Below are 131,806 nucleotides of genomic sequence, written 5' to 3'. Positions count from 1 at the left end.
ACTGTCTAAACTTTGTGTTTTGACTTATTTTAATAATTTTCCATCCGTTTTCTTAACCCCTCATCTAATTCAGGGTTGTGAGGGACTGGAGCCTATTCTAGCTTTAAATTGACTGAGGAGGAGGGTAAACAGTGGACAGATCACCAGTCCATCAGGATATATTTACTCACTGGCTACTTCATTAGGTTCGCCTGTTCAATGGCTTATTAACATAAATATATAATCAGCCAGTCACATGGCAGCAAGTCAGTGCATTTAGGCATGCAGACATGGTCAAGAAGGACTGCTGAATTTCAAACTGAGAACCAGTATGGGGGGAAAAAAGGTTATTTTAGTGACTCTGAACATAGTTGTATGCCTTAGTATTTCAGAAACTGCTGATCTACTGGGAATCCCTACACAGCCATCTGTAGGGTTTACAGAGACAGGTACAAAAACAAAATATCCAGTGAGCGGCAGTTCTCTGAGTGAAAATGCTTTGTTGATGCTAGAGGTCAGAGGAGACAGCTTTGAGCTGGTAGGAAGACAATAGTATCTCAAAAAACAACTCAATACAACCAAAGTAAGGAGAAGAGCATCTCTGAACACACAACACGTCGGACCTTGAAGTCCATAGGTTACAGGACCAGAAGACCACACCAGGTGCCACTCCTGTCATCTAAGAACAGGAAACTGAGGCCACAATTTGCATGGGCTCTCCAAAATTGGACCGCAGAAGCTTGGAAAAATTACCTGACATGAGTCTTTTTCTGCTTTTTTGGATGGTATGGTCAAAATGTCGTGTAAACTACATGAAAGCATCGATCTATCCTGCCTTATATCAGGGGTTGAGGGTGCTGATGGTGCAGTGGTTTGAGGGATATTTTCATGGCATACTTTGAAACCTGCAGCCTACCTCAGTATTGCTTCTGATGATACTCATTTTTTTTAATGTCCACAGTATGCTAAAGACTGGAACATTATGACTGTAAAGTAAGCAAAGGTAGGTTGATGTAGCAGAAGAAATAGCCACCTGTGTCCCACCTCTGAGTGTTTGTGTGTGTGTTAAAGATGGGATCACAGATCGAGCTGTCACTCTTTTATTCTGCTTGTTGATGTTTTTCTGATGCAGTTGTGTTGAATTTGATGTGTTCACTGTGCTGAGACGGAGGCAGGCAGAATGAGAAGCAGCTGATCCCGGCTCCCCTGTGCCAGAACTACTAATCTTGACACAGAGTAAGTAAAGGTTAGACTAAACAATGTGTGTTTGCTTAAAGTGATTTTCATGACAACTACTTCATCATAGCAGGAAGAGAGATAGGCTGTATTTAGAAAAGCTGTATTACCAATTTTTTTAGCTGTATTTATTACAGCGTTTTAACCTATTTGTCAAGTTTTAGATGTGTTTTATTTAACTTACTAAAAAAAACACAAGGAAAAATAATTGGGGCATCATTATGTTTTAATTGCAGTAAAGTTTTTATTTTAATAAACGGTTCAGTAGAAGACTTAAGGAACACAGACTAACCATAGCAAGACAGGAAAGAAAAGCCTACACTGACAATGAAAGGCTGTCATTTGTCACAGCAGTGCCTTGAGCTGAACACTAACATTAACATGCTCATGGTGACAGTACTAACAGTGCTGATGTTTCTAAAGTGAAATGTTTACCATGCTAACGTGAGCTAATTAGCACTTAATTTGCAGCTGCATCTGATGAGGGTGTCATTGTTTTTGTGTCTGATTATGAAACCAACTTAGAGCTAGAGTTAAAAATATTATCTTGGATATCTCTTTGTCATACAGTACTGTGCAAAAAACATGTGCCAACCCTAATTTCTTTACATTTTACTTCCAAGGAGCCAGATTATCTTCAAATTCTTTAAAGTGAGCTTGAGCAGTAGTTCTCTAAAGGTCTTGTTCTTTGGACACGGGCTGCTCTTTCACTCACTTTAAGTCCAGTCCTTGTACCTGACCATTTTCAGAGGAATAAAAGTGCACCAGCAAGGTGATTTCCAAAGTGCTAATAGCTGAAAACTTGGCATATCTTGTCACAAATGTGCAGTGTGTCCTATCATTTGAGGGAAACTGGACAACTTGAGGAGAAAAGACAAAATATCTACAGCAGATAAACAGTATTTGAAAGTCATATCCTTAAGATATAGGAAAAAATCTGATATATTCTCATATCCATCATGCGGTAATAGCTTCATTTTGATGACCTCACACTGCTAGACTGGCCTCTAGCAGTGTGAGATCAGCTTGACAGAGAATAAAAGGCAGCCAACATTTAGAGAAGAGCTTTAAATGTCCTTCAACAAGCTCAGAGAGCTATTCCTGAAGACTGCTTAAAGAAATGACGAGCTTGCCTAAGAGTTCAGTCATATTGAATATTGACTTTCAAGCTTTTTAGAATTATACTCTGCTTTTACATTCCATAGTGTATTTCCATATTTCAATAAATCGCTGTACCCATTTCCCTATTTTCTTAGCAAAATATAAAGAAATGAGGGGTGGCTCAAGACTTTTACCTCTATATTTAACAAACACTAAACCAGATATGAAGCAGCTCAGGTTTAAGTGTTAAATGTTTAATAACTAATATGCGATAACATTAGCAATTCTTTGTCTCATCTTGGCTAGTCAATGCCAGATATTAAATACCAATATTTAGACCATATATATTGAAACCATTCTGTAGTGATTTATACTGAAACACATCTTGCGATTTGTACATTGTTGGTAATTTATGTTTTCTATACCAGTTTGCGTTTATTACTTTGAAGCAGCTTTCGGTGTATATTTATTGAACAAAATAACATAATTTAGTCAACTAATGAGGTCAACATGTCCCATCCTACATGTAACAAACATCTTTATTGGACAAGTATACCTTAAACCCTGAGAACATGTGACTAATCCAGCGCATTGTACGCATTTTTAAAAATCAAGTGCTGTTACTAACTTAATTATAAGCTACCTAAATTGAGTTTTTCTGTCCGTTTTCTAGCCTCTCTCTTACTAAAGTTTCAAGAGAAAACAGATGTGTGTCCGAGTCCTCGGGCAGAAAAGTCCTCACGGCGTCAGCCAGCTGAAACAGGTACTCCGTATTTTTCCCGCTTGGACCGGTAGAGTTGATGATCTGGTTGGCGATCTCCTCCAGGGGTGCGGGGCCGAGGTAGTTGGGATTGTCCTTGGAGCCGATGTAGATCAGCGTCTGGCTTGGCGAGCAAGTGAGTGATGGACGGGGATGAAAGGTCACTGTGACGACCTGATAACCACCTTTTTCTCGGTAGTCGAGGTAGCGCTTCACTTCTTCCTCCCGGCCAGTCGGCAATTTGTAGGCAACACCCCAAACACACCCCTGAGGAAAGCAAAATGGCTTAGAGGTCCATAACCTGATGACATTTTATTAGGTACACCTGTTCAACTGCTTCTTCACACAAATCTAATTGGTGGCAGCATCTCAATGCATTTAAGCATGTAGACATGGTAGACAAGAATACCTACTGAAGTTCAAACCAAGCAACAGAATGGGGAAGAACAGTGATTTGGTTGTTGGTGCCAGACTTTTTGGTCTGAGTATTTCAGAAACTGCTGATCTACTGGGATTTTCTCACACAACCACCTCTAGGATTTATAGACAATAGTCCAAAACAGAGAAAATGTCAGTGTGGACCAAAATGTTAGAGGAATGTTTCCAGAGCCTTTTTGAATGTATGCCTTGAAGAATTAAGGCAGTGCAAAAAGGGTTCCAACCACTACCAATGCCCATGTCCTTAATAAAGTGTCCGATAAATTTATTAGTATTTACATTTGATAAATGATGATATATAATCACCTTGTCTAAAGTCACAATAAAAGTCAAAATAAAAATAATTGACATAACCAATGTTACGTTCAAAAACACTGACCATACTCACACCCAGAAAATTATTATAATCAATTACTCTCTCGCTTCTACGCTGTGAGTATTTCTTATTGTACTTTATATGTTTGCAAAGTAAAGACATCCAAGGACTTTACCTTGGACTTTAAGAAACTATAATTGATATTTTTCAGCATTTATTTCAAACTTATCACACTTATCAGCCAATTCTAAAAACAGATTCCTGCCATGCTTTACTACATCACAACTCATACTACAGTACTGTGCAAAATTCTCAAGCCAATCCTCATTTTTATACATTTTGCTTTCAAGAAGTCAGACTTTCAAGTTCTTTTTTTTAGCAACAGTTCTTCAGGCTTTCTGAAGTCTTTCAGACTTTTTCCTTCTAGACATTGGCTGCTTTTTTACTCATTTTCATTCCAGTCGTTGATCATTTTCAGAGATTTTGTTGTTTTATTTTTTTTGTTTGTTTGGTTGTCACACCGGAACTGGATTGAAAGTCAGTACCAACAGGTTTTATGGAATGATGAATATAATATGAAATTCCTTGTTCAAATTGCCTTCAGTAAGTACAGACATGGTCAGGAGAGAGGTACAACATTGAGTATCTGTTGGCATCTGTGAAACATGGCTTAGTTGTGGTTTGGGGCTGCATTTCAGCCAGTGGTATTGGGTATCTTATCAAAATTGATGTAATAATAAGCATTGAAAAGTACAGTCAGACTTTGATCCAACATAAAAATACTATCTGGGAAGCATTTGGCAACAGACTGCCACTGGAACACTATTAGACATGGATTAGCCTCCCCAGAGCCTAGACCTCAAGATTATTAAAGCAGAGTGGGATCACCTTGACAGAGAACAGAACAAAAGGCAGCCAACATCCAAAAAAAGACTTTTGAAACATCTTTAGACGTCTGGAGAACTATTCCAGAAGTCTCTTTCCCATTTTCCTAGCAACATAAAAAAATGAGGGGTCACTCAAGACTTTTGTACAGTACTATCTATAAGAGGTTATCTTCTTTCCTGCGCTGTTTTCACTCCTGTCTGCCTTGTAAAAGCATGAAACTCTGCAAAACTGTTTATATTTAAAGTATGTGTATGTATGTAAGTGAACACAAAAAGTTCTCTCTGAAGTGGAATCCAATTTGTGCAGCTTTGTACGCTGATCGCCTTCACACTCCAACTCTTGTCTTAATTATAGCCAATAAAACAAGAATACATAACAAGGTAGGTGGATTATGACCTTCAGGTAGTAATAATCTCTCATTACTGTGTAAATAACATGTAATTTTGTTTGCTTCCTGCAACGCAAACATCAAAGTGATGACAATAAAGGCACAAGTCTTGTACCTATTATGTAATGAAGTTACCAGTCAATGAAGGAAAGAACAAACAAATGGGGGCTATTTTGAGTATGCAGTCCGTATTTATGGAAAAAACATCAAGAATATGACCAAAATTATATTTTTTCATATTATAATTTCTTCATTTCCATTATCGTTTCTTTCGTTTCCATTAATTATTGATAATGAATGGTTCTGCTTATCTGTCAAGCTATTAATTGAATTTGTGGTTGGAATCATAAATTATTTCTTTCTGATATTATAAAGACTTTTTAATACTGACTGATTAATAAAGGAATACATCATGTGCACACTACAAAGAAATTGTTATTGCACCCTGATGTTAAGAAAGAGGGTATAACTCACCTCAGGATTCTCCACGAGTGTCACAACCCGGCCAGGCTGCAAAGAACACACAAACACACCTAATAAATGGCTTTGTCATTAATGTGCTAGTTGGTTAGCACACATATTGCAGGAAATGGGATCTTTCTGAAAGGTTACAGGCACAGTGGGGGAAATAATTATTTGATCCCCTGTTGAATTTGTAATGTTGCTCACTTACAGAGAAATTAGTTAATTTTTCATTAATTCGTTTTTATGGTAGTTTCATTTTAATGGAGAGAGACAGAATATCAACCAACAGTCTAGGAACACTATAAATTGATTTGAATGTCACCGAGTTAAGTAAGTATTTGATCTCCTATAACCTTGCCAGAATTCTGGCTCCAAGAGGTTGGCTGTGTGTTCACGTGGTACACAGATTACAAACAATCGATTACAGATCTGCTTGATTTCAAGTTATGTTTGTAAAGCATGCTTGTCCATAGAATCTGGTTTTTCCATCCCAACCTCTCTACCTCCATAGGCAAGACCTAAGAGCTGGATAAGAATGTAAACCTCCACAAAGCTGTAATGGACTGCAAGTCAATTAACAGTAGGCCTGATGAGAAGGTGACAACTTTTGGTGACATTATATGGAAATGAAGGAATTAAAAAGATTATCAATCACCCTATAGAAATCTGTGGGGGGAGCTGAAGTTTCAAGTTGCCAAGTACTAAGGCATGTTTTGCTTGGGAATGAAATACTTCCTTCAATCAATGACATGAAAATGAATTTATAGCTTTTACTTCTGAATTTCTGGTTGATATTCTGCATCTCACCTTAAACAGTTCGAGACTGTTTATTCCGTTGTGTGTGAGCAAACTTACAAATTCAGCAGGCGAACAAACAATTATTTCCTCCACTGTATAATATCGCCTATACACTTTATAATGCAGTGGTTGCCAGAATGTGAGGTGGACACATATTGATTGGGCACAGTGCTCGGCAGACCAGGAGAAAAAAGTGGATAAAATTAGAATTACATTAGAAAATGAAAACATTTTCTAAAGCTGGGCAAACAAAGAAAAGTTGTGGTTTTAATCCGATATAAGATTACAGGAGCCTATAAATCACCATATTAGGGGGAATATTGCTAACATGGATTTTAATATTAAAGGGCAACATCTAGCCCATTAATAAGGAATAAAGGTTAGGACATAAAGTCGTTAACTTTGTAATAACACAAGCCGAAGTGAAGTGAAGTGTCTTCAGTAATGTCTGCCGTGTAGTCAAACACACTGTAGCAACATTGCATCAGGTAGTACTTTTTTCATTTTGGCCGCTATGAATCAGTTCCCAAAGCCAGTAAGGTATACTCACCTTACCCGGTACTCCTCGATGGTCGGTACTGCCTTGCCAAAACCGGCGACTGAAGCCCTTTATGTACCCAATTCTCTTTTCCTCGTAAGGAAAATCCACTTTCCATATCAGTGAGCCGTAACCGAACACCCACATGATGAGAGGTTAGGCTAACAGAAAAGGACGGGTGAGCTGGACGAAATAGTCACCTGTAATCGCGACGCCTACGACTTATAACAAGAGCTACAGCATTATAAAAGCTGACGTGTTCACCTCTGTGAGTAAAGGTGATATTTAAAAACAGGAAAACGTGCTTGAAGCACCGGTTCCGTGTTCAGCGGGCAAACTGTTAAGTCATACGGATTACGTAAGTTCCTCCACTTCCACTAAATACCTTTCAGTTTAAACGACAATTCTGGAAAATTCGCAAATTTTTGGCCAAGAAAGGTAAATTATGACTTTTCAGTTGTTAAATAAAATGATACCCCTTCTTTTCGCACCGTGTTGTGCTTACAGCATCTGCTGTATCACTTTATTCCAAATGCTTTCGGGCCACCTGCTTTTAATTTGAAGGCGAAGCCACAATTCCGGATGTTTGTAGCTATTTCTGTACTGCTTTTAGTTAGGTCAAATGGTACAGATAAGCAAGAAACGTTGTCATCGTGATGTATGTCTAAATAGCAAGTGATTAAAATTTTGTAATAAGTAGTTTGAATGTGTCCATGAAATCCTTGTTACCGTTCAGGGCAGTGAGATACATTTAGTTTAGGTTCACATAAATTTATTTCAATAAACTTTATTTTTTTTAATTAAAAAATAAAACAAAATTAGCCAGAAATATTATTAGATTAGTCTATTATTGCATTAAATAACAACAGTGCATGATGATAATCGTGGACATTAACGATCAATGTATGTGTTGTTGTGATTAATGTATGTGACCTTTTCTTGTCAAAAAAAGTCACAATTAAATCTTAATAACATACAAAACTTTTATTTCCTTCTTTATTTTTATTTTTTTAAATCTCGTCTTTTCTCGACTGTTGGGTTCACCTATTACCTCATGTACCCGAAACCCCTACAAGATTATTTTAGGCTATGGCTCTCATGATTTCTTTTCAGCTCATTTCTACTTTTGTGTGGCCTTTTTTCAAACATGAGCTAGGACAGATAACACAGGGCTTTCATCCTGACACCAGGGGGTGCTGAGTTTCTATTTCCCACAGTGTGTCATGGCATGCTTCTTTCATGTATGCCGTGAGAGCACTGATTCAGAACCAAATTAAGTGGACAGCAGCAATATGGTCTCTAATGTCATGCTCATTCCCCCGCCTCTGAGAGCAGCTAGTCAGCAAATCTTTTATCTGAGACTCCAGTTTGGAGATGCAGCTCAATAGCTGAAATCCCCAGCTGGGTTAGTTGAGGAAATATCCACCATTTAGATACCCTTATTCAAGAAACCAAAGCCAAACTTGGGGTAGCTGAGCTGATTGCTGAGTGACAGAAGATCAGAAGTCAGCTCTAATCTGGAAATAAATAATGGAAACAGTAACTGTGTTAGTCATGAAACCTGCTGCCATCAACTCAAAAACATATTCTTTTTGCTTTTTAGCCCCCCATGTGTTGTCTTTTACTGTTATAATTAAAGTATGTTGTTCTGTAAATGCACCAGTGTGAATATATTGAGGTATTTGCACTCATCTGCAATTTATAAGCACTCCTTGGAAGTATTGAGTGGACTCCTCTTGGACTTTACAAATTGTGTCAAGAAAATATCCTCCACACTGTTACACCAACAACAACAGTCTGAATTATGGCTAGGGTACGGCCGGATTGATCCATGCTTTCATGTTACTTACAGAAAGTTCAGACCCTACTATCCAAATATTGCAGCAAAATGGAGATTCATCATAACAGCAAACATATTTCCAGTGTTCTTTTATCCAGTTTTGGTGAGCACCTGTATGGTCTTCTGCTGCTGTAGTCCACTTGCTTCAAGGTTCAGAGATGCTCTTCTGCTTTCCTCAGTTAAAACAAGTGGCTATTTAAGATACTGTTGCCTTCTTCTTAGTTCTTAAATCAAAGTAGTCTAGCTAATCTCCTCTAATATTTGACATCAACAAGGCGACTGTGAATCAATGCCACAAATAACTTGCAAACTGTTATTTGTGTATCTGTCTTTGACACTTTTATTAGTGTGGCGAGGTGTGGTTCGTGGCACAGCTGCAGGGGAGGGGTGGAGCAGTGGGTTCAGGATTTGGTGTCAGGGGAAGACCAACACAGCTGATTTCGATCATACAATCACGCCTATTAGAGTTGGATGCCAGGACCTGACAAGAGAGTTGCGTGTACTGCACTGGAGAGAGACAGCTGTAAAGATGCCTAACCGGAGTCACTGGAAAAGTGATAAATAAACATTCAATTACCTGCAAAGCTACGTGCCGTAGGTCCTTTACGTCACAATTAGAAAATATTAACTTGTGTCAGTTCTTGTTGTTTGTTAGCTTTGTATTCCGGTGACAAACAACACAGACATTTAGGCAAGTCTAAACAGTTTGTTCTACATTGTGTTTGTTTTCTAAGAAAAGAAGCAATTTTTTTTCATAATGAAGAACATGTTTTATTTACTTGACTAAAGAAAACACTATGTATTTCCTCTCTAGGTGAATTTGTTGTGTCCTGTTTGGAAGACGGTAAACAAAGATGTTGTAGCGAATGTGAAGATAACGCATGAGAAATGACTGGAAATAGCGTTTAGCGTAAACGTTCTGTTCCTCTATCTAATCAGTACCAATCTGAAACCCATTTTCCCCTTTAACACATTCTAGTACAGAGCACAAACATTACATATCTTATAAATTAAATCTACAGTAATCCACCCTTTATTCCAGATTTAATCAAAAGACTCATTATGTCAACAAGATAATCAAAGCAAATATGTCATCACTGCAGAACAATCGTTCTGTGCTGGTATGTAGGTGGCTTTGCATGCACAGCTTCGCTCTGTGTTATTTCTCTTCCCAGTTTCTCCATACATGTTACATCAATTTGATTCTCTTAGGCTTTCTTCTTCTCTGACAAGCATTTCCTCTCAGTCTCCTTCTCCCCGTGCTCCTCCTCTCTTTGTGTTCCCTCTCCAAATGCAGAGCTGCTCCTAAACCTTCCTGTTCTCCTCATCCAGAGTATTCTGTTTATTCGACAGGGAGGTGGCCAAGATAGTTCTTTGCTCGATCATTTCCCTCTGAATTTTGCTCATTTTTGCAAGCCCACTTTCCCGTTGTAAGACTGCATTTGAATCAGAATTGTGTTATTTGATCATTTTTTTTGCGCTCGCTCGCAAAAATTAAACCTGCCAGGGTCAGTTTCCTTGACATGATGAGAACCTCCTGAAAAACATGTAGCAAACACACAAAGGGATAAGTCAGATAATTCCACATCAGGTTAAATCTGTGTGGATGGATGGACAAAACATCAGACTGTATCATGCTTGACAACTAACAGAGAGCACTGGTTTCCTTTAACCTCATAACCACCAGTTGTTCCCTGACCTCACATTTGATGTCGTAGCCGTGCTAAAAGAGGCTCAATACACTGTGAATCCTAATTTACTGATGTTATCCTTTCCATGGAAATATCAGAACAAAGAGCTTTTCTTTGCAGTAGGTTATGAACTGATGATGTAGTTTGACATTTAATTCGAAGGACTTGTTGAATAAAAAGCTACTGTTACAAATCATAAAAGCATGCCCGTTGAAATTTCGGGGCATTTGTATTCATTTCTCATGGTGAATTAGGGACTGAAATTTAGAATATTGTATATGAGGCTCTATTTTACTTACTTTTTAAAAAAAAAAATCTGTGACTTGTGAGTGTCTCAGCTTTAGGGGGGCACATCACCAAATAACAGGAGTGCTCCTTTAAGACAAGTTACACTCCCCATGGTCTATTTACTTGTACTGTCTTTCCAGCTCTGAGTGGGTTTTCTTGTTCAGACGAAAAATCCAGGAAAATGTGTCTGTTGCCATCTTAGTCCTTTGTATTTTGTGCCAAGGCCTCTTTCTATTTAAGAGGCCTCTTTCACTGCTGTTCTTTGTTAAATGGAGCTCTCAGCATTCAGGACTTCTTTTGATTTTGTGTGTTCTAGCAAAGAGATTTTAATACTGTGTGAGAGATTCTGGCCAGCTTTATCAATTTGCACTCAAGAGTTTTTATTTTTTACAATAAATATACCATCCAGTTACCAACAGTTTTTTTCTAACTAGGGAGAGAGAATTACTTACATAAGCAATGTTATAAGAGAGAGATGAAGATTTCTGAACTGGAATTTACGAGCAAATTCCAAAAGAGCACGTTGTGGTAGGACTGTATCTTCCATGGGATACAAAGCTCTTAAAACTTCAGGGCAAAGTTTTTATGTGGCATTCGCTCACATTTGTTTGTTTTTTCTATAGGTGCTCTGAAATTAAATAAATGCTTCAAAACCACTGGCCAAATAAGTGACGAGAGGCATTTTTAAGATGGCTCCCAACTGTCTAATCTTTCTTCTAGAAAAAAAACAAACATTTTTAATTATTCTTTGGTGTCAAATTGAAGAAGTCCAACATGTGAATTTCATTGCCTATTTGCTCTTATCATTTTCTCACTATAGTGTGTAGTGGTAATGAGATTTTACCAGCCACTTTATTAGATACACTAGTTCAACTGCTCATTAATGCAAGTATGTATTTAGAGACTGTCGTGGCAGTAACGCCATGCATTTAGGTATGTAGACATGATCAAGACGACCTCCTGAAGTTCAAACCGAGTATTAGAATTGGGAAGAAAGGTTATTTGGGGAATGGTTGTTGGCTCCAGATGGGCTGGTCTTAGTATTTCAGAAACTGCTGATCTACTGGGATTTTTCCACACAACCATCTCTAAGGTTTACAAAGAATAGTCCGAAAAAGAGAAAATATGTTGTTCTCTGGATGAAAGCACCTTATTGATTCCAGAAATCATAGGAGAATGGCATGACTTCAGTCTGATAGGAAGGCAAAAGTAATTCAAACAATTGTTGTAACTTTGCACTTTGGACCTCTTAGTACCGACTCCTGCTGACCATCTTAATCTCTTTGTGACCACACTGAACCCATCTTCCGATGGCTGCTTCCAGAAGGATAATGCGCCATGTCACAAAGATCAAATCATCTCACACTGGGTTTTTTTAACATAACAATGAGTTCACTGGATTCAAATTGCCTTCACAGTCACCAACACCCTTCTAGCACCTTGTTGAATCTATGCCAAAGGGGAATTAAGACAGTTCTTAAGGCACGAGCAAGGTGAAGTGTAAGGTAAGTATGCAAAATATGCTTTTTATGAACCCCCAAGTTGAGTAAGAAAAAACATAAATAGAACTACTAAAGCTACTCTTTTTTTTTTAACTTATTGATAAAACTTCTAAGAAAATTACTGCTTAAAGGGGTGGCTGATAAAACGTGTTATACTGCATGTGTAGCTGTATGGAGCTGTGTACCTGTCTGTTGACTGCAGATGGAAATTAGCTAGTGGGTAAATCTGGTAAAAAAGAAAAAAGAAAAAAAAGGCTTCTTTTCTCTGAGGAGATCAATGTTTCTGTGAATGGGCCCTGACAAAGAAAAGGAATAAAATGAAAGCAAAGAGAAACTGTACTACAAAAATGTTCTATTGCCTTCATTGGCTGTCAGATAGAAGGTAAATCAAGTAAGTTATATCCTTACAGTGTTTACAATCTTCTTTCAAGGAAAGCCTAAATTTACATCTTTCATGCTAGTCAAATATCATTCCCAGATCTAAAAAGAGTCTTTCTGTTAGCTCTTAACAATATTTGCCCAGTCTTAAGTTCACGTTTCCATGTTTATATAAAACCCTTCGGATATACGCCAAGCACACATAGCTTGACATTTAATTTAACTTAAGGGGACAATAATTATGACAACCTCTAGACACTAAAGTATAATTTTGTCATGCGAGCAATTAGTGCAAACATCCATGTTATAGACAGGTATATGATAAACATAAAAGCAGTATTTCTGCTAGCTGTTTCACTGTTTTAGATCCATTTTTTCCCTCAAATCCTGGAGAAGACAGAATAATTGAGCAGCTCTGCTTAAATTGCTGTTTCCAACTCAAACAATCAGCCAGAAAAGATCCCTTCTGAATTTCATATTTACAGAGACTATTGCTTTTATTGCTCATAATGAGCAGACATGCACTACCACTGTTGCTTTTTTTAAAGTGCCGTTTTCTCGCTTGTTGAGATTTGAAAAGAGATTTCTTCAGATAGTTGAACCTTTTCTTCCTACCATCCACCTGCAGGATCATCTAACTAACCTGCAATATTTAGTTGCTCTCCTGCAGCGATTGAGGTCTACAAAACGCATCTAAAAGGTCTCCTCCATATTGACTCATTCTGGCATCAGTAGTTTTCCACACACAAAAAAAGCTCTTGAACCCCTGACTCCATCTCAGCAGCCAAAGTGAAGAATTGGCTTGCTGAGCCATGAAAAGTCCACTATATGTAGAGAGCAGAGTTGAATGGGCCATTTTGGGCTCCGAGGTCTCGAGACAGTTTGATCCTGAACTGCTCATATGACTCGTCAGAGTTCTCTCACACGCTCATGCTGAAATGAATGCAGCCACATCTATCACAACTGTTGTTCTTGCCCGAGAATGTGAATCTATTCTGGGTATAACAGCTAATAATGATGATATGAAGGACTGTTAGATAAGAAAGTCATTATTACCGAGTCAATATTATCTATTTTGACTCACTTTTTGCACTGAGACTGCAAAGACCTAATTTATGAAAGTGTTGGACCAGCACAAGCATTGACTAATTAAAGTAACAGAATGAGAGAATCATGTTCGCATTGGCATTACTGATATTCTCCCTCTGTCTTCAAACGTTGTAGATGTAATAATAGAAACGATGATAGGCCTATAAAGAAAAAGTTTTATGGGTGATGAGTGCTGTGTTCTCCTTTGTCTTATCAGTAACAAAAGGCAAGTATTTGGGGTCCATGTGATGATAGAGGCGCCTGTTAACACATGTTCTCAAAAAATGAATGTAAAGTTCCTTCCGACTCCAAGTAGCTCAACAAACAAACAAAACCCTAAATGCTGATCATGAAAAGAGAGAAGCGGCGTGATATCACCTTACCTCTATATCAGTGTGAACAGAGCAAAGGTTGTGTTATTCGGTTAAAAAAATGACTAGGATGGATGGACATGGTCTCCAACAATACTCCATTAGACTTCGTCAGAGCAATATCCCACACACTACTACACCACCATCAGCCTGAACTGTTCATTCGAACCAGGATGGAGCCATACTTTTGTGTTTTTTACACCAGATTCTGAGAGATGGTTTTCTACATACTTTGGTTGTGAATAAAGGTTATTTGAGTTACTGTTGCCTTTCTGTATGTCAGGTCTGTGGTAGCAGACCATGTGAAGTGGAGAGTGTAAACAAAAGGCGAAAGGAGACTAAAATTAAACTAACATTACTAAACTGGGAAAAACTAAACACTAGATGCATGGAACATGAAAACCTGAAACATGAAACCCAACACCTCAGACCAAAAATACAAAACAATTGTTCACAGACCCAGTACCATGACACTATCTGCTCCAAGCGGTTTGTCCCTCTGATCTCTGGCATCTGACATTTTCTTCCAGAGAAAGGCTCCTCAATGGATATTTTATCCTTTTTCGTATGGGGAAATTCCCAGTAAGTCTTCAGTTTATGAAATACTCAGACCAGCCCATCTGGCACCAACAACCATGCCACATTCGGTCATTCAAATCAAAGTTCTTCCCCATTCTGGAGCATCTTACCAGTTGGTGCCATGTTGCAGTTTGGCTGATTAAATATTGGCCTTAACAAGTGGTTGAATAGATGTACCTAAAGAAGTGGCCATTGAGTCTAGTTTTGATTTGGTGCAAAAAAATATTCTGGATTTTGCTATCAATTCCGAGCATTTACCATGTCACTGGGGTTAACCCCCTCTGGGTTAAGGGTTAACACTGATTCTAAGAGCATTTTAAAATGATAATACACAGCCTCCTTTTTCTCCTTGACTGATGGTAAAACATAATACAGCAGCACAGTTAAACATTTTCTTCATTTACATTTTAAACTGTGCACATTTGTAAGTAGTAGCAACAAAAAAAGCTCTGCACTCATCCCATTTGTGTTTTGATACTCCCTGCATATGATGATGGACTACTGTCATACACAAATTGTTTGTTTTAACAACATCTTGGTGTTCATCATGCTTGAGTTCACTTTTTATTAGATTGTGTTTATTGTCGAAAGATGTTTTTTGATAGGGGACATCTGTAAGAAATTTTCTGCGCTGGTGTTGGAAAGTCTTGGCAGACATTGGATTTCTTGGCAGGTGACGTGATATTAAACAATCTGTTAATGTTGCATGGCCAGTGGTTTCGTGGGAAAACAGGATGTTCCAGTAAGAAACAGCTGGCTCAGAAATCTATTTACATGTCTGGGCTAGGATGATGGGAAAGGGAGCAAAGTGTTCTAAAGCAAATTATGTGAAGGAGTAAGATACGGATGAACTGAGCTATTTTGAGCTGATTCGTTTCGCTCTTTATTAACGAGGAATTTCCTTCACACTACAAGCATATCCGATACATGTAAATGACATTGCTGAACAGATCCAAGATGTTTTCTGCCAAAGATGATGTAAATAAAACTTCAGTCCAGTCAGTCTTGTTGAGTTGCACTCAACACTATAGCTTTATCTCTAAGTTTGAGTGAGACCTGTGAGGTGCTACAGTACGGAAAACCTTTGTTTTTGGGGCTGGATAAATTTAATGGAAGAGATTTTATTTATTTATTTATTTTTAAATTGCATTAACTCTCTAGGCTTTTACAGTCGATTTTATACACAGTCCCCTTTTGTCAGAGGCTCACAGTTAATTGGAGAACTGTCTGGCAAGTGGTTTCATGGCCAGCTGAGACCTGTTCACTTGTTATTTCATGACAAATGAAGCAGACATAAGATCTGAAGTTGTTTCAAAGTGTTGTATTTGCTTTTCGTAGCGTTTCACTGTACATTATAATATGAGGCCAATAGAGAGGGGCAAGTGAGGGAATGCATCATTAGACTGAAAATTAAACATATCAAGGAGGTAACAAAAGCTTTAGGTGTGGCTACATTAACACTATGGTACCTTCTTAAATAGATGACAGAATTATTTTCATTTTCATTTTATTCCAATTATTTTTAGAATTATTAAACAAAACAAAAAACGTCACAACTTCCAACCAAGTCGAGAAAACTCTCAATGAGCTTGGTGTATCCTTGACAAGGTATACAAGAGTGATCTTCATGGGTCATGCCAAGGGGATGTATGGCAGCCAGGGGAAGTAGTGGCCACTGGTATTTACTGCCGATGTGACTGCTGATAGAAACAGCATGATGGCTTTTTATAGTCCAAATGGAAAACAACTACAAAACGACCCAAGAGTTTCTTGAGGTAAAGAAATGGGATGTTCTTCAGTGGCAAAGTTAGTCACCTGATCTCAACCCAACAGAGTATGCTTTCCAGTTATTAAATAGAAAACTGAATGCAGAGAGACCCACAAATAAGCAGGAGCTGAGGAAAGAGAGCATTTGATGACCCTGGGTTGTAGACATCAGCCTTTTATCCAAGTATTAAAAACTGCCATTATATTTAATATTATATTGTTTTGTCCAATTCATTTTGAGCCTATAAAAGTGTAGGACTGCATATGTAAATGGTTATAATTCCCAGCATCTTTTGTTAAACCTCTTGAATTAAAGCTAAAAGTCTGCACTTCAATCACATAATGACTGTTTTAAGATCCACTGTGGAGGTGCACAGAGGTGAAACTACAAAAAATATGTCTTTGTCCAAACAAGTATGCACGTAACTCTAAAAAAGTAACACATACAGAATCTAAAATGGTGTGAATTACTCAGATGTTGCCATTTAAATAGAAAAAAAAATGCAACCATTCAGAGCACGTTTTTGAAGTATTCCAAAATTTAAAAAGCACTCACTATACATTGCCAACATTTTAAAATAGATGAAGACCCACTAGATTGAATGTGAATATTAAAAGATAGAGGGATATGATAGCTTTAGAAGCTGTTAAAAACATGTTTTTATGACCTCATCGTGATGGAGTTAGAGACACCATTCAACATTTTTTTTTTGTTTTCTTTTTTCCCTACTCTGAAAATAAGAGTAAGCACCAAGGCCCTTGTTTCCAAACCACTGACACACAGGTTCATGTTTTTGGAGTGATCCTCAAGCAGAAATAAAAAGTATTCTCACACACAGAATTAGTGGTATTCTAGTAAAGCGCTGGATAAATGCAGATAAAATTTGACCCTGAAAGGGTCAGCCTTGCTGTTAACTATTCACACTGAACTTTGAGTAGAACAAATACCTCCATGCCAGGAGCTCTGTGCCCTTGTGTGTACATTTATGTGCAAAAGTGTTGAGTCACCCTTTATTTCTTTATAATTTGCTAGGGAAATAGAAAATGTTCAAACATAAATGGAAACAGAGTATTACTTAATGTAAAATGGAATTTGTACAATTCTAACTAGCTTGAAAAGGGAATATTTGATATTAACATCTTTATTGTTATTCCATAGTTCCATCGAACCATCTGCTAAAAACCTTGGTAACATTTTCATCAACAATGGAATTTTGATTTTAACATCTCAAAGCTTATCCAGTCTTGTTTATTTCACCTTATGCTATAAAGTTATTATTAATATTATTATTGTTATTATTAATATTGCAGCATTTCTTGTTATTTCTTTAAGTACTCTTCAGGAAAAGTTCTCCAGGCTTCTGGAAGGACATTCAGAGCTCAGTTCTTTGAATTGTTCAATTCTTTGTTAAGATGATCCCGGTTTGCTTTGATAGCGTTGATGTCGGGCTCTGGGGAGGCCAATCCATGACTGAAAGGATTCTATTCTGTGTTTTTTATGGGCATCTCTGCTTGATCCAATCCATGTGCCCAGGTGGCAGACTTCAAGCCGACTTCAAAAAAGAATAACAGGAGTACTTGGCTGTCCAGTCTCCAGCTGTCTGTGTCCATTTTCCACAACAGAGAATAATCAAGGTCCAACAGGAATGACTATTCTGCTGTGGCGTCTCCAGCTGTTCGTGTCTGTGCTTGCAAAAGAGTATAATGTCCAAGTTAAGTATACTTTTTTTTAGATGCAGACACATCTCCACAGTTATAAATATTTGTAGGCACACAGACATTAAAGGTAAATGCTAATTGTAGCAACTAGCTTCATGCTTAGGTTTCTCCTCCTGTAATTTAACCACTGAACTCAACCTCTTGATTTGTGTTTGTGTCTTTGATGCCTTTTGAATTTAGAACTATTAATCTAACAAAAAACAATAATAAATAATAAAAAATATTTGTCATTTAGCATTAATTAGCATGTTTCCATGCCTGTGCAAGGCATCCATACAATTGGATACACCTTACAGATAGTAAATTAGCATACCTTCCGCTAGGTAAGAATGGCCACTTCTTGCTCCAAATAAAAAACAAAAACAAAAACAATTTCAATGGCCAGAAATCAAAGTTTTTAATCAATGGGTGACTTTAGGATTCATTATATGAAACTTCCTGATTATAAAATAGTTCATGGGAGTCCTACTGATAGTTATTTGAGTCCGTATTAAAGTGGTGGACCGGACAAATAACAATCCAAGATTTTCACCCATCCCATTGTCAATTATTCAGCAGAACTTTGGTGGGAGAAGAGAGCCTTAATACTGTACTGTCAACTTTTTGATTGGAAAGCGGAAACGCTTGTGTTTGAGGTTTAAGAGCAGAGATGAGTCAAAGCCAGAGCTGGTGGACAGCTGGCATGGAGTCAGGGCCAAAGTGGAGTTATGGCCATATTTGAGCACAGCCACAGCACAGTGCTGTCAATCTGGTTGAGGATCCACAGAGGAGATGGAGATGAGATTTAGTCAGTGCCAAAGAAAAATTTGAGCAAAGATAGAGCTGATGCCCATTCTGGTGATGAGTGGGAGTTTATGTCAGTGAGGGAGTCTCGCTTTTACTGAGGAAGCAGGAGTTGATGACGAAGAAGAGGATGAGTGGAGTCTGAATTGCGTCAGAGTGGAACCAACCAGATAATTGCTGGAGACGAGCCAGCATAAAGCTACTGGAGTCTGTAGTGAAGTCAGAGAAAGAGCTGGAGTGGGAGAGGAGAAGCGAGATGAAGAGGTGTTAGAGACTGGGGATTCATAAAGGCTTTTTTCCCCTCACTATTTTATTCCTTTCCGATCCTTAACTGTGTTTATTTTAGAAGCACACAACAGTGTGAAGCTGATGCAGAAAAATCACTCTGTCAATGAATTCCTTGAGCTTGGCAGGTAAAGAGGACTAACTTGATATGATGAAAGAGAGTCTGTCACTCTGGCTGGACTCGGAACATTTTGCTCTGGACGCTTGACAGACTGACGGCTGGTAGCCACAGAAAAGAACGTTTGCTATAAATATTGTCATCTACAGTTGTTACGCTGACCATAAATGAAGCAACCATTTCAAAGCTCGAAATCATAACAGGCCTCTCTTTGAACTTCTCTGTTCGCAAGATACTCTATGCTGCCTTCTCTAAATTAAAAAATTAATCGCAGCAAAGAAATTATATACAGATGAAACAGTTTGTAGGTTGATAATTAATTAAACCAATAGTTAGTTCCCTTTAACAAACCATAAAATTATAATTATTAAAGTTAAATAACTGAAAGTCGGAAATTGATGTTGTTAACGTTTGTTTTAAAGAGCTCATAAGGAGCAAGTTGAAGTGGTATCAGCCTCCTGGACATTTCCCCCTTTACTGGGCATATCCAACTGGGAGGAGAACCCAGGGCAGATCCAGGACACACAGGAGGGATTATTTCACTCATCTGGCTTGGGAATGTCTGAGTGTACTCACAGAGGAGCTGGAGGAGGTGGCTCAGGAGGGGGATGTCTGGGTATCTCTGCACGGACTGCTCCCCCTGCGACCTGAACCTGGATAAGCAGCAGAGGATGGTTGGAATACCCAAGTTGGCAAGAGGTGTGGCAGTGATATAAATCAGGATTATAAACCTGGAGGCATATGGTTTGTATCCTGTTTAACTCACTCTTTAATTACACAGAACTGGAGCCTATCTCAGCTGACACTGGGTGAAAGGCGGGATACACTCTGGACAGTTCATCAGTCCATCACAGGGCTAACACACAGAGACAGATAACAACTGATCCACACCTACTGCCAATTTAGAATCACCAATTAAGCTAACAGGCAGGCTTTTAGACTGTGAGAGGAAACCAGATCATCTGCAGGCACGGGGACAACATTCAAACACCATAGAGAAAGGCCCCAGTTGGCCAACAAAAGGTTAGAAAATTCCCAGAAAATTATTGCTGAGGCAAAACTGCTAAGGAATAAATCACTGCACTGCCCTATAGTCTGTCGAAAAGATTGGAGTTTTGTACAGACATTGCAAGTCCCCAGAGGATAAATCCTAATGACTTCAGTGATCCACAACTACTTCTTTTCAAGCCATGTGCATCAAACTATACAATTTCCATTCACATCTTACACCATCTTCATTTTTCAGCTTGGTGGCCTTGCTGAGGTGAATGTCTAAAGCGCTTTACTGATAGTCCTTTAAACATATTTATTTCTTACTTTATTTTATTTCATAGCAATGAAGTCATGTTCATCTCAGAATCTGCTTTTAGAATTTTTACTGATGCATCTCAAGGTCTTTATCTCAATAAACCATTCTTTTCTCCCTGCCTCATTCCAAGCAGCTGCATTCAAGACTTTTTCTTTCGGTGTTCACTCTGTAGGACTGACTGATCAGTGCAAAGCATGAAAGAGCTCGGTACAGTATGCTCTGTATAGGTATCATACGGTTACAAGACCTTCTGAAAATGCATTATGACAACCTCCTTTGGTAGCAGTGCTTTACTATAATGTAATATTTGTAATTCATAGCTGTCATTAAAATGAAACCTGTACTTCAGTGCCTTCTGAGCTGCAGTGCTGACTCTTGCTCAGAAGGTAGACGGGGCCCACAAAATAGAAAATCAGTAATTTGATCATCGCTCCTTTACTCCCCCATCAAAGTGTCCTTGGGAAAAATGCCGAAATGGTAATCAGTTTGTGATACGAAAAGCAATTTCTAGTATACAACAGGGATGTGAATGCGAATGGGTGAACGTGGCTGTGTACGCTATATAAATGCTTTCCATTAGCCACTTAAAATTAGCCTGAAACCAGACAGAAATGTCCACTTGAAAGTTCATTTTCATCTTCAACCACTTTCCATGGAGAGCACGGTTCATTTCTTCCCTAACAATCTTATCCACCTGCATCTAATGTCATTTCAACTCCACACTGATACATAGCCATGGCAGCATACCGGTTTTGCCGGGGTCTTAAGAGCCAAGCAAAGCAAATTAAAAACAGTTCTGCTTGTTCCTCCATTTCAGTCAGCACCAATATAATCAAAAGAAGATTATTGTCTTTTTAATATGTGGCAGTTTGGCTTTGTTCTGGGACCTCTTATTCCTTTCACACGCATTATGAGGAAAGCTTAAGGTTGAAAGAGCAACAACAGCAGTCCTCAGCACAGGTCAGAACAAGCTTCTGTTCTGTCTCATATTTGCCGTCATTACATGTTGTGATGGCATCTCATGTTGCAATGACAGTAAATATGATACTTACTTAGATTTGAGATGAAAGGAGAAGCTGGGGCAGAGGCGGGTTGCAAAGCAGCTTGCAGATGTGTAGCTTTTAAAAGATTTCAAATTGGAAGCAAGGCAGGCTAAACCATCAGCTGACGTGGGCTCCTGTTGTGCCAGGACTACAGGCTTAGCTTGACCTAATGGTCTTCGTGAACTAATGCTATGCTTGATATATTTTGTACTGTGGCCATGCTTCAAGGGTGCCAGAGACAAGCAAGCACAGGCCATTTAAAATATATGTGTCCCAGCATTACAGTGCATGACATTAATTTGGCAATGATGTTAGTCCTGGCAGGGCATAGATGGGGTGATTTTTCTTCCCTCTGTTGTTACATGTTGTGATGCCTTACAAGTTAGACCACTGTTTACACGTGAAGATTCAAAGTTCTGCACCCAGGTAAATTTAAAAGTTTCTTCTCACATCTGGACGGCAAAAAACTTTGAGAAATATCCTTAATTATTTCATTATGATTTCCTAAAAGAGCTAAACAAAGGCTTTTAATGAAAAGCATTATACATGAATGTCATTCTAGGACTTTAAAAAAAATCCTGCTGATTGAATGTTCTGAAGAGTTCAACGTTTTGGGTAATACGTTTTCTTACTGGAAGATACTGTAAATGAGAAGGTCAACACTGTTCTCGTGCCTTAAAAAAATCAGCCTGTAGCACAGAGGGGGTCAAACTCATTTTAGTTCAGGGACCAAAACAGAGCCCAGTGTGATCTGAAGTGGGTCAAAATGCCAAACTACTGCATAATAATCTATTGCAAAAAAATACCTTCAATTTATTGCCTGTCTTTTATTCTAAAGAAGTAGATTCTGTGTATCAAATGTTTGGTATTTTATAGATCTTTCATCAATTATTGAACACTATGTTTCAAGAAAAATGAGTGTAATTTCACTAATCTTCTCTATGTCATCAGTCTTTTTGTAAATACATCAAAATGTTATTTCATACTCAAAGACGTGTGCAGTTCCTTGGCTTAACCACCTTCCTTCAGTGTGGTATGATGGGTCATGGGTAATGACTTTGCCAGTAGAAAAGGCTTTAAAGCTAATGATGATTCACACCTCGGGCTCAGATGAAATTTACAGCTTTCAAGGTGGGATTTATTCTTAAGTAAAAAAGCAGCATTTATTTATGAAGTCCTTTTGCACAGAGCAGAAGACAAAATCACAAGAAAAATCCAGGACACAGCAGATAATACTAGAATTAAATGAAAGTAAGTTGTGGCCAAAGGTTTTTGTGGGGGCACTGCTGCCCAAAATGAAATTTTGATTTATTTCCCATAAAAAATACTTTTGCAATGCTAATGATTGCGATTATATCATATGCAAAATCTGAATAAAAACTGAAGTGCAAATGTGTACCACTGGCAAAACACTTCGCCCTGTCTGTGCACAATTAAATAAAAGACACACGAATAAAAAGAATGTGAAATTTAAAGGACCACTCCACAAAGCAACAGATCCCTACAGCTTCCTGGACAGTTGGTGGGCCTTAAGACCTATGTGACTCACTTGGACTTTGACCACTCAGTCTCCATGGAAAGGCCTGGCCATCAGGAATTCAAATGAACCTCTCCCCAAGGCTTGGCTCCAGTATTCCTGGACCAGGAATACTGGAGGTTTCTGGAATCCTAGTTGTCATCTTCACAAGGCTCTCTTGAATCACACTTACTCTGGAACCTCACCATAGATCATTTTTCCTTGGATGACCCTACCAGGACCAGATAACCCCCATTAACATAGCTCCTTGGATTACTGGGACACAAAGCCCCTCCACAGTGACAAGGTAGCATGGAGAGGAGCTCAGTCATTCAAGAAGATCTCAGAGTAGAACTGCTTCAACTGCTTCCTCTACATCAAAAGGAGCCAGCTGAGTCCATATGAACACCTGACTAGGATACCTCCTGGACACCTACTAGGTGAGGTTTGCAGAAAGCAAAAAATGGACAGACGGACGGACGGACAGACGGACGGATGGATGGACAGACAGATGGATGGATGGATGGAATTTATAGAATTATATAAAAATTAAAGGAGAAACACAGGTATTAAAAGCAGTACATACTTGAATCTCAAGCGGACTTGCTGTAATTTTCACTTTTCCTTTCAACCAGATTTGGACCCTTTAAGAGGTTGATTCTCTTCCACAGGCTGTATGTTTGACAGAAAGTCTGCTGTACCACCTCTACGGCTCAGAAATTACTATATTAGATCTTGTTTGTTTAATTTCTACAAATATCAAAGCATAAAAAATGTAAATTGCTTCACAGGAATAGCATTGCTCATGAAGAAAACACACATCCAGATGTTTGATCATATTCCTTGTTTGTTGTCCTGTTTGTTTTAATGAATAACAGAAAAATCAGTGCAATCACGCGAATGCCAGGAAATCCTTTTTGCTAAGCTTGTTATGATCACACTCAAAATATTCCAACTAGAAGTTTCAAGCACAAATCTTTGATATGGTAACATCAAAAGTATTCAGCTGCATGATGGCATTTGTATGTGTTAATGAAAATTCACTTCCACATTACTCCACAATCTCAGACCTTTTGGTATTTATAATATTTGCTGCCTCTGTCTCTCAGACCACCATCTTCTCCTTTGTTTCATTTCATTGTGTGAGCGCAAGTAATAAACATCCAAGTGGAGGCACAAATGGAACAGAGCCAGTTTCTACCTCGCGATGATGAGGTGCCCATGACTGTGTTATGGGTCAGATTGGAAATTTGGCCAGGCTGCCAGGGAAGGTAATTGTTTTCCAGGGATGGCAAGGGTTACATGGGAAAAAGAAAAGGAGGAAATGTGGAATGAGAAAGGGAACAGTAAAGGGAGGGTATGAGTAGGTAAGCAACATAAAGAGCCATTCCCTCCTCCTCTTCTTCTTCTGTCATTTTATCAGCGTGTCCCTCCTCCTTTTTCATCCCGATCCTTGTCCTTATCAGATAAGCGGACGCCTTCTTTCTAAAGGTGCTACTAGCCATCTCTAATAACTATGTGTGCATTCATGTGTGTGCCTGAGTGTGTGTTTTCATGGCAGTTATGGGAGCTTGTCATCGTGCTCCCCTAGATCAATGGAGCACAGTTGCCTAGCAACCTGCTGATCGGGAGGAAGGAGGCGGAGGGGAGTGAGAGAAAGAGAGAGAGAGAGAGAAAGAGAGAGAAGTGAGAGCAGCATAAGATTAGAAATGAGGGAGATGGAGCAGTCTGGAGAGAAAGAAGGAAGAGAAGTGGGTGAGATCAACAGTAAAGAACACTGTGGTTGGATGACAAGAATTAAAACCTAAGACAGTAGCGCTTAGCGTGTCAAATCTTTCTTTGTGTGTACAGTAAGAGTAGAAGGAGGAGGAGGTGGGATGGAGTTAGTGGAACGTGTTGTGTGGATGCAAGAATTGTGCATATGTGTGTGACTGTGCGTGAGCAACAGTAGTTTGGGACTGATGAGTTGATGTTGATAATATCGTGCTGAAATAGAACATCAAAGTGGTGACGCCAGCAGCGCAGTCTCTCTCATTTAGTTGCTGATTTAATTATCTTTATCTTAAAGGGGAACAAAGTGGTTAAACGCAGTGCATGGGGAGGGAGCGGTGGTGGAGATAAACAGCAGGAGGGGTGAGGGGGAGGAGGGAGGAAAAATGGAGTGGGGAACTTGGAGGGAGATGAATTTGGACAGGAGGAAATTGAGGAGAGGGGGGAAGAGAGCAAGGACGAGGCGAATGAAACGAGAGTCTGATGATCAGGTGTTGGTTGGCCTCATGAGAGATGCACACATATGCTCCAGATCCTCTGTGATATTTACATAGTCTCCCTCTCTCTGCCTGTGATGGCAGAAGAAAGCAGGAAGGAGATGAAAGAGTGTGAAGGGAGGATGGCGGTGTCATTATAAATGAAAAGAGAGAGGGAGAGTGGAATAGCTGTACATCCCAGAGGTATACTCTGTGAATGAGTTAGAATAACATGTGGAGGCAGAGTGGCTGTTAAAGTTTATGGAGGATTGAAAATGGACAATTAGCATCTCAACGATCTCCGTGTCACCTGGAACTTCTCCCCTGTTGTCATAGTAACCCTCCTCTCTCTGCTCACACTTCCTAATTCATGCCCCTCTCTAACATGGCCTGAGTGTTCACACTTGCACCTGCATGCTTGCACACACACAGACACACACACACACACACACACACACACAGAGCACATAAATGGGGCACTTCATGTGTGTAATCAATACAAACTACATTTTGTGTGCTTCTGGTCTGGGGTGGTTTTTCATTACAGGAAATGTTAATGCTACACCACACGATGATCTTGAATGATGAGACAATTGCAAAGTCCCTTTCAAGCAATCATATACAAAGCACGGTCTGGTCAACGTGACTGGCCTGCACAAAGCCTTCACCTCAACCCCATCCGTAACCTTTGCAACAAACAGTGAGTCAGACCACATCAACCAGCATCCATACTCAACCCTGATTCCCCTCCTTTGGCTGAATCGGGGCAAATCCCATCAACCAGTCCTTAAAATTGTGCTCAAATACTTCTTACAGTACCATTCAAGTCTTAAGCCACCATTCATGTTTATATTTGCCAGAAAAAAGGGGAAACAGGCACAGCATTTTATTGAAATGTGCAAAAAACACATATGTGAATACAGTATATAAGGTAAAAAAAACAGAGTTTCTTCAATTCTAACTAACTTAAAAGTCCACCTTTATTCTTCAGCACAGCCCAAATTCTCTTAGGCAAGCTTTCATGCCATTTCTTTAAATAGACTTCAGGACCAGTTCTCCAGGATTCTTGGAGGACATTCAAAGCTCGTCCTTGGATGTTGGCTGCCTTTTGTTTCATTCTCTGTCAAGATGATCTCACACTGCTTCAATATTCTAAAGGTCTGGGCTCTGGGGAGGCCAGTACATGACTGAGGGTGTTCAATTCTGTGTTTTTCTATCTAGGTATGTATTTACTGCAATTGCAGGGATTGAGCTGGAAAATGAAGCTGGGCCTAGTCAGATCCTTCAATATAGAATTGCATGATGGATGAAAATCTGACTGAATTTTATGTGTTCATAATTTCATCATTTTGATGAGACCTCCAACAGCACTGGCTTAAATGCAACCACAAACCATGACAGAGCCTCCACCATGCTTTACAGATGCTGGTAGACATTCATTATTCTACCTCTCCCTTGTACATATTGATGATGATTTAAAGCAGACATTTCAAATTTGGATTCATCACTCCTGCAGACCAGTTCTTGTGTAATTTGTCATACATTAGCCTTTTCTCCCTGTTTCCCTTTCTTAATAAAGGCTTCTTGACAGCCACCTTTCCACTGAGACCATTTCTGATGACACTTCAGTGAACAGTAGCTGGACCAGCTGAAGGACTAGATCCATCGCTCAGGTCCTCTGTCGGATTGTTGCTGGATTTTTCCCCCCATTTCTTAACAATTATTATTCTCAGCTACTGTTCATTTGCTGTAGATAATTTTTTAGGCCTGCCACTTTTTCTTTTTTCCTCCATTTGTCCAATTTCTTCAAATATTTTAAAGACACAAGATATGAAAATTTTTGACTAAGGGCTCTTTAGGATTCCCATTGTAAAGTTTATTGAGCACTTAAAACACAAAACCTGTCAAACTGTGTCATCGTTGACATTGTAGATTCAACTAAATAAATGGGAACAAATTTTATGTTTATGCAACAGTTACGAAGTATCTAAAGATACAATTTGAACTTGATGAGTTACTATTATGCGCATACACAACACTGGTCCTCTTTTGAGTTGAGGGCTTGACTGATTCATAGGTGAGTGTTAAGTAGTTCAACAAACTAACAAACTAACAAAAATAAAATATTTTTCTGAAAACTGTCAGGTACAAGGACTCTAAAGAAAAAGTATCCAAAGAAAAAGTTTGAAAGACCTAAGGCTAAAGAAATATTGTTCAAAGCTTTACAAGAACGTCTGGCTCTTTGGAAGAAAGACTCTAGATTTTTGTACTTTTTTTTGTACAAAGCCAAATGTACCTGCTACTATAACCTCAATTGAGGTACATTCGGCTTTGTTATAAAATGTTCAGGAATCACCCATGCTACACACCTTTTTCTGGTCCCATTAATGATGCTACTTCCTCATTAAGTGTCCCAGTAGCCTACCTAACTCAAGAAAGTGTGACAGTAGAAAAAAAAAAGAAAGAAAGAAACTTGAATCCACAAACTAAGGCAGCTAAAATGCAGTTATTATTTTTAAAATGTGCCCTAATCCTACTGGTCTTTTTAAATTAGAGAATTAGTTTGGGGGTGTCTGCATAGTTTATTTGTCATTTGGTGCAGTGATTCCTGTATCTCATGATAACCGGGGGGTCCATGGAAATATTAGTTTAAACAGTCTGCAGACTGCAAACAAGACTGCAGAAACAATAAGATAAACTTAATGGATAAACAGTTAAAAGTGGCTGCTAAACATTATGAAAGCTGCCCAACCGGTGATTAAGCTGATGCAGTCATTAACAGTAGATGCTAAACTGAAAGTACTCCACATTCAGTTTGAAATGGGTTCAAATTAACATATTTGAACATGAGCGGTGCTGCTGATGAAGAGGTTCTTGAGTTGACTGGGTTGTGGGGGTGTGTAAGATGAAAAAGCTCGGCAACTGCTTATGCAGTGTATGAGATCCCATTGTGGCGTACTGATTATTTGTGTGTGTGTGTGTGTGTGTGTGTGTGTGTGTGTGTGTGTGTGTACTGCAGGTGTCATTTACATGTAAAGTGCATGCATGTTCAGGTACTTGGGTGCTGCAGTGTTCTCCGTGCGTGGTATTTCGGAGGCCACAGAGCAAAAGGTAAAAGTTCAGATGTACAAGGTGGCGGTGTGTTCCTCATTACTGGTTTTCTCTTTTATTATTAACTCTGAAAATCCAGTCCACTGCTCAGAACTACTCTGAACCTTGACCTCTAACTGTAGGCCATGGAGTGCCGCAGGCTGTGCTGGGCTGCATGACAACCAGTCGCTGCTCTGAGGTCAAGAGTTATGGTCATTTTGAGTTTTGCAGACACACAAAAAGCTCTGCGCATATCCACATTTACAAATGTGAAATCGGTGATGCAAAGCAAATTTACAGTGGATCTTGATTTTTCTTCTTTTCTCCTTTTTTTTGGCCATGCAATACACTAAGCCTCACAGACACTCACTCTCTCCTGTCTTTCAACCTCTTCACCCACTTCTCTGCAAGCGCACACACAGACACACAGACACACAGACACACAATCAGACAGGCTTTGTTTGGTTCTTGTCGGTCACTCTCCATCTGCTGGTCAGATGATCAATGCTAATGCCTGCTGAGAGTTCTAATGACACACAGATCCATACACAGATGGACTTGTGCTCGATGTGTGTGAGTGCGTGTGTGTGTGTGTGTCTGTGCGTGTGCACCAGGGGCATCCATGTGTGCATGTTTGTGCACACGAGCTAATGTTATTTGTGTTTCGAAATTGCAATCCTTTGATGAGGACAGGTCAGTGCTATTGTTATAAATGAGAGTAAGATTGCAAGGAGGTGACCTCTGCTACCTCCCACGGAGAGACACACCCATACACACACATATACGCCCATGCACACACGTGGCTGTTTGCACTATTGGCAAGTGGAATTAGTAAATGTATGAGCTACACAGAAACTCATTACAACACGATTAGAGACAAACCTCCCATTTAATCTCATTTAGAAAAGGGTGGTTGCCTGTCAAACACACTCACACATACACACACTAACTCACTTATGCGCACGCACAGATACACACTTTCACATACACAAAGATCACCCTCTCTCCATGACAGCAGTGGGCCTGACTCAGAAAATGATACCATAATAATCATATTCTCACACCACTGTGGAATTAAGTGTTTTAAATGACGGGAAAAACTCCTCCGCATGCGTATAATCCCACTTTTATATCGCATCACCGCTAAAAACCTGCGATTTCAACACGCTGTTTGTCACCATTCACGGCATCAGCTAGGTAAACCTCGTCATCTGAAGCTCAGAGCTCCAAACACAGCGGCGCAAACTGACATAAATGCAAGCACAAAAATATGGGCACACAAACACACGCACTCACGCTGGATGCTGACAGATGAGTTTTTATTTTTGGCTGTATATTTTCTCTGCTGGCAGCCCAGACACATATTACCCGCGCACAAGCGCTGCCGCACACACGCACACATACATAAAGCAAATATGTATACACACCCACGCACATATACAGTGACCTTCTCTCTGCTGAGTAGGCAAAGAGTCAGGGGTCACTGCCTGCTGTCAGCCTGTCAGAGGGAGGAAGAGAGAGGGGAAGTTAGAAGGAGGAAAGAGAGGAAGAAGGGATGTGGTTGGAGGTATGTACAGAACCTCATCATTCAATAAAGACTAATGCAATCAGAGGCGGCCCATATCTGTCACGCTTAATGCCGGCTGATAGAGTCGCAGCAATTTAAAATGCTCATGGTATAATGCATTTCCCTGTGCCTCTTACAGACTGATGATGCATCACATCGCGTCTTGATGGCTCTTGTAGAAGCAGATAACCTGCTCTGCAGCATGCTGAATTGAGCCTCCTCTGTGTCTGTCCGTTTTGCTCATTTTTATCTTAATCGGCTGAGAAGGAGTTTCATCCCAGGTTCATCCATTAAATAAAACAGAAGTCGCGTGAAGTTTGGTGCTCAGCCTTTTAGAATTATTGCATGTAATTATATGAGGGTACCCATCATTAAACTTTGATTCAGAAATCTTTGCTGGAAAAAATATCCAGATACCCATCCAAAAAAATACCCATATGATTAAGTCTAAAGGTGTTTCTAATTTCAAGCATCTTCTAGAATCAGGAACAATTTTTTATTAATTCTAGTGAGGGAAAGAAAGCATCACACTGTAGACAGAAATTGCTTCATCAATACTTCATTCAGTGACTGCGTGTGAATGAATTTGTTTATGCATGTCACACTCTGCACTAGAAACACTTACCACATCTTCTGTGGTGTTTCTTTATTTCACAGGGGAACACAAGGAGGAACGTTATTATTTGATAATGCCATTTGGTCCAAAAGGTCACGAGGATGGGAGGAGCGAGCGAGAAGAAGGAGGAAAAACGAGTAGTATGAGGCAGTTATGGTGGAGTGGTGTTGGTGGTCAGTCCAATGGGAAACCAGGTGCTGATGTTGAGATAGTTTCCATAGTAACTCCTCTTCCTCCTCCTCCCTGTCTGGTTCGCTCCTCTTCTCTCGCCAACACTCCCGTCACACATAAGAACACCCACTGAAACAAGTGCACAACTGCTCGCTCAGACCTCCCATCTTTACCTCATCGCGGGGTTTCTGTGGTTTTGCTTTGATATTTGTTGCTCAAATCAATTTAAGCCTTTGTGTGGTCATATTTATTTACCATAAAGCTGCCTTCTTAACAGTCATCTGCCTTGGTGGAGCAAATGTGTACATAAGCAAATATCTCAAACAGCAGTTAGACTGTGCAATCCTCTCCAAACAAACACAGCTAAAGATGGTAGCTAGCGTACAAAGGCAGGATTAAAGATGGTGTGCATTTAACAGCTGAACATCAGTGTAAGGACTCCATTCAGTGTTTCTTTAAAGTGCATCTTGAATCAGCTCCTCCAGTGAGGTCAGGGCTGTTCTTTTTACAGGAGGCGCCAACCTTCAGCTGCCAGTTTCCCAGCTCTATAACTCATTCTCCTTCCAGCACCTGATGAAGGTGTCGGTATGACAAAGTAGTAGTATGGCCAAAGTATGGCTTGTACTCTCAGTTGAAATTTAATAATGCTTATGTCAATTTATATGTAACCAAAGTCCTTCTAGAGGACATTTTGTGACACAGCAGTCATCTCATTAACTCCCTTTAGTTTGAGGCCTCTATCAAAATTATTCTATGCCAATACCAACAGTAGGCAGATACAGTAGGCCAAGATTTTTTTAAAAATACACTGGACTTCATGTTTACTATATAACAAGAAGATGTGCGTGCTGCTGCACAGTTGAAAGGGCTCTAATCCCTTAATAGTCCACAACAAGATGATTGGCTCATATGTTTTCCAGTTCAGCTGTTGATTGGCTCCTTGGGGGCAGAGCGAGGACAACCGCCATCCAGAATTGTCCCATAAATTTCTATTGAGGATTCTTTGTTCCATGTTAATAGAGGGGTGGTTTTCACATAGAGTCATAACATAGATATAAGATATGAACCTCAAAAACAAACAGCATTCACATCACCATCATGCCCTGATTAGAACAAAGAAAATCATATTTGGCTTTGATTATTTGCTTACAATAAACACTAACACTTCACACAAAGACATGCATTTGTTCTTGATATACATAAAGTTTGAACTATTTCCACATTGTGAATGACAATAATCAGGTATAGGTGTGTGGAAGTCAATTTCAGATGTTTTAATTTTAGTCATTTTGTTCTTGAGCTGGGCTTGTATATAGATCCAGTGGAAGAGAGAGAAGAAGAGCAGCAGCAGCAGCTGGCCCAGGGAGCCCAGAGAGAGCACCTTTGAGCTGGGCTCAACACAGCTGGAGTCCCCTCCCTCCCGGAGATGGGCTGGAAAAAAGTGTTTGCTCTGCATGTGTGTTTGCTGAGGAGCTTGGATGGGATCCCAATCTGTACATCTAGCTTACACCACATGCCCCAAGTATGTGGAAGCCTCAACTTTTGTGAATTTCAATAAAGTGGATGCTCCTGTATGTCTGTGCATTACACAGTTATACATAATGATGAACTAAAACTACAAATTACACCCATATTTATATTTCAATTTTTTAAAAGCCTCAGTTATCTTACAAACATTAAAACATTTCAATTTTTTGATGGAAACGTAAAGCAAAAGCACTTTTTGTAGCCTGTTTTGGCATCTTGACGTGCAACTTTTGTAAGTGTTGCCACTATTGTCTAAGGTTTCTGTGCTCCAGTGCTTTTACTCAAACCAGTGAACAGCCTTGCCCACACTGGATTAGACCCATTTTACCTTCCTTGCATGAAACATATGGACATAGCCCCTGTGAGGTCATGCAATGTTTCGAGAAGTCCTGTTAGGAAGCCTTGTGCTGAGCTTTTTGATCATCTCCATATTGGTGTTTTTTTAAACCAGACATGACACCAGAGAAATGGCTCTGACTAAAAAACCAAGGACAGTGCATGCAACATCCCCTGGATCATCCTCCTTTACTTAGGTCATAGAGAAAGTGTGCTGAGGAATCTTTCCCTTGTACCCTTTTTGCAACCTAAGAAGACCTCCGTTATGGCTGTTAGAAAGAATGCAGGTTCAAACTTCACTTTTCAGAGCAAGAAGCTAATCCATCTTTTATACTATCTATGAATACTTGAAATGGTATTAGCATTGCCCAACTTTTCCCAACAGATCAGGGACTTAACACTGCATCCTTCTCTGTGTCTAGCTGTAATATTCCCCACAATCTGACAATGGTGCAAATTGACTTTAGCAAAAGTCTTTCGTGGGAATTTTCTTCTGTATAAGAAATGAATGCATACAAAGTCCTGACACAGTAAATTACCAATTCCATCATAACTTTAGTGCTTTAATAATGTATGGTTGGTGCACCTGAACTTACCTCACGGCACACTGGCATGCATGGGCATACCATTTGAGACCCACTGCATAACACACACAAATCATGAGTCAGTGGGATTTCAAACAACGTTCTGAAATATATGCACACCAAGGTTGCTAACTGAAACAAAAGTTGAAACTAAAACTAGTGGAGAAAAAAAGTTCCACACAGTGCTGTGAAAACGTATTTGCCTCCCTCCTGATTTATTCGTTTTTTTGCATATTTGTCACCCTTGTTTCAGAGCATCAAACTAATTTTAATATTAGACCTGAGGAAATACATGGTGCAGCTTTTAAATGAGGATTTATTTTTTTTGTCTAGCATGAACAACCTGTTTAAGGTAATACCAAAGCATTTCAACCTGATTTAACTCAGAAGTTTAAATAGGCCACTCCAAAACCTCTTTTTTTTTTTTTCATTTTCACTTGTTTTTTAACATTCAGAGGTGGACTTGCTGGTGTGTTTTGGACCATTGTCCTGCCACATATACTAAGTGAACTTGAGCTTCAGGCTGGACATTCTCTTTCTTATAGAGAGCAGAATCTATGGTTCCATCAATTACAACAAATTCTCCAGGTGCTGAAGTAGTAAAGTAACCACAGACCATCACACAACCACCACCATGTTTGACTGTTGGCATGATGTTCTTCTTATGAAGTGCTGTGTTAATTTTATGCTAGATGTAGCAGGACTCAAAACTTCCCCCAAAAAATTATGCCTTTGTCTCGTCAGGCCACGGAATGTTTTCTCAAAATTCCCGGGGATCATCAAAATGTTATTTGGCAAAAGTGAGACAAGCCTTTGTGTTCACATGGATACCATTTTTGTTCCATTTCTTTCTTATTGTTAACTCATAAACACTGACTTTAGCAAGTGAGGCATGCAGTTCTTTCAATGTTGTTCAAGTTTATTTTGTGACCTCCTGGATGGGTCGTTGATGTGCTCTTTGAGGGATTTTAATAGCCTGGCAGCTTCGGGGAAAGTTCACCGCTGTTTCAAATTTACTCCATTTGTGGATAATGGTTCTTACAGTGGTTTACTGGAGTCCCAAAGCTAAAAGTGGCTTTGCAACCCTTTCCAGATTGATAAATGACTTTGTATCTCATCTGTTCTTGTTCCTTTAGATCGTGGCATGATGTGTTGCTTTTGAGATCTTCACTTCGTCAGACAGTTTCCATTTAAGCGATTTCTTGAGTCAACAGATCTGGCAGCAATCAGGCCTCGGTGAGGCTAGTGAAATTGAACTCAACTTTCCCCCAAAATTTGGATAATTAATAATTAAGTTAATTAATAATTTAAAACCGGGAGGCAGTTAATCTGTCACATATAGGGCCAGGTAGGTCTGGAGAGCTTTATTCTCTTAATAAATTCAATAATCTTTTTAAAACTGCATTTTGTGTTTGCTCGGGTTATCTTTGTCTAATATTAAAATTTGTCTGATGATCTGAAACATGCAAGTCAGACAAATATGCAAAAACTAAGAAAGAAATACTAAAATCCACTAAAACAAAACATTGTGCTCATAAAACTAAAAAGGAAATGTTTTTCTTTTTAGTCTTTTTCAACCTGCCCATTGAGGTGTGGGTGCATCTCTTTACCTAGACCCAGGATTTCAAGATGAGTGTGATTCAACCGTCTTCACAAAGTGTTTTGTTTGGAATACCTTTTGTAAGGTTCTTAAATCTTGACCCTGACAAATACCCTCATTATGACAAATAAAAAGACTAAAACTAAAACTGAAACTAATGAAAAGACAGCAAAAACAAAGTGTTTTAAAACACTTAAAAGGAAAGTGAAACAAGAAATTCCACCGTGGGAACAAAATCAATTAAAATCCGAAATTTAAAATAACATAATAATAATAATAATAATAATAATAATAATAATAATCGGATTCTTATCTAATATATGGCAACCATAAATTATTGTTGAACATCTCAGTCTAATGTGTTGACACTATATGGTTGTGGATTTGTTCCAGTTCAGTCACTAGAGCGTGAGATTAACACTCCTGGCACAGTTAGTAAGACACTGGTGGGCTATAAGGCCTGACACAGAAATGGCACTAGCTCATCCCAAAGGTGTTGGAAGGGGTTGAGGTCAGAGTGTTCAAGGGCCTTATCCACCCTGAAGGTTTCTCTGAACTGGAACTAAGGAGGGTGTGAACAGTAATGTGTCCGTGTGGTGTCTGCACACAGTATGTAATCTATTTTCAGATGGATTATGTTTTCTCTGTGTGAGAAGAGAAACAGATTGAGAGAGATTTGTAAACTGACACGGCCTCTTCAATCCGTCCTTCCCCCCACAGTTCACTGAATCGCTGTCTTTACTCTCGCTCCTGTGGCGCCAGTGAAGTAAAGGCCATCCTCACTGTCACTCACGGATTTAATCATTCGGATCTACCCAGGCTCTCGCCTCATTTTCTGCCTCCGGTAATAGCGTTTCAGCTTCGTACGGGCGGTGAGTGCGCGCTGTCCAAGGTGCTGCAGCGGCGCGCGGCCCCGCCCATCCTCTCCTCTCCTCTCTCACTCTCTCTCTCTTACACACACACACACACACACACAAATACACATTCACACTCCATCGTTCTCCTGCGACCACGTGACGTTCCCTCTGTCGAGTCTCGAGGAGAGCATCAGACTGCACCTTTTCCTCCTCAGGAGAACGGAGAGAAGGAGAGGGGGAGAGCGGCATTGAGTCACAGAGAGAGAGAGAGAGAGAGAGAGAGAGAGATTGAGCACGAGAGAGGAAAGGGAAGCTAGAGAGAGAGAGTGTGTGTGAGAGAGAGAGCAATAGCACCTTGTCGCCTGGAGGCGATCCTATGATAGTTTTGTCCCTGTCCGGTAGACCGACTCAGTCTGCCACCAGGCGCGCGCCTGCTCTCTCCTCTCTCGCGGATTCGGGGGAGATTCTCCTCAAATGGAAGGGAAATCGATGAGCCGCGCGCGGCACTGTTGCCACGGAACCACAGGATGCGCGTGAGGTAGGTCGGTTTTCTTGTGTAATATGTGCCTGAGCTGAGTGAACACCGCGGTCGGTTTCCCTTTTATTTACCGGGGCGAGGCTGCCACGACAATATTACAGGTGTAATTCCAATTAAAACAGCAGGTTAACCGTATAAAGAAAAAAAAGAAGTAATTAACATGTAACCGGTGAGCTAAGCTGTAGTTAACGTCAAGCGCTAAGGGCTCAGGTGATGAGACCGAACCCCCGGTGTAGTCGAGAGGGAGAAAAAAATGGAGAGGAGATATAGCCGCAAATCGAGAATCGATATTTCAACCGCATTCATTCACCCCGTCTATCAATAACTGTGATGTCGCCGCTTTTCGCCTCTCAAAGACTCCGAGAAGACGCTACGTGTAGTCCACTGTGCGTGTGCATTTGCTGCCACTGTGGGGTTGTGCCGTGAGTGCGCGTGTGAATGTGTTCAACTGTTTGAAATGGGCTCTGAAGCCGTTAATTCGATAAAAGCGAGGCGGTTTGAGTCATCCGCCGCAGCGCGCGGTGCTGCTCCCGCTCTTTGTGATGTACCTAACACAGTGTTTGACGGTGCCGCGAGGTAGCCTCGTTAAACCCATTTACAAAATAAACGGAAATACGAAAGCTGTTGATTAAAGTCTGTAAGAATACCGCCAGTGTCAGAGTGGGTCCAGCTGTTCTTTTTGGACATTAAGGCCGTCGCAGGTATGCCACCTTATAAAAATCTCCTGCGGCATGATGGGAGCTCTGCTGAAGGAGGTGCTGTTTGTGTATGTATGTGTGTATGTATGTATGTATGCGCGTGCCTATATACTGTATGTGCTTGGCTTAAACCACTGCTGTGTTATTCTGTATGTTTATAAAGACTTATGTGGGCCTGCTCCTTGTGTAGTGTGACAATATGATGTCTTTGTGTGTATGCGCGCAGAAATGCACGAGAAAGAGTAATCTGAGAACAACAGCGGGATCAGGTTGTGTATGTGTGCGCGAGAGTTTGTGTATTGTATATATATGTGTGTGTATGCGTGTGTGAGTGTGTGTGACCCTGGTTGATTGTGCCGTCTCTGTTCTCTCTGTAGGTCGCTGGAGAGAGTGATGACGCGGCAGTGAGAGACACACATACCTCACTTGCACACACACATACATTCGAACACACACACATATTTTTTTTTTTGCCCACACACACTTTAAGTCTTGCCCTACTAAGAAAGGGAGGAGGGGGAGAAAATACTGCTATGACGGTGTCATTTCTCTCCATTACCAGTGTGTGAGCCACACACACACACACACACACACTTGTACTCCGTGGGGAGTTGCCTGCATGGGGGATAAGGCCCTATCTAGGGCACAAAGATGGAGTTCACATCCGATTTGTCACATATCTAACACTCACACAGACGTTCACACAAACACACACACCTGGAATCTCATATGTCAGAAGATAAGAATAAAGACTGAATGGAGAGGAGACACTGAACATCTCAGAGACGACACAAACAAGAGGCCAAGGGAAAAAAAGATGTCCAAAGCATACTGAAAGGATGGCGGGAGCCGCTGTTTGACCCCCTCCCTTTCCTGGAGCTGAATCCTATAGGAGCCAACCTTTGAAAAGAGCACTTGCAAGATAGAAGGGTTACCTGAGAAACCCATAAAGAGTTCTTCAAAGGCCCCTACAGTTGTCACCATGAGCTGTAGGCTAGAGGGAACACCCCAGCTCTAGCCACTATCTCCTCCTGTGTGTGTGTGTGAGTGTGAGCGTGAGTGTGTGTATGAGTGTAATGGCGGTTTGTGTTTGGGCGGCAGCCCCACTGCTCTTCCTGGGGCTGTGCCTGTGCAGCGTGGGGGGCCAGGCCCAAGGCGAGGTCCTGGAGTTTGGAGGTGTTTCCAGCCAGTGGGGGCGGTTCCCAGTATGGAACGCTTGCTGCGAGAGTGTGCTGAGCTTCAGCCTGCGGACTCACAGCCAGGAGGGCCTGCTGCTCTACCTGGATGACGAGGGATTCTGCGACTTTCTGGAGCTGCTGCTTCTCCACGGTCACCTTCGGCTGCGTTTCTCCATCTTCTGTGCTGAGCCGGCTGAGCTGCAGTCAGGTGTGGCGGTGAGTGATGGGCGGTGGCACGCAGTGCGTGTCAAGCGGGATTGGAGGAACACCTCGTTGGAGGTGGACGGGCGATTGGAAGGATGGGCGGAAGTGAAGAGTAAGAGAAGAGACATGACAGTATTCAGTCATACCTACATGGGCGGGGTGAGCCCAGAGCTACATTCTTCGCCCCTCCGCCTCACCTCTCCTTCAGTGCGGGAACACCCTGCCTTCCGTGGCTGGATCACGGCAGTGAGCATCAACGGCTCACTGGTGACGCTGGACAGCTCAGAGGGCGTCACAGTAACAGCTGGCTGTGGCCCAGACCATCAGTGCCAGAACGGAGGGGTGTGCAATGTGGTCAACGACCAGGCTGTCTGCGACTGCTCCGACACCGGCTACCAAGGCAATGACTGCAGCGAAGGTAAGGCCCAAAATCATGCTGACCCATCATATACATCCCATCCTTTACACATACACATGTACACCTCAAAAGACACATGCACATACACTTACATATGTGGATTAACATCTCAGAATTTATGCCTCTCTTTACAAACACCAAGCCCTTCAACAAAGATATCTATTTCTCATTCACACCTTCACATTTACCTTCAATTTGTGTGTATGGACCAGCAGCCTTCACAAACAGTGCAAGACATGCATACTGATTATGTTTGAGATTGATTTCTTAAGCCTGCCGGTGGCTCCCAGTTTAAGTGGGCTCCTCCAGAACCCAAAATTAAGCCCACTCCGAGGAAGAGAAGTCAGTGTAGTGAAGCTGGAGAAGAGAGCTTGAAAACAATTTGAAACAAATTCCTGAAAGTCACTGAAATGCCTGGCTGCAGGTTTTGAGGAGCTCAGCAGGTGCATTTGGCAAAACACAATAACTATATAGATCAGTTGTGGACATGGCTGTTGGCTCATGTTGAGAAACTCTAACTGGAGCAGGGCTTAGATGCTGGAAATCAGTGGTTGTTATATGGCCGACACCTGCCTGCCTGTGTTAATGGATTTGCATTGATTCTAAATGGCCTTCAGAGGTACCATACATAGGGTGCTGAATGATGTGTGTACAATCTATCGCCTGCCATTAATTTGAACAGCTTGCAGCCTGTTAAGATGCTCTGTTTGCATCTGTGTGATTGTGTGTAATGATTTTGTGTCAGTGCTTTTATGCATAATAAAAAAGGAGACAGTGTTGTGTTTATAAAGATGAAAAAGTCGGACTATAAACACTTGTAAGTATGCTGCAGATGGTTTAATAACTGGAAGAAGACCTTCTCTTAATACTTCCAGTAGTGCCTTTGGTCACTACAAGTGCCAATACATTGGGCAGTGTAATGATGGCTGTTACAAAAATGAAACAGCTGCTTAATGAACTCAGCTACCAGGTTATGGTCATCATTGCAAATTCGTTAATTTCCCCCTTCTAAGTTGTGTGTGTCGTCAGATTTGCTTCAGTTCATTCAGAGAAAATTTGCATTCTTAATCGATAGTTCTCTAAAACGAGTCTGTGCTTTTTTGTTTTCAGCACCAGCGATACCAATCAGCCCCCTCAGCAATTGATTTTTCTTCTTTTTCCTCTTCTTCTTTTTTTTAAATGACACAAATGCATCAGCCAAAAAACGGCCGAGTGGCCTTCCACCATGGCTACTGTTTGTCACCAGCCTCACCTTAAACCCCACCCAGCACCAATTTCAACATCACACATCCCCTTTAGCCACCCGTCATATCACACCCTAGCATTTAGTGGACAGTAGGATGGCTTAGGTTACCATGGAAACAGGACTAATAAGAAGACATGATGAAAGATGTGTTCCTAACCCTCCTGCTTCCACGCCTCAGCTCCAGCCTCCCCCTTCTGCACTCGTTTGTACCTGCAGCTCCAAATGACTTCAGGCATCATATCTGCCACGCACTCTTTCCACTCTATTTACACGCATGTGGCAGTGAGTGGAGATTACTGCGTGTTTAATCTAGGAGGCATGTTCACAAATCGGGCCACCTGTCCTACAACAAACAAGGGAGATGCACACAAACAAGCCAATTAACAAACAGTTAATTAAAAAAAATTAGGAAGCATAAGAAGTGAACCTAAACTAACAATGACAGGTGTAGTTGTAAAGTCAGCACACTGGGTTCAGGTGTTGCCAGGGTTGCCCGTGTTGTCCATCTCTAGTACCTGGAAAGAAAATAGCCACACACATTCCATAGCAGGTACAGATGGGCATTTTAAGAAAAAATATTATTCAGTACTTATCAGTTTCAGTGGTGTCTTTACAGATTTTGCATTGGACCTTGTTTTCAGTTGTTTTTCTTTAGAACTTTCTAACAGCTGTTGAATTTTGTGGACTCACAGAAACATTTGATTTCCCCATGTCTCACATGCTGTAGTGGTCTGGTGATGGTCATTAACATCTGTCCATCTATTTTCTTAATTGCTTATTCAATTGAGAGTCATGTTGGGGGGCTGGAGACTATCCCAGCTATCATAGGTCACCCTGGACAGGCACCAGTTCATCACTGGGCTAACAACAGGGAGACAGACAACCATTCACACTCACAGTCACACCAACGTCCAATTTAGAATCAGCTATTACCTTAACATGCATATTTTCGCACAGTATCTGCACAGGCAGAATATGCAGACTCCACACAGAAAGGCTGTGTTACCTCCTACCAGGCACTGGTAAAAACAAGGTGATATACAAATGTTTTAAGACAAGAATCAGTGACATAGTCTATTTATGTATTTATCTTTAGAATTTAATGACTTTGAAATGACCTTATTAACCTCTACAAAAGTCAACATATGAGCGTCTTTTAAATATGCTTTTTTTGCTTCCTCGTCTCGCATCTCTTTCTCGCATCTTAGCTCCTCCCAGTGAGGATATAAAGTGAAGATGCAAGGACGAGATGCAAGGACGAGATGCAAGGACAGCGGTGCCGAAGCTTCCATTATACAAATCCATGGATCCATAGTGCCAGCCTTAAGAGCTGCTGGTTACTTATAACAGGCTTCACAGTTGGACGCCCTGTCTAACTGATTCATAAAGATTTCCTAGAATCTTCTATAAGGAACAATTTAAAACTTTACCTTTTAAAGACAGATGGATATGAAAATCTCTTGTTTATAAATTCATGAAAAATGAAAATTGTTTAATGCATTGAATTATCTGCAGCTATAATAGTAATTAAATAAAACTTTTAAATCCTCTAATTCATGTATAGAACAGTGCTATTTGTTCTGAATTGTTACATTATTATCTGCACTAAAATGCGCCATGCAGCTTCATAAAAATGTGTCCGATTGTAAATGAAAAAACAAATTGGGGCTTTGCTTGACGCCACAGCACAACAGTGCATTGCACCTCAGTATGTGCTTTCTGTCAGTCCTGTAAATGACACTACAAAGCAAGCACTGTAAAAATAAACTGCTACATGTGGAGTTTTCCGGGTCATCGGAGGAGAGGGGATGTGAGGAAGCAAAAGTTAGTGCAATTAAAAATCAGACGCAGCGCGGAGAGGGTCGTCAAAGGCAATAATGAAAGTCTTGACCACCACTCCTAATATGCCACGGAGATAAAAATGGTATTAAAGCAGGTACGTTTATGTTCATTTGTGAGGAAATAATTAGTCTATATGAGAGAGAAATAAGAAGAAAATTAATTAGCAGCTGTTTTGATGATTAAAAATGAATTAATTAGGAAGAAAATACAAAGAATGTCCCCGAATGTGAGCATTTGATGCTTTTCTTTGTCATATATGAAAGTAAACTCAATATTTATTGAGTTTTGTACCGACTAATAAAACAAGCAGAGTATCTTACCTTGACTATTATTTAACTATTTTCCAATATTTTATGAGCAGAAAGCAATTAATTGGGTGAGTCATCTGCTGATCAAGTAGTCATGAAAATGCATTTAAGCCACTTCTAAAGCAGAAATACCAAATATTCCCCTGATCTAGCTTCTAAAAAGTGAGAGATTGCTGTCTTTTTGTTATTTGTATCATTTTACATTTAATATATTTATGTTTTGGGCTGCTGGTCAGAAAAAATAAGATTTTAAAAGCATCATCTTGTGCCCTGGTACTTAATGCCAGGCAATTTTTTGTATTATTTAGTAGTTTGGGCATTTTGCAGACTAAATCATTAGTGCTAAAATAAATTGGAGTTGTTGGGCTTTTGTGCTGCATGTGTGTTCAGGAAGTGACAGGTGAAGCTATGATCAGCTCTCTGCAGAAACTCAGTGCTGCACTGAGAATTAGGTATGATCCAAGCCAGTCTAATCCAGTCTGCTGTTCTGCTGCTGCTGCTTAGGGCACAGTGGGAGACAGACAGCAGTGGCACACGCATACCTGCACAAACATGTGCAACACAAAACATACAATCACACAGAGAAACACATTCACACAGTGCACTGGCTCCAGCACCACCATTAGTCACAACACCACTGAGGTTTCTAACAGCAGTGTAGCTCTACAGGCTAAATAGGAGGTGAAGACATTTTATGTAAAGGCTCTCACCAGATACAATATCTGCTATTCTCTGGCACTTGTTGCTCAACAAGAGGCCACTTATTCCTTTTAAGGGGGTGTTTTATATTCCTAGTGTTGGACTCACATTTCATCTGTGAGTGAAGCCAATTGTTTTTGGAAAACATGTGCCAGAGTCATGTTTTTTCTCTTGGCACCAGTGGCTGCTGTTAGTAATTGTAGTCTCATAAATTGTAGTCTCCAGTTTGGAGGTCTGCTTAGATGGATGTGCTTCTGTGTCTTAAGTGAGAAGCTTCATAGTATTACATGGTTAAAATAATGTGGATTATGGTTAAAATAATTCTTTTCAAACTAAATTGCAGCTTGCATAAATGTTGAATGAAAATGATGTGCAATTGTAACACAACATTTTTCAATGTTTTCATTATTTTAATTATTAATTTGCATAAAATTGCAAAACTTCTGGGTTAAAATGGCCCCCCCAAAAAAGAGTTAAAAATTTCACTGGCTGTCTGACCAGGTTGCACCCCAAGGCATTTGTAGCTGAGCTGAGCCGGGCTTTCCCCTCATAGCCATGAGGTTTGGCAGATAAGGATTTAGGGCAAAATAGCATGCCTTTTATTTGCAGTTTCTGCATCAGAAATGGGTTGATACTCTACATTTTGGGGACATAGTTTTGAGAGGCATTTGCAGACAGTGAAGTTCAGATAACAAACACTGGAAATAACATACCTGTTTTGTGTGCAGCTGCATTTTTGGTTTTCACGTGAAGCGTCACAATTATTAATTGCTTTTGGATTTAATATATTAAATTCTTTGTGGGCACAAAAAAAGAAAAGAAGAGGCAAATTCTAAATTTTAAAGCAATCAGTCAAAGGAAAACTAGTTGATTTGTGCAGTTGCTAGAAGGGGGGAAATCAAATGCCTTGATTGATAGGAAGGAGAATAACAAAATCTGTGAGGGAGGAAAATGCATCAGTTTGTTATGTGGAGGAAACTACAGTTAACCAAAAGGGCAACTCAACAATTAAAGAAAAGTAAAAGGAGGTTGGTTCAGCTGTGTCAAGCATATCAGCAGCAGTTCTTTCATCTGTCAATTTCATCAGTGTACATTAGGCACAATAATTTTAAAAAAAGCCTAAAGAAGCTTAACAGTCAGCTCTTGAAGGTTAATTTGGATCTTTTTTAGTTACTTACTGGTAGTAGTATTAAAAAAAACTCACGGACATTAGTTCTGGAAACAGATTTAATGGACTGAGCTTTTGTACTGAAAGTGCAGTTTTTCTTACCCAGCTAACCAATACACAGACCTTGGACAGAAGAGTGCAACACCATCTTTAAATTCTCAGACTCATTCTTGGTAGATAGTTCAGAGATATAAAGAAGTTGCAGAGGAAAAACTGAGCAGATGATGTGTTTTCTTTGGATAGCCCACATTTTCTGGAGGGCTATTTTGTGTGTTGTGGATCTAAAATATTTATTTTTAAAAAAGCTGGCCTCATGCGCTGTTGTTCATTTTGGTGTGACAAGATACCGGCACTGTGGGATATCTCAAACCCCAGGAACCACAGGCTGAACCAATATATATGCATCAGCAACACTACCAGTGAGTTACTCTTACGGATTTATAGTTTTTCAAAGGAAATTCTTATTCTAGATGCACTGACACACTTTAGAGGAGATAATTCTCAGTTTGTGTTTAAAATTAAGTGGATGGCTAAAAGAGCAGGGACTAGAGGCCCAGGTCTCTTTGACTGAAGCAAAAATATGTTAATAGCATCTAAGGTTGCAAAAATGTTGATTGTAGGTTGTGAAAGAGTTGTCGCTTTCAAAACTGGGATGATCATTATTTGCGAGTATATGAGCCGAGACTGTGTAGTTGTTTTGTGTAGAGTCAGGCAAAGCCGGGCATAAAGGTTTATCTTTTATATGGTACCTTGAAATTACTGTGTTATTTTGAACCCAGCAGCCTCGGTGTAGCTGCACAATAAAGCATTGAGATAAAATTATAACCCTCTAAAAATTAGAAAAAAATTCAGTTATGAATCTTTAATACAGAATGAACATGCTCTGCTAGAGGAAAATATGAATCCTTAGGACTACGTTTCAAGCTAGAAATAAGCAATTTAGCTGTGGCAGTCTTAGTTTCCGTACACGTTTACAATTACACAGTATCTTCAAGGCTCCCAAATGATCCACTTTTATTCCTGCTCATATTTTTGCAGATTTGTGTCAAGCCTAGAAGTATTTGCAAAGCAGAGTAATGTTGTTATTTACTGTAGGCATTCTCTCCCCTGAAAAAACTGCAGTATATTACATATTTAATACCAGTGCAATGAAGGAACTATTTATGAGGGTTTTGTTCCGGAGCACATCAATATGTCACTTTGGAGAAATAAAATGATTTGAGATACTCAGAATATAGATGTAGTAAGTGAAGACAGTTTGAGCAGAGCCCGTGCATAAATGTAATTACTGTCTAAGTTATTTTGCCCTCCAGTGAAGGCAGAGTGAACCTGGCTTGTTAGGCCTGGCCTGGCTTGCATTGTCCTTGAGGGCAAATCGCTGTTAGCATGCTAATGGTTCCACCTGTTTCTGCCATGCTACCGGCACAAGGGCAGAGGCAAGGAAACACTCACATGAACACAAAGCTCAAGACTCACACATCCACACACAGGCACCCAAAGTTTATTGCACACACAAGCACACAGACACACACACTCTGTCCCAGTATTGGACCATGCATGCCCCTTGTCTTCCTGCACTGCTAATCCATCCCTACATGTTTACCCTGCTATTTCACATCATTATTACTGCCATAGTCGACGTTAGTGTGAGTGTGTATGTGTGTGTGTGTGTGTGTGTGTGTGTGTGTGTGTGTGTGTGTGAGAGAGAGAGAGAGAGAGAGGGAGAGAGAAAGCGAGAGAGAGAAGGAGGGGAGAGAGGTAAAGAGGATGTGGGAGAGATTGCGAGATTGAAAGTGTGTGTTGCATGCTATCTGTCGGGGGGCTCCGGGGAGAGGAAGCAGCTACAAGGTAAGTTATGGGGTAAATGGCTCTTGAATCCAAACCTACAGGTAGGACTGTATATTTACACCAACACCCCCTCCCCACCCCTCTACCTCAATACCCCTACCTCCACCCCTGTGTACCCTACAAGTGTGGGTGGGCGTGTGTTTGTTTACGCACTTAGATATGTGTATTTGTACCCGCGTGGAGTCGTAGAGAGACTGTTCATCTGTATGTATAGATAAATCTCAATTTTGGCTACCAGTGCAGCATGGTATCCATTGTGTCCGTGCGTGGACTTTTGCATGTGTGTTGCCGCGGTAACCCCGGACAGGTGTGCATGTACAGTAAGTAGCCATGGTAACCCAAGGGCTGAGCATGCATGTTAATGAATGTCTGTCTCTCTCTCTCCTCGGCCGGCCGCGACACCTTTCCAGAGCACAGCTACACTCCAGGTAGGTTGTACTATCTATCTATCTATCTATCTATCTATCTATCTATCTATCTATCTATCTATCTATCTATCTATCTATCTATCTATCTATCTATCTATCTATCTATCTATCTATCTATCTATCTCTCTCAATATCCTCCTCTTTGTTCAAACTTTTCCTCATTCTTCTCGCTTCTTTTTCTAATTGACACCTTTCTTGCTCTTCACTAAACTCTTAATCATCATCATCATCTTTTCTTTGTCATCATTCCTCTTCTCACTTTCACATCTTTTCCATGTCAGTATTACCTTCATCTCTCACTCAGCACATTTTCTGTTATGGAAATAGATTAGTAATAGATAGCCAGGTTAAAAAAAGGTAACCAGCCTAGATATATGTTGGTCTGTGTGGGTATGTAGGGGTTGGATGCTGATATCTGGTAAGTACTACATCTCATGCGCAATCATCTGAAGTGGCTCTTGCCTCGAGGTTATGTAGACGCGCAAATACTGTAAAGTGTACGACCTAGTTTATGGCTATGTGCAAACGTCTGTGTTCATACCTGTTTGTGCGTAGGATCGGTGCCTAGGATAAGTAAGTGTCTTCAAAGCGAGGGTTGGTTTTTTTTTTTTTAGAGACATTTTGTATAATTTAGATGACTCATGCACTCACAGAAACACACACCGGCACAGAGAAATTTAGCCTTCACCAGCATGCCATTGACAAACTCCTGTATCACAAAAGCACATACATGCGCACACACACACCCCATGATCCTTTACTGTGCTGACTGTGCTCTTGTCTTCCTTTAAGGTCTGGCACACCTGATGATTGGCGACCAAGGTATGGCCTCCTCTTACCTCACTTCCTGTTGTCCTCTGCTATACCATCACCCTCCCCTTCCCCTTACCTCTTAACTCCCCCTACACTCCTCCAACACTCCTTGTATCCCTCCCCCACCTCATCGCCACCTGGCGCCGAAGAAAGTTGTCTCTCTAGGCACTGAACGAAGGTCAGTTTTTTCTCCGTAATTAAGACGTTAAACAGTCCAGAGTTTTAATTTAAGCTGAAACGAATGCAATTTGCTGAAACAGTTAGACCTGAAATATGCCTTTGAAGATTATTTTAGGTGTTAAGTGATGAACCTGAGAGAAACTTCTTCTAAGATATATATTCAGTAGTCAAGGCTGGAGTAACGGGAGGGTGTAGATGGCTGCTGCTTCGGCGCTTGGTTGGATTAGACTTGGCAGGGCTCCAGGTCATGGAGATGGATCTATGGGCCGACTGACCGACTGACAACATGGATGGTTTGATTTGGTCTTTACTATTCACCTCATTTCATTTTCTCTCATCTGTGTGTAAGAGTTTGACGGAGAGGGATGTGAGTGCTGAATGTGTGAGTGTACGATGTAGCCATACATGTGCATGTGTGCTCTTACAACAGGGTTTGAATCAGTGACTGGCAGCTTTCAGAGAAACGCACATCCGCACTCCTCCATGGCTTTTCATCTGCTTCCAGCATGTCTCGCTCTGCCGTTGCCGGTGCTCACATGGGCTCCCGTTAATACGTTGGCGAGCGCATGTGATTCTGAACAGATGTTCCTGCAGCATATGAAAGCATTGCTGCTACACCTCAAAACCCAAGTTGTCCAGTGTTTTTGAAGACATCCCCAAAAACAAGTGCCACTGGTCTGCTTGAAAACTTTTCACTGATGACCAAAAAACTCACACTGCCACCTCTTTTCTTCTTGCCCCACCCCCCTTCTCCTTCTCCTTCTTTGTTCCTGCCCTCTTACACTCTGTGTGGGACACCACCCTTTGTGATTTTAGGAAAGCTCAGAGGTACCTCCCATACTTTTTCATGTATCTATGGCTAATGAGCTATTCTGGATGGTTTTGAAGTTGAATGAATTGACAAGCTCTTGAATGTATGGTAATTTCAGACCTTTAGAGCTGTTCAGCTTCAAATTCTTATGTGCGGTTGCTGTTAAATTGGAATATTTCATTTTTGGTAAGGTAAGGTGTTGACGCATGAGTGTGTGCGTATGCGTGCGTGAGCGTGCTGTTACTTTTGCCTGCATGCGTGCGACTGAATAGAAGCTCGAGCCTACCGTGCTTTTGAAAATCTGAAGGTAGGTGCTGCTCGATCGGTCGGCTCTGCATGACGCTGATGAATACACTGATTGGCCCACATGAAGACAGGCCTGATCGTGACAGGCTGATCTGCGTCTATTGTGCTCTTTGATTGGATGAGAGAGACGATGTGATGACGGCTGTCTCCCATTGTGACAGGGCTGCCGTGCATTCGCTGAAATGTGCCATTTAATGAAATGTTCATCCTAGCTAGCGGATAGAAATATCTTGAAGAGAACAAATGATGTCTCCAAACATCTATCATGTAAGACATTTCTATTATGACAAGTATATTTCTATCTGGGCTTTTTTTCTGTGTTTTGATTGCTAAGTAAACTCACATTGCTGAAGTTTCTGCCTTAAAATGTCTGCCGTGAATCATCCAGGTGGCAGTGAAAATTTAATGGCTTCATCTGGCTTATGCTCAGCATTTTAAATCACCTACTTAAGGACCAACATGTATTAACATATGTTTCCAGCATTATTACACAATGTATTCAGTGTATTTGTGTATAGTGGATGCCCTCGCTATTACGGATGTTTGGATTGTGATAGGCTAAAAAGTAAAACTGTTTCTCTTATTTATTTTTTAAACCTTTGAAGTCTCTTTCAGACACTGTACACATGAAAAGGCTGCGCGTGTGTTTGCGCGAGTGTGTTTTTGCTCTGCATACTGAGATGTAAAGGCTGTCAAATGGTGCAGACGAAGCCTAGCTTAGGTTAGCTCAGCGTAAAGAGGCTTTTTGAGGAGCCTGCAAAGCTGAAATGAGTTTCTTTGAGGGGGTGGATTGGTGTGGGGAGGGGTGTCTTAGAAAGATATATAGCATATGTGTGTGTGTGTGAGTGCGTGTGCGTTTGTGTGTGTGGGCAGGAGAAATTGAGAAAAAGAGACCGTGCCTGTGAGAGAACAGCTAAAGGAATGAATGATAGAGGGAGCAGAGAGGGAAATAGGAAGCGAGGGAGAGATAAAGTGAGTCGTCTTTTCTCCTGTGATGTAGAGCAACTGCCTGTATCTGCAAAGGGACAGCGGTGCTCCTGTCTGCCCTCCCAGCCCAGTCATTCACCAAGGGAGATCAGCCCTGATGGGGAGCGCTGGACCTTTCCCCTCCTCCATAAAACACAGTTATCATTCTCCCTGGAAATGATACCCACAGATCACTAATCACTTTGAGTGGGTGAAAATGCACGAATTGTGGAGGGAAGAAAGAAAGGAGGGAGCCAAATTGGATTTTCATAAGTATCGAGCAGCCAAAGGAAGAGGGGGGAAATGGATTTTTTTCATGAAAAGTATTGAGCAGCAATAATCTGGATAGAAAATGTGCTTAAAGCCAAGTAGCAGATTTTGCCCTTTTCTTTTCTCTCTGTCTCTCCAAGAATAGACCGTGAAGGGTTCTGGGTGAATGAATGATTGTAGATTCTGAATAGGATTGACGAGTGGCTCTTGGTCATAATTGGCAGCTATGCTTGTTTATGATATTTGTATGTTCTTCGAGCTCTGAAGCGGGCTGCCTAGTTAATAATGGTTGTTTGTCTGCATGTCCAAGTGTTCTCGATATCAATCCAACAATCTATACGCTACACAGACAAGTGGTCAGCCTCACTTGAAGTGACCTTTAAAGATGTGTGCACGTGAACGGACGGACAAACAGACGCACACTCACACACCATAACCTTTAGAGAGTGCCCGCTGAGTAGGTGAGTGAGTATGTGTTCAGTGTAAATATGCATGAGTAAGGCTGCCTGCACATATTCTTCACGGTCAGTGGATGAAGGCAGTGGAGAGCGAGGTGTGTTTGTCTGTATGTTAGTGAGTGTCTTGTGTGAGTGCATGGGTGCATGTTCAGGGGAGGTGGATTGTGAGTCATCACTTGTGACTCATAAAGCGTCGGCAATCAAAGCGGCTCATTTTAACACATTGTCTTATGGTAAAAACACGCAGATGGACGCACACTCCTGGCTGTGCACACACATGTCCAATATCACACTCTTTGGGTTTCTTTTTAAATTGTCTCTTTTGTGCGTTTTCCCCCCGCCTCTCCACCCCCTTTTGTTCTTTCATGGATAAATGCGCTTTTTCGGAAGAACGAAAAAAAGAAAGCACACATGTACACACACAAGCACATACACAAACGCAGTGGACGAGCTCCGTGCTGACTCCACCATATGTGGGGTTGGGAGTGGTAGCAGACGCCAAGACAAGAGGAACCAGTCAGTACCAGCAAAGTACAGCATGTCTCCTACCTCTTACTCATCACCACCAACAGCCCTAATAATAAATCATACAAGGGCTGATTATTTTTTAATAAACTACAGGCCCACTGAAACAAAATTTAAATACATATTTTTGTTAGTCTAATTACGCTTGTATAATTTCTCAGCACACTCTCATCTTACTCTGTTATTTTAGGTGGTACTGTTGAAATGCTTCACCCCTCATCAGAAGATTAATCAGCAGCAGTTTAAATTATTGATAAATGATGTGTTGCTCTTAGCAAAATGCCTTCCTTTTTAGTTTTAAATAATTTAGGTCTACAGATAATGATTACTTATTGATTAATTGGCAAGTTAGTTTTTTGATCAACAGATTCTGGTGCAGTGCACTTTTATTTATATCATGCCAAGTCTCAGCAAAAGCCATCTAAGGGAACTATACATGACAATATTATAGAACGAATGTGTAGTGTAGCCATTAACCTCGACCAATTGGTGGGGCTTCTATTTTTATCTATTTTCTATTTTTAAGTGTCTTTTTTTACCCGTTACGTTAAATGAAAAAAATAGAAATGTTTTACAGCCCAAGTTGATGTCTTGGATTTGTCTGACCAACAGTGAAAAACTTCAAAATATTCAGTTTACTCACATGTATGACAAAGCAAAGTATATACAAACCCCATGGCATTACTGTTAGTATAATTAAACAAAAACATTACCAAGATTGGAGATTAATTTCAGGTTAATTAGCCTAGTTAAACACAATATGTTTTGGTTTAGGCTCATTGATCCATTGTTGACATTTTACTCCCGTGGTGAGTATTTTCCACCATATTATGACATTTTAAAATGATTAATCAGCAAATTAATCATCTGCAAAAATATTAGTTAGTCTCAGCGCTGTCAGGAAGCAGTGAAAGAACAGGCCCTGCGTTTATGCTTGTAGGTACAGTGAACAAGTATCAACTCAAAAATGTAAATTCACTCAGTTATTGTTTGCGTTGGCCTGATTTCTGTTCCTGCGGCTAATCCTAGCAAAGTACAATGAATGAAAGATACTCATCAGACGCACATTAGCTGCTGATGTTGTAAGGCTTACATAATTAACAAGACGGGCAAGTGAGCAGCCTCCAACTCGAGGTGAGAGAGAGAGATGCTTGGTGTTAGAAGGCAAGAATCTGATGATTGGCTGCCTGCCTTACTGACTGGCATGATTTTGTTTCCTGATGGCCTCATCTTGAGCTGTGAAAAAAGAAACTGTGCGCCCTCTAGCAATCAGCAATGGTAAAGCAATTGCAGCAAAGTTTTTATTGGAAAATTGACAATTATCCCAGATATAAACTCTCCACTAATGGGACTAATTCTGCCTCTACTCTCCACTACTAACACCCATTACACTACTGTACTACAACACTCATTAATGCTTAACACCCATGCAGTTCTTGTAATGAAAGTCACAGCACCACATACAGAGCTCAGCCCCCACATTATCAGGGAGATGCAGTTACTGAATTCAACATGGGAAATGTGCTGCAATCCCACTGCTAAATGTATACTTTTACTGGTAATTATATGCAATTACCAGCTCGTTAGCAAGCGTACACATTTACATTTTTTAGCATTCACCGCAACGCTAATAGGGAACACGCAAAGCCGAAGCACCCTATGATGGCCTAAAAATAAAGACATCAAACGGACTCTCCATTTGCAGAGGATGAAGGGGAAAGATAGAGCGGAGGCTGGCAATGAGTATGTAAGGAAGGGTGGGAGGACGGGTGGATGGGATAGGGTAAAGGAGTGCAGAAAAGTGATGGTGACGAAAGATAGGAGCGCATTCAGAAAGTGGGAAAAGAGAGGTGGAAAGAGAAGGTCGGCGACGCACGGGGAGACAGGAAGGGAGATAAGACTGCAGCGTTTCTCAGCAGGAGTGCTGCATCTCTCCTTGGGCTCCCCGACTTGACAGAGCCTCGCATCAGCCGGCATGGTATTCATCAGTGATGCACGTACCTCATCGAACACGCACACTCAGACACACACACTCCATTTTTAGAAAGAAAGAGAAAGAAACAGGGTACTTGGTGCTCCAATTGTTTCTTACTTGTCTTAGCAATTTCCATTGTGTCTGGGTGGGAACCGAGAGTAGCGGCCCAATTGGCGATTCACTTCACTACCCCATCTGGCATTTGAAGTTCATTTCTTCGCTTTTTGCCAAAACGACACATGAACGAGCATACGCACACTCAAAGGAATCGTGCATGCATACACAAACACTCATTTACTTGTGGCACTTGTCTGGCGTAACTATGACAATTAAAATAGCCACAGTGTTCATTAAAAACCCATCACATTACCTTTATGAAAAGAGCTCTTTATGTGCTTGTTATTTGTTAACAACATGCCACAAGAGGGTTTCATTAGGTGTGTGTGTGTGTGTGATGTTAAAGCATGTGTGTGGATCTACAAGCTGTCTAAATGTTGCCAATTGTCTGCTTTTTACACATTTTTCTAATTCTGGTGCTCTTCTACTCTACCGTGCATATGTGCCATGTTGTATGTACTGTATGTGTTTGTCTGCATGCCGGTGTGAGTGTGTCTAAAAGGGATGAAACTGACTCTGATCTTATCCAGCTTAAGACAAATACACTGTTCTGCCTGAAGACATTGTCATGGAAACAAGCCAGTTTCCCTGGGTACCAGAGAGAAGGCCAAATTTGAGCAAGACAGAGAGAGAGAGAGAGAGATGAACACAGATAAAAGGAACAAAAAGGGACAAGAAATAAAGGACTGAACATAATGGCAAAAAGTGTGCTGTTCATAGTTTTTTCTTAAAATGGAAATTGAAAAGGATTACTGATGTACGGTATTATATTTGTTATGCTCTACTTCTTCTATTTCTATCTCAAAGAAATTCACTTAAATAATTGTATCTTCTCAAAAACATTGTTAAATTTAATATGATTTATAGTCCTGAGATGGACCTTGTCTAGGGTGGATGCTGTCCAGGTTTTACCTCGGCTGTTCAACAGTGTCAGCTGGGATAGGACAGTGCTTGTCCAAGAGGTTGTCTGGGGAAGGCATGGCCAGCCCTCGGACCACCTTGCGCAACTAATGACAAAGCCTGGTGGGGGGCTGCATGTAGAACTGTTAATACATCTAATAACTTCTGACCATCTAAGTGTTTCTCTGACACATGCAAATGGCAATTATGTTATGAGCCTTATCGTTATCAACAATTAAAGATAAATATCTTACACAAGCTCCTATAGCGCACTTCTTCATTGAAGTAATGCCTGAAAAAGAAAAGACAAAAGACTATTTAGGCTACATTAATTTAACACATAGCAATAAAACCGAGTCATCCATTCCTGTGGCACCCCGGCGTTTGGTTTGACACTGGCCACCCCTATAAAAAACGTCTGGCTCCACAGTGGCGCCAGCCGTGGGTTCAGACCTTTTAATTGGCTCACTCCACCACGTTGACTGATGAAAACGCTAGTGTAACAGTTCTGTTTGATAAACAGCAAACCATCCATCCCCCATTCATTGCTAATGGATGGTGCGTGGATGATTTGCTGTTTATTAAGCAAAGGCAATCAAGCAGTCCTTTGTTTTTAATATTCTAAATAAGTTTTAAATACACTACATGGGACTCACGGAGACTCATATCTTCTTACAGATTTAATTCTTTGTTGACAAAAGGACTGCTCATAATGATTCTTTTCAGTGCTGTTTAATGTGCTGCTCTTCTTTTCAATTATTCGATCAGAGCTAATTAATGGAGTTCTTAATCAACAGAAAGCCATCATTCATCCAGGGAATCAATTAATGAATAATCGTAAACGATAATCTCTATAGACATACACCTGAATGCGAATTTACATAAACTGATGGTGGGGAAGATTTTGGGGATTTGTTAGATTAAGGTCCAGATTAAGCTTGGGTTTTCTTAACCAATCATAGTTAAGTAGGCTTTGGTAGCATAAAGATAAAAATTCCAAGAGTTATTGAATTTATTATAATGCATTCTCAAAACTATAATTTATTTTATGAAGACATTTTGACTTTTTATTAGCTTTGCACTAGTACCCAATGACCGACTCACAGGATTGGCTAAACCTTAAGTTTTGACCTTTGACCTCAATAGTTGTGTTGTGAGCTAATTGGTGAAGTACAATTTTATTTATATAGCACCTTTCAAGATAAAATCACAAAGTGCTTCACAGAAGCTAGAACATAAAACAACCAAAGGCAAGTTTGTCCCTACAGCCCTGTCACTGATTATGATTAACAGTAAAGGTGTGCCAGACTTGCTGGAGTATTCTGAAAGACTGGTGTCACCACTCAGACAAAACCCCTGATCAGTGCTGGTATAGGACAAGAAGTCAAAACTGGCAGTAAAGCAATTGTGGCGTTTCTTTCAAAGCGTTCTCCAAAAAGTCTTTTTAAGTTTTTGCAACATCCACATCTGTATAATCTATAAATCTCCGGGCTTCTGCATTGACCTGTCATTGAAATTGCAGCACCAACATTATCACATAAATTGTGTCTTCAATCCACGCCAGCCACGAAAGAATGCAAAAGTTTATTTATTCTCAAAAGTTATAAAATGCTGCTGTTCACTGTTAGAACATTTCTAAAAATCCTTATGATTGATGATCATGATTATGTAAATAACACCTGGTTTCAGTTGCAGCTGATTTTTTCAAGTCAGTGAATCACTGCAACAAAAAAGAGTTGGCTTTACTTAAAATAGTGTGAAAATTCAACCTGAAATGAGTGAATTGTGCTGACTTGTTTGAGTGTTGTACTTAAGGTTAAAAAAAGCCAACTTAATGCAGTATTAACTCCCTTATTCACAACAGGCCACAGCCTGTTTTATTCATTGGAGCAGGTGCTTAATGATAGCCTTCATCGTCTAATGCCAATCACTTTCCATCTTTACATTGATGCTGGATGCCCTTCACTTCTTTCTCCTGCCAGAAATGAACTGGGTGATCGTTTGCTTGTTAGGCAAAAGTGTAAACCACTACACTATGGAGCCACTTCCAACTTAATATAGTATACAAAGCTAAAGGAGATCTATTTAATCTTTAGTTACATCATGCACCCACAGCACTTGCACAAAAATACATAAGCACTTGAAACCACCCTGCATATCCAGAAGAACAAAAAGTGTAAACATGACATAACATAAAAAAAAATGATCACAGCATTACTAGATTAATTAGCAGTCCTGTGAGTCTTACATTCCTGCTATTGCAGAAGTTATATAAATCCTTCCTATCATCAAAGATTTGCAACAAATGACAAGCATTTAGAAGAAACCATTCAGACAGGTGTCTATATTGTTGGTGATTTTTCAACTCAATCACAGTTTCTGCACTATTCTTCACTTTTAGGTCAGTATGGTATTTTTCTATGCTGGTGTAGCATTTTTTAAAGTGCATATTTCATACTGGGAATAAATGCTTTCAATTTAACAACAACAACAAAAAAGAAATAAGACATCAACATTGCAGACGAGCAATCTGTCACTTGTGTCCTGACAGTAATATCCTCCTCTACAGTATTGCTCCCTTGGCTGTGATGTGATAGCCCAATCGCTTTCAAAGCCAGATGCTGTATATCACCGAATAGAGATGGAAACGGCATTTGCAGCCTTTAGTGAACTCGACTGTATGAATTCTCACACTTTAACTTAATATGGAAACTATGCATATGTTAGCATACATTTACATACATTTCCAATGCTGGTCATCTATCTGTATAGTGTACGAGTGTATAGTTAATCCACCTGTCTGTTATTAAGAAGGGATGCCTTCGTGCAGGATGCTTGAGTTTATGCTGCGTGTGTGTGTGTGTGCATGTGTATTTGCATGTGTGGACAGTCTGAGAGGAGCTGATAGCAGAACTGCATGGTGGGCTAAAAACGAGGTGCAAGGGAACTGCAGCGTGCTATCTTCAGAATGACAGGGCTGCCATGATTGAGGCTTGCTACACTAGGATTTAGATACACCAGCATTTTTCTGTCTTTACCTCTCTCTAGCCATCCATCCCCCCTTCTCTGCCACTCCCTTTCCTTGTCTCGTCTTTCTTTCCTTCTACCTTATTCTCTCTTCTCTTCCATTCTGCATTGCCCATCTCAATGAGTCTCCTGCTCCCTCTTTTTTATTCCTTCTCCTTTCAAATTCTCCAATGCATCTTCCTCTTTCCCTGCTTCTTTCCATCCTGCTCCCTCTATCAGGTGCTGTATAATGTAGGCTCCCCCGACGTGCTCCCAGCCTCCATCCGCCATTTTGATTCAGTACAGCTGTCCATGATAATGTACTGTTCACTCAATCACTCTTTCTCTCTCTCGCCCTCCTTCTCCATCTCTCTTCCTGTCTCTCCCCCCTCTCTCTGTTTCTTTCTCTGAAACACATGCATGCACAAACACATTCATATTTGGTGTAGCCCCTGTAACAGTGGGTTGCCATGGAAATGACAAATTAGTGTGCGAAACGCTGAGGACACACATGAGCAGAAAAACGCAACACACACTCGCCATGAGAACGCAAACACACAGAAACATCCAACTGATGTGTGTTTGATCATTGGAAGGGCGGTACAGCTGCAGCTGGTCTCTGAAGCAGCAACCATCAGATCAGTTATTCTCGCTCCCTCTCTCCCCCCTCGCCTCCCCACGGACTGCTTTATTCATTAGAGCAGTAGCTTAACGATAGCCTTCAAGGACTAATGCCAATCACCTTCCATCTTTACATTTATGCTTATTCCCAATCCTTGCATAGCCTTCAAAGTTCGCTTCATTATTTTGTACAAGTTCCTTTCATATTATCCTGTTCCTAGACAGACCTCTCCTTCTGCAAATGCAGTCACTGGAGTGTGTTTTGGACCATTTTGGAACCCACATATATTCACCCCTGACAGCCAGCGGTAGAAAGACTTACTTTAAAGGTTCAACTGATAGCTGGAATCAATTAATAGTGACATATTTTCACAGCTTACCAGGAAGTCGCTCAGTTTTCTCCAAACCGTCACCCGTTTTTTGTTCTTTCTTTCTCTCTGTATGAAAGTGGAGTAATTGAAAATGCAATAAAAAAGCCTGTCTTCCTCTTCTAATTGTCAGTGCTGACAGATGATGGGAGAATCTCAGCTGATAGGCTTTTGCATAACAGTGGCAAGTGCATGTTTTTTTTTAGTGAAGTTTTATGCTTGTCGCCTTGTGTAAATTTGTTTTAAGGTGCATAGACTCTTTATGTAATTGCAGTGGTCTCATTACACCATTAGTTAGATCAAGATTTGAGAAAAGCATATTTTGGTAAGCTGCAGAACATTTTCTTTGTTTATTTTTTTCAAAGTATTTGAGCCAACCACGGGGCCCATAAACCAGATTATTCCTAGCGCCCTGTCCAAGTCTGGATTAACAGGGAGGATTGCATCAGGAAGGGCACCCAGTGTATAATCTTTGTTCAAATTAAACATGAACAATAAGATTTTCAAACCAGAGCAAACGAGAGCCAGGCTAACAACAATCACTAGTTACTAGGTTACCAGTGAAAACTTTGCTACTGAGGAGGAACACAGTGAGAAGGTGTGTTTGGAGGCAGCAAGACAGAAGGAAAACTGGGAGTGTAGAGGTGAGACTAGGGACTTTAAAATGTAGGTACTACAATATCTGGAGCTTTAGTGTGACAGGAGACATTGTAACAGATAGGGTGCGAGGGAAGAGAAATAGATCATTTGCTATAGTGACCCCTAAAGGGAGCAGCCAAAAGAAGATTTGATTAGTCACCGAGGTGCAGTGGAGGAAGCTGTTTTTGATTCAGTTGTATTTTTCCTGGTAAAAAGACACTTCAGGAAAAGTGTTTTAGCCTACTGACCTTCATTAGAGCATATTTTTTCAATAGTTTGCTGTTCAGTTGCTGCATATTTCAACATGTTACAAACCCCAGCAGTGCTGCATCCTTGGTGTTTTTTTATTTTATTGATCATTGAGTGTTAAAAGATGAAATTAAAAATAATTGTTGGATCTGTCTACCAACAGTTGGCTTGTGTGAATTACTTACACACACGTGAAGTTTCACAGCTCTGTGTCTCTCCAGTGCTCACAGCTGGAGGAATTCAAAAGAGAGCCTGCTTTGTTTTTAGCTCAAAAAAATTGTTGATACAACCACTTATTTTATGAAGTGGCAAATAAAATAGTAAATAAATGCATTTAACAGCTTCCCAGTACCCAAGAAAAGAAATCTCCTGATAATTAAATTTGTAAATTCAGTAGTGTAAAATCCCAACGTATTTATATGACCCAAAGAATAGAACATTTTAGAAGTTTAGGCCAGCAAATGTTTGGTATTTGGTAACAATGAACAGCCAATTAATTTTTTTCGACTAAAAAAAACAAGAAGAATGGATATAAAAACAATTTTTACAGTGTTCCTCAGAAATATCCTTTAATTAGCTTTAAAGTTACCCAAAGCTAATTAACTTTAAAGAGTTTTCTTTTCCTTTCTTCTATTCATTCGCTTTAATCAGGTATAATTTAGGACCACTATTGCAAAAAGCTATAGTTAAGCTCAGAGCTAAAGTTAAGCTTAGCTTAGCTGTTCAAACACGCAGCCCACGAGAAACAATTCCCACAGTAGGGGTGAGCGATATAGCCACAAAATGATATCACAATATTTCATGAAAAAGTTTCAGTATTTTTGACAATATAGAAAAAATTACTATAAGTTTTATTGATGCTAGCAACCTGTATTTAAGTGCAAGTTAATGAAGAGTATTTTTCCATCCTTTTTTCAATTGAATCCACTGAACCAAAGAGCCAACAGTAGCAACATCGTTATAGTGCAACAGCGGTGACCCAGCAGTACATTAAGTGACACCAGATAACTTAAGTGGCTTTGCTAGTTTATGTTAAGCAGGTATCTTAACACTTTTATTGAACGGTAACTAAAGTAACTTGACCTTGTAACTTTTCAAAAGCCGCACAAATATTATCAGATAATAAAACTGGAAAATATTTTCTACCTGGGATGGGTTGTGTCTTGGGTCAAGCTTTTTAAACCAGCTGCTTAAAATTTCCATCCACTCCATGTGACCTACCTGTCATGTGGAGTGCAGCTAGCTATGAACTAGCAAGTGCAAATACCCAGCACAACCATTCAGCGCGCCAACAACACATATGGAGTCATGCGCCTATATCTGGGTTGACCTCCAATCACCAAATGCTAGTATCTCCTACTTGTAGCCTGGTTATACTCGACAATTTGTTTTTGCATCAAGTGGTGAAACAAGTCGTTTTCACCTTTTGGAGGGAAACATTTTCTTGCATATTCTACAAAAGCAATGCTCATGATTGAAGGTTATTAAAACAGCTAAATTATGACATGGTGCTCTTGTGCTCTGATGTGCCTGGGCTAGTTTGTGTTATGTTGCTATAGTAATGATATCACAATAACAATAGTATTTTCAGATATAATAAAAAATTTAGGGTATATGGCCCAGCCGTATACCAAACTTAAACAAATAAAAAGAAATAAATGTAAAGTACTTAAATTCTCCACAGGAACATTTTTATAATTCTCATTCTTGGGCTCTCCTTTGCTTTTCCCTTCATTTGACTGTTTCTCCCTCGTTCACTGTATTCCTCTGTTCTCCGACTCGCTTGTTTTGATCGACAGTGCTTTCCACAGGATGAAGTGTGACATGTGGTGTGTATGTCAGTGTCTGTCTCACTGTTTACTCTGAGCTAATACTGACTCACTCCATTAATCTGAGCTACAGCAGATCCACTCCAACCTGCCCACTTGAGAGCGTGCGCGTCTCTGTGTGTTTTAGGTGTGTCTTCACAGCGAACACACGCACGCACATCTTCCTTGTGTTTGTGTCACCCAATATGCATTTTCCTGTCTGACTGTGTGTGCGCACGTCTGTTGTGCATGTGATGTAATAGAACAAGGAGTGAGCGTTTGTGGGCCAGAGCTTCCAGATCGATGCAGAGATGCTTTATGTGCTCCTGTCTGCTCTAATGACGTGTCTGTAAATTAGCAACAGAATGGTGGAGCACCACACTGAAACCTAATGGCACCTCTGTAAATTACCGCTACAATGCTGCCGGACGGCTGCGTGTGTTCTCATTGTGAACAACACGCACCCACCCCTTCTCGCTCTGCCACCTCATCTACATTTGGCTCCGTTTTTGTGTGTGTGTGAGAGAGAGTGAGTGAGTATGTGTGATTGTGTTAACATTTGTGGCTGGTCTTTCTGTGTACGTTTGTGTGTGGGGGTCTCCTTTTTCTTCGCTCCTCTCAGTAAAGACTAGCCTGAGGCCCTGAGTTGGTAATAGCTTTTCTGACAGCAATACACCAATATTTACAGAGACCAGCACCCACCCACACCCCCGCACATTTCATGCACACATAAAAAGCATATAGTTGTCTACACTTTCAAACGCTTGAACGCGAACTCGCACGCAGTTTTTCTTTTTCTCTTTGAGGCATGCAGACACATACTCTTAATTAACATGCTGGGAGGGAAGGAATCACACAACACAATGTGTTGTTTCTCACTCATATATTGGCATTCACACTTTGGATTTTTTTTTTTCATGCAACAAAAGCAAAGAAAGACAATTTGCCACAATTGGCCTTTGAATTGTGATATATTCTCACTTTTTCCTTCTCATTATTCTCTCTGTGTTATATTCACTCAAGTGCGGCCGATTCATTTCAACACTCCTCTCTCTGCCTCTCACTACCTTAATAACCTATTACACTTCACTCTATTCATTATATGGCAATCTTTTCCCCCCTCTTCTCCTCTCCAGCGGTTCCTCACCAAGTGTCTCTCCTGCTCCAGCTTCACCTAGCGTGTGCTAAATCCTCCTCTGTTCCCCTCGTCATTGTGAACTACAAGATGGTGGTTATGCCAGAGGCTCCACAGAGCAGAGAAAAAGAGGCCAGTGAGATGTGAGGAGAGGAATGGTGGCATGAGGCCAGGAGGGAGGTGTGAGAGATATAGGGATGGTGTTGAGGAGAACGCTGGAGCAGATGCAGAGGAAGGGTGATGTTTTTGAAGGTGGGGGGGGTGAAGAGACAGATAATGTCGCCCCTACTTGTCTATGGCAGCACAATAGTATGATCATTTTTGCGGATGTGTGCGTAGGTGTGCATATTTGTTCTGCTGCTGGCTTGCGTATAGAGTAGTGTGTGTAGGTGTGAGAGCAGATAAGTGAATGCGAGCTTAAGTATGATGGATTGTAAAACCTTGGTCTAGTGTCCTTGTGGGTCACTAAGGGTGTGCAAGGTAAGTTGCTACTGGCTGTCTGCCTGTTACTGAATTCTAATTGGCCACTCCTGCCTGCTTTGGCTGCCATTATGCTTGCAGGCTGCTCTTCTCCATCTTCATCGTCGGTTTTTGCCATTCACTTTTAAAACTTCCCTAACCTTTGCTGCCACCACACATACATACGCAGACACATACACATTTCTGGCATTTAACAAACATCATGAAAGGAGCCATGTTGTCAAACAAGACCACATCACTTTAGACTGCCAGCACAGCTGTTCTCTCAAAAGAGAGGATGGCAGGTTTCATAACCAGTTTGGAATGCTACAGACTCACGACTGTCTCCCTCACATCCACACTGTTTAATCTCTAACCCACATGAATGATCAAAGCTTGTTTACACACCACTCTGTGGTACAATTAGAGGTATGGAAGGAAGTGTTTCTTCCAAGTGCTGGCATCAGTGAGGCTTTGCTTGACAATAACAGCATTTTCAGCATCTTAAACAATATGTTTTGTACTGCATATCCGAATCAAATTTAACCAAGCCCAGCTGAGCTTTGTTTTACTCAGCTGGCTCTGATGAACACCCACCATTTTATCATCTTTGAGCATTTTGTGAAGAGCAGTGTGGGAAGAAGCAACATAGCTTGGAAAATGTGCCACTCATTATGATAATGCTTTGGCAACAACGTAATGGTTCCATGCTTCTGTTTCCTCCTCTTCTCCCTCTTCCTCCTCTCCCTTTGCCTCTCAGCTCGCGAGGAGTACGTCGCCACCTTCAAGGGCTCAGAGTACTTTTGCTACGACTTGTCACCCAACCCCATCCAGTCTAGCAGTGATGAAATAACGCTCTCCTTCAAGACACTGCAGCGCAATGGCCTCATGCTGCACACCGGCAAGTCAGCTGACTACGTCAACCTAGCGCTCAAGAATGGGGCAGTGTCACTTGTCATCAACCTCGGCTCTGGGGCCTTTGAGGCTTTGGTGGAGCCCGTCAACGGAAAGTTCAACGACAACGCTTGGCATGACGTCAAGGTCACCCGCAACCTGAGACAGGTAACCAAACAACAGGACATGGAGGAGTGAGCAACCAAACAGAGAGGAGAGGAGACAATTTATGTTACTGATAAGGCTTTTGGGAAGAAACATTTTAAGTGATGTAGAGAGGGACATAAAGATAACAAGGATGAATGGAAGTTTTAGTGATAAAATGCTTGGCAAATGGCAGAATGAAGTAAAGCACAATTTGAAAATATTTTAAGATGTCAAGAAAAAAATACTTGTTCCAGCTTCTCAAATGTGAGCACATTGTGATTTTGTTTTTTTTTATTTCATTAGCTTCTTTGTGAAGTTTAGACTGACCAATCATGTAATAGAAACGCCTCAGCTGGGGTTTTCAGAAACTTTGCATTTATTGTCTCTTATTGTACAGGATTGTTCTCAGGCTATAGGTGGAGGCAACCCAGCACTCCTCATATCTCGTGGCACTGATTCTCTGACGAGAAGCAGAGAAACCAGAAGAAGCAATGATAAAAAAAAAAAAACGTGTATACTAAAAGGCTACGCCAAAACAATAATTTAGTTTGCCTGAGAAATAATTGACTCATTAACCAAATGAAGATGTTTATTAGTTGCAGAATTAATTCTGACTCCTTATTAAATAGATTCGCTCTGTATTTGACTTTGATGAACCACAGTGCAGGTGTTCCAGGGCCACATGGAGCTGAAAAGACTGTAGTCAGCAGAAGGAAGCTAAACAGTGTAGAAACCATGGTCAGTGGTCTGTTGTCCAATTGCAGTGATGCTATGGTAGTAAGAAAATACCTGAGGTTTTGGTCTTAGTTTACAGTGGCTTTACCAGCAGACCTGCACTGCTCTCAGCTCTAGGTGAGTGCTTTTTCAATTGTGTGTTTGAGTGAGTGAATGACTGAGAGAGTGAAAGAGCGAGGGAGTGGACTAGAGAACATACAGGGTCACTAGCACCCAGGTGCTTGTAACCTACCTGTGCCCTGCCTCTACCGTTTGCCTGTCTGTACTACTAACTTGACTACTAACTTTACTAACCTGCTAGTGAAACTAACCACCATCCATGGAATGATTCATTCTACTAACCTAACCTGTGCCCTTCTCCTAGCGAAACCACTCCAACCAACCTACTAACCTCACCAGAGGCCTTCTAGCTTTCCTTTTTTGTTCCCGAGGTTGTTCTGTTCACAGTTTTTTGCTTTCCTTTCTCCCCCTCTCCTACAAAGCACTCAGGCATTGGACACGCTATGGTAAACAAACTCCATTGTTCGGTAGATATCATTCTAATTGTTTCTTAGTTTGGGTTTGCCCCGTGTCTATTTCCTTTTGAACCATAGACATCAAAACTAAACCAATAACAGGATAAATGCGGTTGGTAATCTTTTACGCTTAAAAAGCCCACATCCACCTTCCTTGCCAACCACTTTTTTTCTATAAATCCTTTCTCCCCTTACCTCTACTGTTTTTATTTTCACCCCATCACTTTGTGACTGACATGTAGGCCCACGCTGATTGGCTCATCCCTCACCTGCACGCAAATGACGAGCCCCCCCTTCCCCCATCCTGCATGGCGTGACTCAAAAACCCTTCCCCTCTCTAATTGGTCCGTAAAGTGGATAGAGAGGTTCCTTCCCTTCTTTTTTTAAATTCTTTTTTCTTTTATTTTTCACCAATCCTCCACTGCATGTTCTCCATGGTGCCTCTAACTCATCCTGTCGTATGTTGTTGGGTTTTTTTTGTATTTTATTGTCTATTGTGTCCTCTTTGCCAGTGCTTGCATGCAGAGAGAGGAACAGACTGCATGTTTGTATATTTATGTGTGTGTGTGGAATGAGGCGTAACCCATCTAACACCTGTGCGTGTGTGCATTAAATCTGTGTGTTTGTCATCCTGACTCGCTGATCTAACAAACCCCCCCCAGACCACTAACTAACCAACTAACACCATCATCACAATTCACCCTAACAACACAATAACATAACATCATCACAATGACTAACAGCATTGAAATCATGAACCCTGACCTCAGTAACCCAACACAGCTTGGCCTGACACAAGTAACACTTCTGTGGCTGCCAGCAGTGCAACAACTAACAACTACTAACAAGTAAATAGTACTAACACCTTACTGCATAGCACGAAGATGCCTGCGGAGACTTACTAACACCTGCCTGGCTGGGCACGTTTGCCTGGCAATGATAAGCACCAGCAGTCAGAGGGAACTTATTGTAGTGGGGAAATAAAGAGCTCACAACCTTTATGGGCAGCCAGACATGGTCAGTAATGTACTGTAGAATATCAGAGAGTGATAATGTACCACTAACGGTGACTTAAGTGTGACAAGATTGGATATCAGTGACACCTAAAAGCCTCTGTACAGGCTATTACACACCAAAATGAGCTGATTAAATTGTAAGAGCACCAGTGTCACTTTAGGCAAAGCATTTAGGAAAAATCTTGTTAGCATATTAGGAAATAAATCAAATTGCGTCTTCTGCCTAGACCGTAAAGCAGCTTAGAGTATGAACGATAAACATAAGTTGGAAAATTTCACTGATATGGGTTAAGTTGGCTTTTCCTGTAATAAACAAGGCTAACCTTTTAGCAAACTCACTATGGTTTAGTCTATTTTTTACCATGCAGTCACAGAATAATAAACTGCCTTTGAAGTCTGGGTACAGAGAGACACAGTCTACCAATTGTGGCCCTGAAGCTTTGGGTTTCAGCAAAACTTTATTAATCGCATACAGAATTTACAATAGACTTTTTGCTCTTGATAGGCTGAAGATAGAAGATTATGCAGTTTTAATTCTCAGAGTGCACAAAAGAAAAATGAGAGTGTATCACTACCTGCAGGAGTGAGCGGTATTTAGCAGTGCATAGTTACATATTTCTGAAGCCGGTTATATCAGCAAAGCCAAGAGGCGACACTACTCAGTTACACTACACAGCCAGCACTGATCCAACTGCTGCGAATCAAAGTGGCCAATTCCCAAAACCAATCAGGCCTTCTCCCTGCCACAATGCATATAGATTGGTTACCAGAGCAACGGGGGCTAATTTGGCTGGTCAGCGCCTAGCTAGCGCTTAGCGCTGCCTTTGGTGTGAGTATATAGCGTGTCCTTTCCCTGTGCTTTGTTGTGTAGGTGACCATCTCTGTGGACGGCATCCTGACCACCACGGGCTACACACAGGAGGACTACACCATGCTGGGCTCTGATGACTTCTTCTACGTGGGAGGAAGCCCCAGCACCGCTGACCTGCCTGGTTCTCCAGTCAGCAATAACTTCATGGGATGTCTGAAAGAGGTGGGGCGCATGCTTGAAAGCTAAAAAAAAAAAAAAAACTAATTATTTGCATAGGATAAAACTTTGTACGTGTAAAACCTCTTTCTAAGTGCTTAATTTTGTCCGATTTGACCTACGGTTTAAGAAATATTCATTTAAAAAAAAAGTTTATTATTAAACTAAAATTAATCTACTGTTATAGTCCACGTGATCATTTCTTACACTCTGAGTGGATGAATGATAACATTTAATTATTGCACAGCCTAGTTCATAAACTCATGCTGCACATATTTCTGTGCACCCCTAGTTTTTAAGAAACCTTGATTTTCCTTTTTCTCATCCTTTCTTTCTTCTGCCACGCATCACACAAACATTTTTACACACAATATCATATAAAGCACACATACACCGACATGCTTCCATTTGGCAGACTCACACAAGTAGTCCCAGACACACACACGCACACACCCTCCCCAGGATCAGAGAGAATCAGTGATGAGTGTCGTTGAGGGAGTAGATACAGCACTAAGCACTAACATGCTAATTAGGTACGCCACAGAGATGCTCCATCCATCCACTGTGCTTGAAATGGGCCACAACACCACAGAAACAAAAACTCACACTGCACACATGCATGCATGCATGCACAGAAAACACAGTCGTAGTGTAATATTATATGCCCAAATATTTCCGCTGAAACAGTTGCTGCACGCAAATAAACATACGTATGTATACGCAGCGCTTGATACAACGAAACTCCCAAAGACATCCTCATGCCCATCGGATACACACCCTGCCTGAGTCTCCCTTTCATTCACGCAGATTCACACAGAGGCATAAACAAACAACCAAACAAGCCAACAGATGATGTGCCAAACAGAGAGCTATCTGTATCAGTAGTGAATGCACTCTGTGTTGCTTCATTAAGAGTGATGATGTTTAAATGAGGCTGCCGCTGTCAAAGTGAACCCTCCACTGGCACATTTACATATTTAATACGATGATATGATAATCCATGTGAGCAAATTAAGATGTATGCTGCGAATCATCATATGCATGAGCAATCACGGCTGTAACAGTTTTGTGCATTGGATGCAGCACAGGCACAATCCTCCCCATAAACACCCACACCGTAAGACCGTTTGAAGCACTTATTGTGTTCAAGAGTCACCCCCTTGCCCTAAACACACACACACACAATAGCACCTGACATGCAGAAAATTAAAACACAGAGCCAATGCAGAGGAGCATTTGGTTGCTCACAGGTCATAGAAGGAGATCTGGATTAATAAAGCGGAGCCTGTGTGTGCTCATCTCTCAACATCAGAATGCTCAGCACAAGCACACTCTATACACTGAGTCAGAGAGCGGACTGTGTCAGGGAAAGCAAAGAGAGAAACAGTAAAGCACAGAAAATAGAAAATGTAAACGCAATCATGCAGGTGGCAGGGACAAATGGGAGTTTTCAAAAGATGAAGCCTGGAGTGGATGCTGGTCTTAAGGTTCTTGCTTTCATATAAAAAAACCATCAGAACATTTGAATAGAAAATGTGTTTGAATAGGTTAAACATTAATCGATGTGTGCTCAAAAGTTAATCAATCTTACTGTTGCTGAGCCTTTTTATACATTTTTCCCCAATGTTATCCTGGGAACTGACACGTGTGTGTCCACTTACAGGGAAACAGTCTAGCATCATTGTGTGTGCTAGTACATAATGTTTGGATAACAGATAGCAGATGGAGGGATAGTGAGACAGAGACACGGCGAGAGAGATACATTCCCCCAGCTCACTAATAAGAATTTAGAATTACTTTAATAATTTCTCTATCAGAAATGTTATGTGTGTTGGTTAAAAGTGAAGCAGCATTCAGATATCATTATTTTCTTTCAATCCTCTCCCCTCAAGGTGGTGTACAAGAACAATGATGTACGGTTGGAGCTGTCTAGACTGGCTAAACAGGGAGACCCCAAGATGAAGGTATGAGCTTTAATCAGCACGTCCCAACAAGCCAGACAATGCTGGATCCTCTCAAACACAGATACCTTTTTGTAGCTCAACCTCATGTCTCGCCCCGTGAGACTCACACTGAAGCGATGTAAATGGGATTATATATTTGAGAGGCCACAAGCTTTTATCTTTTAGCCATTTCACAGCTGGAATCTGGCTTTATTTCAGTCTCAGACTACAAAGGAACCATACTGGTCCAGATAGTCACTACAGCAATTTAACAACTCGACTGTTTTCTGTACCAGGTAAGTGGGGTGGTGTCCTTTAAGTGTGAGAGTGTAGCAACGCTAGACCCCGTGACCTTTGACACCCCAGAGTCTTACGTGGCACTGAGCAAGTGGACAGCGAAGAAGGCGGGATCCATCTCGTTTGACTTCAGGACGACAGAGCCCAATGGGCTGATGCTTTTCAGCCACGGCAAACCCCGGCAGCAGCAGCGCAAGGATCCGCGCACACCTCCAACCGTCAAGGTAAAAGAAACATTCTAGGCTAACCGTATATTGGCCTGTCAGGCTGTAAGTAAAGTTAAAATAAATTTTAATGACAGTGTTGCTGTTTAGTAGATATATTTTGGGTTACTAAAGTACAAACAGCAGAGGCTCATGTGAGTTACTTTAGTTTTGAAGGCGTGTATTATCAAAGTATACATTTTTCAAAATTCAGATGAAATAATACAAAATCCATCTAGCCATCTATAAAATCCATTTATGAAGAACATAAATGAATTTAAATAACTTTAAAATATTTTTTGTAGAATATTATTATTATCTTTTTAGTCTGCTGGATGTTGGAATGATTATCTAGATAGATATGAAGGGATGTTACTTATGAAGAAGGTGGAATGGTCCACTAGTAAGTATACGAGCAGTAAGTGGAACAGCGTGCGGGCGTTCAATTGAGCTGTTTTAATGAAGTTTATTCCTCCAACGCACCTGTCGCTCATTAATGTGTACAAAGATTTTGCATCTGAAAATTCAGTTCATTAAAACGGCTACCTTTAATCATCCTCTCTAACAGGACAGTGACTTTGTAATCGTGACTGATATTCTGAGCTTTGGCTGCAGAATTACGATTTTAAGCAAACGAAAGTCCGCACTTCTAGAAATTGGTTCGATAGTTTATTAATGAGAATTCAAAAAGAAGTAAATTGAACGAATTGCACTCATGTCACACCTGCAACTGTAATTTGCATTTTCACAGCTTGCACAAATGTTCCTGTTTGGGGTTTTTTACACCTGTCTCTGGTTAATCTACAGGTGGACTTTTTTGCTATTGAGATGCTTGATGGACACCTGTACTTACTGCTGGACATGGGCTCGGGAACCACCAAGACCAAGGCCATCGACAGAAAGGTCAATGACGGAGAATGGTACCATGTTGACTTCCAGAGAGACGGACGCTCAGGTACAATCACAGCTCTTTTAAGTCTGAAGCTAATAGCAAAAGTTGAACTGACAGATAATAAGTAGCTGTGCACATTTTGAAGCAAGCAGCAGATTAACATGACCAATTTTGCAACCATCTGCCTTCTGTATATATTTAATTCACCTGTTTCTACTGAATCTGACTTTAAGGGGTTTTATTTTGACTATTTTAACCCAATTCATATACAGCAGGTCTGTCAAGTTTATTGTTCATGTGCTGGTATAATTACACTCAGACTAAAATTAAAGCTTTTGGTGGTCTGTTTCGTATCCAACTGGTAGACCCATTAACGTTACTTGACATCATAATCACATTTGCTCTAAAGCTTTCCTTCCTGTCACAATTACTGTCAGTAGGTATGTAAAACATACTTGCATAATGTCTTAAAATCATTTTACAGTTACAGTTATGTGCAAAAGTCTTGAGCCGCCCATCATTTCTTTATACTTTGCTGCTAAGGACCCAGATTCTCTGGTAAGTCTATCGAGTGCTGTGCAAAATTTGAACAACACTTCCCCAGGCTTTCTGAAGGTTTTTCGAAGTTTTTCATTGAACATTCATTGCTTGTTAATTTATTTTTAGTCCAGTTCTTGTAATTGTACTTGACCACTGTCAGAGGAATTGTTTTTTTGTTAAGCAATTTAAGACTGGCCTATGAATCACTAGATTTTAGTGAAAAATTAGCAAAGAACCCATTTTAAATTGTATCTTTAGGGATATTTAGGATTATTAGCTGCCTGTTGCAAAAACACATAATTTGTTCCAAATGTTTTTAAATGTAATCAACTAAAAATATCAAAGATAATACAATTTGGGAGGCATAAGATAGTATTTTTGCACCAACAAGGTGATTCCCAAATCATCTACAGCATCTGAACAGCATCTGACAGTTATGTCAAAAGAAAAGGAAACAAATCCAGATACAGGACCTGAGAGATCTGGCCTTTCTGCCAGATCCATCTGCTTTTCTACTCTTCTTACTTGTAATCTGACAAAAGAGAGAGTTACAGTAGTGAGTGTCTGTAACTGATGGAGGCTCTGTCATGGTTAGTGACTGCATTTCATCCAGTGATGTTGGGAATTTTGTTAAAATTGATGGAATTATGAACACTGAAAAGTACCATCAGATTTTGATCCACCATACAATACCATCTGGAAAGCACCTGATTGCCAGTGGCTTCATTTTTCAGCATGACAATGATCACAAAAACAAACACTCCCCAGAGCCTGGACCTCAACTTTATTGAAGCAGTGTGGGATCATTTTGACTGAGAACATTACAAAAGGCAGCCAACATTCATGGTAGAGGTTTGGAGTGTCCTTTAAGAAGCCCAGAGAACTATTCCTGAAGACTGCTTAAAGAAATTAAAAGAAAGCTTGCCTTTGAGTTCAGGCTGTGTTGAAGAATAAAGGTTGTCATATCAAAAATTCACTTTTAAACTCATTAGAATTGTACAAGCTCTGTTTTTGCCTTATACACACTCTATTTCCATGCATTTTTGCAGGTGTTTTAATGAATTGGTGCTCCTATTTTTCCATTTTCCTAGCAAAATATAAAGAAATGAGGGGTGACTTTATACTTTTGCACAGTACTGTACAGTTCTATTACAGATGGGGATGTTTTACATATGTCAGCCTGTTATGAGCATATAGTTATTGCTTGAAACTGTGTTAATTACAGAGGTCTGTAGAAGCTGCCTTTCCTCTCAGTGGGAATCCTATTTGTTTGCTCCAACCATGCGTTACTGTTCCAAAAGGAAATATATTATTAGCGAAAAAATGTTAAATGTGGCATTTTTTAGCTCACAGGGACTACCTGAGGACTGTGTAGAATTTCAATTACTTCTGATTGTAGCTGTGATTTGTGGTGGTGGTGGTGATGAGGAGGAGGAGTACAAAGAGAGGCGCAAGGATGATGATGATAAAGATGATAATGATGGCACTCATAATAGTGGTGCTGGTGGTAGTGATGGTGCTGGTGATGACAGTGGTGATTGTGATGAGGATGTTCACGCTGAAGGTCATAACGATTACTGAAGTTGTTTTGATGTCTGGCGGTGTGTTCAGGAACCATTTCGGTGAACAGCGTAAGAACAGCATACACGGCCCCGGGAGACAGTGAAATCCTGGACCTGGATGACACCTTGTACCTCGGAGGTTTACCTGAGGATCGCGCTGGACTCATCTTCCCAACAGAGGTTTGTGTGCTTATCATGTGCTATGATAAGCATTCTAGCTCAAATAATTTCCAGCAAACATCAAACCTTTGATTCCTCACTTTTTCCTGTGTTTTAATATAGTTAGTGTGGGTGTTTAGGACTGGCAGATGATGTCAACTTCAGCTCTAGTAAAGTGCTGCAGTTGCAGACAATATTGAGTAACCTAAACCCTCCATATTAAAACTTTTTACCTACATTAACAGAATGTCTGATTCTGCCGGCAATCTACTTACAATACACAGATTTTTTTCTTATTTTTTTGGTAACATTGACAAAGTTAATTTCAATAAAGTCCAGCATTCCAAAGCTGGATGAGAATGTGTGAGAGAACTGCTAACAACGCGTGTGCAGCCTGTTACTTGTAACCTGAAAAACGTGTAGGTTTTACGCACATGTTTCTCCCAGGAAACAGCATGACATCACAGACCAACGAGAAGCAGTGGAAGTTTTGTGCAGTAGAATCGGAGGCGTCGGAGGAGGTGTTTCACAAGTTCATTAAAATACATCAAAACAGCAAGGTCCCACTTCTAACAAAGAAGCAACTTTAACACCATTGTGGGCACAGTAAAAAAGTGCCATGCAGAGAGGAAGTTTAAAATAGATGCTATGACCTAAAGAGGTGCACTAAAAAGAAGTCATTGTTTATAGTGCTTGTATGGTTGGCAGTGATCTGGGGGAGAAAACTGTGTGCTGTCCATGGTCCTGAAATGTGAAAAACAGCAGGGAGTTTGAATGTCATGAAGCTGATTTTGGGGTGGCACAAAGCCTTTAAAAAACTTGTGAAAAATTAATCTTTTGAATTTTAAATCAAGAACCAGAGGGCAAAAAATAAAAGTTTGAAAGAAACATTTTGGTTCCACCTGCATTGAATGCTTTCTTATAGTTCAAGGTTTCAGGTCGTTTTTGATTTCCTCCAGCAGATTACAAAATAATTTGCCATGGCAATCAGCATGTCTTTACTTCTTCTGGCATTCAAATAAATTAACACAATTGGAGAATTTTCTTTAGCTTGCAGCATGTGCTCTCTGTTCTTGGCAACATCTAGCCTTGTCAAGCACAGAGTGACTTAACATATCCTTTTTTATTTCTTTTGCTGTCTTTCACCTCTTATTGTTAGTAATTTGGTAGTATTTTAACTCCAGGGTAAAACTGACCGTAAGTCTCCAGTACTTAATCAATAGTGATTTAATTTACTGACCACAACTTACTGAGTGAATTTACTGAGCAACAACTTACTGAGCACTTGTGTCTGCTAATCGAAAGGTCGGCGGTTTGATCCCCAGCTCTTCCTGCCCACATTGTGTATTTACCAAAGACACTGAACTCCAAATTGCACCCAGCAGAGTATGAGCATGTATGTGAAAGTTAGAAACACGTAAGGCATAGACTAAAGAGCTGCATGAATGGGTGAATTTGGCTTGTAAAATTACTGTTTAAAACATGTTACCAAATATACAGATTATTTGATTGTTATGTTCTTGTTTTTGTTGTTTATACTTTTTTCTCCTTTTGGCATGGACATGGAATTTTCATTTGTTTTTCCTGATGTTTTATCAGTTAATTGAGAAAATAACTGGCGTGCCTATAATTGAAATTGTTTTTAAAAAATTATATTTGGGGGACTTTTTATGTTAACAATAATAATAGGTATATAAAAAATGATTAAACGAAACTTTAAAAAAATGCAGCATATGCATTTTGCAGTCTTGGAGCACAGATATGTAATCAGTGTTTAGAGAATGATTTTCAGCAAAAGGTTTTAGTAATTATAGATGAAACAACCAAGTTTGAACCAATTTTGGTTTTTAGATTAATACCTTTTAATGTGATGTAGTGCTTTGTAAAAAAAAAAAAAAAAAAAAAAAAAGATTACCCCAATACCTGATTTATGCAAGGTGTAAAAAATAAAAATACGTCATTAAGAAATTATAAATAAAAGCTGTACAGTGATGATACAAACATTATTTGTTTGTATTTAGTTTTGCAGCACGCACTGCAAGAGTTTTGACAAATATCCAGTAGTCATGACTCAACACTGGCATCCTCTTCTTCAGGTGTGGACGGCGCTGTTGAACTACGGGTATGTAGGCTGCATCAGAGATCTATTTGTGGACGGGCAGAGCAAAGACATCCGGCGGCTGGCTGAGGCCCAGAGGGCGGTGGGAGTGAAGCCCTCATGCTCCAGAGAGCCGCCCAAACAGTGCCTGTCCAACCCCTGCCAGCACAACGGTATCTGCAGGGAGGGCTGGAATCGCTATGTGTGTGACTGCTCTGGGACGGGCTACCTGGGACGCTCCTGTGAGAGAGGTGAGAATAACAGGGTAGGAGGCTGGGGACGAGGAGAAAGAGAAATGCTAATGTCTTCTTTTCACAATGGAGATGAGTAAGAGGGTTAATTAAAGTCACTGCATAGCCACGTTGGGTGAAAACTTAATAATACATCATGATGCAAATTGTAGTCATAATGACAGCTTTGTCATTTGCTTTTTTGCCTGAGAACACTGAGTAATGCCAAAGGCATGAGTGACAGATGATGTGGGGTGGAAGCACAGAAGTCTTAAGATCAGAAATAAATCAGCCGCTGAAAATATGTTATGATCATTTGGTTGTAAAAATTTTGGTTATTTGTCAATTTGAATTATGCTTTTTCACTCATAGCAGATTAAATTAGTGTGATAGGTGCATTAAAAAAGGTGCACTCGTAAAATAAAATGGTAGATAAAAATGTGACTAAAGCAATTTTTTTTTATGCTGAAATCAGATGTCCCGATGTGTTTACCTTGCACTAAATCCCTGGTGATGGAGTGTAGGAAGCTGAAAATAAAAAGAGTAGATACTGTATGGATAGGTGAAGATAAAAAATGAAAAAAATTAGTCTGCTAGCTCACCAACAGAAATAATAACTGTGCAGGTTTTCTATCTTTGGCTGTATTTTTTGTTTATTTAAGAATACACGTTTTCTGTACCAAAGAAAGAGTAGTGGGAAAGGAGAGAGGGGACAGAGGTCGAGGAGAAGAGGTGGGAAGAAGCAGGGCTGCAGACAGGACTATTGGAGTGCTATGGATGCAGTGACTGGGAATCGATGGGAGAGGAAGTGTGCAGAAAGCAGGGAGCAGGAGCTGTGACAGAGGAAGGTGGACTCACCAGGCTGGAACCGCCATATGACAGCGGGTGAGGAGATGAGGAGGAATGGGAGATGGGAGAAGAAAATCTGACAGAGAGAGAGAGAGTTATGAGAAATGGTATGAGACCAGGGCGGGGGAGAAATGGAAAGCAGGAAAGATTGGCAGAGGGACTGATACAGGCCTGTTTGAAGAAGCGAGATGGGAGTCAGACAAGAAGAAGAGAAGAAATGTTGTTTGTGCCATAACCGCTGATGCGTCTCAAGTGATGATTGTACTATCATCTAGCAGGAGATATGCACATGCAGACTCACACACAGGCTTTCTGAAAAGAGTTGATATGAAAATGTTTTATTTCATAGGACAAACATCCACAGTGTGTATGTTTATCATAGCAATGCAGCATCTATCGCTCTCTTTTCCTTAGCTCTGTGTATATCTTACTTCATCCCACTCTGTGTGCACTGAGGGGTCACTAACTGGTGGTTCAGTGGATTAAAGGAAGCCCAGATGGAGAAGCAGATGGAGAGAGTGATTGGCCATGTTTATGCCTTCTACCTGCGGTGTCTCCCTCCCTTTTTTCCCCTCCCTCGTTCTCTCTCTCTCTCTCACTCCTTTGTTCCCCCTCTCTCTTCATTAATGAACGAAGATGCTCGCCACGCTCTGGCTCCGAGATGACTTTTATTTTTTAATGACACATTTTAATGGCGAGTATAATGGGAGTAGTAAAACGACGAATTTGAATTTATGGCTAAGAATTATTACTTTTCAGTCAAAAAGATGACATGTCAAGATTTTCTAGGATAAATTGTGCTTTTTAAAATGTTCACAGGGGTTGATACTCACATCACCCTGCTGCTAGGGCGGTGTGCGTGAGTGTGTGTGAACCCTGTGTGAAATAGTGGCTATTATATTTTTATTGTGACCACTGTGCAAATGTTAGCAGATGTTTAGCCTGTTTTTTTTAATTGAAATGGTTTGTTTTTTTTTCAGCTCAGTTGCAGATTGTTTAGTTCATATTAGTATTACAGTACAAGTTCTTGAATCCCAGTGATGTAGATATCCTGGTCCCAATACCTTATGTTGGATGTGTTGACAAAGCGACTTAAAGTAGCCTGACTTTTTTTTACTTTGCAAGAACAAATCAGGTTGGAAATGAGGGTAAGAAAGTTAGAAAGCATTGAGAGATAAGCTGAGATCTGATTTTGGGATTTTCGGGGGATCGTTGACATGAGAAGAAACAATGCAGAATGTGGCTGGTCTTATCCTTTACTTATTCTGTTTGTATGGTCCATCTGGTGCGTGCTACAGGCGTCAAATGATGCAACGGTATGTGACACAGCCAGCGTGCATTGTATCGTCAGTCTTTTTCTTTCCCCAGCATGAACGGGCTTCCATACTTTTCTTCTCACCAACCCTCTATCCTCTGTTTGCCTGGTAGTGAGTCAGGTGCTGTGATGAGGAAAATTTAGTCAGCTGTCTCCCTTATCAGAAACGTGTTCATGTGTGTGCGTGCGCAGGGGCGGGTGTATGTGTGGCTGTTAGTTATGTTATGTGTGATATAACAGGCCAACCACTTTCTTTTTTTCCTCAAGTTAATGAGGGTTCATTTGCATTTTAGCCAGGAGCTTCTCTCCCTTTCCCCATCCTCCTTTCTCTCTTTCTTGCTCCCCCCACCCCCCCCACCCCCACTCTCACTTTACTAAACCCCTCTCTGTTCACACTTAAATTCACTCACTTATTCTGACATGCACGCACACACACGCACACTATCTCTCTCTTTCCCTCCTTCTCGGCTCATCAGTATTCATGACGCCTTCCTCTCTTCCTGTTCTCTTGTTTTTGCCTTGGCTCAAACCGTCTCCCACAGAAACAGGGAGAGTGAAAAGGGGAGAGAAGGCAAAGGAGGAATGGAGTGGAGAAATATATAAGAAGGGGGGAAGAAGGAGGAGAGATAAAGACACAGAGGCATGGAGAGTGTGTTTAGCTGTGTATGTAATTGGCCAATAAAAAATAGGGTCCTCAGAGGTAAACAGTTTAGCAGTCGGGGATTGGCCCCAGCAGGAAGCAGGGAGAGAAGATTATGAATATGTAAATGAGTATGCAAAAGACATTAAAGCAGGTTCACCTGAGCTTGTTACATTATGACTCCAGGGTCTGAGATGTCAGTGACGGTGGCTAACACATTCAACACCATGCATTCTGATTGAACCGGATAATAGGGCCAGCCAACCAGCTGCGGCTATTTTTACATACTCCTCTCAAAGGCGGAGGGAGTGATGATGAATTAAGAGTGGAAAGCGATGGGATCATTTTGTAGAAAGAAGGTTTTCAACATGTATTGGCGGGGGAACCAGCGAAAGTGTAACCACGCAGTAACATACTTTGTCATGTTTAAATCTGATTCATTCAGCGTCAGATTGCCTTTCCCTCCACCCACCTCATGTGTTTTTTCCTTGTCAATCATCCTCCTTTTTTCTCTTTCTACCCACCTCACCCTCCTCTGTCATCATCTCTCTCTTCCTTCTCCATCTCTCTCTTTCTCTCTCTCTCTGTGCATCATGTGCAGATGCAACTATCCTGTCGTACGACGGCAGTAAGTTTATGAAGGTGCAGTTGCCTGTGGTGATGCACACCGAGGCGGAGGACGTCTCGCTACGCTTTCGCTCCCAGCGGGCCTATGGCGTTCTCATGGCAACCACTTCCCGTAACTCCGCAGATACCCTTCGTCTGGAGCTGGATGGGGCCCGTGTCCGACTCACTGTCAACCTAGGTACACAGATGCTCACAAACACATAGAATCTCAAGCATTACTTTAATTACCTGTCATGGGAATGCAGCTGATACTGACCTCTTGGCAATTTCTTGCATAGAAATGTCATTAACTGTTGATTAATAGCTTTTTGTCCCTGTAAACTCAAAGGAGACCTATTATGCTTTTCTTATTTTCTGTCATATATACATATATGCTGTTGCGATGGCCAGAATTTGGTGCTCACCGTTATGGCACACCACTCTAGTGTGAGCACAGAAGCCCTACCCGACTGCCTCTGTTTGTGAGGGGCAGCCAATCAAAAGAAAGTTTTTTTTGAAGAGAAGGAGAAGAGAGTTAAAATGGATTGTTTCGGGAAATGGATAAACTGGGGGACTGTGCAAAAGTTGAGTATTAGATAAAGGAACACAAATTTGAAATGTGAATCATGCAAAACTCATTCACTACCTAGAGTAATGGAAAAGTAGAGCACCAGAGTCCGAGGCTAAAAATATATAGCTGGAAATGAGCATGAGAGGTCCCTTTTAAATTAAAATTCTCAGTAATTCCAATAAATATTTCAGCTAATTTTGCTGTAAGTATGCACAATCTAAAGCATCCAAGACATGGATTTCACTGCTTCAGCAGATACGTTGCACAGATTACATGCACACATGCAAATATAAACAGCTAAAGGTTATTGGTTTTGTGTTGAACAGAGGGTCAAGCCTCAAGCTGCATTCTCTGCTCACTCCCAGCAGACCTGTGCATCCCCAACACCTTCAACAAACAACACAAACGCACACGCACATGAATACTTTGCACATTTCGCAGCCTGAGATAACTGCTAAGCACTTTTTCAGCCTCATTTTTTCCACAGTCACACACTTTTACGTGAATTCATTCACATGCTAACACACACATCCTTACAGAGGGGTGCATGTGTTGGTCTCTGGTTGTCTGCAGCCACGTCTTTTCTGTGGTTGACGCCACTCGACACACCAAGGCATCATGGGTTTTTTTTTAAAAAAGGTACAGGGGCTGAATCTTCCAACCATTTGCGGAGATTCGCGCTCTGGATAGGCGACAAAAATTATGGGATGTGTTCAGAGTCGTTAGACAAAACTGACACACATAACCCATCACAGTCTACCCACGCTTTTATTGGTGACTGAAGCTGTCGCTCAGGCCAGAGCAGCCAATGAGCACACCACTCATGCTGTGACACACCGCTCTCCTTATTGTGTTCAAGGTAAAAATCCATCAGTCTGTATCCAGATTTTTCCTTTTATTGGCTAAAAATTAAAAGTCGAAGAAACTGCATTTGCTGCACATTGTCCAGGTCCAGATTATGGTCCTGTGACGAACGAGGGGCGTGTGTTTTCTCAGCATTGTGTGCGTGTTTGTATATGCATGCAGGGTGTGTCGATGTGTGCATCCCCAGGGCGTGGAGAGTATGTGTATGTGTGCAGCATTAACCCTCTGCTCTGCTCTCCCTCCAGACTGTATCAGGATAAACTGTACAGCCAGTAAGTGATCCTCCATCTCACCTAACTCCCCCCCCTTTCCTCTACCTCCTCAGAACGTGTGCGCGCCGTTGTGTGTATGTGCTTTTATAAATGTGTGTGGCTGTTTTTCACGCTGTGTATCATGTCAGTTCATTTAATCTTCTTTCAACATATTTTTGTACCATTTGTCTATGTGCAGATATGTGTGTGTGTGTGCATGTGTGTATGTGTTTGACGGGGGAGGTGCACATATGCGTGCGATGTTCAGCTACACTGCAGGAGAGGTGCGATTTTTGCTGAGGGCCAGGGTTTTCCAGGTCGGCCATTTTAGCAAAGAGGGATCGATGGCAGAGAGAGTGAATGAGAGAGGATGGTGGGGGTTGAAGGAAGGAGAAAATAAAAGAAAGAGGAGAAGAAGAAACCGGGGCATGAGGTGTTTAAGTAAAATTAGGTGTGCTGATAAATAAGAGGTACGGAAGTAGAGAGTGGAAGCTGGTGGATGAATACAACTCAGAGCTTCAGGCTAATTACTTCTCCTTCATGGCGGAGACAAAAGACGCGTTATCCCTCTGTTTCTCTCTGTCGCACCTTCATCCCGACGTCTGTCGGGTTGTTTTCTTTGTTTGCTTGTTGTTTCTCTCTAAACTGTACATGAGGGATTTTTGGATAGTGTGTTTTGGCGTGCGTGCTTGTGTGAGTGCCTTTGCATTCTGTAGTCTTTTCATTGCCCATCTGTGTGTCTGTGTGTGTGTGTTTTCTTTAGTGTGTGTTCCTGTTCATGCTGCTGTGAGTGGAGCTGAATCCCTGATGAAGTTTAATTCCCTCACGTGGAGTTTCTCTCTGTCACGACCACAGAGAAAGCAGGAGAGTGAGAGAGAACGAAAGAAGCGGATGCTCTGTGACGGCAAAGAGGTGGTGAAATGGACGACTGCTGTTGCCATAGAAACCCTACTAGCCACACAGCACTGTTGCTATTCCGCATGTCTGCTGGCCAATTTTAGACCGGTTGTCTCAATGAACATTTCAGTAGGCAGCCACTTTTCTGGTGCACCGTGTGCATACAATAAATTATACATATGATATTCAAGGGGGAAGGGGGAAAAAATTTATTTAACAGGCAGGCGCCACTGAAATAGTCCACTCAGCAGTCAAATAAAAGCCTCGGCATGGGAGAGATTTGAGGCTTATCCTTCAGAAAAGCCATTTGTTATTTGGAGCTAATGAAATATGAAACACTTTTTTTTTTTTCGTTTTGTTTTCATTGTCTTGCTTTTCTAATCTCTCGCATGTCATTTGGCTTAAATTGTATTTCCCAAGCAACAATCAGCCTCCCTTTTTTTGTTTGAGTCATTTCTCATCTTTTGCTTTAACCTCACAGGCTGTTTGCTGACCGCCACAGACTTCACTAGTAACTCACTGAATGGCCTTTTAACGCTGACCCAGAATAGGTGCGTGTGTGTTTCTGTGTGTGTGTGTGTGTGTGTGTGTGTGTGTGTGTGTGGATGCATTTGTCTCTCCCTCCCAGGTTAACACAGATCACTGCTTCACTGTCACATCAGTCTGCTCGTTTTTTGAGTATTCAGTTACTACTCAAAAAAAGCCACGCATACACACATGATAAACTCGCACATACATGCACATACTCTTTCCCTCACTCAGTGCAAGGCAATGATCCATGGTAACAGGATGAGATGCTCATGCCCAGAGCACAGCTGAGTCTCCTCAGGGGAACCCTCTGTGCTCTCCGAGCGCACCAACACACTCTTTTAGCGTCACAATTGCACACGCACACATTTCACACCACATCCATTTTGATTGACTTAATTATGTTTGCGTGTCGGCAGCCTGTACATCCACATTTCTTTACCTCTCTACCTGTGTTTATGTGTGTGTGTGTGACTGTGTGGGAGCGTATGTGTCTGCCTGTGTGCCTCCGTGATTGATGTCGGCATGCTTGACATTTTCTGCAGCAGAATTCGTTCGGGTCAGTTTACTTCTCACCTCCCCCGTCATTACCGCCTATAGGTCACTGTAAGCAGACTCTCAAAGCAAGTAGAGGGAAGGGGAGTATGTGTAAGTGTATGCATGTGTGTGTTGGGAGGTAGTGGGAGTTGCGCTCAAGGTTGGTGGGGTGCTTGTAAAGAGTAGAAGCAAGGGGACACTGAGGATTGGGGAACAGTCAGCCTGTCAAATGTGTGCAGTCAACTATGTGAAGATATGAGCTGGTAGATGAGCAAAGAGAGAGAGAGACATCACGAGAGGACAGCTCAGCTTCTTTCATTCTGCAGCACATCAGCACCTTGGAGAGCACTCTGATGTTCCACTGTGTGTCTAGTGCCACCATGAGGCTGACTGCAGCATTGCATAAGCAAATCTCTTACATTCGGGCACCTGAACAAGTATAAGTGTGGAGGCGAGAGGGCTGTTGGGCGGTCAAGGGGGTCTGAATGTGCTGTCTGTGCATGTGTGGGTTGTAGGAGAACGTCATGGCGGTGCGATCTGTCCACAGATGGATTGTCTCAGCGTGGGCCTGTTGTGACTCACAGTCTCCAGTCTTAGACACCCCCAACATCCATTTATGTTAATCCTTCTGTCTGTCTGTGTCACGTCATCTGTCTCTCTTGTAAATCTGCAAAGAAGCCTGTCTGTCTATATGTCTGTTTGTCTGGAAAGAGTGTGTTAACACTGAGGTGTTTGTCTCCCCAGGGTATGAATGGGTCCTCCCCCTGCTACTATTAGCTTCCATTTTCTCAGTTTCTGTCCTTAATTTTTTACTCAAACTACCTGGCTCTCTTCTTCTCCTTCTTCTGGTTCTTTCTCTGTATCTGTTACTCTTTCTGTCTCTCTCCTCATCTCTGTGCAATATGTTAATGGTGCTCTGGGCTATGTGTAGGTAAAGGCCCAGAGACCATCTTTGCTGGGTCAAGCCTCAATGATAATGAGTGGCACACGGTGAGGGTAGTCCGGCGTGGCAAGAGCCTCAAACTCACCGTGGACGACCTGCAGCCTGTTGAAGGTAACCACAGCAGCCTGACTTATATTTTTTTCTCCCCATAAAATGACACTCTTTCCAGGTCTTAAGTTGGAGTGTAGACATCCACTTGAATTCTGTGTTGAACATTAAGGGGTTTATTTCTTTTTTTAGAGAGCATCTGTACCTGTGTAAGTGAAAGCAATCATACTGAATTGTGATTGTGGTCATGATAGTGTCTACTTTAGTATTAGTCTGTCTTTTATTCTTAGTGAGGATGTTGAATAAATAATATTTTTAGTTTTAGTGTTGAACAGTTCCACCTGAAACCCACCTTTCCAAAGCCCTCACCTCTTAAGTTTACCCCGCCACCAGGTCAGATGGCGGGTGACCACACCCAGCTGGAGTTCCATAATGTGGAGACGGGCATTGTGACCGAGAAACGCTTCATGCCTGCTGTGCCCTCCAATTTCATCGGCCACCTTCAGGGCTTGACGCTGAATGGCATGCCCTACATTGACCTGTGCAAGAACGGCGACATTGACTACTGCGAGCTCAATGCTGTTATCGGTTATAAGAGCATTGTGGCCGACCCCGTCACCTTCCGATCCCGCTCCAGTTTTGTCACCCTGCCCACGCTGCAGGCCTATTACTCCATGCATCTCTTCATGCAGTTCAAGACGACGTCCCCAGACGGTCTTATCCTGTTCAACAGAGGAGACGGCAATGACTTCATAGTGGTAGAGCTGGTTAAAGGGTGAGCTGGACAATAAGTTGTGTGTGATTTACCTTAAGTCAGTCATCGTCAAATAAAATATAAAATATTTCTCATAAAAGGCAGTTTTGCTTGTTCATGTTAATGTTTGTCCTGCAGAAATTTATAATTTAGTATTAAGATTGTCCTTGATGAATAAAAAAAGAAAATTTCTTGACTTTAAGGTTGAAATGGGCTGTTAAGTGTACGATATGAAAAATGCACAAGTCACGCAGCTCTTTTTTTATTCTTGTAATTAAGCTTCTAAAAGACAGATAATAATGCCCCGGAGCGGATGACCCTGTGTTGTTCTTCATCACAAGTACGATTAATTTCCCTTTTCACTTCTCAGTTATTTAATCCCCTCCCCCCTCTTTTTCTTTTTCCTTCTCTAGCTATCTTCACTACATCTCCGACTTGGGCAACGGAGCACACCTGATTAAGGGCAACTCTAACAGTCCTCTTAATGACAACCACTGGCACAATGTGCACATATCCAGAGACACTAACAATCTCCACACAGTCAAGATTGACACCAAAGTCACCACGCAGACCACCATGGGTGCCAAGAACCTTGACCTAAAGGGTACGCAAAAATAAAGGCATTCAAAGTTAGATACAGAAGCTGACACGAGATAAATCTTAATTATCTTAATCTGACCTTTATCAGATAAAATTCTTTGCATTATTAATGAGAGCATATACCGTAATACGTGCACCTCTTTTTGTTTTAAACACAAACTAGCTGTTTTTTGTGGAGGTTGTGTGCCAGACTACTTCTGAGTCAATGAAGTTGGAGGTGTTGTTACCTTGAGCAGAACCAGGCTAGCCGTATCTCCCTGTTTCCAGCCTTTGTAGTAAACAAAGTTCAGTCAGACAGCTCACGTTTAAACTGATTTGTTACAGCAGCAGAATGTAGCTTGGCAGACACTCTCTGAGCTCATCACTCTCCTTGAATATGTTAAATATAAAATTGGGAAGTGATGAGTAAACATCCCCCCGGAGTCTACAGGTGGATGCTGGGATGGTGAAGGGATTGCAAACAGCAGACAGTGATGTAGGGCAGTAGTGGCACTGACATGTCAGAGGGAGAGGTAAGAAATTTTGTAGCTTAAATAGACTGCCAAATTGGGAGGGTGTGTTTGGTATATGATGTGAGGAGAGTTATGTTTCGTGAACATGAGGCAGCGCAGATCCAGTAGTCTGCCCGAACCAGCTTCTGGAGGTAGCTACTTATTACCATACAGATATGAGAGTAGTGTCTTTTATTATTCTAACTCTAATTAAGAAAGCAATTAAACACTTTTATCAAAAAAAATTAAAGAGTAAAAACATGCATAAACAATTAATCTAGTGTAATTTATCAAGCTAAATTAAATTGGTACTATATATAACTAACTGACTAACTGAAGATATTTGGCTGGGCTCACTGAACTTGTGATAAAACTGCTATGTGATTAGATCAATTAGTTGATAAAGTAATTTATAATTTATTGCAATTAAATTATTGATGCAGTCATGCAAAACTAGACAGTTCATGTTTGCTTTGTGAAGCTGCCATTCACTGTATTGCTCCTCGACAGGTGATCTGTACATCGGGGGCGTTTCCAAAGAGATGTACCGAGACCTGCCTAAGCTCGTCCACTCCCGTGAGGGATTTCAGGGTTGCTTAGCAACAGTCGATCTAAACGGACGGCTCCCGGACCTTTTGGCTGATGCCTTGGCAACCATGGGACAAGTGGAGAGGGGCTGTGAAGGTGAGGTGCAGACACAACGGCAGATCTGCTCCAGCCCCGTGTCCCAACTGCTTTTTCTTTCAGTTTTCATTTAAATCATGCTCTCTGTTATTAGCATAACCCACTAACCCAGCTCCTGGCCTGTTAGATGTAAACTTTACTCTCTTTCTTTTCATCTCCTCCTCGGTCTTTCTGCACATTGTGTTTTCTCTCTCTGATCCACTCTTTCAGTAGTTCACAGGCATCTGTGTGCATTGACTAACCATCTAACTTAATTTGCTTGTTTGCTTTTTTGTTTGGCTGACAAAAGTTACATTGATGAAAGCTGACTTGCAAGGTATATCGCTTTGTGCGAGCATGTAAGAGACACGTGTGTGTGATGCTGAGGAAATGTGTGTGCGAGTGTGTGTGTGCGCGCGCGCGTGTGTGTGTGTGTGTGTGCGTGTGTTTAAAACTACCCAGTGGTGTCCAGTGTTGTGTGGATCCCAGTGATCCAGAGTCAAAGGTCAGAGGAGACCTATCCTCTCCTAGCCACCGTAGTGATTTCATCACAGTAGCAACATTACCACTGCTTGACTTGAGTTGACCACAGCTCCACCACCTTGCAGCATGCTCTCCAACCCCTCTTACTGACTCCTAACCTCAACTTCAATACTCCATTTGTGAATCATTTCACACTCTTTCCTCCTTGCCTTGTGTTGAGGGCAACGAAGGAGAGCTAAGTTTAGCACTTTGACATTCTCCTCCTCCTGAATCGTTTAGCATGAAGCAGGGAGAGAATGGTGACCGACTGCTCAAGGAAGAGTATTGAGATGAAGGCCTTTAAACATAACTCTGCTCTCTTATGTTTAATTCCCCCTCCTGTCCTCGCCCCATTCATTTAACCTCACCACCTGCATGCTCTCCACATTTGGCTCTTTTCACTGAATAACACACTTTAGGTTCATTCGTGTTCATACTGGATCCTGTTAGTGTAAAGCTAAAGAATGGGAGCCTTTCCACAACATCCTAGTCTGACTAATACTACTAATAATAACGTCATCACAGCACAAAAGCCTATTCAACCATTTGAAACTGCAAAGTTTTTCAAGGAAATGCAGTTTAAAAATAACCACACTGTACTCTAATAATGTTGTAAACACATTGGGCTCCACACAAAACAAAATCCATGTGTCTTTTTCTATTTTCCTAACTTTTGCACCCTTCCACCCAACCACATCTGTCACTGCAGGTCCCAGCACTACCTGCCAAGAAGACTCCTGCTCAAATCAGGGAGTTTGTTTGCAGCAGTGGGAGGGCTTCACCTGTGACTGCAGCATGACTTCATACGCCGGGCCACTGTGCAACGATGGTGAGTCTTTGCTTTTATGGTCTTCCGCAGGCCCAGGGGATTACAGTTTTTTAGTGGTGCAGACAACTCAAGTGTAGACTTTGATATCTGCTGTATTCAAAGTAAATACCAACTTGAGAAACGTTATCTACCAGCGTTTGGATCATGCTGGTTTAATCATGCATTTGCCTTTTGTTAGCAGGTTTGTTATCTGATTTAACCGAGTTAGGTGAATCACAGTGGCTGACTCTCTAAACTGCAAGAAATAAACCTAATCAAATCTTCACTGTGGTGCAGAACTGCAGATGTGAAAATGCTGCAGTCAGATGATTTGCTTTGAAACACCAAATCACAGCATCATCTTGTGCCTTTTTTCTCAGCCTCCACAGGAGGGCACTGTCAACTGTTGATTTTGATATTGTACAAAAATACCAATCCCTCAACTGGCTATTCTATAGCCTGTGTATGTGTAACATTAGATTAAAAATGTCTCCACGCTCTCTAGCTTTAAACATTAATTCATCCTCCAGAACCTTAGAAGAGAGATATATGTTGGTTTTTAAGTCACCCTATGAGTCAGACAATTATATGATTTGTTATTTGGTTGAGTCACTTATACAGTCAGCCTCCTGCAGTAATGGTGATAAGTAATTTGGGAAACAGCCTGCAGAAGAACTTGTCAGAATAGAAAAGGCCAGTCAGCTCTGACATTTTAAGTTTTTTGTTATTATTTTCCAATATGCTCCTTGTGTTTAAAAGATTTAGCAAAACATAGATTTACCAGCTGGAGTGGTCAACCTGTGATGGCAGATAGCACCATCACAACATACAGATTTACCTGTAATTACATTTTTTTTATCTGCATCAACCAGCTGGAACCACTTATATCTTTGGCCGTGATGGAGGCTTGGTGATTTACACATGGCCCCCTAATGAGCGTCCCAGCACCAGGGCTGACCGGCTTTCCCTCGGGTTCAGCACTCAACAGAAACATGCCATTCTGCTTCGGGTGGACAGCGCATCCGGCCTGGGAGACTACCTTCAGCTGCAGATAGTAAGTACAACAATTTGTCAAGGGTTATGTGATTTATCATTCTCGTGTAATATTTCTTGTTTGTATTCATTTAGTCAGCTATTGCTACAGTGACCACACTTGTAATTAGAAGTGTGTGCATTCAATATCTATTAACAGTATTCACTCTTCATCATAATAGGATGGTCCACCACTCCAAATGACACATGTAATTATGGCAAAACCTTTACAGATTGTGTATTTTATTTAGTTAAACCAAAAAGACTTTTTATGAATTCTCATAAGGAAATTATATCCCATTATGAAAGAACTGGAAACGTTTATTCCTCCCTTCCAGTAACAGAAGCTATTTGTTTATTGATTCCTGGCTGCATAATTACATTAATTGATTTTTAGTGTAAAAATTAGTGATCATGCATAAAATGGACCTAATATACTAATTCCCAGCTCCTTATTTATATTATAGAAGGCTTCTATGAAGTACCTCAGTTCAACCAACAATCTGGTAATGTTCTCTCTTTAAGTCAACTTTCTTCTGATTGGCTGTCTCTCACAAAACAGAAGGTTTGGAGAGCCACCTGTCTGAGATGACTATATCAGGGATATCTCCCATAAAAGTAGAAATAACTGTCTTTAGCTGAGTGTTGAGAGCAGTTTGAAGCTTTAGCTTTGGGATCATGAGGATTCCTTGTTCATAGCCTGACTTCATTATTTGAAACTTAGGCCACGTTTATGACCGTGAACTATTGTAGCTGTATGTATAGGACAGAAAATAAGAAAAAGCACAACATGTTCTCTTAAAATGATAATTAAGTATAAATTAAGGCCAACAAAACTACATTCAGCTGTGTATTTTACTGAGGGTCTTGGTGCCCTCAGTGATCAACCTTGTCCCAGCAAGCTCTCATAAACTTTCACGTGTACAGTCATAACAGGCACATGGACATTATTAAACATCCCAGCAGTGGGTACTTGACAAGTGGTGAGCAATACCTCCTAAAATAAATTCTCACATTTATCTCTACGATGGTTGATAACACCTTCACAAGATTTCACGTCCTCACAATCGAGCTTTTATTTGTTGCTCCGTAAAATATCAGAAAATCATGAAATATCACTGAGCAGTTTCAGTTAGAAGCATTTGTTTGCTCAAATAGGACCATGAAAATAGCACTATTACAATCATTAAAATAAGCCAACCATGATTGCTATAGCTGTCATTGGTATATTTTGGAATATAAAACAACCTTATTTTGGCAGGAAAACTGATGTCATCCTCGAGACCAAGGATCTCAAAGTCATTTTACGTTGAGGACCACGTATGGCTCATGTCGATTTTAACTAGGCTTTATGTTAGTGTTAATTACATATTTAATCCCTGAGATATCTTAATATAAAAAGTGTAACAGTATGTCTCAATCTTTCTACAGGGTAAAGAAATTCGTCTGTAGTAAATGGAAGGTTGAATTACAGAAAAGTTGGAAAGATTTTGTTACTTGACTCATTGTAAAAACAAACAAAAAAACAACACATAAATCATTATAGTCAATAGTGAAAAAACAGGAAATTTTCTGTCATTTAATTGTTAATCTGTTACTTAATTACTTTGACATAGTATAAATGTCCGTGGTCTTAATCATTAGGAAAAACTGTGAAACTTCTGAAAATACAGTTAAAAGCCTAAAATGTATATCCTCCTCCAAAACTGTCCACTGGGCCGGATTGGAGTTTTTCCCAGGCCATTATGTGTGACACTTCTGTCTAGACTATGACTGGAATGCGAAAGACTGATTCCTTTACTGATCCAAGATGAAGTTGGAAAACAGCATAACTGAGCAGATTTTGATCCAGGTTCAAAGGTCATCTACCCAAAGCCCAGCTCTATCTCAGCATTGATTAAATAGTTTTATCATTCTGAGTAAACCGAGACATTTAAAGTTATTTGAATCACTTGCAGCTGCTGGTTAAGCAGGCATGGGCCAAGTACTTAAATTCACCATACTTAAGACAGTGTTGGTTTTCATTGTCCAGCCCTTTGTTTGTCTGCTTTCAACTTTTGGTTTTTGGTCAAATTTATCAGGTCCTTTTACACCATTAAATACACAAAGAACTTGGTCACACACACTCTGCTGTGCATACCCAAAAGACATGAAACTGGTAATATCCTGACCTTTACACATCTGATAAAATGTTGTCATACCTCTCCTCCTCTTCAGGACAAAGGCAACATTAGAGTAGTGTTTAATGTCGGCACTGACGATATCAACATCGAGGAGAGCTCCAAGTTTGTCAACGACGGGAAGTACCACGTAATTCGGTTCACCCGCAGTGGTGGCAATGCGACCCTCCAGCTGGACGACCTGCCGGTCATAGAGCGTTATCCCTCAGGTAGGCCCTGCCCCGCACGTATAGGCCCAACCCTCTGACTCATCACAGCACTGCCTGTCCTGGGGGCAGCGCCAGCTATACTTTAGTCCAATTCAACCCACTTTCTAATCAGTGTTTTCTTTCAATGTTTATATTCAAACACTGAGGTTGAGACACATAATTGCAGCTTTGTTTTATGTTATTGTGTTTGAAATGAAATATGTGTGATCTGACATGAAACATGACTTTTTAAACCATAAAATGAGGTAGTTTTTACAATAGCTTGTATACTAGCCAGCTATGTTATGTTAGGCCTGTTAAATAGTGTTAAAGGTAATTTATGAAAATATTCAATACAGTTGTTTTTTCTCACCATAAAAGAAAATAATAACAGCTGGTGCATTTTTGGTCAAATAATAATTTAAAAACATGTCATATTTGGAGATAAATGTTTAACTAGAGTAAAAAATAAGAAAAAGAAAAAAGTGTATTTTGTTGAGTATAGTATTTGTTTTTATATTTGTTGGGTTTTATATTTAAAGTGGTAATCTTAGTTAGTAGTCTTTAACACAATGAGGCTTTAGGTAGCTCATAGGCAAAATGCAAAATGCTAGTTGTTGTGAGGTGTGTGTGAGTATGTAACACTAAACTCAGTCAGTCATATAGGCAGTATGTGACAGCTGTAACATTATTTCCCTGTGCTCTTGCAGATGTTAACCCCTGAAATGTCTCTTTAAATTAAACCCAATGAACAGAGAGTAAGAGTCCGCTCGGTGGAAACGTAGTGAATTCAGCTCCTCTTCTCTTCAAGCTGACCTTAACACAGTGACATGCCAACAATGAGCAGACCATTACTTTCTTTTCATTGCTGTTCTTTTTGTATCCAGCTCCTGTACCAAGTTTGGATGTGCGTAATTACTACTGTGTTTTCATCTCTAAATTAAAGGCAACATTGATAACGAGCGCCTGGCCATCGCCAGACAGCGAATCCCCTATCGGCTCGGTCGAGTAGTTGACGATTGGCTACTCGACAAAGGTAAAAACCCTGATTAAAATTCCTTAAAACTTTCAGCTTAAAAAATACAATTTGAAGACAGTTGACTTATTGTGCACCATCAACTAACATCTAAAAATCTAAATCCATAACTAAGTATTTAAAAGTTGGGCAGCTGTAGTGTGTAATACTGTGTAAACTGTAGTGCCTGTGAACGTATCTTGTTAGTGTGTATCTGATAATATCAGGTTAAAGGGACGATGGAGAGATTTAAATGTGAATAAATCAGAAAATAGAAAAGAAGTACTGATAAAAGATGCTTTATTAAATAATTTTGTTTCCTATCAAATTGTAAACAATAAAGCATTTTACTAAAGATTATATGTTGAAAAAAAATTTGTAATCAAATTAAAGTACATGCAAAGTATTGTGCCATGTAAGAATTATGTAAATTTGAAATGACTAATAGAGCAATTCTTTTTGAAAAAATGTAAAAGTTTTCCTCCTAAACTTCAGCAGAGCTCCTTAAATTAGACTCTAGTCCCTTTAACAGTGAGCAGTGCTAGAGCTTATAACCTGTGCATGCTTCATAGGGCTGTGACAACAGTTCTCTAGATCTCTGTCTCTCTGTCTGCCTGTCTGTCGCTCCTTCAAATACAATGTCGTGCCGCACAGCCATCACCATAGCAACCATCTGTCAGCCCCGTCTTCTCCGGGCCCTCTGACTCCTCTCATCTGCTCACTCTTCCTCCTCCTTCTGTTCTTTGCCTCTTCATCCTCCTCGTCAACTTCTCAGTCTCTTCACCCCCTTCTCCTTCTCTGGTTCTCCGTTCTCACTCTTATCTCTCTCAGCCTCAGCCTTCTCCACGGTTCTCCACGGCTTCGATTTGCTCTGCCATGCATAATCTATCCCATCCTCTCACCATGGCTTTGGGGTGGTGGATTGTGTAACACTCTTTTGTGTGTATGTACGCACGTATGTGACCACTGGAATGTGTGTGTGTGTGCGTGTGGCTGTATTTGCGTGCGCCTGTCCACCTTTTTTCTATGTGTGTTTGGTTGCGGGTGTTTGTGTGCGTCTGCGTAGGCCGCCAGTTGACCATCTTCAACAGCCAGACAACAGTGCGCGTTGGTGGAGGCGAGCGAGGTGCAGCCATGTTCCAGGGACAGCTGGCTGGCCTTTACTATAACGGCCTCCGCATCCTCAACATGGCCGCTGAGGGGCACCCCCACATCAAAGTGGAGGGGAGCGCGCGTCTTGTCGGCGATATGCCATCCTCCTCGATCACCCCGCAGTCCAGCGCTGCGGCCGGAGGCAACCGTTCAGACTCCGCCCCGTCCATCAGTGACATCACAACCACCACAGCCACTAACAGGAAGCAGGGTGGAACAACGAAGGTCAGAGCACCATCAAGCTTTTCTTTGACACCTCATGTGAGGAAAACCTATTAAATCCAATATGTGTGGTCACATAAAGATCTCCTGTTCGAATGTAATTCCTCAGATATCTTCCTTTCGTGTGGCAATAGGTAATTAAAAAGTGGTAATTTGCTTTGATAACTTTCTTTTTGCACTCAGTAAGAGGATTAGCATGCCGCAGCCCACTAATCAAGGATGGAAAGATATAACAGGAAAAGTGGAATTGTTTTATACTCCACTCCGCTCAGTTTATTCATGGAGCAAGTTTCATATGCAGTGTTTCACATAATAATAAGAAGCACTGGATAATACGTCAGATTTCTTCTCCTTTTGACTGCTCATTTCATCTCACCCTATCCCTAGCATCACCCCCTTTCACACCAACCCTCAGTATGTCCTCCTCCTCACTGCATCCATTAATCTTCTCTGTGGTCATCCTCTTTTCCTCCTGCCTTTCAGTTCCATATTTAGCGTACTATTATCAGAGATGGCAAAAATACAGACGTTCTTTAATGTCTGTAAAAGGTAGAGGCTCTGAAAAGTAGCTCTTTGGACGACGTTTCTATAAGCTATTTTTGTGCAAAGCTAAGTGCTATATTAATATAATAATAAAATAATATTAGTACATAGGAATGCAGACTTTTTTGACTTTGCCTCCATACCCAAAAAGAAAAATGTGTACCGTCACGGTTTAAATTGGAGCTCCAGGAGACTTTCTTAATGTACAGGCTTTCATCAGCTGACCTGTGCTGCTGCTGCTGTTGTGCTGAGGTTGACTGCTCTTTGTGGGTTTTCACAAATTAATTCAACACGATGTAAGCAGATATATTCAACAAGCTATCTTGACTGATTTCCATCCCATACACTGACAGTATACTGTTTGTGCTGTCTTTATACAACACGGTATACAGTTAGATGAAGATTGAACCTAGTGAATAATTCTAAGCATCATCAGCTAAAATTCAAATTAATCTCTGCTACCCTTTATGTCAGCTAACACTGACCAAGAACACCAAGCCACTGTGCTCCAGTCCAGCACAGTGCTTTACATTCACCACATTACAGTAAGCTTAACTTTTTATCCTACACCTAACAGCTGAGTGTTTTCATACAACCTTTGAATAATACAAAGTTAGTATACCTCAGTTTGTTTTGCAGGACGCTGAAGCTTCAAGCCTTTCAGGTTGTCAGATATCACTGATCTGTCCTTACCTTCAAATATAACCTCTGTTCTTCCTCTCCCATCCTGTCTTTCTCACATCTTTCTCCATCTCTGAGTGAAATACTGTAGCTGTACTGTTAGCTAGCAGACACGCTGTGTGACAAACTGCACACAAACATTTTGTGTGTTGGCTGATATTTGTTGAGCTGATAGAAATGTTGTGCTTGAAATGAATTGCCACTTAAAAAAAACAAAAAAACAAAAGTTACTTCCTTTATCCTCCGTTTCCGTAGTGCTAGCTAGAAGTACTACAATCACAACTTACAGACTAGTCTTACCAGATTAGTGAGTATAGACTATAAATGATGCATAAATTATTATAAATTTCATCTATTTGTATGCAGTAAGCCCTGATGATGGATACACCCATAGGGTTGTCTTTTTTGGGTTATTCCCTCCTATGTGACTCATATCATTTTGGTGTTTGAAGGTGTGCGCTGATGTGAGGTGATATCTTCTTTCAAGTGTGTTAAATATAAAGTAATGAGCCTATTTAAAAAAAAAATAGACTAGTAAAGTATAAATACCTGAAAATATTAAAGTATTTGTGCTTCATTACTTCCCTTTTGCCTGCTATATATTGTCCTGTTAGGGCGTGCATTACCCATTGTAGATTAAAACTAAAATTAACTAGAAGCACAAGGTGGACAATGATGACTCCTCAAGGGCTACTCGAAGGCAGATGAGAACTGAAAAAAATAGATATTTTTCTCATGCATAGCAGTAATCTGACAGGGTGTATAGCACAAAAAAGTTTCCAGATAAAACTCAGATGGTAAATATTATAATTACAGCGTCAGCTCCTTGGGCCCCTTGGGCATTAGGATACTCCAGCATCAAAGTCTTTCACCTGACTTTAAAGGGAATCAAAGTCAGAACAAGTCTTATCATCTATAAGTCTGCTGCAGCCACAGACTGTGTATAAAAGTTGCACTGTGATATCACCCTGGAGTTTCCCATTTTAAAACTTTGATTTGAGCATGTTGGCTATCCTTGGCACTGCAGGATATGATATTTGTAGTGCTATTTAACAGCAACAATTGCAAGGTAAATTAGACATAAAACACCAAAACCCAGTCGATACCCTATGAGCAGCACTTGGCAATAGCAGGAAGGAAGAACTCCCTTTCAACAGGAAGAGACCTCATGCAGAAACAGGCTCAGGAAGACACGGCCATCTTCTTGTGAAAGGAGGAGATTGAAGAATTGTCTATTTAAATTAGTCTGTGTTATTGTCTTTTTTACTCTAAATATGAGCCAATTAAAAAAAAAAAATAAACATGTTGTATTAAATAAAACTTTTGACAAGCAGTAAATAAATTCATAAATTCATCAAATGTTCACTGAGGCCATAAATTAATTTAAATCATTGCAACCAGGTTAGTCGCCACCTGCTGTTCATTACAAAGAATGTAGTTTTCAGACCTGCAGGCTATGTGCATCTTTCTGTGGGGTCTATGATTGCGGCTCATAGGATATATACAAAATTTATTTAGAGTTATTTATCTGCAAATAGAGGAAATAATATCTTTAAAAAAAAAACATAGTTTTGGCTCCAGGAAATACCATAGGCACTTTTCCTAATTATATTGGGTGATTAATAGGTTTTTATTTGCCCTGCAGCACTGTTTGTTTGTCTTTAATGGACAGAAGGCTCACTTTTTGCTCCAGCACAATCACAGAAATAGACTAGATGGCAAATTCACCGCTAAGTGGTCCCTCCCTTCTAAATTACTGCAGGAGAATTGTTTGTGCCAGTGGAGGATGTAATAGCTTTCCCATAATATGTAAACTGATGCAAATGGTACAATAAAAACACATAATTGTTATTGGGGCATTTTTATAGCGGCAGCAGCTGAAGAGTCGACGCTAATGTCAGAGGATACATTGTGAGCAGGTACACCGCAGACGCCTCTATTGTTCAGATCACTACGGAGATGTTATCAGGCTCTTAGTGGGCGTCTGTGTGCTGCAGTTCTCCTGTGTTATAAAACTGTGCGCCAGCAGCACTGAAAAAAAAGATTTTATTTTTTTTTTCTAAGTGATACAAGTTGCCATGGAGATAGTGAGCCCCACTACCCACTGCTTGCTTTCTTTCTCTCCCAGCCAGTCTCCCACAGAGACTAGCTCCTCTGTGTATAAACCGCCAGCTGTTTCAGACATAAATAATAGAACGCAGAGAGCTGTGAGCTAAGCCTCAGGCATCAATAATGGATATGAGAGCTGGAGGGATAGTGCTGCAGAGTGACAGTGCTGTCACAGGGCCTTTCTTTTCACACTCTTCACTGCTCAATCTCTCAACGTGTATGTGATTTAAGCGAACTGTTCCTGCGCCTGTGATTTACTGATGTGAGTGCTGAATCTGGGATGTGGAGCTATGCAGTGCAGTCAGCATGAGAAGTGGGTCAGACCCACTATATGCTCGATATACCGCATCGCGTGCGTTTGCTCGTCTGTGCAAGTCAAATCACTCCAGTTGCCCCCCAAACTCTATTTTTGTGCGTATGTGTGTTTGTCTTGTTTAAGAAGAATCTACAGCTTCCCTATTGAGGCTGCCTAGTGTTGCCTGGCAACCAATCTGGCCTTAACCGAGACACACATAAAACATTGAATCCACACACACGCGCGCGCAAACACTCAGGTGGAACGGGAACAATAAGTTGTATTGCAGCACGTTGCATCAGAGGAGGGGCAGTGAGAGATGTCTTACAAAGGTGCAACGGGTCCGAGCAATTTGCCGGTTTCTCGCACACGCCTCAAGTTTGCGTGTGTCTCTGAGTGGATCTGCCTAAGTTACCCCATGGGTTTGCTCCTGCCGTCAGTGCTTTGTGCAGTAAGAATATGTTATATGCTTCCTCCTGACATCCTCACTGTGTCGAGGCTTTTTTTGCGTTTTTTTTTTTTTTTTTTTGCGTGTTGAAAAGTGGAAGGGATTAATAATGCATGACAACTGAGCACCAGCGAGGAGGAGAGAGGGAGAGTTTGTGTGAGTGTTTATGCTAGAGGCTGCGCTGAGTCACAGAGCTCGAGTTTGGTTTTGATGTTCCCTGTCTGTCGGTGGATGTGTGTTTGCGCGCATTCATGTGTTTGTGTGTACCTGTGTTTGATGGGAAGACTGATGGAAGAAACTCGAGGCTCGGAGCTCTGCCCAATTGGCTACAGGAATCAGCTGACCCAGGCACTTCCACGTCTCATGCCTCGCTCGCTCCTCTCGTCTTTCCCCGTCTGTTTTTTTTTTCTCTCTGCCTGCATCGCTATCTTTACATCTTTCACATCTTTCACATCTTCGTCTCCATCTTGCCTTTCTTCTACTTGTTATCGATCTTCTGGTGATACTTTCTCCCTCTTCCCTCGGTTATTTTCGCTTTCCCTTTGCTCTTTCTCTCCCTTCATATCTTTCCATATTTACTCGTCACCCACCCCCCCTCCTCTTCTCCCTCCCCCTCCCTCCCTGTCTGTGGTTGAGCTCCAGTGATAGGCTGTTAATGCAGGCGGTGTATGAGTCTATCTCACCATCTGCAGTAGTGGAGCTAGCTCTTCTCCTCTCTCGTCAGGATCTCTTCATCAGCCTGCCAACTTCAGCCTGATCTGGTGTATGCTCGCGTGGCTGTGTAGATGTGTTTAAATAGAACTAGACCAATGGAGCATGTTTGGCTGTCATAGAGTTTGTGTGAGTACATGTGTGTGTGATTTCCAGTTGTGAAAGTAGCAGACAAGCTGTTGAATCTTCTGCAAGAGAGTGTGAGGACTGAGTGCAGCTACTATGTGTGAACTAGGCAGTCAGGGAGGCATGGATGGTCGTTGGCACTGTTCGGCGGCTCAGGTAGAGATTTTACTCTTTAAGCATGCAGATATTCTTCTTGTCACGCTCGCTTTGTCCACCTGTATCTATTTTTTCCTCCCTATCAGTGTTCATCTGTGTCCATTATGTCAGCATGCTCTATTGATAGACTGTGAAAAGATGGGAACAAAGAAGGAGGGTGAGGCAGAGGGGCGGAGGATCCTCGGGCATACACTTGCTTTGGCAGATTTTCTATGAACTTCTGTGGGTGATCAATGCGATTTAAGTTGTGTTTGGCATGTCCCCATTTTTCTCTTGTGTTCACTGCCTCCCATGCGATAAGTGGATCAATACTCCAATTGACACCCTCCCTTTGAATGGGGTGGTCAGCTGACAAGGTGATGTCACAGATCAGAGGAGGGACATTGTAAAAATGTGCTCCTCGGCTTTTGTTTTAGCTGAAGTCAGGATTCAAATCAGGTGCCTGCGGAGGGCACATTGGTGTCTTTGAATCAATCATCAAGCACCGTGGCTCAAAATTGATCGGCGACAGGTGTCAGGGGTGGTGTGTTTCCTGCGGCCTGATTGGTTCATGTGCTATTTGAATCCCGGCAAAGGCACAGAGGGTTTATTGACTGGCTGGATTCCAGAGGCTAAGCTCACCCTAGCAGCATTTGACAGTCCAGTGGGCAGAACTGATTGGAAAGGCAGCTGAGGAAAGAGAACGAGTCAAGCATCAGTAACCTAATGTAACTTTTAGGCCAAACTTGACTACAGCAGACTTGTAAGGACTAACAACATACAAGGCCAGTGCAGGCTTTTTCAGAGGGCTCACATCTCCGCTACTCACACCAACTGTGCTCCTACAAGAAGAAGAGACTGCGAGGTTTAATGGCAGTTTAATGAGTTTCCGTTTGCTATTCTTGTCCTAACTTAGACATCTCAGCGCTTTGATTTGGTTTAGATTTCTCCTCCACTTTAGTTTCCACCTCTGGTGCTCTTCTCTCTTTTTTAGCTCCGCTGCTCTCTCGCTTCTCTTTTATTCCGTGGGTTACTAACATCCACTGCAATGCATCACAATCCAATTTTAATTTAATGCTGGCACTGAGCACCCAGTGTGGTTAAAGCACACACACGCATGCACACACACGCTCACACATTTAATATCTCTCATGCCGAAGCGTCAAGGCGGGCAATGTTTAACAGTAGTTCATGAATATGCGGAGCACATTAGCACCGTGTTAAGTAAAGACCGCAGCACTTTGAAGTCCTCCTCCTCTCCTGTCTTCTTTTCTCTTTCTTTCTCCCCAATAGCCTCCACCTGAAATTCCTTTTATCCATCCATCTATCTTCAACTCCCTCCCTCTTTTCTCTCCTTTCTCCTCGCACTCTGGCTGGAACTGCAAATCAACGCACAGGTCCCCGCTGAGGGTGCACACTCCCTTTTTTTTCCTCTTTTTTTATTCCCCATCATTTCTAACAGCCTGAACTTAGAGTTGCCATGGCAACAAGAGGAGCAGGGACTGAGAGGAAAAAGGGCGCCTTTTCCATTGAGAGGGAGCAAGGCACGGAAAAGGAGCGGTCGTTGGGTGTATTAGTGGATTGGTGTAGGTTAGAGGTGGGCTATAAGTAGAAAATCAACATGGTGCTCGTGGAGAGGTTTCGAATAAAAGAGATTTAAATGAACTATCAAACGCTTAGCAGATATCTAATAAAGGCTGGTTTTATTTTTGTCCTCAGCCTCACGTATGAGCATTTGCCAGTATCAGATGGAGATGGCAGAATGCAGATAGAAAGGCCAGAAGAGAACAAAGGATGGGGAGGGTTGAGAGAGTACTAGATGATAACTAAGCAGTCTCCTTGTGGTTTTAAAGGGATTCAGTGTTTCTCTTCTCCCTCTTCTTTCTTCTTCTCTCCTTGGCACTCAGGTTTTGGCCGCCTGCCATTGCTGGGGGCTGTAACAGGCAGAAGTGTTTATGGTCAACTGAAAACGGGTGGGCGAAAGATTGGTGCTGTGTGCTCACACATACAGGAAATAAACAGAAGGGGTGTGGGGAACTGACTGTTTCTGTCTTAGAAATGATGGCGATCATGAGTTTATATGTATATGAATCTGTGTGTGTGTGTGTGTGTGTGTGTGTGTGTGTGTGTGTGGACACGTTTGCCGATTTTTCTCTATCTTCTCTTCTCAGTCGTCAGATGACCTGCTGGTGGCATCAGCTGAGTGCCCAAGCGATGATGAAGACATTGACCCTTGTGACCCCAGTTCAGGTGAGAAAACTTTAACGAATATACATGCGAAACTGCCTTTATGCAGCTTTTATGTCACTCATGGGCAAAATACATCCCCCAGGCCCTCTAAGTCTGGCCGCCAACATCCAATAAGTTTTTAAAAAAAAGATTAGTTATCAATATACATGCTAAGTGTGTGGCCCTTGGAGAGAAGAAAACAATGCTTCCTACCTGTTTTACGTCCTCCACTCGCACTGCTACCCATTTTTATGCTCTCCAGTTAATTTTTTATTTGCGCTCAGGTTTCCACCCTCGGGCATTACCTAACACTCTCCATCTCTTCCTATCTTCCCATCTGTATCCTGCTCTTTGTCATTAAAATTTCATTTTTATATATCCCATTTTATTTACCTCCCCCTCCTTCACCTCTTTCTTTTCCATCCCCTTATCTCTGGACTGCCACAAAATTTGATATTTAAATTCTTGCATTATAAATCATTTAATATGGTGTGAAATCTCACCATACTGCAGCCTTCTCTGGCTGTTGTAAAGTGTCAGAAGTATGTAATAAAACCTGATATAACGTGCACCTGTGCTCTGGATCCTCCTCTAAGCGATGTGTACTGTAATCTGTTTACGCATTATGTGATGATATGTAAACAGCTTTGGCTCTAAGCTGTAGCTTTCCCTTGCCAGCGTGTAGCATTATGCAAAACGCTTGTCAAATAATTCATCACCATGATGCATTGTGTCTTCCAGTTCTCCTCCCACCATCATCGCAGGCAATCCAAATTAATAATGTATAAACTAAACCATCATATAACATCAATTTCCTCCTCTCTCCCCTCACAGCCCGCCCTCCCCTGCCAGAGGTGAAGATGTTCCCAGGTCCGTCTGAGGTGGTGCGGGAGAGCAGCAGCACTACGGGCATGGTGGTGGGCATTGTAGCAGCCGCTGCCCTCTGCATCCTCATCCTTCTCTACGCCATGTACAAGTATCGCAACCGCGACGAAGGCTCCTACCACGTGGACGAGAGCCGCAACTACATCAGCAACTCAGCCACACAGCCCAACGGCAGCGCTAAGGACAAGCCGCTGGGCATCGCCAAGATCTCTAAAAACAAGAAGAACAAAGACAAGGAGTACTATGTCTGAGGCGGATGACTTCTGACACACAGACATATACGCATACACCTTTATATATAACGGTATATGTACATAAATAGATATATTCTCAAAAAGAAAAAAATACACACAAACACACATGACATAGACATGCTGATCTTAATGTTTACTCCCCAATAATCACACCTGCACACATGCTGGCAAGCACAAACATGCACACAAACGAGCCCAGGCACACACACACACACACTCAAGCACAAACATACACACACAGACTGGCCTGAGGGCATGAGCCCTTACTGTACAGTATTTACCAATGAGCAGAGCCTCTGCGAGAGGCTTCTTTTATGAACATTAACACCATTCCAAATGATTTAGAAAGCACCAGTTCAACTCCCAGTTAAGAACCATTTTGGGTCAGCCTGATAAGAAAAAAAAAAAAGAGACTCCCCTGCCACAGTTGGACCTCTTCAGTTGGACTCAGAGAGGTCAAGGAAGACTTTAAGTGAAGCACATGGCAGACAGAGTGTTTGCGTGAGAGGCAGAGCACCAGAACAAAGATGTAAAAGCACCAAGACAAGCACCAAGTGTCTCTCTTCCAAGCTTCTTGGCCTTCCTCCCTGTTAGCAGACGGGGCTAGAAGAAGCAATGAGGATGCTGAGGAAACAAGCACACCAATGGTCCAAGTCTACCCCCAGACAGCACGGCAGGAATTCAGGGTGTAGCCAAAGAGAGACAGTGAGTTACGAGTGGATAGGCAGCGGCAGGGCTGGTGCACCGTTAATATAACGGATGGGCTGTGGTTGTTACGCTGCAGCGCTGCTGTTTTACGGCACCCTGAAAATCACAAAACAGTGTAATCAGTGAAAAACTGAAAGATGTTTTCCTGGACAGGAGACTTCAGATGCTACCTACAGACACCAGTCATGCGTGACTGTGGTGTCTCGCACACGCACACATACGTACATAGACTACATACAAACACACACATGGTAAAATTAAAAAGGATCTACACATGCAGACATACACTTACCTGCAATGCTAAAAGCGCACCATATCTTCATAACTGACACTGAAGACTATACAAGAAGACATTGGTGAAAAAGACAACGCTCATAATGATAACTGTTATGGCAACGATAATGATGAATATGAGGAACATTTGGGCAGTATAGACTCTGGGGAAGGGAGGGGGGGGGATCTTATTGCACGTGAATTATCTTACTCCGTGTGATTTATACCGCGTTGAAACTCCAGAGGTTACATCGTGACGCACCACCATCATAAACTCACCACCTCGGCTTGAAGTATTTCTGAGTACGCACTTCAAATGGTTTTTCAGTCTGTGGGATACAACAATGATTTCAGTCGCCAAATTGACTCTCAGATCAAATCTTCATCGGCAAAGCGTGACCATCTCGAGTGTGCTGCATGCCCGAGCTGTGCTGTGGAGTGGTGGCGTGTCCCACTAAGTCCAAAGGTGGTAGGTTTGTCTGCAGGTGGGAAAGGAGGAGGAGGGTGTCGTGGGTTTGCTGTCGGACGCGTGCGCCCCACGACAGGCCACGTCCTGTTTCCTAGCCTGATGTCTTACAGGCCACGCCCATTATACCTGCGCTAACCAACCACCTTTTATAGCAAAAACCAGCTGAGGAAAAGAAAAACAGAACAAAGTAAATGTTACCATGTGTTGCTAATAGATAGAAAAGTCCAGTTCTTGATGCCATTGGCTATACGACAACTTGAGTTGCTTTGATTTCATTGGCTCTCCCTTTTCTCTCTTTCTCTTTGCGTCCTCATGTATTCATTGCTGTTGGTTGACGGATTAATCAATACTCGTGACATGTCCCAACACGGGACAGACAGATGGGTTTCCCATGGGCAATGGCGAATTATCTGTTTATGGACTTTTTGCAGTGTCTGAGCCCTCTGCAGCTCAATAAGTGTAGCCCCACGAGATACAAACAGTGCCATGACATGAACAAGCCCCTCCAGTTCTTCCAAGCAATGTAACTAACCAGTCGGATGCATGCAAAACAGACCAGGGCAAGGAAGGACATGAAACAGACTGTGTGTGAGATTTCAAAGTATAAATGTCAAAATTAACTTAACATCTCCCCTTATTCTCGCCATCCTTAACTGGCCTTTTTGACCTGCCTCTTTCGTGTTTTCCTCTCGTTTACTACGTCTCCCTCTCCTCCATGTCTGTTGCTTTCCTTTACCTCTATCTCTGTTGTGTTGCCATCTGAAAACATAGGAGGCGTCTCTCAGTGGGATTATTCTACATCTAGGTGTTCATTAACCATGTTTATTTTCTATATGTACAATTTTTCTACAGTATTTACTTTTATTTTTATTGTTACGGTTCTTTGATGAACATAAAGTGGAAATTTATTATGAAAAATAGTTTTGAAGATTAATGAGTAAATAAAATATTACCCAAGTGAGCTTTTTGCGTGTTTGTTTTTCACTTCCCATCTGCCTGCGGACATCATTAAAGCGCCTATTATCGCACTCCCCTCAGCTATGATGATATCGGATGACTGTCTAATTAACACAAGTCAAAAAGTAGCAGGGAATCAGAGGGCAGATCTTAGAGGAATAGTTCCCAATAAAAAGAAGATTGATGTCAGGCATGTCTTTTAGTTCCAGCAAACCTTATTTAATGGACATAAGAGACTGTCATCTGTCTTCTCATGTAACAAGTACAGAATTTAAGAGCATTTCTGTAAATTCAGAGACCATAAGTTGCACATCTATCCACATTCTGTTTTATCCTTTCAACTTTTGTTTTGTCAAATTAAGAAAAGAAAGCAGCTCTTTCATTCCAGGTCCCACGCCATTTTACTGGGACGGCAAACGCACAAAAATACCCCACTGCACATACTAAACAGGGCTTTGAAGTACAACTCTGTGCTGTAAACGCAAAGTCTCGGCAGAGTTGCTGTTTGCCGGATGAAAGATCCCTGAGACTGCAGAGCTGAGCTTGCATCCTCAGGTGAAACATACAAAGAGCTGCTATTTCAATAAACACCTCCCCAGTTGCATTATCTTGTTCTCTTGCTGTTTCTCTTGCTTTCTTTTTGTCTTTGCAGAACAGTCTGTGCTCAACAAAAGGCTTGTGTTAGCTGTAGCCATCTGCTGCTTTGCTGTCCTTGGCCACAGACAGCTAGGACAAAGATAAAGACAGAGCCCTGCTATATTTATGGAGTGAATACAAAATAACTCTGTTTCTTGACAGTGGTCAATCAGTCAAAAACGTCTCAGTATTAGTAATCTGATTGCACAACACACAATCAGATTATTAGTATTAGCAGCAGAAAATCTGAATTCTTTAAACAGGTTGTGTCATTGAGACAGAGATCTGTTTTTCAAGTAAGATGACACGCAGACAGATTGTACATGTTCAGAAATGCAAAAAAAGCATGTGCAAGAGTGATTGGAAATTCATAAATATAACCTTTTAACAAATGTTGCAGTGAAATAGGAAAATGTAACTTTGCATTGTTTGTAGCTTATTATTATGACAGTATTAGAATCCAATTTATTTTTTTTCAGGTTCAGTGTGAATAAGAAGCACAGTTAATGACAAGTATTACATTTAAGCAACAAAAAAAAATACAGGCAATCTTGCAGTAGTGCAACCCTGTCAGTAAAAGTACAAACAATACAGTGTAAAAAAAAATACTCACTACTTCACTAGGAAAAAGTTGCATTTATTTATTTAAGGTTAAATTTTATTTATGTGACTCCAGCTAAATATTTTTGATGTTTATTGTTTTTGCTGAATATTTTTCTAAATGTGCGAATCTGGGGACTTATTATATGGAAAAAAATAAAAACATGAAAAATGAGTATATGATTGTATATACTCGAGTATATAATTTTGTGCCATTTGAGTCTTATTTGCAAAAAAAGATCAGAAGTTTGCTTCCTTAACACATTTTTTTTAATAAAATGTCTGTGTTTGTATGTTTGAAGTAACTTGTACCTATACAGTATTGTGCAAAAGTCTTTTCACCTCTTATTTCTTTGTATTTTTTTTCCAAGAGCCAGACTTTCTTGTATTTTTAAGTGGTCTGCTCAAGTTCGTCTGGTTTTCCGAGGGTGTTTCAAATATTTTTAGGGGACATTGACGGTGTTTTCATTCATTTTCAGTCCAGTCCTTGCACCTGGCTATTTTCAGAGGAATGTTTTGTGTTTGTTAAGCCACTTCACACTGACCTATGAATCATTCAAGCATAAAAAAGGACACTTGATTCAAGGTATGAACCAGTGTTGTGTCTACACATAACAGACAACTTAGCAAAAAAATCAATTTTAAGCACTTCGCTACTAGCAGCCTGTCACAAACACATGTTCACAGTTTTTAGCTGAATCTGTGAAAAATGCCAAAGATAGCGTCCAGTTTGACAAGCATAAAACAGGATTTTTGCACCAAGAAAGTGATTCCCAAAGATCTACTGGTTGAAAACTTGAAAACTTATATCTCAGCAGTTTGTCTCAGTATATCTCAGGTGTGCAAGTGGGTCCTTAAAAATGTGAAGAAGCTGAACAAGTGAAGGGCTAAAGAAGAAGTTGCAGGTCTATAAAACTATCTACAGCAGACGAACATTCATGTCATTAAGAAATACGACAGACCTGAGAGAGATGCATCTGGCACTTCAGCTGATCCATCTTCGGCATCAAAACCTCATCAGAAATGGTCTCAGTGGAAAGGTGGTTGCTAAACTACACAAGAAATGGACTGAAAATCAGGGGTAACAGGGATGCTGGAGAGATGAATCAACTTGTTATCAGTATGTGCGGAGGAGGTCAGGAGAGACATACAGCATTTAATGTCTACAGTCATCTGTAAAACATTGTGAAGGCTCTGTCACTGTTTGGGGCTGCATTTCACCCAGTGGGGTTGGAGGTCTTGTTAAAATTAATAGAATTATGAGTGCTGAAAAGAACCATTTGTCACAACCAGGCGGGCTGGTGTGTTTGTGGTGCATGAACATAAGATACCTGAAAACCTGACATGGAGGGAGGAAAACAGACACACCAACACTTTACTTTAGCATACCTAAGAGACTTCAGGCTCTGTTGAAGAGCAAATGTGGTCAGAGACTTTTGCACAGTACTTAAAGTATAGAGTTTGTGATGAAATATAGCTAATATCTCTGTTTTCCTAGATGCCCCTGAATGTAACAGGATAATGCTAGGCACACATGTAGTCTGTGGAATCAGAAGGGAAAATGCCATTCCAGCTTAGTTATTTCTTTCTCTCGCTTTCATCCTAGCTCATCCTCATCAATGTCTGCACACACCTGTGTTGGTATTGTCCAGCTCGTGCTCCACAACATCCTCCACCTCACCATCCTCATACACCCACATTTATCTGACTGACTTCTCTGATAAACACATTGCAGATTTGAAATTCTCTTCTTGTTTGCTTCATCATGACAACTGTTCAAATTCACCGCCCACTGATGTGTCCCTTCTATTTTTGTTGTGGCCTTGGAGCCAGACCATGACACATGTCATTACAAAAACAGTGGTAAGGCCTTGTTTGCAGACAGAGGTATCCTGCTGACAACATCAGAGCTGTCCAGTTTATAATTGTGGTCTATGGGGAAAATTCTTTGTGGGACAACGGGGGATTTTATTTGCTGCAACACACTGACATATACATTCTGTATTAGATTAACAAAACCAAAGATAATCCAATTCTGATACCCTCAGAGTCGTCCTTAGACTTTTGCACTCATACTGTGGAATTATACAAGTTACAGGCAATCAAAGTACCTAAGGTGTGCTTTTTAATTTATCATTTTCAAGGCACATTTGAGCCCTCATATCTACAAGAGATGGACGCATGAAATTTTTAGAGCCGAATCCATTTTAGCTGCAACCAAATCAATTTTACAGACTCCAACCGCCAAAAAGCCAGAATCCTTGTTTTGTTAACCACATAATTTTTTGAATAACATCTTTGAGCATCAGTATGATGGAATATAATCATAGTTTTAATAACAAAGCTGCACCAATCTGGACGCTTTTCATTAGTATTCACTTCATGAATTCATACTTGAATTTGTACACACTAGTACTGTGTTGGACCCCTTCAGGAACTTCATTCTTCTAAAAAAGTGTTGGAAACATTGACATGATGACTGCACATTTGTCGGCTGCACATCCATGATATGAATCTCCCCTTCCGCGACATCCCAAAGATGCGCTTCTGGATTGAGATTGGTTACTGTGGAGGCCATTGTCATGTCCAAGAAACCTATTTAAGATGATATGAGCTTTGTGACTTGGTCTTTCATCCTGCTGGAAGAAGTCATCAGAAAGTTCACTGTAGCGTAGATATGATAGCAACAATACTTAGACAGGCTGTGGCATTTAAATGATGCTCAGTTGATACTAAGGGCTCCAAAGTGCAGAGAAAACATCCCCCATAGCATTACATCACTGCCATCAAGGGAGCATAAATCTAGGCTTTTATGTTGTTTACACCGAATTCTGACCCTAGTGTCTGAATATCGCTGCAGAGATTGAGATTAATCAGCTCAGGCAACAGTTTTTCAGTCTTATATTGCTGATTTTTGATGAGCCTGTAAGAATTTTAGCCTCAGTTTTTAGTTCTAGTTTTGACATTCTGTGCATTCAGAGGTGCTCTTCTGGATACCTTGGTTTTACAAGTGGTTGTTTGAGATACTGCTGTTCTCCTATCAGCTAAGACCAGTCTGACCATTTTCCTAAGGCCTTTTTACCCAGAAAACTGCTGCTCACTGGATATTTTCTCTTTTGAACCATTCTCTGTAAACTCTACAGAGGTTGTGTGGGGAAAATCCAAGTAGATCAGCAGTTTCTGAAATACTCAGACCAGCTTGTTTGGCACCAACATCCACGACCTTCAAAATCAACTTTCTTTGCAATTCTGGTGCTCCGTTTGAACTACAGGAGGTCATCTTCACCAATGTACACATGCATAGAAAATGCTTAAAAAGTGCAATTTGTGTTAGATTTCATGGTGCATGTAACCATGTAGGATAAAAAAGTAATGACAGCATATGAAAGGAAATACAGTGTGCAATACGCTGGAATTGTAAGGATGTTGAAAAAAATCTTCAGGATATAAAAGTGTTTCATCAATATGACTCCATTACAAAATGATTTTGACAGAGAAAGATTCCCGGTTAGAAGATTAGCCTGGTATAAAAATGTAAAAAGAAGAGAAATAAAAGGAGATATAAAAACCCCTTTCACAGTTACAGTTGTTGTACAAAGAAAACTATCTGATTCTGAGGGCGTCTGGTGGGAGGCACTGATTGATTTTTCAGACACATACACTGTTAAGAAAGGCTCTTTTCTAAAGCAGTTTGTTCAGCATCATCATTAGTCTACCTTTTCATTTTGGCTTCTCACAGTCACAATCAAAAGAGCACATAGACACAATTACCATGGCTTGCTGTCCCACTGAATCTGTAGCAGACCACAGAAACGAGATTGCCTAAATGGACTGCAAAATATGTGTCTCAAAAAAAGAATTTTTAATTGAAAAAACACACAAGAAAAAGAGCAGGCACTGTCTAATATTTTCCACCTCCCTTACAAAGGTGTCGAGCAATCAGCAACAGATTGATCCACAAATTCATATCAGCTGGAGCGCACACATGCACACAGGTGCTGTACAGCTTCTCCCTGCTTAGTCCTTCATCTCCACTCCCTCCAGCTGTGCTTGTTAGACTTAGACTCTGCCTATCCTTTCTTTTTCCTTCTCTTTTTTTTTGCCTTGTGTATAAGCACGCAACTGTGGGAGAGTGTATCCTTGTGTGAGAGAGTGTGCGTGGTCGTGTCAGGAGCTCAAGGCTGCATTTTTCTTCCTGCTTTGGAATAAATTACAAGGAGCTCTTTTCCTCGACCACATCAAGTTCCCACAGTCCACACAAGCACACACACGCGCGCCTGTATGCACACACACACACAAAAATGTATAAATGCAAAAGATGACATGAATGGAGAGCAAAAGCCAAACATTAAAAAGAAGAAAATGTCAAAGGGAAAAAACTGTATGGTATTTTAAAAAAAATTAACTGTGTGTGTATGTGTGTGTACCTGAATCCTGAATGCAGAGTGTCCTTGAAAGCTGGCTGCATGTCCTGCTGACGTGTGAGGAGAGCGTGGTAGAAAAGAATATTATGTCCACTATTATCGAAGTGTGCTCATCATTTAACACAAATATGAGACAAGAGACAAAACAGATTTACACCTGGTGCCTGTTCTAATTTTTACTGTTAGTTTTCTGGCACGACTTGATGCTTAAATGCTTTAAAAAAAAAAAAGATATGTACATGTACTCCCTAAGGTCTAAAACAGTTCCTTACTTGGATGTGAAACTAAAGTCAAAAACAAAAAATAAAGGCATATGTAGATATCTAGATACCACAGAGAGAAAGGAATATGAAGGTAACCTCCAAGCATCAGCTACAAGCTTTATCTTTGCCGCATATCAGCTGACTGTCCTGCTTTGTTTTTGATTTTTATGTGTATCTATCTTTTGGTGTTGGCACCTGCCAGTACGGAGGAGATGAAGAAGACCATGGAGAAGATTCATTCATGTAGTGAGGGAAGAATTGCAGAGTTGGTGTGACAGAGGAGGATGCTAGGAATAGGATGAGATGGAGGCAGATGACCTGCTGTGGCAACCCCTAAAGGGAGCAGCTGAAATAAGAAGAAGAAGAACGACCAAGAGGACTATGCAGCTCAAACCAACTAAAGAAGCTTTTAAGCCTACTTGTAACAGTAATGATATTCATACACTAACAGACACTTTATTAGATACAACTGGCTGGTACTGCCTGAGAAGGGATATTTTACTGTTATTTTATCATTGCATCAGAATCATATAATAAGCATTGCATTAAAGCATTTATTGAAGCTATTGACATTACATTAACGTTTGTATTACAGTGATTGTTATAACCTCATGTTAATCTTCTATTTACAGGTGTTGGTATAATCATATAATCTTTCATTACAGGTGTAACCATGATCATCTTTATACATATTGCCGCTTGGTGCTTATTATGGAGTTGTGCTCATGTCAGTAAGGGTTAAAAGTTAGAGTCAGTGGGATGTCTGGCTGATCTATTGAGGGAAGTGACGCAGAGCGTAGAAGGCCGCACATGCTTACAAGACACTTACATCATGTTATTTTATGATCCTTTATTTAGACATATCTTTTGTTAACCTTTAAGTAGTGTGTATTGGCAATAATTACTCATTAGTTCATTTATGTATCATCATTAATTGTTACTTCATTAGAGAATTTCTTTAGGGTGTCGGCCTTATGTTACAACTTGTATTACAGGTATGGTCATGATTCCATATTAACATTTTCTATTACAGGTGCAGTGATAATCCTTTTGTATACACATGCATTGTATTTTTGTGCTTGCCAATGAGGGGGGCTCGGTCAACTAGTGGAGGGTCGGAAACTTTGTTCGGCGCGAGGACTGAACAATCTATTGTGTTAAGGATCTTGAGCTATAGAAAGAACACGCTTACAAAACACAGATATCATGTTATTCATCATTATCCTTTATTCATTTATATTCTTTTATTAAGCTTTGAGTAGTGGCATTTGATTAGAACATTTATTCACCATATTACATGCATGGTTTCAGTTAGGTTATTGCACACATGCAGAGTTGGCCTCTGTCCTTATAGACAGAGTGAAGACTGAGGTCGAGGCACACACGCACACACACAAGCAGTAGTTAAACTCATGTGTAGGGGAGAGTTCAAATATTTAAATAATAGTTTGCAAGGCCTTGTAGCTGTTTGATTATGCTTGCAGGAGAGACTGTTTGTTCCAGGGGATAAGCAGAGTTAGAAGATTACTGGGAAGGATCTGGCCACGGGAAGAAGAAGATGTTCTTTTAATGTGTTAAAAGTTGTCAACATTGATTGTATTGTACCTACTTTACGCATGACGGGGCGTTCCAATACCCTGATTTTCATAAAAACTATTGTTGTGTGGTTTTCGGTGAGAGATCTGGTGCTGTCTGCGTACAGTGTCCCATCTCCCACACGTGTGCATTAAAATCATCATTTGACTTGACCCGGCCGGACCAGTGTTGTTATTTTGGTTTTCCTCCTGTATCCATCCCCAATATTTTGAACTCGTGACATGCCTCAGTTCTTTGTTGCATAGATTCAACAACGAGTTGCTTCTATGTGATTGCATGATTACATATCTGCTTTACACAAACCTTCAAGCAGGTATACATAATAAAGTGGCCACTAATGATCAAATGCCGAAAGGCAAAATCAAGCAACCTGAGATTAGACTCCAACCGAAGGCTCTTTGCTGCATGTCTTTCACCACTCTTTCTATTTCTCACTACTTTACTGTCTCTTCTTTACTGCACTATATAACAACAAGTGAGTGTCTGACGGGTGTATAAGGTACTGCATATTTGGCAGCAACAGTGCTTTTAAGAAAAGCTGTCATAACGTGCACTGAAGTTTTTTAGGCAGGACCAGTCTAGTCAAAAGAAGACTGATATTTCCATCTGCAGTCATTAATATTTGTAGCACTCTTCTGTTCAGGAACCTGAACGCTTTTCCATGCGCATACATGAAAAGCCAGGAGCAGCAAGCAGCAATAGCTCAACAAGGTTGAGCGCAGGCACACAGGGAAACGGGGATAATAAGGAGACTGATTAAGTCAGATGTAGAAAATATACAATGAAGTGGTGTGGAGTTGGGTTGCACAGAGGCTTGCAGATGCACGACAGCCAACAGTGAGGTTAAATATTATTTTGTGATCTTAATAAAGGGTTCTTTACCTACATTTGATATAATAGGATAGGAAAAAGAAAATACACATTCACAAAAGGAAGAGGACTGCACAGTTTTTCACAGTGCATCACTACACTTTTATTCTTCTCTTGCATTAAAGTCTCAGCTCATAGAACACCAGTCATTTATATCTTATCAAGACGTACACAGTAGAAAAACATGCATAACTCCACCCAGCAGAGACCTCCTACATCCTCATACTCCCTTGAGCTTTTCACACGCCCCCAGCATTCACTACTGCATGACAGAAAACACCAAAACACCTCACATTTCTCTCTAGCTGACCTGGCGCCGAACCCTCGAGCGGACAGACAGGCAAAGGCGTTCATATCAAATGTGGAGTGTGGACCAGAGACAATATCAGAGTAAAATACACAAAAGAAGACAAACTAGAAAAGTGAAACCACTCTGTGGACCCAGGCAGACTGAAATGATGCTGGTAATGACACTAATGATGCTGCTGATCGTTACGATAAAGATGGCAGCAGCCTCGGCGCGCGGCTCTGAAATGGACATTAGACCTGGATTTCATCCCAGTTTGGCTAAACAAACCTCGTGCCTGTCTTACCAGGTGATGTTTGGAGTCACGGCGTTTCCCTCCAACATCTCCAACGCCCAGTGCCTGTGAGTACACACAAACACACAAGCACACACAGACTCACAAACAAAAAGGACGTACTGGTTGTGTTGCAGATGTTTACTTTTTTGCCATCAGTGTTAGATTATATTAAACTACCACGCCTAATCGTCATCATTGTAACATTTTAATACAGCGCTGTGGGGAATGAAACTTTAATGTATGATACTGTCAGCTGTTTGTTTGCTGTTATTTTTCTTTGTATTTTCAAGAAGCAGACTATTCATTAAAATGCATTCAATTAATGTGATGAAATCTTTAAAGTGTAACACCGCTGGAGTGGTGAAAAATAAGATTGTTCAGACCATAGAAAGCTTTCAATCCAGTGTCACACACGTTGATAGATTTGTAATTTTTTTTCGGTCTAAATTAAATCCAACTTTTCTGACAATTATGTAACTCAAATTGGATTTTATTGAAATAAAAAAATTGTTTGTTTTTTTCAGTGTAAGATTGGACCATAATCTAAGGAGCTTTAACTTGTAGTCAATATTTTGTTCCTCGGGGAGCATCTGTGTATACAGGACTGGCAGTACCTGGAAACAACTATGCAGGAATTTGAAGGAAGGGAAGCCAGTGATGCTTCTGCTAATGTCCTAATTATTTCTTATTCTGTTTTCTGTCAAGAAAAGTTTATAAGAAGATGTTTGTACCAGTTTTCCTCGGATTACATTATTCCCCTTCCCCTCTAAATGAAGTCTACCTGTCACCGTTCCATCACCATTCTTTTCTGGTAATTGTTTGAAGGCAGTATTTGATAGCATGCTTACACTTTTCTTTCTTTGAGACTCACAAGAGCTAGAAAACCTAAGGAATGATCAAGTCCAAAGCAACAGAGCCAAAAAGAAACCTTTTTGCCTTTATCATGGACCGAGCTTTACAAGATACATGATCCCAGATATTCAATAATGCAGCTTAACAGTTTTTCATTCCTTTTTGAATACCCACATCTCTCACACTCCATACATTAAGTTTAAAATAGACCCAGTGATGTAATTCAACTTTTTTCTTTCTGTAGCTTGAAAGTTTGCTTTCAAGAAAGCCTGAAACTTTAAACCTGAACATCCACAAAATACATAAATTATAGCTTCTGCTGTTTTGTAGTCTGAGCAGATTTCTTTATGTGGAGCAACTTTAATTTGTATAATTGGCGACATCCCTCAAACTGACATGCGAGTGGAGCAGCAAATGTGTCTATAAATCCCACCACCCATTCGCCATATTAAAGCTATACAGTAGCTTTGAAATGTTTACATATTTGAATCCCATCCGTGAACGTGCATAATCATCCGGACGTTCCTGTCTAATCCTCGCTCATCTGCCTGGACGAGTGGTTCAGTTTTGCTCTCAACTTGACTCGGTTGGTTTCATTAAACATTTACTGATTCGGGGAAATGCATGCAAAGCTTTTCTGCTCATCCTCGGCACCTTGCAGCGCAGCAGCAGCTACTTACTATTGTTGGCCACTGAGCAGGTAGCCACAGGTTAAAGACCCCCTGTGGGGTTTTCTTGTAAACAAACAAAATGAAGGGTTTAAAGTCAGAGTTTCCCACCAGGACAGTCTGGGTTATTAGCTTGTGAGGTGAAGATTAGAATCACCCTAAGCATTTAGGCAAACTTCTATCTAAACGTACACACGAGCAGTTTCGCCTTACACAATCTAACTTACCAAAAAACAGAACAAAAAAACATAGCCTATGAGTAAATACAGCTGACACACACTCAAGACAAGGACACACTTGTGGCAGAAGAAGCAAACATCCCTAGAGATGCGCCGCGATCTCCCAGGTGGCGATGTGTGTGTTCTCTTCTGCTCTATATTTTGCTCGAAGGTCAAGGCTTGGGAACAGTGGGGATATTTACAAGTATGCAGTAAGTATGCTGCAAGGACGCAAGACCACATGCACAGAGCTTGGAAACTCGTGTAGACTTTCGTCACGTATATTTTGTTTCACGCATGAAAAGGAAAAAAATCTCATCGCGACTGAGTAACTGACCTTCAGTGGTCAGTGTGCACACAAAGCCCCTGTGAGCCTTGTGATCAGTGTGAAGTGCTGAAACCTGATGTGAGTGACTATTTCTGCATCAACAGGGAAGTTAAGCAGACGCAGATCAGAGAGATTCAGCAGGGCGCCCTCTCCAGCCTCCAGCATCTAATGGAACTGTAAGTGTGCGCCTGTCGATTATGTTTGTTCTTTGATGCGGAGCATAATGTGCTGAGGAGGTCAAAACACACGAGATATGGATCATCCAAACAGACAGGGAATAATTCAGTGGCATTCCTGGTAACACAGCCAGGAATGCCACTGTATTCATTCAATAAAACAATTGATCCCCATATTGGGGATCAATTTTTTTTATTGAATGAATACAATCATCTTGGTCTACATTCATATTTAACAAGAGCTCGAGTTATAGATATTGATTTTGTACTCATGTGCCAATTTGTACACGGGGCCAATTAGGTTATCGGCTTGGTTTCTACATAAATATATTTCTACAATAAACTTTTATAATTAGCAAACAATGATGTCAAATTAAATTGGTCTTTTTTCTACTGCTATGAATCATTTTAATTAGTAGTGATTAAAATATTGATCAAGCAAGGATCAGTTGTTCAGCTTCAAAAGTGAAAATAGTTGCAGGTGCTGACTCTTACATGTTTAAGTGTAAAAGGAAGCAATCACAGGCTAAAAATAAACAAATCTTTGATAATAGATTGAACTTTTTAGTTGCTTTTGTGGTGATTCTCATGATTCATCTGCAGTGTTTGTTTAAGAGACTTACTGATTTTTAATAGAGATGGCACGATACCACTTTTTTATGTCCGATACCGATACCGATATCAGAAATTTGGATATCTGCCGATACCGATATGAATCCGATATAGTGTGTTTTTTAATCAATAAAACTGTTTTTTAATATCTTGCTGCATTTTGTATAAGTTCATACTCAAGTTTAAATAAACAACAACACTAAAGCTATTCTGTTATACCTGTATGTAAAAAATACACTGCACCCAAAATATGTCATAGTTCAGCAACACTGATCAATCTAATAAACTTAAACCTGCTCCATCCTTCCTATTCTGGTATTTTAAAGAGTACTTAGCAGAAATATTAAGCAACCTAACTAATAGGGTTGCAAACTCCCAGCAAAAGAAAATAGGGAACCACCCCCACCCTCCACCTCATGATGCTTAATCGATGTAATCAACTTTAATTTGATGCAGGGTGAAAAAAAAAATGCACAGAAATAAATTATTTTTCAAGAATAATTAAATAGATTCAACATCTTTCTTCAACAGAATTGCAGACTGCACAGATGGTACCTTCCCAAAGGAAAAAGTACTATAGCTTACTAGGGTATATTAGACTTAACAGTTACTATATACAGTAATGGACTTCTATACATTTTACATCAGATTAAAACTTTGGGTGTAAGATTCAGATAATTATTTATTAAAAGCTAGATATTTTAAATGAGAATAAGAAAGAAAAGTATGTCTTTGTGCCCCCTTTTCCCTGTTCATGCCCTATCGGCCCCCCTGGCTAAACTTTGCTAGATCCGCCCCTGCACAGTTACCAGCCGTCAGCTAAAGGATCCTGGTCTAGAAAGTAATATTATATAAATTCTAACAACAGCTTATCAAGCTTAAACGTGCTGCTGTTGTTCAGCCGCTGGTTTCCTCTTTCTGTTGCAAAGTGGGCCAAAAACAAAGAAGAGAGACGGACTCGCAACAGAAAAGCCGATCAGCTGATCATTAATCAGTTTCATGATTGAAGTAGCAGCAGCAGAGGGAGAGAGAGAGGCAGTTGCTCCATATATCGGTTGTTAAGCTTAACGTGGGAATGCTTTACAAACATTCAGAGATGAACTTACACACTTGCTTTACTTCTCTCTGGGATAACTTTCTCGGAGATGAAATGCTGGTTTGGTAGAGGCTACAAATACACACAGCCGCTCTATCACGTGATGCATACTGCTCCAACGTGCTACGGTTATGAGCCGAGTTTTGTGAGGTGCTTTTTTGATATTTAATGGATCGGATTACATTTTTTATTTCTCGCCGATATCCGATTCAGTAATTTAGGTCAGTATCGGACTGATACCGATACGTAATATCGGATCTGTCCATCTCTAATTTTTAAACCATTGGAATTGCAAATAAAAACTGTGTTTTACACATATATGTAACCAGGGTGTGTCCTTGGTGTTCATCTGAACAACAAACTGGACTGGACTCATAACTCAGACGCCCTCTACAGGAAAGGGCAGAGCAGGCTGTACCTGCTGCAGAGACTCAGGTCGTTTGGAGTGGAGGGCCCACTCCTGAAGACCTTCTATGACTCTGTGGTGGCCTCAGCCATCTTTTATGGTGTGGTCTGCTGGGGCGGCAGCATCTCTGCTGGGGACAGGAAAAGACTGAACAGGCTGATCAGAAGGGCCAGCTCTGTTCTAGGATGCCCTCTGGACCCAGTGGAGGTGGTGAGTGACAGGAGAATGGCGGCTAAGCTTTCATCCCTGTTGGACAACATCTCCCACCCCATGCAGGACACTCTGACAGCACTGAGCAGCTCCTTCAGTGGCAGGCTGCGGCACCCACGGTGTGGGACGGAGAGATTTCGCAGGTCTTTCCTCCCCACTGCTGTCAGACTCTACAACAAAGACTTTAACTGATCAAACACACACATCCACAAATGTGCAATAACACTAATGTGCAATAATCTTTTCTGGCATCGTTGTATTTTTACTCAGTTGTATATAGCATTTGTATTCTATTTTTATCTTATTGTATATTTTATTCTACTGTATATAGTATTTTATTTTATTCTATTCTGTACAGTTGTGTACTGTATTTATTCTTATTTTATTTTATTCTAATTTTTGCTTCATAACTTTTGCACTGTCCACTTCCTGCTGTGACAAAACAAATTTCCCACGTGTGGGACTAATAAAGGTTATCTTATCTTATCTTATCCTACACCCAAAGTTTGTTTTTATTTTTTAATAACTTTACAGGAAAAATCAGAGGATTCTGTCTGATTTTAGACATCGATTACATAAAACCCTCCTATAATAACTTTTATAATCTTTACTTTTTCTTTTACTCGTCATTACTGCCAACTATAGGACCATTTCTGAGAACGACCTGCTGGAGAGTATCGGTGCTTTTGCCTTTTCTGGCCTCCCTCACCTCACCAAAATGTGAGTATGCTGATTTCTAAAAGCCACTGACTGCATAAAGCAGTTTTTATCCAACATGTTTGTGTGTTTAGTCTTTGTAATGGAACATGAAGAGCTCCGGCCTCTGAGGAAGATCACCCAAATAGTTGAGAAGTTAAGCATCCGAGGGTGGCGGAGACTAAAAAAGACTCCAAAGAATGAACGTGAATGAATAATAGGCCGCATGATTTTTTTAAAATATATTTAATATTCTTGTGTTTCCTTCAGCTTAATATCTAAAAATGCTGCTCTGAGGAATATCGGGGCTTTTGTTTTCTCCAACCTCCCTGAACTCAGTGAGATGTAAGTATAACTGGCAGGATAATGGCACCTGTGAAACCCCGTAATTACAAACCAGTCATTTATATTAATGAGAATCTGACTAAACGTGTTTCTTTCAGAATCATAACAAAATCAAAACACCTGAGTTTCATCCACCCCGATGCATTCAGGAACATGGCAAGACTACGGTTCTTGTGAGTACTCAGTGAGAGTTCAGATTTCTACCACAGTTTGTCTCTCAAACTGATTGTGAGTCCAAAATAGGTCACGGGTGACAGCCCTACTTCTGATGGCCCGCACGATCAAAGACATTATTTTTTAATGAGCTTGGCTCCCCGGTGTCACCCTTCATCCCCCAAATGGAAAAAAATGTCTTTTTTCCACAAAATGACTTAAAGGCCATTTCATGCATGCTACTTTAATTTGTTGCAAACAAAAAAAGTATTATTTTATGTCTTTTGAAACAATCTCAGAGTAGCAGTTTATAAAGAACACTGCAGCGCTCAAATCCCTTACAGACATTCTTAACTGTTACTGTTTGTCCCAATTTGTGAAAACTGGGACACATAAACAAAAATCTGTGATGGAAAAAAATAAAGCGATTACTTTTTTAAAGAGGAGCACCTTAGCGCAAGTTTAGTTTGTTTTCAAAAAGTTTACTTGGGGGTCATGGAGGTGGGGTGGGGGCAGTTATTATGCTTGTTTCCAGCTCCATATTGTTATTCCAGCTTTGCAAAATTTGTAGTTCAAAATACTCCTTATTCATCTTATGCTGGGCCTTTATGCAGCCCCTGGAAATCAAGCCATTTTATCTTCTATCAGCAGGTGGGTGAGGCTTTAGACTTCGAGCCAGACCTGTGTATGAGGATCATAATAGGAATTCCGGCCCTCTTTAACATCACACAGAGCCAAAAGTAGAAAAAAAAAAACTGTCTGAGCAGCCTGAGGCCTGAGCTTTTGGCTCACAGGTATTAGTTGACCATATGAAAGTAATTCTTGCCTCACAGCGAGAAGGTCCTGGGACTGAAATTGTACACCGGTTAATGGGTGAATTTAAAACATTTTAAATAGGCTGTATTGGCACCTACACCTGATTTAGAATCTTTTAAACGGCTGATCCTGTTTCCTGATCCACTAAAGGAAACACGAGAAATCAAATGTGATCTTACTGACAATCAAAGTCCGGAGGAAACTCAAGACTACATATATACACAGACAGGGGTAACAGCTGGTTTCCGGTTGGTTATGAAACACAGTTGAAAACAATCAGGCAGTCTGATGATGGAATGGGAAACAATCACAATAAGGAGGAAAAGTAAGAAGTAAAACCAAACATAAAACAGGACGTAACCAAGAGACAATTAGACATGAGGGCTACGACTAAACGTGATAACAGCAACAGGAGAACACGGAAAGCAGGGGAAACTACACGCACAAAGAAACATAATAAAATCCAAAAATATAGCAGGGACCGAAACACAACAAATGGGCTACATTACAAAAACACGTTGGACCTCATTCGTAAACGAAGCCTATGCACCAATCTGTGCATAAACCATGAATATAAATATTTCATGCACAAATCTGTGATTCATCGTAGCCCGAACCCTAACCTTTAATCCAGGAGTTCTCAAACTTTTAAGGGCCTTCATAATGTTGACATCAGCTGCTTCAGACTTAAAATCACTTATCAACATGGAGTGAATCAAAAGATATATTTAGTATAATTAGCTACCTGGCTGGCTAATAAGCCAAGCTACTCAGCAGTAGTAGCTCAGCGCACCCTGATAGATGCAAATGTTTTCATGACAGTCTGATATGAAGTGTCACAATTATATCAGAGTTTCTGCAGACTGAGTGAAAATGTGGGAGGAAGCAAACATTACACTTTTGTTATTAGTAGAAAGTTTCTCCGTTAGTATACATGTTGCTTTCAAGGAGCCAGACTTTATTGTAATTCTTTAAAGTTGTCTTGAGCAATAGTTCTCCAGGCTTTCTGAAGTTTTTCTTTAGACACTGTTTGCATTTTTTAGTTTTTTTATTCCAACTGACCATTTTCAGAAGAATGGGGGTTCTTTTGTTTGTTTGTTTTGTAAGTCACTTGATGCTAAACTATGAATGATAAGCATTAAAAATTCACCTAACTCAGGGGATAAACTAGAGTTCTATTCTTAGGCAGTTTGTTACTAGCTGCCTGTCACAACAACACATAATTTGTCCCCATTTTTATAACTCAATCTAAAAAAAAAATGCCAAAGATAGCACACAGAGCAATGAACATAAAATGGCATTTTTGCACCAACAATGTGATTCCCAAGAAGCGTCTTTAAGTTATGTTAGGATGGCAGACGCCTACTGAACATCAGCATGTGTTTGTTATTTTGTAAACTAATTTATTACAATGAATGAGACAGTGTATGTGATTTTATCACTGCTACTCCCTGCTTAGTGTCTGCTTTTCAGAGGTTACAATTTAGCAACATGTTGTGGTTAAACCTTTACTTTTACATCACAGGACTATCTCCAACACCGGGCTGAGGATTTTTCCAGACTTCTCCAAGATCCATTCCACCGCCTGCTTTCTGCTGTAGGTCTCAGTACAATTACAAAAAACAATCTCATATACACGCCTCCACATGTGAATTTATAGGCTATTATATGCATAGAGAATTAAATACTCCCATAAGAAATCACACCACTAATCATATAATACTGCAGTCAGAATTCAGCAGTTCTTACCAAACAGACTATCAGGAACACACACCATCTGTCCCTAGCCGTCATCCTTTAAAAATCCATATTCAAAGTGTCTCCCATCTGACATCCGTCATCTTCAAAAAGAGAGTGGATTAGACAGGCACTGCTGAATGTTTTACACCTTCTGCTGTTTTGGGGGTTTTTCCACTCAAAAATGTATTTCTACCACTTACTTAGCAATAGTGGTCATTTATCTTAAAGTTTTTGGTCTTTGCACTGCTTAGGGATCTTCAGGACAACAGCCACATAAAGAGAGTCCCTGCCAATGCCTTCAGAGGCCTCTGCACTCAAACCTTCGCAGAGATGTAAGCGATTCATCTTTCTTTTTTAGAAACACATCACCCTCACAGATCCGAGTGGGCATTACATGCACAGTGATGAATGTTCCACGAAATGCTCTTTGCCCTCTTCACTGAGTTTCTCCTTTTTTCTATGTTTCATACTCATACTTTTATGTATTGCCTTTTATACATTTTTTGTGCTTTCCTTTTCAGCTGCAGATCATTAATCTAACAAAAAATTAAAATTGTTTTGCTTTTTGCATATGTCACAGATTGTTTTCTTTGAAAAAAAATGAAAGCATAAGTGTAATTTTGAGGTAGCGGTACCTAACTACCTCTATTTTAGGCTTCTTGATGCTTTCACTCAATCATTTTCATCTGTAAAAAAAACTGCTGCTAGTTTAAAAAAGATTTTAAATCAAACCACATACTTCCCTACTAGATGTAAAAACATGTCTTATTACAAACTAAACATGCAGTTTCAAGCCAATTGGCCTCTGAACACTTACAATGAAAGCTTTGTCTGATTAATATAAATAGGTACCAAAACATGTTTTGTCTTGTCTCTCCACTATCAATGATTGACTACTCAGAGTTATTTTATGACACTTTGCAGGGAATCAATCCTTATGATGGGAAACACCAGACAAAGTAAATGCATTAAAGGAGTTCAAACCCTACTTCAGTAAAACAATTTAATAATGTATTTATATAGCAACACAGGGGTCCTCCTATGTTTTAGCTAAATAAGACTTACCTCAACTTTTGTGTGTTTTAACATTGTGTTATTGAGACAACAAAGTGTGAGCAAAAATTAGATATTGGTAATGTTTCTGTAAAAAATTAATGACAGTAACTGCAGCTGATACTACCGGTACTGTCCATCTTCTCATTATTTACCTCTACTTCATTTGTACCAAATAGCAATAGTGCTGAATACACAGACGTGATGTATAGGTGGTGGTGTTCAGGACTCTTAGCCAAAATGCACAGCGCTGTGTTTGGTAAAACCAAAAAAGAACATTTTGGTTTTTGGTTTTTGGTAAAACCAAACACAGCATAAAAGCACAAAAACCTCAATGTAGCTATCAGACAATTTTGTTTAGAGGTGATGATTTGAGCTTGTTAGAACCTGAGCACCTTGTAGTCACTGAGACAACCATGAATTCTACTATATACCAAAGTATTCTAGAGTCAAACGTGAGGCCATCTGTCCTGCCGCTAATGCTTGGCACAGCAGCAAATCTGCAACCGACTGGATGAAAAAGGAAAAGAATCAAGGTACTGCGACAGCCCAGTCAAAGTCCAGATGTCATCCTGATTGAAATGCGGTGGTGGTGCTTTACAAGAGCTGGGCATAACAAAATGCCCCAAAACCTCAATGAAATAGAGTAATGTTGTGCAGAAGAGTGAGCCAAAAGTTCTCCACAATGATGTAAGAGACCTATAAAGTCATACAGAAACAAGTAACGAAAGTTATTGCTACTCAAGGTGATTCTACAAGCCATTAAATTCTGGGATGTTTAGTTTTAGTGTTTAGTTTTTAACGGGACTTCAGAGTGCTACAAAAACTTTGTTAGCAGTCATTTGGTAGGTAGAGATGGAAAATTGGAGTTAGCATTAGTTCAACCATGACAGGTTCCAGTAGTGAAGATGCAGCTTAACTGCTAATGAATTATTGATATCAATCCCATATTACTAAAGCCAATGTGACCTTTTTGATTTTGAAAACTTTTGTTGACAGCACTACTTTACTTGTAGCAGTAGTTTGGCTGGCTGAGGATCTAAATCGTTTCTTCGCCCGCTTTGAGACGACCAGGCCCTCAGCTGTCACACCACTTCCACCCGCCCCCAGCACCGGCACACTAACACTTAGGGAGCATCAAGTGAGGTGTGTTCTAAGGTCAGTGAATCCCAGGAAGGCGGCAGGTCCTGATGGAATACATGGAAAGGTTCTCAGAGCATGTGCTGACGAACTGACCGGAGTCTTCACTAAAATCTTCAACCTTTCTTTGTCATTAAACACCGTCCCGCCCTGCCTCAAAACCTCCACCATCATCCCCATCGCCAAGAAGACAGCTGTGGTCAGCCCAAATGACTACAGGCCTGTTGCACTTACGCCTGTAGTGATGAAGTGCTTTGAGAGACTGGTCTGTCAGCACATCAGGGCCGGTCTGCCTCCCACTTTGGACCCCCACCAATTTGCCTACAGGACAAATCGATCCACCGAGGACGCTATCACCATAGCGCTCCACACTGCGCTGAGTCACCTGGAGCACCGAGGAAGCTATGTGAGAATGCTCTTTCTGGACTTCAGCTCAGCATTCAATCATATCATCCCAGAGATCCTGGTCCAGAAACTGTCTCACCTGGGACTCTCCACCCCCATCTCCCTCTGGATCAAGGACTTCCTGACAAATAGACCACAGTCTGTCAGACTCGGCCCCCACCTGTCCAGCACCATCACACTCAGCACCGGGTCTCCACAAGGATGTGTTCTGAGTCCCCTCCTGTTTATGCTCTACACATCCGACTGCTCCCCTACCCATCTCTCAAACACCATCATAAAGTTCGCGGATGACACCACAGTGGTTGGACTCATCTCAAGGGGGGATGAGTCGGACTACAGAGATGAGGTCAACAGACTGACTGAGTGGTGTTCAGTTAACAACCTCCAACTGAACACCACGAAAACTAAAGAACTCATCTTGGACTTCAGGAAGAGCAGAGCAGACCCGGCCCCACTTTACATTCACGGGAACTGTGTGGAGAGGGTACACTCCATGAGGTTTCTGGGCGTGCAGATCTCTGATGATCTCTCCTGGACTGCAAATACCACAGTGGTGGTAAAAAAGGCCCAGCAGCGTCTCCACTTTCTGAGAGTGCTCAGGAGGAACAACCTGGAGGAGAGGCTGCTGGTGACATTCTACAGAGCCACCATAGAGAGCATCCTAACGTACGGCATAACAACATGGTATGCAGGGTGCTCAGCTGCAGACAGGAAAGTTCTGCAGAGGGTCATCAACACAGCCCAGAAGATCACTGGCTGCTCTCTGCCCAGCCTGGAGGTCATTGCAAACTCTCGGTACCTCAGCAGAGCTGGCAATATCATCAAGGACTACTCTCACCCCAGCAATCATCTGTTTGAACTATTACCGTCAGGCCGACGGTACAGGTCACATAAAACCAGGACAAACAGATTCAGGGATAGCTTCTTTCCCAGAGCTATCACCGTAGTAAATAAGCACAAAAACAATTGAACCTGCTTAGCTATACCATACTGTCACTGTCATTATATTATGCTGCTATTCATACTGTCATTATATTAATGCTGCTATCCTGTATATATCGTACTTACTATTGTTTGTTTTATTGTACCTTTTATATTTTACATTTATATTTATTATTGTATTTTGCACCAAGGGAGTGGCACTCCAATTTCGGTGTACCCTGTACAATGACAATAAAAGCTATTCTATTCTATTCTTTTAGCTGTTTGTTTAATGTGCCTAGATAACCAGGAGCTTTAGCCAGCAATAGGTTAGCTTAAAAGTTAGCTTAACATAGGAGCCAGCAGTAGAGCCACATTTCTGTATAATTTACTGTATAACTTAATTTATAATTTATCTACTAATAAAAATTGTATTTGTTCAGCTCTTGTGGTTTTACAGGGATGATATGTCTGACTATTTCTTGGCTTTAAGTTGCTTATCAGGCAGTCAGGAAGTTACTGCACCTATCCAACAAATAGTCTGGCACATAACCTCGTGTAAAACTGTTTTGATTTGTTTTTTTGTTTTTACACTTTCAAAAAAACAATATAATGTGTTAACTAATGAGTTTTACAGGAGGGAGTAGGTGGATTTTTTAAACCTTTGAATTGTGCCAGGCTAGTTTTCATTATTATTACTATTTCCTTCCAGGCTTTGTACTAAGCTAATTCAGAAGGGGTGGTACCAGTTGAAGGAAATAAATGTCAAATTTGCTTTTACACGTAAAATATGTAAGTATGTATCACTAAATGCCACTCACTCATCATTCCTGCAGCAAGAAATGCACTCTGCAGTCCCAATTACCTCTTATGAACTCTGATAACTGGGAATCAAACTGCATAGTCTTCAGCTTATGAAGAGCAAAAAGTCTACTTTAAATTCTGTGTCTGATAAATAAATATTCGTTCAAATTCAAAGCTTCAGGGCCATCATTGGTAGACTGTGACTCTCTGCACCCAGACTTCAAAGCGAGTTTATTATTCTGTGACTGCGTGGTAAAAAATCGAACAAAACCGTCTTTGTTTGTGCAGCTTTTATCTACAGAACTCGATGTTCTCCAGTTCAGTCAGCAGTGCCGGGCTAGTTGTTATTATTATCTTTTTTTTCCTACCAGACTTTGTGCTATAGTAATCCAGAAGGCTGCTGGCTGTAAATTAATAGAGATGGATAAAAGGATGCAATCAACACTCAGCAAGAAGAAGCTGGATGTTTTTTCCATAAATACAGGATCCTTCCAACAAAACATTTTGATGGCAGCGTCTGAGATCCATACTGTTAAACAGCAGAAAAGTAGGAAGCAGAAGAGGCAGTAGAAGGCGACACAATCAAATCAACGCTTTACTCAGTGTTGCACTAAAACCCTTTGTATTTGTACAGCTTTAGTCAGTGAGAACAAAAGAAGTGCAAACACTAAAATTGGCATTGATAGTTAAGTAAGTTTACTGTTGGAAATGTTCTGTGTTGGAGCCACATGACTGTAATTTGGCTTCCCTTTCTAATGACAGACGGCTCACCAGAAATGGCATCAAGGAGGTGGCAAGTGACGCCTTCAACGGAACAAAGATGCACAGACTGTGAGTCACAGGCAGAGACACAATTACAAACAGAAGATTTTTTTTAAAAAAAAACCATACATATTTAACTCCACTCTCTCTTTCTCCCTTGCTCTCAGGTTCCTAGGAGGCAACCGACAGCTTACTCACATCAGTCCCAATGCCTTTGTGGGTTCCAGTGAGTTGGTGGTACTGTAAGCATGACATCCAACAGTAACTCATGCCTAAATGATTCACCCTGCTTATCATTGCTTATTAAAGTCAGAATGTTGGAGAAAACAGGGGGTGGGGGATGATATCTGCACGGACTTGGAAAAACTTTACAGATCTAAGGTTAAAAATAGTTTAGGGTCAGGTGAACCTGATGGACTCTACCTGGAAATAGAGATTTCTGTTTATTCCCCTAGCAAAGGGACACCGATGTCTACTGAAGTAAGAATCAGACAAATTATTTGTTTTTCTTTTGGACTGTCATCACTGTGATGTTTTTTTTTCCTTCACTCCCTGGCAGTCACTTGGCAATCAAACAGTAGCTTCTCTTCAGCGTCTTTCTTTTTTTTTATTCAGCTGGCACTTCTCTTAAATCCAAGTGCATTTCATGAAAATTTATATTTTATGAACTGATCAAATCTCTATTACAGACAGCACACTGAGGGGAGGAGAAGAATCTGTTAAAAAGGCAGTTCACCCCGAAATTAAATTAATGCATTTTTCCTCTGGGCTGTGGTGACATTTATCCATCTAGATTGTTTTGGTGTGAGTTTCCCCGCTTTGGAGATATTAGCTGTATTGCCTTCGCTTACATATGACAGAACTGAAAGACACTTGCCTTGAGGTGCTTAAACAATAAAAAAATATTATAGTACTGTGCAGAAATCTTATATTTTAGAGTGAAAATTGTAAATGGATGCAGCAATTCTTTAAAACAGTGTAGAAAGCAAGAGAGAGAGAGTCGATTTGCACCAGAAATTTCACCTTTAGATTCATCACTCCATAAGACCCATCCACACTGATTTTCAGTCCAGTTCTTGTGTAATTTGGCATACCTCAGCCTTTTCTTCAGGTTTCCCTTCCTTAAGAATGGCTTCTTGACAGCCATCCTTTCACTGAGAACATTTCTCATGAGCCTTCAGTGAACAGCAGATGGATGAGCTGAAGGGCCTGATGCGTCTCTCAGGCCCTGTGTCACACCTTTGCTAGATTTTTTTTCCTCCCATTTCTTATGGACAGGCCGTTCAAATGTTGTTGTTCATCTGCTGTAGATAGTTTTTAGGGCTGCTACTTCTTCTTTTCTCCTCCACTTATCCAGTTTCCCTCCTTTTTCAACACATTGAACACAATAACATGATTTGCCAAGTTTTCGGCTAGGGAATCACCTTGGCTAAAAAATGGTATTTTATGCCTGTCAAACTGTGGTATCAATTTAGTATTTCTGGTATATTCAGTTGAAGAAATTGGAACAAATGATGTGTTTCTGTGACAGGCTGCTCGTAACAAAGTGCCTAAAGATACAATTTAGAATTGGTTCTTTGCCAAGATGTTTGTTATGTATAGACACAGCACTGGTTCATCGCTTGAGTTAGGTGCCATTTTTATGCTTGAATGATTCATCGCTGAGTGTTCAGTAGTTAAACAAAGAAAAACAACTTTCCTGTGAAAATGGTAACTTTTAGGGATGGAGGATTGGAAACTGAGTGAAAAAGCAGCCAAGGTCCAAAGAAAGTCCTTCTGAAAGCCTGGAAACTCATTGCTGATGACCACTTTTTAAAAATTATAAAGCAGGGCACCAGGAATGAAATTGTAAATGCAGCAGCACGAGTTCAAATCCAACTCAAGGCCCTTTGTCGCATGTTTTCTCCTACTCTCTCTCCTAGCTTTGGTGTCCAATAAAGGCAAAAAAGCTTAAAAAATACCAAGGAAAAATGTCTCTTTCCCAAAACGTGGCCAGATTACTGAACAACAAAAACATATTGACAAAGCTTCCTGTGAGCAGGAGGAACTGTTTTCTTTCTGCTGCTTCCATTACAGCTCAATTGTGAATGGAGGCCATTAAGGTTTATCATTATGTCTTATAATGAGAACATGCCCCTCATTACAGGGAAATCCCATCTTCCACCAGGTGATAAGGCCTTTATGTAAGTTCCCAAAAGAAGGCCCACTCTCTTATGTTATCTGTCTTATTTCTTCTTGGTTATTTGTGCCAGTACCTAGTCTTTAAAGTCCTTGTGATATGTTAGTTTCCCTTTCAGGCCATGTCAACCTTGTGTAGGTTATCTAGGGAGCTCCATCTCGTCCACCACCAACCTTTGAACTCTTGGGGAGGGGGGGGGTCACTATTTTCTATGTTCCTCTTGGTTTGGATTCTGTTTCTCACTCCACTCTCGCCATGAAAAATATCTCATTTTAACATTTTCATAGTAAAATATTGCCCTTTTCTTTCAGTTGAGCTCTGGTTTTTGAGATGTGGTCGATGAGTAAAGTTGAGTAGAAAGAAAACAAGGTTTGTTGAGTTTTTTTAAATTTTGTTTTTAGACACTATCTCAAAGAAAGACTTTATTACTTTCGAAAAATGACAGAAATTTTGACCAGAAATGTCCTCAAAACCGAACAGCGCTCACCAAAAGAATTACATCAATAAATACCACTAGAGCCCAGAGGAAAAGTATGTCTGTTTGCTTCGTGGAGGTGAACTCTCCATTTAAGCATAATATTGATTCTGAAATTAAAATTTAAACTCACTTTTTTTTCTCCGCTTGCTTCTGCAGAGACGTCTCCGAAACAGCCCTCACCTCTTTGCCAGACTCGATCCTTGATGGCCTCAAGAGGCTGATTGCCGAGTCAGCCTTCAACCTGAAAGAACTTCCTCCTATTCAGCTCTTTACCAAACTGCACCAGGCAAAGCTGACATACCCATCACACTGCTGCGCTTTCCTGAACATGCACAGAAACAGGTACACGGGCTCTACCAGTCGAAAGACACCTGAAGACGTTTTTTTGGAAATTGTATGAGATTTGGGGGAAGGTGCTTCTTCACTTTGTTGCAAAGAGTCACCTGGTAGGATTGAAACCACTCTTACTGTTTATTAAATGTGGCACTACAGTGTGAACTGTCTGTGAAGCTTATATTCAGTCACTTCAATCCAGTGGCTCGCTCACTGTGGGGTATAGAGACTCTGCAAAAAGGCTTGGAGAAAACTATGGAGTGAAACTAAATTGAATGAATTTGATTTTCTTTTGTAAGCGAAAATATAACAAACAAGATTTCTGATGCTGTTTTGGATCCTAAATAATAATGTGGGCTGTTAGGCGTGAAGTATTTTTCCCTTTTGAAGTGAGGCATGCCAGGAAAATGTTGGGAGACACTGGGATGAACCCTTACATGGACGTACACAAATGTGGAGGTTGATTTGTTTTATGGTCTTTTCAATATCCTATCTGTCCATTGCTGGTTAAATGCCACTGAGTCAACAGTTGCTGAAACAAAACCCATTTACTTTGTTCACCCCCTGTGTTGTCCACTTTGTGTGTATTGTTGTGTACTAGATCGAGATGGCACTCACTGTGTGACAACCCCGAGGCTAAAAATAACCTGCACTTCTTCAGGGAATACTGCTCCAACTCCACCAACATCACTTGCAGCCCGGCCCCTGATGACTTTAACCCCTGTGAAGATATCATGTCTGCTACCCCCTTACGCATCCTCATCTGGATCATCTCTGTCCTCGCCCTGCTGGGCAACGCAGTAGTTCTCCTTGTATTGTTAGGTATGTTATGTAATTTTAAAAAGTATTTGGATGCTTATATCTGGAACAGATCACTGGAACTGACAGATCTTTAGGCCTTTCTGGTTTAAAGTAAACCCAGTAAAACTTTTTAACACATTGTTTACATTGTCAGTTAATCTATTTTATCAGAGACCATTTCCCGAAACCTGACCGAGGACTTTTCCCCCTAAACTTAACCAAAATGTATAAAAGCTTGTTTCTGCCACTAAAAAACAACTGTTTTTGGCTATAATTTACCATTTTTGGTTGTTAACTCAATTTTTTGAGTTAGGTATCTCAAAAGTTCGACTTACCCAGAAGTTTTAGTTAGTAAGTCAAAACCTTGAGATGCCTACTTTAAATATTTGAGACAATAACCTTACATTTTGAGATATTTTGAATTTGGGTACTGTCAGCAGAGAAGGCAGGTGGAACCCAAGCTGTGGCTCTGCTGCTCTGATCAGTCTGCAGTTACACATATCTGTGTGAAATAAGCTTGGATGCCCTGTGGGTTCTGAAACCTTTTCTTTCATGTGCAGCACATAGGTTTTGGGGAAACTGTAGCCATTCTGAGGGATTAGACACATGGAATAACCATCCTTTGCCATGGGCTTCGAAAAGCCTCAGGCGCACCTCACAAGACATGCAGTTTCAGAAATGCTCTAACCCAGCTGTTTAGCCATCACCGTTTACTCCAAATTGTCTGGAAACTTCCTTTCACTTGCCCACATTTCACATTTCCAAAGCAGCGAAATAAAGAAGTGACTGCCCATTTCCTGCTTAACATATCCTACAACCCCGTTAGAGGTGCTAATGCCATTGCTACCATGTTATTCACCCATTTAATATTTATTGTTATGGCTCATTGGTACTTTGGATCTGCTAAGTGGATTTTATTGCTCATATTTATTTATTTGTTTTCTTTATCTGTGATCAGGCAGCCGCTATAAGCTGACTGTTCCTCGATTCCTCATGTGCCACCTGGCCTTTGCTGACCTCTGCATGGGCATCTACCTGGTAGTCATAGCAACCGTGGATATGCTCACACGTGGACGGTACTACAACTATGCTATAGACTGGCAGATGGGCTTGGGCTGCAATGCTGCAGGCTTCTTCACGGTGTGTATTCATCACATCACATCACATAGTGACAACGGTCATTCAAGCATGTGTTTGAATTTTAAAGTAGCGTGTCTGTGTGACATTTATAGGTGTTCGCCAGTGAGCTGTCAGTGTTTACCTTGACAGCAATCACCGTGGAGCGCTGGCACACCATCACGCATGCTCTGCGACTTGACCGCAAACTTCGCCTGAGACACGCCTGCATCATCATGACAATAGGTTGGATCTTCTCCTTGCTGGCTGCACTGCTGCCCACAGTTGGGATCAGCAGCTATGGCAAAGTGAGTGCTAAATTTAGCCACTACACGCTGATACAATTACTACAGGGGGGTACTTCACTCCTTGTTAGGAATCCCTTTCTTAAACCAACCATCACTCTACTTTTATTGCTCTACTACTTTTACTACTACTCCTAATACTGTAGGTGTCTGCTAATTTAGCCTGCCAGTCCATAGTTTATATTGTTGATGTGTCAAGACCCCGAATACTGTTTTTTTTTTTTTTATTTCTCCATCCAGGTGAGCATCTGCCTCCCCATGGATGTTGAGTCCCTAGTCTCCCAGTTCTACGTGGTCTGTCTTCTCCTCCTCAACATCTTGGCGTTCTTCTGTGTGTGCGGCTGCTACCTCAGCATCTACCTCACCTTTCGCAAGCCTTCATCAGCGGCAGCCCACGCCGACACCCGTGTGGCTCAACGCATGGCCGTCCTCATCTTCACAGACTTCATCTGCATGGCTCCGATCTCCTTCTTCGCCATCTCAGCTGCCCTCAAGCTCCCTCTCATCACCGTCTCAGACTCCAAGCTACTGTTGGTGCTATTCTACCCCATCAACTCGTGCTCCAACCCCTTCTTATATGCCTTTTTCACCCGTAACTTCAGAAGGGATTTCTTTCTCCTCGCAGCTCGCTTCGGGCTGTTTAAGACTCGAGCACAGATTTACCGGACAGAGGGTTCCTCGTGTCAGCAGCCAACATGGACCTCTCCAAAGAACAGCCGTGTTATCTTGTATTCCTTGGTCAATACGTTAAGTCTAGATGGAAAACAAGAGTGCTGACTTTTACGCACATTTACAGGTACGGACTGTTTGCCTTGATTGCATATTATATCCATACAAACAGGCTGCTAATTCCTTAAAATGATGCCTCAGATCATGTCTTTTGATCACTACCTGGGAAAATTTTTCTATCTACTTAGACTAGAAAGAAAAAAAACACAAAAGGCAACCAAGTGGAAGGCAAAAGAGCTGAGAACTCTTTTTTGACAATTTGACCCAGGAGTCTGCAAAACACAGTGATTGTTAAAATAAACAATGCTCTTGCTCTTGCTTCTGTTTGTGCTCCTAATCTGATGCTGTGTTTTTTGGGCTTGAGCCAGTGAAGGCTTCCACTGAAGACTGCTCTTCAGTCAATAAATAGCATCCAGAGACCCAGCTCTCAACAGAGGTGATGATCCTCTATATAAAGATGTTGGTCAGTTCAACAAAGAAGTTGATGCTTGTCTCTGTGCAAGTCTGAGATCTCTGTTAGGGATGTACATGTACAAGTGGTCAAGATTGGACTTCCAGGCCATGAGACCAGAGGTCTACAAGTCACAAAACCTTTTAAAGCTTTTTATAAAATTATATATATCTATGTCGCCACAATCTGAGCAGTTCAGACACTGATGATTCCAGACTGATCACTGACCCAAGAGAAAGCATGCATACATGTTCCCACCTGTCTTTTAAGGTTACACATAAATCAACATGTTTCAATCACAATAGTATCAGTTGACTATTCAG

General features: G+C 40.9%; 3 protein-coding genes across 19 annotated transcripts; 2 read left to right on the top strand and 1 right to left on the bottom strand.

Moving 5' to 3' along the window:
* Nucleotides 1–1,423: 1,423 nt before the first annotated feature.
* Nucleotides 1,424–7,295, bottom strand: chac2 (ChaC, cation transport regulator homolog 2 (E. coli)). The gene is made up of 3 exons (XM_003441765.5): nucleotides 6,920–7,295; nucleotides 5,581–5,616; nucleotides 1,424–3,343 (listed from the first exon to the last, which is right to left on the bottom strand). The coding sequence occupies exons 1-3, from the start codon at nucleotides 7,052–7,054 to the stop codon at nucleotides 2,960–2,962; spliced, it is 555 nt and encodes a 184-aa protein (XP_003441813.1). The 5' UTR covers nucleotides 7,055–7,295; the 3' UTR covers nucleotides 1,424–2,959.
* A 28,635-nt stretch (nucleotides 7,296–35,930) lies between these two features.
* On the top strand, nucleotides 35,931–102,721 carry nrxn1a (neurexin 1a). 15 transcript variants are annotated; one of them, XM_019362488.2, is made up of 26 exons: nucleotides 35,934–36,317; nucleotides 37,393–38,815; nucleotides 46,337–46,354; nucleotides 47,147–47,176; nucleotides 48,164–48,175; nucleotides 62,721–63,022; nucleotides 64,219–64,242; nucleotides 66,139–66,300; nucleotides 68,187–68,258; nucleotides 68,534–68,758; nucleotides 69,545–69,692; nucleotides 71,781–71,911; nucleotides 73,987–74,239; nucleotides 77,624–77,827; nucleotides 79,309–79,335; nucleotides 82,208–82,330; nucleotides 82,661–83,042; nucleotides 83,435–83,625; nucleotides 84,623–84,796; nucleotides 86,007–86,126; nucleotides 86,978–87,159; nucleotides 89,355–89,526; nucleotides 90,452–90,541; nucleotides 91,587–91,897; nucleotides 99,114–99,192; nucleotides 100,006–102,721. In XM_019362488.2, exons 2-26 carry the CDS (start codon nucleotides 38,083–38,085, stop codon nucleotides 100,305–100,307), a joined length of 4,467 nt encoding a protein of 1,488 aa, XP_019218033.1. In that variant the 5' UTR covers nucleotides 35,934–36,317; nucleotides 37,393–38,082; the 3' UTR covers nucleotides 100,308–102,721. The 15 variants fall into 15 exon arrangements, with proteins under 15 accessions (XP_019218040.1, XP_019218039.1, XP_019218041.1 ...); XM_019362494.2 differs by lacking the exon at nucleotides 90,452–90,541 and having other exon boundaries at nucleotides 35,932–36,317; XM_019362492.2 differs by lacking the exon at nucleotides 79,309–79,335 and having other exon boundaries at nucleotides 35,933–36,317.
* Nucleotides 102,722–111,345: 8,624 nt separating this feature from the next.
* fshr (follicle stimulating hormone receptor) lies at nucleotides 111,346–131,317 on the top strand. Of its 3 annotated transcripts, NM_001279588.1 has the most exon segments (14): nucleotides 111,470–111,755; nucleotides 113,861–113,932; nucleotides 116,902–116,976; nucleotides 117,223–117,297; nucleotides 117,396–117,470; nucleotides 119,792–119,863; nucleotides 120,258–120,338; nucleotides 125,092–125,160; nucleotides 125,259–125,333; nucleotides 127,905–128,090; nucleotides 128,683–128,903; nucleotides 129,841–130,022; nucleotides 130,115–130,306; nucleotides 130,544–131,317. In NM_001279588.1, coding segments are annotated over 14 exon segments (2,106 nt in total). In that variant the 5' UTR covers nucleotides 111,470–111,561; the 3' UTR covers nucleotides 131,081–131,317.
* The last annotated feature ends 489 nt before the right edge of the window (nucleotides 131,318–131,806 follow it).

This window comes from Oreochromis niloticus, linkage group LG8, assembly GCF_001858045.2.
Source record: "Oreochromis niloticus isolate F11D_XX linkage group LG8, O_niloticus_UMD_NMBU, whole genome shotgun sequence".
NCBI classification, from domain to species: domain Eukaryota; kingdom Metazoa; phylum Chordata; class Actinopteri; order Cichliformes; family Cichlidae; genus Oreochromis; species Oreochromis niloticus.
This window is presented reverse-complemented; position numbering and strand designations above follow the sequence as displayed.

Bases quoted from the DNA above. Each gene is read 5' to 3' on its own strand.
- fshr (XM_025909500.1), top strand. From the start codon at position 111,466: ATGTGGAGTGTGGACCAGAGACAATATCAGAGTAAAATACACAAAAGA. The intron at 116,977-117,222 runs GTGAGTATGCTG...TGTTTCCTTCAG, and splicing joins CTCCCTCACCTCACCAAAAT to CTTAATATCTAAAAATGCTG. The intron at 120,339-125,091 runs GTAAGCGATTCA...TTCTAATGACAG, and splicing joins ACTCAAACCTTCGCAGAGAT to ACGGCTCACCAGAAATGGCA.
- chac2 (XM_003441765.5), bottom strand. From the start codon at position 7,054: ATGTGGGTGTTCGGTTACGGCTCACTGATATGGAAAGTGGATTTTCCT. The intron at 5,617-6,919 runs GTGAGTATACCT...TGTTCTTTGCAG, and splicing joins ATCGAGGAGTACCGGGTAAG to CCTGGCCGGGTTGTGACACT. The intron at 3,344-5,580 runs GTGAGTTATACC...TGCTTTCCTCAG, and splicing joins CACTCGTGGAGAATCCTGAG to GGGTGTGTTTGGGGTGTTGC.
- nrxn1a (XM_019362488.2), top strand. From the start codon at position 38,083: ATGAGTGTAATGGCGGTTTGTGTTTGGGCGGCAGCCCCACTGCTCTTC. The intron at 79,336-82,207 runs GTAAGTGATCCT...GGCTATGTGTAG, and splicing joins CAGGATAAACTGTACAGCCA to GTAAAGGCCCAGAGACCATC. The intron at 84,797-86,006 runs GTGAGGTGCAGA...CTGTCACTGCAG, and splicing joins AGTGGAGAGGGGCTGTGAAG to GTCCCAGCACTACCTGCCAA.